Source organism: Zymoseptoria tritici, chromosome 10, assembly GCF_000219625.1.
Source record: "Zymoseptoria tritici IPO323 chromosome 10, whole genome shotgun sequence".
NCBI classification, from domain to species: domain Eukaryota; kingdom Fungi; phylum Ascomycota; class Dothideomycetes; order Mycosphaerellales; family Mycosphaerellaceae; genus Zymoseptoria; species Zymoseptoria tritici.
The window spans coordinates 1320604-1459227 of record NC_018209.1 but is presented as its reverse complement, the minus strand read 5'-3'; the positions used below and the strand labels follow the sequence as shown (position 1 = coordinate 1459227).

Sequence of the window (138624 nt, the reverse complement as noted above, 5' to 3'; positions counted from 1 at the left end):
GTGTCGAGCTCGATGGATTGGTAGAAGCGATGGAAATCGTGAGCCTGTGCTATCATCCCTGAACACCGGAAGTTCAACCGGATCGACCGCAACGCTCCTCGCCTTCAGTTGCACTTCTCCTCGCTGCGATTCGCGAGCTCGACGGGAGGGCGTCTGCTCCTTGACCTCATCGGGATCTTGTTGTGAGCCACAGCCATCCCCCGCACAGCCCACGGGTCTCCGAACTTGGCACGACGGTCTTGACCTCAGCTCTCACGGTGGCCGAACATCCAGATAGGCCCACACGTCTCGTTGAGATAAACATGTACCATGGACGAGATACTCTGAAGAGGTGGTGCCAAATCGTCGAGCACTTCTCATTGTCATTTGCCGCTGGCCAGTACTTTGACCGTGATGGTCGATGGGAGGACCATCGCTGGCATCGCAGAGAGTCACATCGCCAAGGCTAGCAGGCTGCAGAACGTGGCGTGATGGTCGAGTTGTGGAGACTTCCGACAGGGGATGCATGACCTCCAACGTAGTATCCACAGAAGGTTCCTTGTATTGAGCATGACACCTTCGACGACGGCACAGACATTCGTCACGGCGCTCAGATTATGACGTTCCGTTGATATGCTTTGCTTTCAGCACGCGATCCGCAGTCAATGGACCAGGTCCCGGTCGTTGCCTCCGTCCAAAGCATGTTCATCCAGGCGTTTGTTGATGGTTCCTGCTTCGATGCATGGTCTTCGACATGGCGTTCTATCCGAACGCAGATTCTGGCTCATGATCTAAACCGTGGATTCCAAGTCCGCTGGAACATCGGAAAGGCGCCATATCCAAAAGTTCCAGCGACGACGTGAAGTCATGTCTGTTGCGTGTCAACTTTGACACGAGGTGGAAAAGCTTGGCATGTGTGATAGTTCTACCGGACTTTCTCCGAGCGCGATTCATGCCCAAAACAACAACGGCCATTGAGTTTGACATGGATCATGGCGCGTGCCTGGACCGTCGACGAACGACGACCTCCTGTGTTGCAGGCGTGCTCTTTGCGATGCTCGCTATACCGGGCGATTTCGAGGCCGCGAGAAGGCCTGTGAACGTGTGACCGCCCTCGATCATGATTGTCGCCGCCAATCGACGGAGCTGGAGCACAGTCGGCGTATTGCTATTGACCACAATCTGGACATATGTCTGGTTCGCCTCGTGGAAGGTATCGACTGCGAACTTCGCCTGGAGCAAGAACATCCAAACATCGAAAATAGCCCAGGCCGGTCCTGGAGCGAGCAACGACACACTCGGCTTCGGAGCAATCTACGTCCTGACCGAAAACACCACAACCTGGCGGGTCCAAGGTCTCATTCGCGCAGCCAACTTGACCGGCCTTTCAATCCAGATCCCAGTCCAAGACCACATCTCAGACGAAGCCGTCCTCACACACACCGGCAAAGAACCAACAGAAGGCTACGGCCACGCCCGCGCTCTCCTGAACCACCTCACCCTCCTCGAAACCTTCCTCGCATCCGACCACTCCACCGCCCTCATCTTCGAAGACGACGTCGACTTCAGCATCCACATCCGCCCTCAAATGTCTCTCATATCCTCAGCATTCTACAACCACTCTGTCCAAAACCCCGAGACCCGCCATCTCGACCCCTACCTCCACTCCACCTGGGACATCTTCTGGCCCGGCCACTTCGGCATGCAATTCGCCGACAACGTCGACATTTTCCATTACAAGGACCCGCACGCCCTTCCTTGGAAGCACCTCACCTCCGAGTTCAACAACTACTACACTCAAATGGCCGAGACCAGCACTCCTGCGGATCAGCAACTCGTCTTTAACGTCGCTCCCCTCGCGACTTTCGCCTACGCCATAACTCGCTCTCACGCGGCCAAACTGCTCTCCAAACTCCGCTCCGACCACGCCGAGAAATTCGACAACGCGCTGCACGTCGAGTGTAAAGGACTCTGGCAGCGCTGCGTCGCTCCGGTGCCGCAGGTTTTCCATCACCATCAGGTGGAAGGAGAGAAGTCCTTGTCGAGCGAGGAGGGGAGGAAAGAGGACGTGGAGGGGGATTTGGGGTGGTATATGCGGCGGCATAAGTGGACGTATAATGTGGAGTGGAGTGCGAGGTGTAATGCGTTGGAGGTGGGGGAGAGGTTGGAGGAAGGGTGGAGGTGTGGGCCGGGGAAGTATGATGGGATGATGTGAGGAGTGTTGAAAGTGATGTATGAGTGTGTGATGACGGAGTTGGCTCCGGTCGCTGCTGTTACGGTTCGGTAAGCGATCCTGCAGTATGCATGTCAGCGCTGTCAGTTCGCAGCAGCATGCAGTCGAGTGTGGAGTCCGTCATCATAACCAGCCTTGCGGTTGTGTAAGCTCAGCCTGATCGCAATCATCTTATCAACAACGATGCCCTCGCAACAGTCAAGGCGACAGCGACCACAACGTTCCTCCACACCCGCGCCGCACAAACCACAGCGCAATGACCTCTTGTAAGCCACATACACCACCTCCAACCCAGCCCAACTGACAGGGAGCGCACCAGACTGGCACCACCCCGTCGGCCCCGGAAGTTTCATCGTCTTCCAACGCCTCATCCGCTTCTCCACCACCTTCCTCATCCTCACGGGTCTGCCGGCGTCCTGCAATTCCAAGAATTCCACCCCACCACGACCGCCCTGCAGCGTCTCGCCGAAGGATTCTTCGTCTCCTCCACCGCCACCGCCGTCATCGCCGCGATGCTCGCTACCATGCTGTTGTTTCGCTTCGAAGGGTACGTGCAAGCGAGCAGGAAAGATCTTTGTCTGGCGTGGAGTCCGTTGGTGATTCTGGACTGGTCGATTCTGAGTTTCCTGGCGGGGTTGCTGACGTGGTATACGGACAAGGATCCGGATTTTCGGAGTTCGTTGGTGGGACCGATGACTGGAGTGGGCTTGGCGTTTTGTTTGTGGGTGGCTGTTGATATGTGGTTTACGATTCGGAGGCCGGGGGGGGCTGGGGAAGGAGGAGTTGGAATTCATCAATGGGATGAAGACGGAAGGGCTCCAGGACGATGGTGGTGGATCGCCGAAACCTGTCCATGCGGTGGGTGTAGGCGTGGAGTCTGTGACTGGAGAGGCGGCGGAGGCGGCGGATGTAGGCAATGGATCAAGTTGAGGTGCGGTGACCTGCCACCAATGTGCAAACATGATCTGCACACATCTACCGACCAAGATGCACTATAACTAAGCGGCCACTGCAGTCTCTGACATGAGCTTCAACAGACTTTCCGCAGCGTGCTGCCCAAGCGCATTCAGACTTCCCATGCCCAGCATCTCCAGCACAGTAATGTCCACACCAAACACCTGCTTCCACCAAGCCCGCAGCTCGAGTGCCACCAAGGAGTCGAGTCCCAAGTCTGTCAGTGGAGAGGCCGTGTTGAGCTCATCGTATGGGCGCAACAACATGTCGAACAACTTCTTTCCAATTTCCTCCGCGAACAAGCTCGCTGTCTCGGGAGATTTCAGAAGAGAGGGATCCGACTTGGCCAGAGCAAGATGAGACTTCAAGGTCTCGGCCGAGGGACCTGCCGCTGCATCATCGGCAGCGAGATTGTGGTAGGCCGCCATGCGACGGTCTCGCTTCCAAACTGCGCGATTACTGGACGCCGTCAGAGATATGGAGGATCCAAGCCCAAGGACGAAGGCGGTCGGGTGGCAGTACGTGGAGCCTGTCGGGGCGTCAGAAGGTTCAGCAGATGGCTTGCGCAGCATAGCGAGTGTCATGGCATCCAGAAGCTCTTGCTCTGAAAGACCCTTGAATCCAGTAGCTTTCATCGAGTTGATCATGCCCGGTTGCTCCGAGATGAACCCAACCTCTTCGACCGCTCCGATGTCGATGACAGAAGCAGAGAGGCCGAGACTGTTCCGGTACTGTGCGAAAGCATCCAGGAACGTGTTGGCGGCTGCATAGTTTGCCTGTCCGGGCTGCCCGATCGCACCCGATAAGGAGCTGAACAGCACGAAAAAGTCCAGCGGGGAACACAACTTCGACGTGGCTTCGTGGAGCGCAATCGTGCCCTGAATCTTGGGCCGGGTAACCGCGGTCCAATCCTCAAAGCTCATCTTCGCAAAGTTCTGGTCACGAAGAACCATTGACATCTGCACAACTCCGCGCACGGGATGAGATGCAAGGTTTAAAGCTCTCTCAACGTCCTCACGACATGCAACGTCTCCAGCCACAAGCTTCGTAGCACAGCCCATACTCTGGAGCTCGGCAATGAAGGCGTCGTCTTTTGAAGTTGTGCCTGCGCTCCGAGACAGGTAAATCAATTCTCGTACGCCATGCTCGACCATCCACGAGGAAATCGCGCGGCCGAGTCCACCAAGTCCACCAATCAAGAGATAGGATGCGTCACCGTCGAAGCGGATCGGCGCGAGGCTCTGCGTTGTCTCCAAGTCTGCTTTCTCGTTGTCGCTGACTGGCGAGTGCGAGATGGAAATGCAGACTCGGCCAATGTGCTGCCCTTTCTGCATGTATCGGAAAGCATCCTGTGTTTGCGAGGCAGGGAAGACCTTGTTGGGCCGAACTGGCGTGGTAAGCCCTTGAACGTAGTACTGCAGTGTGTTGAGAATGAGTTTCCGCAGGAGTTGAGGCTTCTTCCAAAGTTGGTCAATGTCCACGCAAGAGTAGGTTCGATTAGCGAGGAAAGGATTCATGTCCAGCTTGGCGTGTCCGATGAGATCTCGTTTGCCGATTTCGACCAAGATGCCAAACTCCGCCACACAGGACCATGTGGCGTGGAGCAGCTCACCGGAAAGCGAGTTCAGAATCACATCGATGCCCCTGCCATCGGTCTCGCGCTTGACGCCATCAACAAATGATTGGCTGCGCGAATCAAAGATGCGGTTTCGAGGGATTCCAAACTCTTCCATCAGGAAGTTGATCTTTTCCTCATTGCCGACCGTGACATACAGCTCAGCGCCAATCATTTGGCAGACCTGGACGGCCGCGAGCCCAACGCCGCCGCAGGCACTGTGCACGAGGACGGATTGACCCTTTTCCAAACGAGCGACATTGACAAGTGAGTGAAGAGCCGTCACGTACGGCATGAGCATTGACCCGGCGTCTTCAAAGCTCAGGGAATCTGGAATGCGAACGCAGAATACTGTCGGTGTGGTCAAGTAAGTCGAGTACGCTTGCTTTTTCAAGCAGAAGACTCGGTCGCCAACCTTGAGCTCGCGAGGATCCACGTCGGGTGCCACTTTGGTGATGATGCCTCCAGCTTCCAATCCAAATTGCCGTATTGGAAGCTCAACAATGCCCAACGCAACCAGAATGTCCTATCGAGAAGGTCAGTATTCATGACATGCAAGGTATCAAAATGGGTAGCAACGTACTCGGAAGTTCAGTCCTGCAGCGTGAACCTGCACCTCCACCTCGCCCGGTGCTAGATCTTCGGCCGGTTGTTGCACCCAGTGTAGACTGTTGATCCGACCCGGTGTTTCAACGTCCAGCTTCGACCACATGCTTGAATTCTCTTCCAAAAGCTCGTTGAGCAGAGGGAAGGGGTGATAACGTCCAACGAGCACTTCGCCTCCGCGAATGGCCCACTCGAAGTCTGGATTCAGAGTCTCGTCGCCGTGGCGGCTTTGGTATCGTGCGAGTACTTGCGACAGTTTCTTCAGGCTCGAAGGTTGTTCCATGTCATCCACCTGGACGGTGGAGATGTCAACAAGCTGTTCAGAGCGAAGTACACGGGCGAGGCCAATGATCGAACCGTAGGCAGGCTCGACGCATCCGAGTTCGCATGATCTCGTCACCCATAGCATTCCCGCTCCCTCAAGAGCGTCAAAGAACGCTTTCAAGGCTTCGTAGCGACGTTCGTTCAGTTCCGCGAAGAACGGCTTGTCGGCGTCCAACAAGGATATGACGTCTTGCCCCTTGACGATGGGACTGTCCAGTGTACATCTGGTCACCTGATACCCTTCGTGCTCAAGACTTTCGATGATCTGCAGGGCCATCTTCCCGACCGGTTCCTCACAGAGGGCGGAAATGACTTTCGTGGCTGGATTCGCCGGCGAAGACTTCCTGGCCACCAGGGTAACTGCTAGGGGTCCATCGATACTGTTTCCGAAAGAGCTATCAGCGGCCACTTCCAAGCCCGCGAGAGCGACATGCTGGTGCCACCCAGCCGCATCAAGTGAAGGCTCTTCCTCGGTCGCTGCTTCCGGACAGAATCCACGATCCAGTCCGAAAACATACGTGATCCAGTGCGCAGATGAGCATAGCTCTTGCATGACCAAATGACCGTCGGTACTAAGCATACTCGTGAGATACTGCATGGACTGCTTGACACTTGCACTGTTGCGAAGCATGTTGGACGCGATGATGAGATCGTACTCCGGATCATCGAAGCCTTGGGTGTCGGGGTCGTCACGGATGTCCAGCGTGCGGACTTCTAGATTGGCAAAAGTCTTTTCTTGGTCTTTCGCCGATATGAAGCCAGTCGACGTGAGAGTGTACTTAGAACAAAGCATCTGCCCGTTGGCATGACGGAGCGCTTCCACGACTTGACTCGAGGGCGACGGCGAATTCGCAGAGCTGAGCTCGAGCACCCGAAGATTTGGCTTAGCATGAGCCAAGCAACGAATGAAGTCGGCAGGGTGAGATTGCTGCACGAAAGCTTGTACTGCTTGCCAGTCAACATCGTTCACCACATCTTGGAGTGCCCGGCCGGACAATAGCTCTTCCATATGATCAGTTATATTTCGGATGACCCTTGCCAGAGGAGCAGCAACAGTGCGCTCAAGGTGAGACATCAGTGCGTTGATTCTTGCCGTCATGGTGTCATTATCCAGACTGTCGTAATTGGGCGCGAGGCTCATCACCACGTCATGAGCCTGGTCGATCATCCAAGTGTGATATTTGGTCAGATGGGGTTTGTCGAGTGGAATGTGCAATTTTGCATATCGCCGCTTCGAGACGAGCAAGCACAATTGGCCCAGCTCGTTCAAGTCCGAGAGAACTTCTTCGCTGTGGCACTGTGGAACAATGAGTTCCGCTGGGTCCTTGAACGCAATATGTGGTGCCCATTCATATCGTGCAGCGGCATGTGTATCTTTTAGCGCCGAGACTCCGAGCGCACCGTCGGCGAGCGCTAGCTTGACACCGGATGCTTGGACAACAACGGTACCGTTGGAGGTACATCTGCCACTTCCGACAACGGACTGATTGCTAGACAACACCGCCGAGATATCGACCACCATGTCCGTCGAACACTTCCAGATGGTGAGGTTGTCGATGCTAGTTGGTAGCCAAGTCATGGTCTTGCGTAACGATCCGTTGACTGCGCCGGCTCCCATGATCTGGATTGTGGCATCGAGCGTCGTGGGATGGATGTGGTAATTCCCTTCGTCCCCTTGTCTACCATTCAGTACCTTACCAGTCGCCCGACTGTCTGCACCAGTAGAGGTCTGGATGGACTCGAGTGTTTGAAAGCATGGACCCAGATCCAGTCCACCCTTTTGCATCGTCTCGTAGTATTTCTTCGCGCTGAGCTTGCGTGGAAGATTCGCAGGGTCGGAGCCCGGTCCTGGCGGCTTAGATACTGCAGCAACCTCACCAGCGCAATGCTTGACCCACGCATGGCCATTGTGTGAGGAGACTGTAAACTCCCACCATGCGCTGTTGAGAGAGGTGGTAAGACGTTGAGGTTTGAACGTGGTCACCATCTCTGTCGGCTTGCCTTCTGTCACAACGAATGCGGTCGCAACGCCGATGTTGCGGATTTGGAAGCCATCCTCAATGCCTGTAATTTGTCGCACTGCTTCACCTGCCAGCGCAATGTATCCCGCGAAAGGAAAGACAGTGTCCTCGCCCAGTCTATGATCACGGACCCAAGGAACGTTGGAAAGGTGAAACATATTCCTGAAGACAGGCTCCAATTCCGAGCTGTCGGGAGATTTAAGCCCAAGAAGGTCGTGAAGGGGAAATTTCCGCTGTCGCCATTCCTTCGAGACCCGCGCCTCGTACCAGTAGCTTTCCTCGTGGTTCCATGGGTACCGGGGAAGGTCTGGTAAGCACAATCCGGTGGGGAACAGCGCTTTCAAGCCGACTGGTATTCCGAACGAATGAAGCTTTCCAACTGCGGCAAGAAGGGATGCAGAGCAGTCTTGACCGCGCAGCATGGCGGCTGCGTACGGAGCTGGGAGGGATGCATGGCTAAAGATCTGACGCAGTGGACCTGCCAGAGCAGAATGAGGACCAATCTCAAGGAAAACAGCGTCCTGGCCTATGTCATGACTTAGGGCAGCATCGACTGCCTCGCGGAATCGAACCGGCGATTCTAGGTTGGATCGCCAGTAAGCGGGCGAGAAGGTGGTCTCGCTGCCGACCAGTTTGCCGTGAACGCTCGAAAAGAATGGGATCGATGTCGTGACGCCGCGGACGTTGTCGCCCATCAGGTTTATGTAGTCGTCTCCAACTTCAGACATATGTTGAGAGTGGTAAGCCTTGTCAATCTTCAGGAGTCGAGCCATCACATCAGGTTTGCTCTGCTGGATGGAGGCTACCATGGCTTCCACGGCTTCTGTGTCTCCGGAAATGGTGACACTCTGCGGGGAATTGTCGCAGGCAGTCCTGACATGAGGGACCAAGTATTTCTCGGTCTCCTTCCAGCCCATCCCAATCGCGGCCATGGACCCTTTCCTCGTCTGTAGCACGGTCACAGCGCCGCGGTAATGTGCGGCCATGATGGCCTCTCGAGCAGTAAGTGCGCCAGCTGCGTACGCTGCACTGATTTCACCACTACTATGACCAACAACACCATGCGCATGGACGCCAACTTCCTTCAGTGTGTCAACCAATGCGATTTGAATTGCTGTACACAACGGTTGTGCAAGTTCCGCAGACGACAACCGGCTCGTTTTGCTTGGTTTTTTCAGTTCCGCGGCGATGGAGTACTCTGCAACGCCTTGTAAGTATCGGTCAAGAGACTCGATCGTGGAGCGAAAGGTTTTGTTGGACTGCAGTAATTCGCGTCCCATCTGTGGCCACTGTGCACCTTGCCCAGTGAAGACCATGATGACCTTGGATGGCTTGCGTCCGGCTTTGGTGTCTACCGGTGCAGACACAGGCTCAAGCGCGCCATTTTTAACAATCGCGAATGCTCTGTGGCGTAGATGTTCTCTTCGTCTGGCCAGAGTGTAGGCCAGGTCGCAAACACTATCGGGGTTCTGTCCTACCCACGTACGATACTGCTCGACGAGGCGTTCGAGCGAGTTCTTCGTATTTGCGGTGAACAGTAGCAGCTGCGGAGATTCCGACATGGTGGGTGTAGCCATTGGCAGAGCATTGTGAAAGGCGGCAGACTCCAAGATGACGTGTGCGTTTGCACCTCCGACTCCGAACGAGTTTACGCTGATTCGTTCCAGTCTGTCTTCGGGCCAAGGAGTCGGCTCGAGTGGAACGACCATCTTCGCTTCTTTGAATGGTATGTTCGGGTTCGGTGTTGCGAATTTGATGTTCGGTGGTATAGTGCGATGCTCAAGCGCCTTGACCATCTTTATTAGCGACACAAGCCCTGATGCGGCCTCTGTGTGTCCCAAATTCGGCTTGACGGAGCCGATGAATACGCCCTTTTCGCCAAAGACTCGAGCGACAGCTTTGGCCTCGATCGGATCACCGATTTGAGTTCCCGTGCCGTGGCATTCCACCATTGCCGTCTCTCCAAAATCAGTGATCCCGGCGAGGGAATAGGCTCGACGCATGAGCGCTTCCTGCGAGTCGGTACTCGGCTGAGACAAGCCTGGAGTCCTTCCATCTGAATTGTGAGAGGTCGCTCTTATGACGGCGCGTACAGGATTGCCGTCTCTGAGAGCAGCGGCCAGAGGTTTGACGTAGATTGCGGTGACGGCTTCACCACGAGCGTATCCATTAGCTTCAGCAGAGAAGCTTTTGCTTGCTCCGTCTTTCGACAGAATGCCCTGTTCGGTCATGGCCGTGGTCATTCCGGGACCCATGATCAAGTTGACGCCACCGACAATCGCAGCTTCGCAGTCGCCTCGACCGAGAGCTGCGCAAGCCTCGTTGAGCGCGACCAAGGCTGCGGAGCACCCTGTCCGGATTGTCATACTTGGGCCATTGATGTCGAACTCGTATGAGAGACGATTCGAAATGACAAAATCACCGGTCCCTACGATCCGATGCAGGCCCCATTGTTGGTTTTCCTTGGAATACATTTCGATCCAGTCCTCGCCGAAGTTGCCAATGTAACAGCCAATCGTCTTGCCTTTCCAGTCAGTGACGCCGGCATCTTCGAAGCACTCCCTCGCAACCTCCAACATAAGGCGTTGCTGTGGGTCTGCTCTTTCGACCTCTGTCCTGGGTAGCGAGAACAATGAAGTATCCAAGGCCCCGAGATCGACCGACTCGTCCAGGAAGTATCCATACTCGGTGGACACAGTACCGGGTTTGGTGGTTCCATGGTTGTAGTACGAATCGACATTGTATCGAGACATTGGGACCTTGATGCGGCCATCCATCTTGTTGCAGATGAATTCCCAAGCCTCTTGGGGCGATGTAAGTCCGCCTGGTAGACGACAGGCCATACCGCAAATTGCAATCGGTTCCGGTGGGCTGTGTGCCTGTTCGGATAATCCATCGGTAGGTACGTCAGGCGCTCTGTCTTCGGTAGTGACTCCATTCGTTCTGTTCAGTTTGCTGGCCATGGAAACATCTGGCTCGCCTAGAGGCGTTGCAATGTCGTTGGTTGCCATGATGGGAACGGCAGTGCCACACTCTTGCGATGAATGAGAGAAAGACTGAATACTCGGAAGTCTCAGATGGAGGCTTGGGGAACGGTCATGTCAATTTATCCTCGCCCTTGAGGATTTCCTGCCTACCTTTTCCGTAATCGAAGCGACGTATGCCGCGCAATGCGCCCACCGTCTATTTGTGCTCGCTCGCTCGCCCACACCGCGGTCGATTGTACTCTCCCACAATCGTTGGGGCCGCAAGTGCCGCCGACCATTCTGCACTATCCACGGGGCCGGCTGTTCGCTGGGTATGTCGTCGGCTGCGGCGCAAGTATGGGCAAACTGGCGGAAGGATGCCAATGCCGGGTGGTATGACAGCAATGTCAACTAGCCGCGACCCGTCGTGCCCCACGGAAAGTAATGTCTCAGCCGGCCCTTGAATCCCATTGTGTTGTTTCGATGTCGCGTGATGTTGTCAATGAGGCGGAGGTGCTCGAGCTGCACGCACCGGCCCGACGGGCGGCAGGGGCCCTCGCCGCCTGCCGGTCCCGCCTCGGGGAGGGTCAAAGCTAATGCAGACGAATGCAGGGGAAGCACTTTTCACGTCGAGCTTGGCAAGGTTGCGATGCACGAAAAGGGCATCTTGCGCAAACATCTCCACTTCCGCTATTTTCGCAACCGCCGGACTCCACCCGTGAAATACTGTGCTACCAAGGGCATGTCCGGCATGTCGACGTCCGTGCTCGAGTGCGATATGGGGTCTTCTCCGTGCCCCGGCGAAAAACTTCACACGATGCCATCCGACCGTTATTCACTTCCTTGTGCGGCCTTGAGATCATGGAGCACACTTCATCGCCAGCGTACACCGCCACCTTGATCGACAGCGGGCGGTGGCTCGCCCAACAAATCGTCAGCACTCTACGACGCGCCTCGGACGGTGCAGTGCTGGCTCGCTATATACGGGCGTCTTACCAAGATGACCCGGTCCGCAGTGCCTTCGAACTGCTACTCTTCCTCTTGCTCTTACGCTATCTCCTGGCGTCCAAGTACAGCCCGAAGAAAGTAGGCTCACATGTGGTCTTGTCGGAAAAGGAGATTGACGAAATGGTCGAGGATTGGGAGCCAGAGCCGCTCGTGCAGGAGCAATCGGAGCCACTGTTACAGCTCGATCGAAATCGGCCTTCGTTGCACCGAGACGCGCCGTGTGGACCGCGAACGAAACTCTGCGATGGCAAGACTGTGACCAACCTTGCCAACTATAATCACTACAACCTCTCCACCGATCCTGCACTTGTGCAATCCGCTGTGGACACAATTCGTACCTACGGAGTCGGTCCTTGTTCAGCACCTGGCTTCATTGGGACTTTCGACGTTCATTTGAAGCTGGAGCAGGACATCGCCAGTCATTTTGGGACAGAGGGTGCTGTCATATATTCGCAGAGCTTCTCGACCATCAGCAGCGTCATTTCGGCCTTTTGCAAGAGAGGTGACATTATTGTGGCGGATCGAGCGGTCAATTTTCCGATTCGCAAGGGCATCCAGGCGTCCAGGGGTATCATTCGATGGTTCCAGCACAACGACATGGAAGACTTGGAGCGGGTGCTCGCCAGTCTTGTTGCTGAAGACCGACCTCTGACACGGAGATTCATAATCACAGAGGGACTCTCGGAAAATGTTGGTGACATTGTTGATTTACCAAGACTTCTCGAGCTCAAGACCAAATACAAATTTCGCGTTGTTTTGGATGAAACGTGAGTCCCGACACCTCACTGGAGTTTTTGATGCCCTTGCTAACTGGCCTTCGCCGAATCAGGTGGTCGTACGGCATCCTTGGTCGGACCGGCAGAGGAGTGAGCGAGTTGCAAAACGTCGACTCGGCCAACATCGATATCATCGTCGGTAGCCTGGCGGGCTGTCTGTCAAGTGGCGGTGGCTTCTGCACCGGGCGTAGCATAATGGTCGAGCACCAGCGCCTGAACTCGCCGGCCGTGACATTCTCGGCGTCTCTACCCACATTTCTAGCCACTACAGCATCCGCCGTGATCACGCGACTTCAATCAGAAGATGGAGCAAACGACATCCGAACTCTCCAAGAGCGCATTACGGTTCTACGCCTTCAACTTCAAGAGAGTGCCTGGGTCTACTGCACCAGTGCACCCGACAACCCTGTCATCCATCTGGTCTTGAAGAAGGAGCACGTCCGCAAGCGATGCCTCACACGCTTGGAGCAAGAACTTCTGTTACAAGAATGCGTGGACGAGGTCAGACGCTCCGCAGAGGGTTCCACTCCGATACCAGATGCTCACAAAATTCCAGTGCCTGGTCAGCCATTCGATACTCGTCACTCGCCTCAAGACCATGCCGATCATGGATGGCCTGCATCCGCGAGATGTCGCAAAGGAATATCAACCAGACCCAGCCATCAAAGTATGTGCTACCACGGGTTTGTCGAAGAAAGAGACGAGCAAGGCAGGCACGGCGATACGACAGGCGATCACAACTGTCATGAAGAGGGCAAAATGGCAACGTGGAACGGCTTGAAACTTTTGCTAGCTTCATGTGCCAAGATATACAACGCAAAGCTGTGGTTGGTCAACGTCTACATTCACGAACGCTGTGACAGGTCGAGACGGGAGGGACGTCGCGAGGAGCCATCGATCGGTAGCATTCCGTCAAAGTTTGACTCAGGCTCGAACCTCTGTCGATTGCCGGTGAAGACTTCCAATAAGTTTCCAGCTCAATCTGGCCTTCCAGCTTGGTGGAGAGCGAAGCGGCGTCTGGTTTCCGCTCCTCTTTGTCATGCCCTGCCACTTCCGTCGCAAATATGGCCACGCGATCCAGTTCACAATGATTGAAAGAAGCCCATCGGCGATTCCCAAGCCTCTCTTGGGCGATGGTCCACTCATCGCCGTGAACAAAGCGGAAGCAGACAGCGAATCCTCGCAGATGATGAAGTCGCCTCTGTCTACCGCAGCGATGACCAGAGTCGCCACTTTTTCGGACGATGGAAAGCTGGTCATGAGTTCGGCGAGTGGTTTGTCGAGGCCTTGCATCTGTTTCGTAAGGAGAGTCTTGGTTTTCTGCTCTTCGATGAATCCAGGAGAAACGAAGTCCGCTGTTGACCAGAATGCAGTCAGTCGTCCACTGTCCTGAAAGACTTGGAGCACATTGTTCGCTGACCTGGAAATGCGCAATGCATTGAGTACTGCGACTGCGGACAGCATTCTCTCAGAAGCTCGATGCGTAAAGTATCCGCTAACGACCGCTGTGCGCACTTGGCCGCTATGATGACATTTCAGTGTCCGGCAAAGGACCTCACAGCTCAGAGAGCGACTTACGAGAATAGGCGGCCGAGCCTGGAAGACATGCGAAAGCCGCAGCACTGCTGATGAAGACGATCTTCCGCTCACGCCGGACCAGGCCGACCACATTCGAACAGCGCTTGTCGTCTTCAGTCCAGATGCCGAGGACCGACTTTGCAGCAAAGGCGGACGAGAAATAATTATTGCTCATACAACTCTGGAGGGCAGTAGTGGGAATGTCTGCGAAGAAACCATTCTCGGCATGATTGCCTCCAGCTGTGCAGTAAAGCAGATCCGGAACCCGCGATTGTCCACGAAATGCTTCGTCGACCTGAGTCGGAACTTTCAGTGTCTTGGCTTCACTTCCGAACGATGCTCTGGTCACTCACTTCGACGGCATTGCCCAGATCAACACTGACTGCTGATATTTCCTGCGTTGCCGATCCGCAAGCCGCGGCTATTTCGTGCTTCGCCTGCTCCAGAGGACCTTCTCGCCGTGCGAAGAGAGCGATGTGTGCTCCACGGGCTGCAAGCTCTTGTGCGATAGCTTTGCCCAGGCCTCCTGATCCTCCCGTGATGAAAGCAGTCTGGTTGATTTGTCAGATGTTGCTCCGGAGTAACGATGACGGGACGCTGACCTTGCCGTAGAGATCCATTGTTTTTCCCATAGTTGCGGCCGTGGTTTTTCGAGAAGATCGCAGGACAATCAACAGTCGTCACGCCTTTGCTTCAAGGTTCGACCGGTGACTTCCGATCGCTATCACCTGTACGTCAATCAGACACATCGTCTCGAGGGTCTGATCGCTCCACTAATGCCTACTTCGTCCGAATGTCGTGACTCGCGAGCCGACGATTTCCCTAGAGAGACCCACCAGTGCAGGTAGATATGTACCCCGACTTGAGACAGACACCTTGTTCGGCCTCCTTCAACGCTCATAACACATGGGATACGAGCTCGCTTGCCAGCTGCATGAAGCCAATAATGCAGGAAGTTGGTGTCTGCCGAACGTTCAGGGCAAGATATCAGGATTTCGGGCTAAGGTGTCATGGGTCTTGGTTGCGAGATGTGTTTGAGACATGTTCGCAAGGTACGACGGAAATGTTGAGCGTACCTCCTAGTCTCTTTAGACTGGGGGAGACATGTTTCAATGCAACTGCAACTTTAGCGCCAGAGACGGTGCGATCCTGGTCGACCTCGAATGCGCAAGGCCGACAGGGGCCAGGGTAAGCATCTTTACGCTTCCAGAAGTCCAGCCGCTAAGGGCGCCTGCATCAACGGAGCTCGTGCGGCCTCGCAGGCTCAATAACGGTGGAGAGCAATCCCCGATGGGACCTCCGACGCATGGCAACAAAAGCAGCATTGCCGCTCACTCGATGGGCTCCAGATTTCGTTTCGCATACGCATTCGTCCATCATCTAGTCCTTCCTGCCACAAATCTCCTCGAAACAAGTCAACATGGCCGGAGCTGAGTTCATCTCCAACTGGATGAAGGCCCAGAAGCCGATGGCGCCGCAAATGAAGAACGCTCCAGCATTCTATCGCGGCCTTGAGGAAAGCCTGGACGTCAAGAGAGCGAGCCACGCTATGTTCCCTCGTGTGATTGCGGCTTGGAAGAGCGGAGAGTCCATTGACTTCTGTTCCAATGATCTGCTGTCCATGGGCAAGACTGGCAAGATGCGAGTCGCTTTTCTGGCAGAGCTGGCAAAGCACCCAGATTTCGCCATGTACGCTGGCGGCACCCGCATCATGGATGGCAACTACGAGTACCTGGAACAAACGGAACAAGAAGTCGCTGACTTCCACGGCGCGGAGTCTGCACTCATGGTCAACTCTGGCTGGGAGGCAAACACTGCGATTTACACCGCGATCCCGCGCCCTGGCGATGTGATCGTTTACGATGAGCTGGTACACGCCAGCACGCACGATGGTCAGTCCGGAATATGATCAGAACCCCGAACCTGCACTGATTTCTGTTATACAGCAATGGCTCATTCCCTTGCTGCTAGCAAGGTTCCGTTTCGTCACAATGATGTCGATGCGTATCGCGAAGCACTGGCGTCTGCGTACGACAGTCATCCAATGATTCGCGATGGTTCACGCTGTGTCATCATCTCTGTGGAGTCAGTCTATAGCATGGGTAAGTCTGAAGCATGTTATCACCGCCTCAGCTCAGCATCGATATTGACGGCATACTGCAGACGGTGATGTTTGCCCACTGGAGGAGTTCATCGAGATCTCGAAAGAGATCTTTCCCAAGGGAAATGCCATTTTCGTCGTTGACGAAGCGCATGCTGTGAGTGTCAAAGTCCATACAACAGCCGCAGTCTCATAGAATCTCACCCGACGACCCTTAGACTGGTATTCTGGGCCCAAAGGGCGCAGGTCTCGTATCCAAGCTTGGCCTGGAGAAAGAAATTGCCGTCCGCCTCCACACGTGCGGAAAGGCTTTGGCGTCTTCTGGAGGTGAGAACGAAGCCAGTTCCCGGATCAAGATACTCATCTGACCTCTGTTCAAATAAAGCTTTCATCCTGGGAAGCCAGACCGTTCGGCGTACGCTGATCAACTATGCTCGCTGCGTGATCTATACGACTGCTCCGTCGTTTCCATCAGCGGCGGCGGTACGTTCTGGATACGGTCTTCTGCGATCTGGAGCGACAGAAGAGGTAAGCAGAGCCTTGATTGCAAGTTCAACCCTTCGGCCTTGACTGATCTGATGTGCAGGCTCAAGCCAGGATACAATTCCTCGTGAAGTACTTCTTCAAGACCATCACTTCGAATCCCGTGTGGGAGAAAGCTTCCGAAACCGGAATTCTCGCCATCCCAGTGGCGGATGACTGGGAAAATACCGAGTGGCACGCTCACATTGTTCCCTTGTGGACTCGTCAGCGATACAACTGGTTCCTCGTTTTCCACCTGCAGCTCGCCGGCATCTCGGCCCTTCCTGTCGACTATCCCACTGTCCCAAAGGGTCAAGGTCGGATCAGACTCATGTTCCACGCCGCAAATACCGAGGCTGAAGTGGACCACCTGGCGAAGACTGTCTGTGACTGGGCGCAGGAGATGATTGATATCGAGAGTGGAGTGACGGAGGTCAAGATTCCCGTCGCTGCACAGCAGGCATATGCTTTGATGGCCATGTGATTCGGTACATTCTTGTGAGCTATAATATTCGGAATCCGTTCCACAATAAACTAGATAAAGATTCTCCGATTCATGTGAGTCGGTTCCGCTCGAGGTGAGATCCCATGTTCATGCAGCGAAAATGTCGTCTCGTTTGGACCGCCTTGGGAACGATACCCGCCGCCGGAGGATGGAGCGGCGAAGTTTTGTATACATCACAGACCCTTCGCATTGTATAGACGAGCATCGAACGAGGAGAAACAGGGCTTCGTTCCTTGATCTTGTTGCGATCGTGTTCAGGTTGGAGTAAAGGCATTCATTATTAGAGACTGTGGAATATATGTGGGTCATTCAATCTAAAGTACATAAGTGACAGGAGATGACGGAGCTGTGAAGGCATGGCTGATGGAGTCCAGGATTGGTCAACTTGAGGGTCTCTCTTCGAAGCGCTGACTCCCGAGTTCTTCTTTTTGCATCTCAAGCTCTTCCGTGAGCAAAGAGATAAGCAGACCGAGCCCAGCCAAGCCCGTCATGATATAAATAACCATATGGAAAGCGTCCGTGTAGGCTGCGAGAACCGAGAACAGAGCATCTTGCGTCGCTTTGAGCTTTCTCAGTTCCGGTATGAATGCTATTGCGTTGCGAGAATCGTTGAGCGGCGCGAGTGGTCCAGTCAGCTCCGTCAAGCGTCTAATCGAGGCGGCAAACGAGGTGCCGAATGCGCTAGACGCAATTGCCTGGCCAAATACTCCTCCAAGCAATCGGAGAGTCAGGAGCTGTCCAATGGCAAGATTGGTGTCGTCGATATTTTTCACACTAGCCTGCAATGGCAGCATGAGTAGGCGTAGAGCCGTCACTCCGGCAGACCAGACGATCGGAATCCCGATCAGCATTCCGGTGGAAGAGCCAGGGCCGAGGAGAGCAAGCAATCCAGTCCCAAGCGTTGCTATCGCCCACAATGCCCAGATGAACCATCGATAGCCGATTCCAACAGGACCCACGAGCAGCATTGAAGCCACGGATAGAATGATGCCGGCGAATGCGGAGGGCAGGAAGTAGACGACCATGTCCAGGACCGACAGCAGTGCAGCCGATTGATAGAAGAGAGGCAGGAACTGTAGAATTGAGAACATCGCCATTCCCTGGATGAAGCCGCCGGCGAGAGTCACCCATGCTGTCCTCGGCCGGTAGATCCTGTGCGGTACGATGGGACAAGCCGGCAATTTCTCGTACGCGACGAAAAGTATCAGCACGCTGACGCCGAGCAGCAACGGGAGAAGTGTTTGCCAAGCGTTCCAGGCAAAGATTTCGCCTGCACAGCTGATTGCAAGTATGACTGCAGTGATGCCGCCACTTGACAGTAGCATACCAATCCAGTCGAGACTTCTGGCTCGAAGCCACAACACGTCGCCTTTCGAGACTGATCGTAGGCGTAGGAAGAACATCACCAGTGGAAATCCGATGCAGATGAATGGAAGATTGATCCATCCAAGCCATCTCCAGTCAGCGATGGCAAGGACGCCGCCCAGTGGAGTTCCGAGAACATTGCCAGTTGCAATCGGTATTCCCATCATGCCGAGCCAGAAAGACCGCTCCTTCAGCGTGGTCATGTCTGCCACAATGGTCTCCACCAGTACGTTGATCCCTCCTCCTCCGAGACCTTGAAGGACTCGTCCCACGATGAGAGTAGGCATATCCTGTGCGACAGCGAAGACGACCGATCCGGCGAAGAAGAAGGCAGAGGCAACCAGTAGCAAAGGTTTGCGACCTAGAACGTCTGATGTGCTTGTCCATATTGGGGTTGTAACGACAACACATAACAGGTAGCTGATGCTGGCGAATAGGGACAAAGTGGTGGAACCGTTCAGGGCTTTGGCAATGGTCTGCAAGGGAGGTCAGTATCGCGTACAGCGGACAAGGGGAAGAGACGACGTACGGGCAAAGCAACACCGAGCGCCGTGGCATCAAACTGGAACACGAAGTCGATACTGGCCAGTCCAATGAACGCAAGTTTGAAGCGTAAAGACTTTCCAGCTGAAGGAGTGCTTTCTTGCACCGTCAGATCGTCCATATTGGCGTCACAGACGGTAGGGTAAGGTAGGGTAGGGTAAGGTAGGAGTGGTGATGGCGAATTGAACCCACGCCTGAGCGCTCCACCCCTTTCTTCGTTTGTAGGTCCACTCGTTGTACCATGGCCGCTTGACGTGCATACGTCGGAATAGAGTGCATGGTAGATGAATGCGCCGGGCACGGGGCGGTCGGTTTCCCCGTTCGACTCCACTCTGATCAGCGCCAAAGAGACGCCGTGAAAAGTGCCGTGATCCACGGTCCGACTCCGAGGAGGCGCAGGACCCTGCTAGTGAGGTTCCATTAAGCATGCGACTAAGTGCGCTAGATGTGACAGTGACAGGGTCTGCATCGGGTCCACTCTGGAAATGAAATCCACCCAGACGTCGAGGTGGCAGCAAGATCAGGCTTCGTCGGAGTCGCCGCGTGGAGCGCATCGCATCCTTGGATCGAGACAGTGATTTCCATCGTCGGTGAGATCAGAGTATCACGTCAACAGCCGCTATGAAGCCGACTCTCTTATATCTCGGTCCATCTCACATGAGCTTGACGACGTCCAAGTACCGCTCGAAAGATGCTTCCGAAAGCGATCGGCAATATGACCTTTGTGACACCTCTCGCTCGCATCCCAGCCGCTGCTCTTGCCCATGTTCGAGCTGTCGAATCAGGACCGGGCGGCGCGTACATTCTGGTCACAGTCTTGCTGCTTCTGTGTTGCTACTCCACACTGATACATCCCGAATTTATCAGTCCGCTTCGACACATCCCGAAAGCCAAGGTAGATATCGCACCGACCTATCCAGAACACTTCTGAAGCCACTTTCATTTGCACTGACATGCTCAATGAGATAGTACTGGCTGCCTCAGAAACTGTACTATCAGCTTGTGCTACGCCGAACACCCGCCGAGGCGCTCTCTCAATTGGCCCGAGAAACCCCGAATAATGGTCTTCTTGCGCTGAGAGAACCGACAGGAGTACTCCTTCTGGTCACGAAGCCTTCTGTTCTGGGAGAACTTCTTGTTGCTCGCGCTGCCGACTTCGAAAAGCCCACCGCGCTGCAGGGATTCTTCAAGCAATTGACCCTGGATGGACTGCTCACGGTCAATGGCGAAAAGCACAAATCGCTCAAAAAGCGCAGTCTTTCTCATTTCAATTTTCGCGCGGTGAAAAATCTCTACCCGTTGATGTGGCGCCATGCGCTGCAGTTCGCGGGAGCCGTTGAGGCGAACTTCCAGAAAATAGAGAACCACCAGAATGGTACCTACAGCGGTACTGTGGAGCTCACGCATCTGACAACTGTGATGACGATCAATGTCATTGGTACGACGGTACGTACGCCTTTCCACGGTGATCCTGACTTTGACGATCCTGCCACCCCATCATGTTCTGAGGGTACTGACATATTGCGTCAGGTGTTCGGCCGGGCGTTCGAGGCCTCCGACGATGGCAGCTTTTCACAGTTGGGAAAGCTGCTTCAATACTTCTTGCAGCCCTCGACATCAACATCTGTCTACCTTGCGCTGACGTTTTTCTCGCCGCCATGGGTCAGCAAGTACCTGACATTCCCGTTGTACCGCGCGGCTGCGGGGACGTCAGCTGCTATGGAGCGATTGTGTCTGCAGATCATCCAAAAGAAGCGACTTACTCTCAAAGCCGACTCTAAAGACGCTGATCTCACATCTCTGATGATACAATCTGGCCACTTCACAGACTACGAGATTGCCTCGCAGCTGCTCACGTATACCATTGCAGGGTAAGTTGCCAATACCGCTTGCATCGGCAGAGGCCACATGGGCTGACACAGCATACACCGCAGGCAAGAGACAACTGCTGCCACGATGAACTGGATCTGCTATCTGCTGGCGCTCGATCCAGCCCGACAACGTCTGTTGAGAGAAGAAGTCAGCGCAGCTACAGAACTCCTGGTTGATTCGGGCATCGAGGAGAACATCGGCAAGACGCTGGAAGGACTTCCGTTTCTCAATGGTGTCATCAACGAGGCGCTGCGCCTTTACCCGACAGTCCCGTTATCTCAGCGAGTCGCCGTTCGAGATACCGCCCTCGCTGGATCTCATGTTCCGAAGGGAACATCGATCTATCTTTCGCCGTGGTTGATTCAAAGGTCTGAGGAAGTTTGGGGTCCCGAAGCCAATGAATTCCGTCCGGAGCGATGGATTCGCACCGAGGACGGCGAGTCGAAGGTGGACCCAAGTGGTGGCATGAGCAGCAACATGGACTTCTTGACGTTTCTGCACGGTCCACGAAACTGCATCGGACAGAATTTCGCAAAGGCGGAGCTGAGATGTCTGACGACGGCGCTGACGAAACACTTCGAGTGGGCTCTCGATCAGCCAAGGGCCAGTGTACCCGTGTCGGGCCTCGTCACCATCAACCCCGAAGGCGGCTTGTCTCTGCGCGTGACCACGGTCGAAGGCACCTGCAAATGATAGAAGTGGTCCGACAGACAGTGAATTGCCTCCGATTGAACGCCGATGCCATCTTTTTGCACCCGTAATTCATGCGCAGCATCACGGCATTGCTGCTAAGCGGGCCACCTCTGTCTAGCAGGGTCCGGTCAGCATGCTGCTCGGTACATAGCGGAGATACTCAAATATCGCTCCGACCGGGACTAACCATCGTCACCTGCAGTCCCCGCACAGCGCACTTGTGAGAGTCATTGTCGTAGTCAGGCCTGCATGAGGATTGCGGTCGAAGTCCGGCTTATCAAGGGACATGCGCGGCCGCAATAGCTTCTCAACGCCGGCGGTAGCCTCGGTTGCTGTCATATACCATATTCGACACAGTTCAAGGCCTTCCCGCCAGACCATAGCTGAGCATCGCAGATATCCCCATTCATCATGTGGCGCATCCCGAAAGACACTCCGCAGACTGCAACCTCCAACGGGCATCAGGAGCTCACGGAACTGACTTCTGACACACCACTGGACACAATCTTTCAGCACTGGAACGAAGATGGAGCCGTCGTCATCAAAAGTCTGCTCACGCCGGAGCAAGTGACTCAGATGCAGACAGAGCTCGAGCCTGTCCTCGACGCGGTGCAACGAGGTTCAATCATCGCACACGAGGAGCTACAAGCGTTCCACGGTCGCAAGACCAAACGAGCGGGTGATTTGATCAACCACAGCGCTACCTTTCGAGAAAAGTTTGTCGAGAATGACTTTTTGCACTCCTTGCTCAAGACGGTCTTCACCGAAGGTGGGCACGCTGGCAATTACTGGCTCGCAGCGGCTTCCACACTGAACGCCGCAGGTCCCCAGCCGGCTCAGGTCCTCCATCGTGACGTACAGCAAAGCCCGCCATATGTTCTGCTCGGTCCCGACGCCACCGAGGCCGTGGTCAACTTCATTATCGCTCTCACCGACTTCACCGAGGAGAACGGCGCGACTCGAGTCATCCCCGGGAGCAACAAGTGGAGCTACGATCAGCGTGGAAGCCCCGATCAGACGATTCCGGCATTGCTAAAGGCGGGTGATTGTCTCTTCTTCAGCGGAAAAGTCGTGCACGGCATGGGAGAGAACCGCACCGAGACAGAGAGGAAGTGCGTCCAGATGTCCACGCTGGCAAGCTTCTTGACTCCGACCGAGGCTCATCCGTTCACTGTCAAAGTTGAGACCGCGGCTAAGATGTCGAGGCGGGCACAGCGGTATCTGGGCTTTCGGTCGCAGTATCCGAGGGAGACTTCCGGTCTTTGGCTGAAAGACTACGCGGAGCTGGGATTGCATCTTGGATTTGACGATGGAGAAAGCGTGAAGGAGGATCAACAAGAGATACTCAAGGCTCACATGGAGGCTTATATGAGGGACAACGGGCATTGAGCACGATGATCCTGGTGCTCTGGCCAGTTCTCGGTGGTTCTTGATGAAGTAGTCGTAGAAGTATTGCGTTCCGACAAGACAAAATGTCTCCATGAGGACTTGTCACGCCAGATTACCGATACCTGTGCCGTGCGGTAGAAAGGTTTGCAATGTCGACTCTTCGAAAGAGGGTTAAGGTCGAGTAAGCTTAAAAAGAGAGATCAATGTTAGAACTATTGCTGACATCATCACCTCCCGCTCCTTCCCGTCCCGTCTCGATCTACTTTCACATGCCAGAAGATCTCAGTTCTTTATCGACTTGCATTCTTTCTCCCTCTTCTCCATTCATTCCCACCCACTCACTTCCTCCAATTCCTCAGAATGTCCGAAGAAGAACCCTTCCCCGAAATCCAAGGCGGCGGCTCCCTCCTCCTCGCCTGGCAAATCCGCAACAAAAAAGTCCTCATCGTCGGCGGCGGCGAGGTAGCAGCCGGCCGCATCCTCAAATGCCTCAACGCCGACGCCAAAGTCCACGTAATCTGCCCTTCCTCCGGCCTCAACCCCGAAGTCGCCCACCGACTCGCCCAAAACCTCATCACGCACACCGACCGCGACTTCCTCCCCTCCGACCTCGACGACCCAGACCTCTCACTCGTCATGACCGCCATCGACGACCCGGAAGCATCCTCCGAAATTTGGAAACTATGCAAGAAATTGCGGATTAATGCGAACATCGCCGATGTACCCCCCGAATGCGACTTCTACTTCGGCAGCGAACACCGCGATGGACCGTTACAAATCATGGTGTCGACAAACGGCAATGGGCCGAAGATGGCGAATATTGTGAGGAGGAGGATCGCGGATACATTGCCGGTGAATACGGGCGCGGCGATACAGAAGGTGGGAGAGGTGAGGAAGAAGTTGAGGGTCGTGGCGCCGGGTACGGGACAGATTTTCCAGAGGATGGGTTGGATGAGTAAGGTTTGTTTGAAGTGGAGTTTGGAGGACTTTTGTGAGATGGAGGAGAGTGATGTGGAGGGGTTGGTGGGGTTTTATGAGAGAGATGAGGTGCCGAGTTTGGTGGAGGTGAGGGGGCCGTGGGAGTGGGATGGGAGTTTTGGGTGGAGTTGCGTGATTTGAGAGAGGATTGGGCAACGTGGATTGAGATACAAGGACTGAAATCGGATGTTCTCTGTGGACTGGACGTGGCCACAGCTAGGAGCAAGGCAGCTTCGGGTCAAAGAGGAGGCCACGGAGGAGACATATCGAGCCTGACCGGACATCTCGCTGAGGCGTTTAAAGGCTCCTGCCCTGTGCTACATGGAGATCTGAACGATGAACAGCCTCTCGATACAGAATCGGGACAATCTCCACTACGCCACAGTGACCACGATCCCCGAACGACATGAATCCGAGGCCACTCGCGTGCGAAGTTAAACACCGAGCCATCAAGAGTCGGCATCGAGACAGGAAATCCAACTCTTCACGATCGGACAGCCACTGGCGTGGTACGGGAAGAGAGAAACCAGGCTTCGTCCGCAGCGTGTGTTGCGGAATCTGTACGAATATTTGTGTATATACACAGCAGCCAGCAGCAGCAGGACAATGATGAATCGGAAGGGATTGGCCATGTTGTAATACTACCAGTTGGGAATTGAACGTAATCTATCAAACTTGCTCATTTCTCACTCTACACACACACTCTCCTCCTCCCCTTTTCCTCGCCAAAAGCTCTCAGCAACCACCGTCAACCATGGTACACGACGTGGGATTGGACGGCACCAAACCAAACTGCTGACACAGCACCGTGAACCTCCTCCACCCTGCACCACCGAATTGCTTGGGATCGTCGCCGTTGTGGAAGCGGCACTGTGCGTGTGGGCGTCAGCGAGCGTTCGAGGAGTGAAAGAGTGTGGGGGGGGGGGGGGGGGAAGAGATTTTCGTACCTCATTGTTGACGAGATCCCAATACCAGTCGTTGTGGAAGTGTTGTTCCTTGTTGATCTGGCGGCAGATGGAGGCAGTGACGCCGTTGTCTTGCTTGCCTTTGCGTTGGCAGGAGGCTTGGTAGAGTTCGTTTTCGGCGAAGGCACTGGTTGAACGGGTCAGCGATGTAACAAGAAAGCGGCACATTCGAGGAGCAGGCTCGTGTTTGGAGGAGAAGGAAGGGACCGACGAACGTCGGGAGCAGGGCGAGGCAGTAGAGGGAGAATGCGAGGATCGGTGCCATGGTTGCGCGTCGTAGCAGGGCTTGTTGAGGGGTTTAGAGTGGGCGATATTCTTCGACGGGGCGGGTTGCGGCTCGTGGTAGTCTTTGGCTGAGCGTGATGGGGAAACGAAAGGGAAGTCAGTTCAGTGATGGAGGACTCGGGCTTCTTGTAAGTAGGCATCCGACGGAGGTCGCGGCTGAACTTGTCAAGGCGAGACGACCGAGGACATCCATGTCGTGAGACTTTTTTTCTCGGCAAGGCATCGCTGTCCTCGGAACCTTGATGCATTCGTCATGATCACGAAGAGCATGGAACCTAGGTCTTTCGATATTCGTTCTAGTAGACCGGGATGGAAGAATGGCACTGCGATGCGAGAATCCTGCTGTACAGACTCCTCCGTGCAGATCGTTCTCAGATCGAAACGAACGACTTCTCGGCCTTTGTTCCGAGTACCACATTTGGCGGATAATTCTCTGTCCCAGCGCTTTTCCCATCTGCCGGAGGCGAATTGCCATTCCGGGATAGACCTGACATGCGGGGGACCGGGCGAGAGGCTGAGATGTTCGTACGAGTAGGGAATACCTACCGCGACTTAGCCAACGATCCTCCGAAGTTGCCTGTAAGACTAGTTCTACGGCGCGAACGGGAGGATTTAGTTCGGCCGACCATTAGTTATCGCCAAGCCGACTAGTTAAGTGCCAAGCCTACTACTCAAAAGTTCGGCACACTACTTGAATTCTTTCTCTCTTTAACACCCTATACTAACATGTAAGTAACGACTATCTACTACTATTCTATACTATTCTAGCACTATTATTACTTCCCTTTTATCGTATATATACTACAAAAGCAATATCTAAGCATATCGGTGTTGTTTTATATATGCGTATATACTAAAAGTAAAGTAAGGCTAGATATATTTAGGAACATGTTTACTAACACGTTAAGATTAGAGCCTATAGCCCCCCCCCTCCTATCCTAAACCGTATACGAACATAACCGAACACGATACCGAACACGATACCTAACACGATACCTAATACAATCGCTAATATATCTAGAAAGTAGCTAGAGAATTATATAAGAGAAGGGATATTTTAAATAAGAAAACAAACATATTAGCTAACATGTTTAGGCTATATACGAGTAATATAAGAAGTACTACTCTAATAGTATACCGATTCTAGGCTTCGAGGAGATACTAATTATAAGAGATATATTATATTTAGTAATATATTAAACAATATATTAATATACTATAGGAGAAGAATAGGAAGTCTATCTTAAGCTAGAACATTTAGGTAGGCGAGATTATATATCGTCTTAAGGTAAGAAACAATATGTTAGGCAATATGTTATAGAACGCGTTCTCTAATACGTTCGTAGAAGGGTACCTAGCTATTAGATAGAGAGTCGGACCTCGAGCTCTCTAAGTCTAAGTCGGAGGAGAAGACTATACTCTAGTGCCGCGTATATTAACACTAAACCTATTAGGTAATATATTAGCTAATATGTTATAGAAGGTATACGAGACTACTAGGGCTCTTCGTAACTACTATAAGACCTATATAAGTTAGCACTTCTAATATGTCCTATAATATATTTACTAATATATTCTAGTATAAGTTCGAAGTTATTAACTAGGCGGGTTCTAGTACTAGACGTTAGGCGGCAAATGTAGTAGATAAATCTAAGGGTAATATATTCTTTATTATATTTAGGAACACGTTAACTAACACGTTTACTATAGCCTTCTATAAGGGCATAATTAAGACGTATATAAAGTTAAGGCGTAACGAGGACTAAGGAAAGTAGAGTACCCGGTATAATATGTTCTCTAACACGTTCGCTATTATGTTCCCTAACATGTTTATAGCACCCCTAAGAAGTAGGTAAAGAAGTCTAAGACCTTAGTAGAGCTAAGTAATAAGTCTAAGGACTCTTAGTCTAGCGAGGTAATATGTTTACGAATATCTTCCGTAACGTATTCGCTAATATATTTAGGATTCTAGTATAGATAAGGCTCTAACTAGTAGTAAGAAGCGCTAGGGTAGTAGTATAGCCCTTCCTAAGACTAAGACCCCTACTAAGGCTAAGCTTACTAGAGTAAGTTTTAAATATATTAATAAAGACGTTCGTAAACGTGTTCGCTAACGTGTTTAGCCGTTCGCTACTCCGGCCCCCGCTCCTCCTACCGCCCCGGATCTACGCCTAGAAGTTCTAATAATTACTCGTAGTCCTAATAAGAATACTATAAGTATGTTCCGTAATATGTTTAGTAATACGTTCGCTAACATATTTAGATTAACTTCTTAGAGATAAAGAAGATAGTAAAGAGCTAGGGTTATAATATACTATATACTAGCTATAAGGAACACGGTTAGAGGAGTAAGATATTACTAATATATTAAGGAATATGTTTACTAATATGTTTTAGCCTACTTTAACGATCTAGTTAGCGAGACCTACCTAAGCTAGACCTTCTTTAAGGACGATAGCCTTCGCGAGTAATATGTTCGTAGACATATTACGTAACACATTCGCTAATACGTTTACTATACCCTAGAACATATTCTTTTTCTTCCCGCCGTATAATAGTACAAGGTTTCTAGCGGACTCTCTGCGTCCAAGTATGTGCACGAGGTAGAAGGAAAAGAGGTATATATTCACGGATTTTAGAATTATAATAGAATAGTGTTTTAGCCGATTGGAAAGAGCGTTTGAATCTCGCTCTCTAACGGAAGGCCGCGGGTTCAATTCTCTTTTTGCCTATCTTTTTTCTTCTGCCGCAGAAGTACGAAAAGGGAGCTTACGTTGCCCGAGGTAAGAATGTGCGAGAATGCGACGGTGCGAGAATGCGACGGTGCGAGAATACGACGGTGCGAGAATGCGACGGTGCGAGAATGCGACAGTGCGAGAATGCGACAGTGCGAGAATGCGACGATGCGACAACCAATCAAAAGTGAGCTTTGATAGACCCCTCTTTTTGTTAGGAAAACCAATTAAAACAGACCTTTGAAAGATCCCTGTCGGCGCAGAAAGACGGCTGCAGTCTTTGATAGAACTGGCACTCGTACCTCGTGCAATTACCTCCGCTATTATATTAGAGAATATGTTCGACTTCTCCCTTAGGTTTTAGGGCGAGAAAACTCCGTTTAATAGTTTTAGAAAAAACTAAATACTAATGCTAATGTTTAACTATATAATATGTTTAATAATATATTCGTTAACGTAATCTATAATATGTTTTATCTATAAATCTAGGCCTAATCCTTACCTAAAAAAAGGCCCGAAAAAAGAGAACCGGACTAAAGAGTCTAACGGTCGGGGAAACGTATTCGGCAATATGCCCTTAAACATATTAAGTAACATATTAATTACTTATATCCGGCGTATATACCTCTAAAGGTCTCCTAAGTAGATTATACGCCTTACTATATATATTTCGAGCTCCTAGACTAAGTAAGAGTATATATCTTATATATAGGGCCTAATTATATATAGTTATTAAATATATCTAGTTATTATACTCGAAAGTAAGCTTTATAACTTTTACTACTCGTAATAGTCCCCTCTATATAAATACCTAGTATATATTTAACTACGGCTCGATAGGGCGAGATATAATATAAAAGAGTATCTATTTATCCTATAGAGGCTCTATAAATTAAAAGACCTTATAGCGTAGGTATTCGGTATAGCTACTAGACCTAATATATTACCTAATATATTCGTTAGGGTTAGCCGGCCCTATACTAGACTCCTTCGTCCGGTTAGAATAAAAGGGGGTAGGCGTAGGGTAACGAATATATCGAGGAACACGTTCGTAAATACGTTTAGTAATATGTTACGGTACACCCTCTCGTTCCTTACGCTTATTCTTAATTTCCTTCGCCCGGGCATTAGCCTATACCTCCCGAACCCTTACCTAAAGTATTTAAACCTCGTATATAGCCCTCTACCTTTCCTAGTAATTAGGATCCTAGCTCTCGGCCTTACGCGAAGGTACGGCCCTAAAAAGTATATTAATATATTACGTAATATATTCGCGAACGTATTTACGTATATATTAGTAGCCGTTATAAACGAGATAGATAATTCTACTAAAGGGGAGTCGTCCCGCGTTAAAGACGGCGGTTATATTACTCCTCTACTAGTATCCCGTAGAACATTCTCCGATATAGCCCTTTATAGTAGGCTTAGCCGTATCTAACTAGATAGAGGCGCTACTAAACGCGATACTAAACGCGATGCCGAACGTAATAACGAACGCGTTCGAGGGGAAGACCTCCTCCTTACGCGCTTTAGTATACTCCCGCCCCGTATAGCCCCTTCGGATAGAGTACTCCTATACCGGTGTAATAATGAGTGGTAGGGATGTATGAACAAGCGTACTACTCGGGTGTGCAACAGTGTGAGGATACCGTACTATCTGGTGCAAGAGTAATTCTTGCCCTTTTAATCCGCCTACGGCGGCTACCTATTTAACCCTCGAGAGATGGACACGAGTCGGTGCGGAATGGGTACGGTACGCCTACGACTCGCTACGCGACATCTGACTCGCACCCGCATGTGTACACCGCAACGATACCGTAGGGACTTCGCAACGACCTTTAGGTCCCTACGGTCCGCCTACGCTCAGCCTTGGCGCCTTTCACACACGCCTCCCCCTTGTGCTAATGTCCTCAGCAGCATAGGTTATAGCTATCCGCATGCGCATCCTTGCGCTCTGTAGTTCCAACTCTTAAAGTATTCATTTTTTATTCCTCTCGGATCCCTTGCGATCCGCTACCGTTTACGTGCCTTTAGTCATCTCGGTTTAGTCGTTACGGAGCGTCCGCGTAGCGACGGTCGCTGGGCGTAGCCCCGCGTTGTTATTCCGAATTTTTATTAACACTCTAGTTAATCCTCGGCGGAACGCCCGCGAGTTTATACCCTAAATATTTTCCTTACGAACGACTTTTTCTCGACGGGATATCTTCTTTTTATACCGCATTCGCAACTAAACCGCAACCGATCCGCAACTAATATCACTAACTAACACTATTATCCGCACGTAAGCGTGCCGCGCGCCTCTACAGCTATAGGCTACTAGAAGGGCGCTATAGCGGACTTCGTATATCTAACGGACCTACTAGAAGAAGCCGTCTATAAGTAGAGCGCAGACGACATAGCCCCGGATGCTCCTACTACCTAGATTAATTGCTATAGGTGCGCAAAGTCTATTGCGGTTAGTAGGGAATGTAATAAGCCGCTAAATAAGGCTTATAAGTTTTGTAACTCTAACAACCGTAAAGGTTGCTATTAGGTACGTATGCGCTTTGCTATAACTTGTAGACTTTAACTAACTACATCGTAGGTGCTCGGCGGTATGCAGGGTAGAGTTAACAAGATCTATTCCCTCTTTAATATCTACCGCGAAGAAATTAACCGCGTCCGCTACGAAATAGAGGAGGAGGGCATCCTATTAGATAACTTAGAGGAGTGTGTCCGCGAGGATAACGTAGCTTTTACGGCCGGCCTTAACCTGTCTCTAGCTGTAAAGACGCACAACTCCGAGATCTAGCAGATAGAGGCGAATGCGTCTCGCTAGGGACACCGGTTGTTTAGCCTAACTTCGAAGCCTCGTTCTAATATAGAGGCTACTCTCCTTGCTAACGAGGCCGCTACGCGCCTTAATAGCATACACGCCTCGTAGGTAGCTGGCATGTTTTCTTCTAGCGCGTCGCGCGTATGTTGTCCCGCAACTATACCGCAACGACCTTTTACTAACTTTTCGCTTTCTTTAGACTCCCTGCTCTAACGGAGTAATCGAACTACATCTTACTATACGCCCTTTCGCCTCTAACGAACAGGGTGCGATTACCTTTGGCTCCGGCCCTGCCGACATACGTCTCCTATCTAACCGTAAGGCCCCTAGCACCCCCTCGACTCGCGTTAACGACCGTAGCGCCTCTGGCGCAACCGCGGCTGCTAGTGGCGACTCGGAGGATGAGGGAGATAGAGACTATAATGAGGACGCTGGCTTAAGCGAGGTCTCCGACACCGAAGAGTCGTCTAAGGAAGAGGACGATGTCGTATACTCCCCCGCGGTCCGCCGTGGTCGCCGTCGCGGCTCTTCTAACAATAGTGGGGCTTCTGGTAGCCGCGTGCTAAAGAGCAAGTCGCCTCGCAAGGGCGGTAGTGCTCTCCGCCTCGCGAAGGAAAAGCGTGCGAAAGTAGCGCGCAAGGCGGCTCGCTAGGAGCAGCGTGCCCGTTATAATAAGCAGCGCCGTGCTATCCGCTCGGCTAATAAGCGCAACCGCTCTCGTGGCGGAGGTGTTTCTGTTCCTACTGCGTAAGGCAGCCGCACCGGTGCCGCCGGCAACGACTTTATCCGTAACCGCTCTGTTAACTGTATAATATTCGATAAGAACACCCTTCTAGGCAGCCCGGAGGGTACTCCTACTCGCGACAACCGCGGTCGCCAACCTCTCGCTAAGATCGATCCCGTAATAATAAGTAGCGCTCTTCTAAACTTGGTAACTAAGTAGGACCGTCTTCGCCGCCAGATCGCCGACAACTAAGCTAAAGCTCTGCGCCTCGATTAGCAGCTTGTAGAGCGCACCTAAGAGGACCTCGATCATAAGGCTAGAATATTTAATAGTACCGCCGGTAGCCGTCCCGCTACTCTATTTAACGCTAGCTCGGCTAATCTACCTCTGAACCTTACTACGCCTGCGGCTCGCACTAACTCTGCATTAACTCCCTAATCTGCTCGTCTTACCCTCCTTCGCGAGCGCTAGCGCATCCGCGAGGAGCAAGTCTAAGAGGCTCGCTAGCGTAAGATTAAGCGTACCGCTATAATCTAGCGCGAGCGCGACTAGCGCCAAGTACGAGAGGAGCAGGCCTATATAGCGGAGGAGGAGTCCCGCGAGATTACCCGTGCTACTGTCGCTAATGTAGTTCTTCGTATTAAGGCTAACCGCAACGCACCCGCAGGCACTCCGCTAAGTAGCAACTATATCCTCGGAGGTCTTTAGACTCCTAGGACTCGTAGCGACCCGACGGCGGCAAACCCTAACCTACTGCCTCGCTCTGTTCGAGAGGAGGTATACCTTTAGTTCCCTACTAATCCCAACTACCGCAATTAAATTATGTAGGCTTGTCTAGCGGATTACCTAGAGGATCTAGCGCGTAAGAACGACGCTCTATAAAGAGCGGATCTCCGCACCGACTCCGCACCTATCTCGTAACGACTTGTTATCGTAACTACAACTCGCAGTTACTACTATAATAACTTCTCTTCTTTAATACAGCGCATTTTCCGGGCGCGGGCAATTGGTTAGATTAGAGTCTCGAATGCGATACGCATAGGACGATACCGACTTAGTAGTTCGACAATACTAATATGTTTAATCGTAATCTATGTTCTCCTAGTCTTTCGCCGTAACTTTGCAGTAACTTCCTATTCTTGCAACAGCTCGTCTATATCTTCGAAATTATCGGCGGTTTGCTATATATTACAAGTCTCGTTATAGTCTTTCTATCTTAATCGATACTGCATCTCGCTGTCGCGAGTCCGCTAGTCTACAATTCTTTCGACCTCGTATACCTCGTTACTATCCGTAGTAACATCCGGTAGCTTAATATTCTTTAGCTTAAAGCTAGGTCTAATATAGTACGGTTGTAGTAGTAAGATATAGAAGACGTTATAGATCTGCTATAACGAAGGTAGCACTAGGCGGTACGCCTGCGCCTTCTCTCTAATTACATCGTCTACTCGGAAAGGTCCTACGAACCTAGGTAATAGCTTCCGGCTTAGCTTCTTTAACTTCAGATTTTTCGTACTTAGCAATACTAAGTCGCCCCTACGGAACGCATAGTTGCGATGCTTCTTGTCGTACACCCTTTGCTAGTACTTCTAAGAGGTCTTAAGCTTCTTCGCAGCCGATTCGCGTACGCTTTGCATCTCCTCGAACCGCTTAATTACTACCGGCGCCTCCCCTTTGTAATAAACGGCCTCGTTTATATTGTTCTATCGTAGATTCTCTCTATATACTAGGAAAAAAGGTGTTTTCCTAGTACTTAAATAGTCCGAGTTGTTATAAGCGAATTCGGCGTATAGTAACAACTTAGCCTAATTATCCTGTCTTTTATTATAGAATGCTCTTAGGAATCCTTCTAGCGTCTGGTTCTAACGCTTAGTTTAACTATCCGTTTACGGATAGTACGCGGTACTTAGTCTTCTTCTTATCTAGCATTAAAAACACAGCTCTGTCTAAAATGCAGATATAAAGAGTGTACTATAGTCGGACATAATACCTTTAGGGAAACCAAACTTAGACGCTACTCGATCTATAAATACTTTAGCGAAATCTAAAGCTTTCTAAGTTTCTTTTCCTAGAATATATAATACTATCTTTGATCGTCTGTCTACGATTATAAGTATAGAATCGAATATATTATCGTTGCGCTTCGACGGCGGCAACTTTATAATAAAATCTAGGGTAATTTCTTCCTAATTCTTTCCTAGAATTGGCAGGCTGGACAATTTGCCTAAGGGCAACAATCTCGGAGCCTTTATTCGTTAGCAGTTATTATATGTCTTTACGAAGTGCTTAACATCCGCGTCTAGTTCGGGCTAGTACAAGGACCTCGCAATAAGCTTAATAGTCTTGTCGGCGCCAAAATGTCCTGCAAGCTTGGAGTCGTAGTAAACCGCTATAACTTCGTTCCTTACAGCCGGTTTATTTAGTATATACAACTTGCCGTACCTACAGAGTAAGTTGTCGTCTCCTAAGCTCTATGCTTAACTCCCGCGCTTCTTTCGACTCTCTATCTGTACCTCTTCGCTAGATCTTTATCGCTTAACAAAGTCGTCGCGATCCTATAGCGAAGATACTAGCTCGAGGAAAGGTTTTAAATCTTCCGAAGATGCAGTTGCGCTAGTAAGCAGGACTTTTGCTATATAGCGTAGTACGATCTGCATACATTTAGAAGTGCTAGCGACGGGGGATTTTGCAAAGACTGCGTCGCTTTAATCCGGGAGGTCGTTGTAATCTCCCTACAGTGTTATACCGCAATCGGGTCCCTAATCCTTTTCGGTTGCGATCCTAGCGAACGCAACTATCACGCTCTAACTTGTTAACTTTAGCTTGTTCTGCAAAGTTAGAAGTAGTTCGTTTACAGCCGAATTTTTAGTCTAGTAATCCGGTCTGCGAGATAGTCTATCTACTAGGTTCGATTTCCCTGCTTAATAGAAAATCTCGAAGTCGAATAAGCCTAGGTATAGTGCGTACTACGCTTGCCTCGCATTTAACTTCTGGACAGTCTAAATACCTTTTAGATTGTTGTAGTCCGTATAAACCTAGACCGGGTTTTCCGAACTACTAAAATAGTGCCTCTACACCTTAAAGTAGTGCACTATTGCTAATAACTCCTAATCGTACGTCTAGTAGTTGCGCTCCGCAGGCTGCATCTTTCGAGACGTAAACGCAACGGGGTGCTATTTACTATCTAGATGCAGCTGCGACATAATACCTAAGATACTAAAGTTAGAGGCATCCGTTTCTAGCTTAATCTTTAGCTTCGGATCGAAGTACCTAAGAACGATATCGCTAGTAAAAACCTCCTTTAGCCTTCTAAAAGCCGCGTTAGCTTCGCTGCCCTATACGAACTCCTTGTCTTTCTAAAGTAGGTCGGTAATCGGGCTGCTAATCTTTGCAAATCCTAACACGAAGCGTCGGTAGAAGTTTACAAAACCTAGGAAGACCTAAACGTCGTGGACGCTATTCGGTTGCGGCTATTCCTAGATCGTTGCGATCTTTTTAGGGTCGGTAGTTATACCTTTAGTCGTAATACAGAACCCTAAATACGAAACCTCCTGTGCCGCGAAGGTACACTTCTTAAGGTTAACGTACAATTCTGCGATACGCAAGCGGTCTAGGACCTTGCGGACCGTAGCCTAATAGCCTTCGATGTCCTTACTATAGGTGTAAATTAATATATCGTCGAGGTACACTATACAAAGGTTATCGAGAAGGCCCGCTAGGGTACGGTTAATATAGGCCTAGAATGTGGCCGGAGCATTAGTTAAGCCGAAGGGCATAACCTTATACTCGTAATAGCTATACCGCGTACGGAACGCAGTCTTCTATTTATCGCCCTTACGAATGCGGATGCGATAATATGCTTCCTTAAGATCGAGGGTAGTAAAGAACTTTACACCTATTAGGCGATCTAAGGTTTTATTAATTAAAGGTAGAGGGCATCTGTCTTTAATAGTAATAGAGTTAAGTGCTCGGTAGTCGACGCACAAACGTAGCTCGCTACCCTTCTTTGGAACAAAGATAACTAGTGCACCCGCAGGGCTAATGCTGTGTTATATGCGACCCGAGGCTAACTCCTTTTCTAGGTAATCCCGAAGGATACCTAACTCTTTCTCCGAGAGATTATATAGGGAGCTATATAGTAGTTCCCGGCCCTCGACTAAGTTAATAGCATAGTCGGTAGCTCGATGCGTTAGCAACGCAGAAGCAGAGTTAGAGTTAAATACGTCGGTGTAGTCTAAGAGAGCCGTAGGGATTTTAACTACCTTTACTTCGGCTAAGCCGACAGTGTATGCGAGGCGCATAGATCCCGCAGGTATTACTGTAATCCACCTAACGACAACAAGCGGAGTCTTGTCGTTCCTTAACTCTTTCTTTAATCTTTTATATAAGATCCTGCCGATAGTTTCGGTCCCTAGACCCTATTACTAGGTTCCCGCACCGACCTAAATGTTAATTCCTTTCGTCGTTATAGTATATTATCTAAAGAGGATCTCTAGTCTATCCTTGTCTACCCTATATATAAGTATAGTATGTTCTTTAACGATACTATTGTCGTCTATTATCCGAATAGGAACATTATACGCGCTATAATAGGTTATACTTTAATCTTAAAGCTAAACTAGAGATAGGAGTTCGGCCTCGACTATTGCGAGGTCGTAGCGAACTACAAACTTCTAGTCGATTAGGGTAATTTGCGACCCTGTATTAAACGTAGCGGAGACTATGCGATGTCCCTGCGACAATATAATATCGACCTGTCGAGTAATAACCTGTCTAGCTTCGACAGGCCGCACTAATTTCGGCTTCGTTACACTTTGTGCAGTTGCGACGAAGCCTATCCTTTTCCCGAACCGATTAGAGCTCGGTTTGGATTTCTACCTCCCTGTCCTTTCTAGGGATAGGTAGTTAAGACATAACTAGCCTTTCCGTATGTCTAGCAGCTAATAGTAGAGGATAAATCGGCGGGGCGCGAAGGGAGATTAGAGCCTCCTCTAAAGCCCCTACGATTTCCTCTACTACGATTGTTACCGTTGCCTCTCTAGCCTCCTCTACGGTTATTCCTATTAGAGTTTCGGCCCTAGCTGTTATTTCTTAGCTCGCAGTTGCGAGGCGCTAGCGTCTTAAAAGGTTCTAGAGGTCTCTAACTAGTGCTCGCAGAGGGAGCTTTTGCATCCTTAATGTTCTTCTCTATGCGAGACGCAAGGTCTATAAGCTCTATGCGAGTAGTTAGTATTACATTATAATCTATAATCTTAATGCGAACATCCTTACGAAGTCGTATATAAAATATGTATAACGACTATTCCTCCGAAGGCAATAGTAGAAGCTAAGCTTCGATGCTTTCTAAGTATGTAAGGAACGAGCGTGCGGACTAATCCTTGCCTTACACCGCGACGCGATGCTTTTTAAAGGACTCGAGCTTACGAGCGTCCGGATCGTCCAGTAGGTTGTTAAGGAATTCTATAAATCCTACCTAAGTTACTATAGTACGCAGGTTAGGGTTATTAGCCTACTAGCTGTACTAGCGTTCTCTCGGATCGTAAGAGTAAGCTAGGTATTATATAGACTATATAACCTTCTAAGAATTACTGCGGAACGACTGCGGTGCATTAGTAAATGCAAGCTCGCATTCGAAGCGCTAGTTACGCAGCTCCTTTACGCTCTTACCCTTAAGGTCGAAAGGCTTCTTAATATCGATCTTAGCTCTTCTAACTCCGGTAAACTCTTTATCGGACCGTACCCTTTTGTGTCCGGTTACGCGACTGTAGGCGATATCGTCCGCTAAGTTCTTATTAAGTTCCTTTATCTTTCTGAGCTTTTTCCGAAGGAAAGCTTTGGTAAGAGCCTCTTCCGCGGCGACGGCAGCCTAGAGGTCGACTATTTCGTCGATTTCGGCATTGTCGTCTTTGTTTCCTTCGGCGGGATCCGCCGGCGGAGTAATTGTATACTCTTCCTTAGAGAGTGTCGAGGTAATATCGTTACCTTCCTCTTAGTCGGCAATAAGGTTATCTTGGTCGTTATTAACAACTTCCTTAATGCGACCTGCATCGGCAGCAGCTTTAGTAGCAATGCCCTGTTTATCGGGCATGGCGCTACTTATAAGTAGCTCGTCTCTTCCTATAGCGACCCTAGTAGTTCGCTTAGGTAGCATCCTCGGACTATTACCCTTATAGTAAAGGTTAAGGAAGAATTACTATGTAATAATAAGTGGTAGGGATGTATAAATAAGCGTACTACTAGGGTGTGCAATAGTGTGAGGATACCGTACTATCTAGTGCAAGAGTAATTCTTGCCCTTTTAATCCGCCTACGGCGGCTACCTATTTAACCCTCGAGAGATGGATACGAGTCGGTGCGGAATAGGTGCGGTACGCCTGCGACTCGCTGCGCGACATCTGACTCGTACCTGCATGTGCACACCGCAACGATACCGCAGGGACTTCGCAACGACCTTTAGGTCCCTACGGTCCGCCTGCGCTCAGCCTTGGCGCCTTTCACAACCGGCCGGACTCGGTCTCCTCGCCTAGAAAGTAGGTAGCCTCCCGTTCGCGTTTAGTATTATATTTAGGGGTATTATCGAAGTCTAGGGAGCTCCTCTAGTTAGGATCGTCGTCGTACCGCTCGTTAATTACCTACTAGATCGCCGTAATCTTTTTATTTCGCCTATTCCCTAATAGGCGTTAGCGAATATATTAGGTAATATATTACTTAATATATTAATAAACGTCTTCTACGACGTAATTCTTACCCTTATAGTCTAATACTTACGCGCCCTTATATTAATATCGGTATACTACGACGCTATAGATAGATTCCGGAATAAATAGAGAGTACCCTACTTCTTCCGGGTAAAGTACTAGTTATAGTCCCTTAAGTCGAGAATCCGGGATCTAGATACGTTAGTAAACATATTCGTAAACATCTTCGTAAATATATTAAGTAGAACCTTACTTCTTAATCGCTAGCTTTATTTTCTACCGTCGCCCTATTACGTTACTCTTATACCCGGTCTACTTGTTAGAATTCGTATATTTACGAACGCGATCGTATAGATCTTTATCTATCTTCGTATAGTTTCGGTTAATCGTAGCCGTAATAATAGGGTTACTCTTGTTCCGGGCCTAGTTCTAGACGCGCTCGTCTTACTCGAAGTCTAATAATAGATTAGCGAAAGTATTAATAAATATATTATTAAACATATTAAGTAACATGTCTCGAAATATACTCTTTAGGATATTTACTAGCGCCTAGTACTCCTCCTTCGACTAAACATCGGTAAGAGCTAGTATCCGGTACTAGATACCGTCCTCGGGCTAATACTTTCCTATCTGTTCTTCGATCTTCCGTTTAAAGTATACGCGATAGAGTACGAGGGTATAGAGGAGGTACTCGTACTAAGGGCAATTCTAGGAATCGATAGAGGCTAGGTAGTTCCTAAACCCTATTTAATAGATTAGTAAATATGTTCGTTAACGTATCCGTAAACGCGTTCGGTAATATATTAAAGGATCCGTTCCCCTTACTATAATACTAAGTCCCGCTCTAGTCTATAATAACTACGTAGAAGGCCTTCGTATCCGGCCCGGATATATACTTCTATATGATAGGCCGGTTTATTACCTCCTAAATACGTTTAAAAAGACGTCGAAAGGTAACTTCGTAGGTCGTCGTATTCTTAGTTCTAATAATAACCCGAGCTATTATTATAACTACGAAGTTAGTACGAACACGCCGGAAAATACGTTCGTAAATATATCTATAAATATATTAGGTTTCCCCTTTAAGTAAAGCTAGACGCCTAGGTATCTAAGATCGGACTAGGGCGTCTAGCTCCGCTAAAAAAGGGGAAATATATTATATAATATATTCTAGAACATATTTATTAATACCTTAAACTTACTTTTACCTATCTCCTTCTTAAAAATAGTAAAGAGGATCTCGTTTAGATTCTCGCCCTATAGCCTTTTAAAAGATATATCGTATTCGAACGATTCTTATTCCTAGAAGATAAAGGCCTATACTCGGTAAAAAAGGAGTACTATAGGGCCGAGATAGTCGTTAAAGACGCCTTAGATATATTACTTATCGTATTAGCTAATATAGCGGGAGATATAATAAGTAATATATTCGTTAATATATTCTAGAACGTATTAACGAATACGTTCGGGTAGATAGGTCTTACTATCTCGGGATCCCTCTTCTCCCGCTCGTAGTCTAGGAGTATAGTACGGAAATTACGGCCGTCCGGGTAGTATAGGGCCTTCTATTTATTAATTAAAGCTATAATCTTAGCCGTATTATTTAACGAGTTATAAACCTAGCTAAGGGAGGGCTTCCCCTTTAACTCCTAGTAGTCCTTTACTTATCGGCTAACGAGGAACCGAGCTATTACTAGTTAGTAGCGGCCTAATATGTTCGACAACGTATTACGTAATACGTTTATAAACATCTTATATAATATCTTTAAAGGGCCTTTTAAGATAGCTTACCCGTCGTTAGCTCCGAATCGTATATTCGCTCGATAATTTCCTCTAGCTCTTTTTAAACTTCTATCGGCATCTTATTTAGCGGCGGCGGAACGTAATTATAAACGCCTTAAGAGATAAGAATAGTATACGGCGTTTAGATAAGATTCTTCGGAATCTAAACGACGAACCTTATAGGATACGGATATATAATAAGCTTACCCTCGCCCTATATATAGACCTTACCTAGAAAGGTATTAGGGGACATATTAAGTAATATACTTATAAACATATTTAGGAACGTATTTACTTACTATATAGGCGCCGCCTTAATATAATAGTCTCGACAATCTCGTAGGCCTCTATTAGGGGGGTATAGGAATCCTCGAACCGTAGCTCTAAATAGTTAATATCGGTTTCCCCGTAAGGATTAAATAACCGAATATAATACTACCGGGCGTAGGGTATATAGTATCGGCATTAAATATAAACCTTAGGTTACCCTAAAACAGTCTACTTAATACGTTAGCGAACACGTTCCGTAATACGTTTAGGAATATATTACTCTTACCGTTCGTATATTACGTACGAATACCGGCTAGTAGCTTAGTTATTACGAGATACCCGCCTTCTTATTACTATACGCGCTCCGCCTCTCGAAGGACCTCTTAATCGAGTAATAGTACCTATTAAATTATTAGTCGAGGTAAAACATAAGCTCGAACATGTTCGCAAAACTAGAACATGTTCGCGAACACGTTCGGCTATATTAGACTCCTTAGTCCGGTTCCTTATATTAGGCCTATCCCCTTTAGCGTTAGGCGTTAGCGAATCTGAACATGTTCGCGAACATGTTTAGGCGTTACGGAGGCCTAGATTGTATTTTCGATTATATTAAGGTTCGAGTATATCCGAACTGGTAGTTTAACGTGTTCCCGAACACGTTAACAAACATGTTAAAAAACATATTATAGATATAACTTACCTGTTCGCGTTAATCTTCCGCTTATCTCTCTCGAATAAGGATATTAGTAGCCGCTTGGTATCCTAATTCTCCTAGTAATTAATAGGAACCTCGGTATAGCTCTATATTAGATACTACGGCTTAATATATTTATAAGCCCGTATTCCGCTATAAGTACTAACAATACGTATATACGGAGCGTTATCGAGGAATCGATACTAAGAGTCCTTAGGTAGATAGTCTCTTATTATATAATACTCGGTCTATAGGGGAACATATTAGCGAATGTCGTAAGTAAAAGAAAGAGAAACATATTACTTAACGTGTTACTAAACGTGTTCGGGAATATATTTAGTAATACGTTAAAGCGCTACTTACCGAATGCCCCGATTTCTCTAACTTCGCCTTAAGGTTAGGCGTTGTTCGAGCGTCGATAATATACGCGTAGCTAGCCGTATACGTCTTAGGATAATACATCGACATCCGCACTTCCATTGCACACCCAATATTGACCCGATCATCACCAAACACGCACCATTCGAAAGCCCTTATCAAGGCCGTTCCAACGAACCCGCATTCACCCCGCTGCCCCCAAAACCTGCGCCGCTACTGGAGTTCAAAGATTCACCTTGTTGCCCCCTTTAGGGTGCAAATTTTTAAGGACACTGGACCCTGAACTCCGGGATTTGGCCCCCACCTCCGAAACCTTATTCCGACCTCACCTCCCCCACACTCGAAACATTCCCTGTTTAGGGCATTGCACAAGGAAGGTTCACAACCTGTACCACAACACTTCAACACACCACAACACAACCAATACGCCGCCGATTCGGACGCCGTGTAGCCCGTTTGAAAGCCCTCGACGAGAGCTTTTATTCTAGCTATCAAACGCCTGATTTGGTCGAATTTTGAAAGAGCCAAAGGCCAAACAAGAGCAGTGTTCCCAGGATACACAAACATATATATACACATATACTTAGTTCTCTCTACACTAGAGTTACCTGTTGTCCTACGCCGCCGAGAGAGGAAGCTAAAGGAGCAGTGTGGTTTAGTAAGGACGAATTTGCACCTCTAGGGATTAGAGTAGTAGTACTAGCTGTATAGCTAGATACTCTGTATAGAGTATAGGCCTACCTTTCCCTAGAGACAAAGGTTGTCCCGAACCTGCTACGGCTACCCGCAGAACGCCTCTAAAGCCTGCTATAAAGACGCACGTTGCTGCAGGCCAGAGTACTTCCTAGAAGCAGAGGTATATTTATATATCTCTTCTCTCCTCTTTGAAGTATACCTTCTCCCACTTTGTATAGTAGGGAGAAGAGTGCCCTAGTGTCGCAAGTAGGCTAGGACCCGAACGCGATTGGAAATAGAGACGAACAAGCAGCCCTCTCGGCGTAAGACTGCTAAGCCTCTTTTTAAATAACAACAACAACAAGACAATGTCTACCGAGACGGTAATGACAGACGCAGGCTCAGCCCCTTAGACTCCAAAAGCTACGGCTAGAGGGGACGAGGAAGTTACGTTTGAGTCTCTCAAAACCCTGCCGTTGCCGGAGGAACTACTAAAAAGAACCGGCTTTCCTTTCCTACCTAGGAAAAGGCAAAACCCCTTCGATTTTAGTAACTCCCCGACTCGCAGCCCTTCTCTCGGAAAGAAACAAACACTCTCTTACACGCCCGCGAACGAGAAGATCCTACAAGCCCGACAGCTACTAGTCGAAGTAGCGGGGGATCTAGTCGGGTTTCTAGGAGAACAAACCCGGGTTCTCGACCTTCTCGAAGTCTTTCGGCACTTTACCGAGCGTACAGACTTTAGGACAACGTCCCAAATCCTCGCAAAGCAAGTCTCGAACCTAGAAATGACAACAAAGAAACTAGTAGCACAGGCGAAGAAGCCTACTTTCGTAGACGTTGTTAAGGGAGATAGCGGATCCGCTACCTCTACCTCTACCTCCTCGACAACAAAGACAACACAACAACAACAACAACAACAACAACAACAACAACAACAACAACAGTAGACGACCGTCTCCCGGAGGGCTAGCAAGCCGAAAGAACAAGCAGAACCGATGCCTCTTATCCTTGTACTAAAGGATAAAGAGAAGGAACTCGACTAGATCGCAACCCGAGACAAAATTAACGACGCTCTTAAAGGCGAAGACCAAGAGCTAGCTGTCCTTGCGATAAAGAAATCATTTCGGGGTAACATTGTCCTAAACTTTGTAATAGAGAAAGCCCGCTAACGAACGATCGATAGCCTTACTAAGGTTACCGATATCGTAGGCGAGGCACGGGTAATAGAGGACTCTCTCTGGCACAAGGTCGTAGTCCACGGCGTCTCGACCGCGAACTTTAATACGCTAACGGGCCTACAGGACATTTAACGAGAAATTGAGACCTTTAATAGAGGTCTTAAACTCGCAGGCACCCCGATTTGGCTAACAAACGAAGAGAGAAGAAGGACTCTTACTGGGGCGACAGTTCTAGTAGGTTTTGCCACCGAGGAGGAGGCAAAAAGGGCTATTTAAAACCGTCTATACGTAGGCGCGGACAGCCTAAGAGTCGAGAAGGCGAAGGATCGTATACAACAGAAAGGGAGGCCCCTAGAACGTTCTACATGTTAGAACACTCTCTACGGATTTTCTACGTTAATCTTAACCGATCTATCGAGGCTACAGAGTCTACCTTAGACGTCGCGGTTAAGCAGAAAGCCGACCTTCTACTAGTCTAGGAACCGTGGACTATAGAAGACCCGATAACAGGCTACAAAGAGACAAGATCTATCGCACACCGGGAGTATAACCAGCTATTCCTAACGACTACGGATTCGACAATCCGGCCAAGAACAATGCTATATATTAGCATAAGACTCAACGTCAATATCTCTCCTATTTTATTAGACGACAGCGACATACTTTCCTTTGTTATTTCAGACAAGAAGGGCAACAAGATCCAGATAGTTAATCTCTACAACGAGAAAGACCTTCGGGATACCGAGAACCCGCAAAACCGACGAACAACAGAGAGAATCCTCTACTCTCTACGCAACACGTTCCTTCCAAACACTCTACTAGTAGGAGACTTTAACCTTAGACACCCGTCCTGGGATCCGAGGGGAAAGGATACTACTAGCGCCCGCGAATTTATAGAGTGGATAGAAGACCAGGGCTTTACTCTACGTAATACGATAGGTGTCGGGACCTTCTATAGGCCGCACCTAGACGCAGAGTCGGTCCTAGACCTTACGTTCACAAGAGGATCCTTATCTACGAAGGAAATCGACTGGAGAACGATTCCGACAGGCTCAGACCATAAGGCTATATCTATAGACCTTATTGGCACGCAAGATCGAGCCCAACAGAAGAAAGTAGTTCTAGATATAGCTTCCGCGGATTGGGAACTGTTTACAGATCTCCTAATAAGCAAGGCGACGTCTATTAACTATACGAACTCCCTCGACGACATCGCAGACTCCTTTACCTCGTGTATTACCGAATCGATGCGGGGAGCAATCCCAGAGAAAGTAGTACACGCCTGCGCAAAACCTTGGTGGAATAGAGAGCTACGCATGCTACGCCGTACAATGTCTAGAACATATAGACAGACCTTTACCTGCGGACGTACGCCAACGCTAGACGAGAAAGAGGCGTATACGGAAGCGAGAAACGAGTACTTCCAAGCTATTAAAACAGCTAAGAAGAACCACTGGAACGCTTTCCTCGAAAAAGAAGACTCGAAATCTATCTTTAAAGCTATGTCCTATACTAGGAATAGCAGCCGAAGACAGATACCTACGATAAACAACGAAGATTCTTTCGAGGGGAAATGTAAGGCCTTCTCCGAAGCCTTATTTCCGCGCCCTCCTGCCGAGGAACCTCTACCTAGCCGTTGGGAAGCGTATACAGCCGGGGATTGGGGCTGGACTACGCTAACCGAAGAGGAACTCGCTGCCGCCTGTAGCACGAAGATAGTAAAAGGAAAAACGCCGGGCCTAGACGGTATTACGCAAGCTATTATTAGTAAAGCGTACGGCGCTATTCCTATTACCTTTCTACGTATATACAGTAGGCTACTCGACGAAGGACACTACCCCCGATGCTGGAAAGTTGCGACAGGCGCAGTTCTAGCAAAGCCGGGAAAACCAGACTATTCGGTCCCTAAGGCCTACCGAGTTATCTCTCTCCTAAACTGCCTCGGCAAGATTAGCGAGAGAATACTCGCAAAACGCCTAGGGATTATCGCAGAGACGAAGCCCCTTCTACACGACTCGTAGTTAGGAGGGCGAAAGAAGAAATCGGCTATCGATACGGTGCTTCTCTTAACGAACGAAATCGAGGAGAATCGAAGAAAGAAAAAGAAGACTTCGGTTATCTTCCTCGACGTAAGAGGAGCATACGACCACGTTGCAAAGAACCGACTGTTAAGAATAATGATCCAGTTAAGGCTTCCGCACAGCCTTATACGTTGGGTTTAGTCGTTTATGAGCAATAGACGCCTACGAATAGCATTCGACGGACAGATACAGGAATTCCAGGATGTAGAGATCGGCGTTCCGCAAGGCAGCCCGATGTCTCCTATCCTCTTTCTTATCTATACGCGCGACATATTCTTCTCGCTATAAGGAGTTACTCCTAGTTCCTACGTCGACGACATTAGACTATCTACCTCGTCTACGTCCCTTAAGAAGAACTCTAAGGTACTAGAACGTGAGGCAAGAAGGCTAATAGACCTAGGAAAGAAGAACTCGATTGCTTTCGACCTAGCAAAGACAGACCTAGTACACTTCTCGAAAGGGAAAGGGTCCGATTGCCCGGTAATTCTTCCAAACGGCGATATTGTTCGCCCGGCAAAGAAAGCGATAAGGTGGCTTGGGATTTGGCTAGACGCCAGTCTTACCTTTAAGGAGTACATTGCAATAAGATCGGCTTAAGCATAAGCGGCATTCTATCGATTAGAAAGACTAGCAAATACCGAACGCGGTCTGTCTTCTATATCGTTAAGAAAGATCTACCTAGCCTGCGTTACTACAATAGCAGACTACGGGGCCCCGGTTTGGTGGCGGTCGAAAAAGAGCATAAAACCTCTAGTATCTCTACAAAGTAAAGCTTGTAGGAAGATCCTAGGCGTTTTCCGTACCGCCCTAAACGTCCCGTCCGAGGTAGAGTCAAATCTCTTCCCCCCGGATCTACGCCTAGAGAGACAGTCAATTTTATACTCTCTACGCGTAGCAAAGCTACCCGAAAACTACCCCGTAAGACTCGCTATCTAAAGCGCGCCTTCGGATACGCGAGAAGTCTAACACGAGGACTCGAGAGAGATACTTCCGCAAAAACGACAGAGAACACAGATATAACTACTCTGTTATCGACTCCGACAATACAAGCATTTCGTAGAATACGAGAGGGCTAACTACGCAAAAGACGATCTCTTTAGCGTCTGGAAAACCCGATACGAAATAGCAAGACAACGGGAGATCAATAAGGTACCTAGGAATACAAATAGCTACCTTAGTCGATTTCTATGGAGCTCGCTAGGAAAACATAGAATAGGAGGAAGACGTGCTTTAACTAGTGCCTTCTATACTATCCTATTAGGACACGGATACCTAAAGTCCTATCTCTATCGCTTTGGACACGCAACGACGCCAGACTGCCCTTGCGGACGACGAGAAACAGCAGAACACCTCGTATGTAGCTGCCCTATCTACGATGTATTTAGGCTACTACCGCTACGACAAGCACAATCTCTGCTAGAAATAGTAGAAGATAAGGAACTCCGGAAACACCTTACTACCTTTCTCTCGGATACAAAGATTGCTTCTAGGTCCTGGCACCTAGCAAGAGGCGAAGACGAGACCGTCTAGCCTACACTCCTTTTACTTTTCCTTATTTGTCTTTCTTTAAAGTCCTTCGATACTAGCTTGCTACTATCCTAGGCACGGGTCTTTCCCTAAGGTCAAGAGATACGAGAGAACAACGATTGTACATAGATAGACTGCTGTCGCGAGACAGCCGTCCTACATAGTCATAGACTCATACAGGACGTAAATGGAACAAACAAACAAAACAAACAAAACAAACGTCTTAGGATATTCTAGTATTATAGATACTACCTCGATATCTACTACTATTATTACGATACCTCGATACTCTACGATAATAGTATCGGGTGTTACATCTGCCTCCGCCGAATACCGACAATCGGCATCTGATCCCCTGCCTCAGCGGCATATGCACCCCTACTAAGGCCTTTTAAGCTCGTTTGAGCTAGATTGCGCCTGTATTATAAGGATACGTAGAATCTCCTCCTTCCGAGAGAGTATCGAATCGAGTCTGTTCTAAAGTGATTTATACTGCTACTCTATTCTTAACTACACCCTTTATATACGATTCGATCTACCCTATAGTACGACGAATTACTTCCGAGATAGCTTCGTCTCGTCCCGGCCTATTAGGGAGTAAGAGCACCCGTCGCCGTACGAACGAACCCGCTAACGACCTAGAGACTATAGAAACCTCTACTTAGACTACCGTTAGCGACGACGAAGACGCCGAAGGCGGGCCTAAAACCCCGGAAGAACCTATCGGACACTAGGATGCCGCTAACGAGGGCGAAGAAGAACTAGAGAACCCTCTATAGGAAGAAGACACTCTACCTAGGGGAGAAGAAGACGACATTAATAAACAAATCCGTAAGGAAGAGGCCGCTACCGCTAGATAGGAGCGCCTCCTCTAGCTTAGCCTTCTCTAGGTACGTAATAAGGCTATAAGGGACCGCATCGCCTAGGTACAGAACGGATCTATCCCTACTGTCCTGCCCGATGCCCTAGTTCTGCTATCTATCCCTAAGAACGCGCTCCTAAAGGCCTAGAATCCCTACATCTTCGAGGGAAAGAACCGCGCCGACTAGGAATAGTAGTAGGAAGACATTAACCGAGCAATTAACTAGGCCGGCATAGCTACCGACAAAGAAAAGATAGAATTCGCTAAAGAATAGATAGTAAGACCCTAAAAGCAGCACTAGAAGCGCTACCTTCTCGATAAGGCACCTATTCGGCTAATATAGAGCGACATACAGCTCGTAATGCTAGATTCTATAGGTATAAAAGACGAACGCACCTAAAGAGCTATAGACAATATTAAAGAGGCTAAATAGGGCAACAGGACCCTAACTAGGCTAATAAACTACCTAAAAGAACAGTAGGATAAGATCGGTTATACCGACATTCCTAGGATAATCTATAAATTTAAGGGAGCTCTTACCCCGGCGGTTAGAAATAGGCTCGAACAGGGCTAAGTTACCCTTATAACCCTCGTAGATGTAGAGGAACGAGCTAATATATTATACCGACAGATATAGGAATTTAACAAAAAGCGCTTAGCGAAGACTTCCGTCGACGAAACTAACGGAAGGCGCCTAAACAAAAACAATAAGCCCCCGAGTAGGCCGAGAAGGGCTAAAACCCCCCTAAAGGCAGCTAATAAGGAGAAGTCGGCTACTGCCTACTAGATATATAGCAAAGAGGGACACCGGCGATAAGAATGCCCCGATAAGGACTAGTCGGGAAAAGGGAGAGCCCGTAGTAGATCTCCTCTAACCGCTGCGGGTTAAGTCTAGTACTTAGAGGCCTAAAGAAAGGCTGCCGAGCTAGGAGGAATTACCCGAACTATAGGGGAAGGGCTAATACGCTTTAAAGTAGAGATGTAGGGTCCTAATAGGACTAAGACACTCCGAGCACTACTCGATTACGGAGCGCAAAGTAACTTTATAGACAACATAGTAGCTAAAGAGCTAGGCCTAAGCCCCGAGTTAGGGCAAACGGCCTAATACGTAGCACTAAACGGCTAGAGGATAGCTATTTAGGGAGAATGCCGCGTCCCGTTTAAAGTAACAGACACTTAAGGACATACTAGAGGATGTATAGAAACCTTCGTAGTCGGAAGAATCTACGGGTTCTAACTAGTCCTTAGTATGCCCTAGCTAGAACGATAGAACCCGAGGGTAAACTTTATCCGCAAAAGCGTTACCTAGAAGGGGACGAAAGGCAGACAATAGAGGCCGGTTAGGCTCGTCTTACCTAAAGAGTTCTAGAAGGACGCCTCCGGCATCCCTTCGGGGCGCGTTTAGGCCCTTGCTGCTTAACGCACAGACGACGCGCTAAAAAAACCGGAACTTCTAAGCGAATTCTCGGATTTCGCGGATGTTTTCGTAGAAGGAAACGAGTCCCTTCTCCCCGAGACAGGGCCGAATAAGCTTAGCATTAACCTCGAAGAAGGCAAGGAGGCCCCGTACGGCCTATTATACAACCTCTCTGTAATAGAACTAGAGACTTTACGCAACTACCTCGCCGATAGCCTAGAGAAGGAGTAGATCCGCCCCTCGACCTCCCTAGCGGGGATAGGCATCCTCTTTATAAAGAAAAAGGACGGTAGCCTACGTCTATGCGTCGACTATAGGGCCCTTAATGCCGTTACTATTAAGAATAGATACGCCCTGCACCTCGTCTAGGAATCGCTAGACTAGTTGGCGCCGGCAAAGTTCTTTATAAAGCTAGATATACGAGACGCGTACTATCGCATCCGAATTAAGGAGAGCGACTAGTAGAAAACTGCCTTTCGGACGAGGTATAGCTACTTTAAGTACACTATAGTCCCGTTTAGGCTAACTAACGCCCTAGTAGTGTTCTAAGGATATATAAACTACGCCCTCCGGGGCCTGCTAGACTACTATATTATAGTATACCTCGACGACATCTTAATATACTTACAAGACGCCGAAAGCTATAAGAAACACGTTAGGATAGTCCTCGAGAGACTTAGAAGACACCGACTCTTTACTAAACTGTTAAAGTGCGAGTTCTTTAAGCGGCAAGTTAGCTACCTTAGGTTCGTAGTAACCCTAAAAGGGGTCGAAATAGAGGTAGAAAGGATCTAAGCTATCGCTAACTAGCCCCTTCTAGCCTTAGTTAGGGACATTCGTATCTTTATCGGATTTGCGAACTACTACCGCTAGTTTATTAAGGGATTCTCCCGCATAGCTAGCCTACTAAACTGCTTAATAGAGAGAGGCCTAAATAGTGCTAAAGGCGGACACCGATAGAGAAAGGAGGAATTAGTTCCCCTCGAACTCTTACCTAACGTAGTGCAAGCATTCTAGCAGTTAAAGACCAGGTTTATTAAAGCGCCTATTTTACGGCATTTTAACCTAAAACTGCCTATCCGCGTTATAATAGATACCTCCGGGTTCGCCGTCGGGGTAGTACTGTCCTAACCGCATAAAACGGAGGGCAAAATGCACTAGTACCTAGTAGCCTTCTTCTCTAGCAAGATAAACGCGGCCGAAAGGAACTATAACATATACGATTAAGAGCTTCTCGCTATAGTCGAGGCCTTTAAGCACTAGAGATACTACGTTAAGGGCGCTTCGCACCAAATTAAGGTCTTGTTTGTTTGTTTGTTTGTTTGTTTGTTCCATTTACGTCCTTTCGGAGTCTAAGACTATGTAGGACGGCCTTGCAAGCAAGGCAGTAGATCTATTTACAATTAAATTCTTTCGGTATTCTTTAACCTTAGGGGAAACCCCGTGCCTAAGGCAGGACCTGCAAGCAGAATCTGCCGAAGGACTTTAAAACAGCGTAAGACAAAGGAAATCAAACGAGTGTTGCAGCCGGGGCTGCAGAATTTTCGCGCTAAGCTTTTTGCAGAATTTTCAGCGGATCCTTCCGCTTCGCACGCACGCTGCAAATTCGAAATGTAGTACAAAAGCAGTGCAAAAGCAGCTGTCCAACTCGCTGTCTTCTCTTGTCCTTAATATGCCTTTGTGGAACTGTATGCCGCTTCCAAACGTATACAGCTACGTAGGTTAATCGCAGAGTTGTAGATTCCACCGAGTTCTAGCTCTTTAAAGTGTATGTATGCTTCCTTTCGAGGGCAACGACGTCTCTACTAGAGAAGGGACATGCGATTTCGATTCGGATTTCGAGGAGGTGCGCGTATAGGATAGAGTGGACTACTTCTTCTTGTTCGTAACGTAGAGGGCTGTTCGTTCGAATCGTGCCGTTGTTCTGTTATAGCTTGTGTTTCGAGGCGGATTTCGAGAAGGATTTCGGGCGGATTTCGAGAGGTTTTCGAGGAGGTTTCTTCAAGAGGTTTCTTCCAGACTGTCTTGGTTTCCCTTCCGAGGAAGGTACTTACGACGGCCACCGCGTGAAGGTGCAGTCTGTTCGGCCGTCAAAAATTAAGGTCTTAATAGACTAATATAACCTAAAATGGTTTATAACAACTAAGCAACTAAGCCGAAGATAGGCAAGATAGGTAGAGCAGCTGTCAAACGTCGACTTCCGCATAACGTACAACCCGGGGTCGCTTAATGCCGCCGCGGACGGAGTAAGCAGACGCCTAGACCTAGAAGATAGGGACTACTTAGGACGGTAGATTAACGAAAGCGACAGTGCTCCTACATTAGACACCCTTCGGCACTAACTAGGTCTGTCCGAGGGAATAACGGCTAAATCTAGCCCCGTTCGGTCTATAATAGTAGTTATAACCTACTATCTATAGCTCGCTAGGACCTACTATAGCAAAACGTATATAATAGCGAGCACTCTAATAGAAGAATTATTAGACTCCCCGCTAATTAATACAATACGCGAAAGCCTAAAATATAACCCTATAGCATCTATAGTCGAACTAGCTATAAATAACCCGGATCCGCCGGAATAGACCTAAAGGTAGGCTATATAAGGCGAATTCCTCTTCTACGAACGGAAACTGTACGTGCCTACGGGCCTAGTACGCCTAGCAGCTCTCCGCCAGTACTATAACGATCCCCTAGCCGGCTACTTTAGTTTTAAACGGACCCTAGAGCTGTTATAACGGTCGTTCTACTAGCTAGATATAAGAAAATACGTTAAGGACTACGTAAACAGCTGCTAGACATACGATAGGGCGAAGCTACAGCGATATAGCCTATATAGAGAACTCTATGCGGAAACTCTACTAAACAGGCCCTAGGAGGACCTAATATTAGATTTTATTACCGATCTGCCCCTAAGTACGTTTATAGGGCATACATACGACTTAATCCTCGTCGTTATAGACAGGTAGTCCAAAATGGCCTACTATATTCCTGTACGGAAAGACATTAATACTAAAACCCTCGCGGAGGTCTTCCTAAAAGAAATCTTCCGCCTTTACGGAACTCCTAAGTTAATTACGTCCGACAGAGGACTAATCCTTATATCTAAGTTCTGGAGCACGCTCTACTACTACCTTAGGGTCCGAAGGGGCCTAAGCACCGCATATTACCCCTAAACGGACGGTTAGACAGAGCGTTAGAACCAAACGCTAGAGTAATACCTACAGGTGTACTACAACTACGAACAGGACGACTAGGCATAGATGCTGTCGGTAGCCGAATTCTCTTACAACGATAGCGTTTATACGACAATAGGGGTAATACTATTCTAAGTATATAACGTTCGCGATCTAATTGCCGCTAGATAGCCCGACCTGCCCTAATTAGAGGGCAAAGCTCCTAGTACGGCGGAGATAGCGCATAGAGTAATCGGCCTATAGAAAACGCTACATAAAAGACTAGCTACGTTATAGGAGAGACACGTACGATACTACAATGCTCGCAAAACTGCGAAAACATACAAGGTTAGCGACTGTATATACCTCTCTACTTAATATTTAAAGTCTATCCGGCCGTCGGAAAAGCTCGATTATAAGTATGTCGGCCTATATAAGATTAAGCGAGTCGTAAACGACGTCGCGTACACGCTAGAACTGCCGGAAACGATAAACATCTATCCTACGTTCTACATCTCCCTACTAGAGGAGGAAAAACCTGCTAAAATTACCGAACGGGCCTAGAAGAGCCTAAAGGAGATCCGATTAGAGGACCCCGACGTTTACGTAGTAGACAAGATCCTAAAGCGTAAGAAACAACACAGTAGATAGATATATAGGATCGCGTAGAAGGGTTGGCCTGCGTCTGAAAACACTTAGGAACCTACGACTTATATTAGCCCTACTACGATAAGAGCATTTAATAGAAGCATAGGAGGTACTAAGGACGGTAGACTAGCACGATAGATATACGAACGCGTTATTAGTTACTATTAAGGCCCAAAAGACACTAGTTAACACTACATAGACTCCTTAGTCCGGTTCCTAGTTACCTAAAAATTTTCTCTACCTTAGAAGAATTTCACGAACCTAGTAAAATCCTAGGGGGGGAACTTAGGGGCTAAACGGGCCCCTAAGGACGACATTATTACACAACGAGAGACAATTAGGCACAGTAAAGTTATTTTAATTCTATCTAATCTATAAGTTGCTAAGTCGTAGTAAAAAGAAACAACCCGGGCGTTACCGCGCCTATTAGCTATAAAATAGGCCTAAAAGAGGCTAAAAGAGACAAAAGAAATACGAAAAAGCGCTTATATACTTATTCCTTAGGCTCGAGGTCCCTAGAGAGGTCGTACTCGGTCGGACGGAGCACTCCCTTTATAATAGAGGCCTTCGAGCCCTTCTTAGCGCCCGTACGGGTGTAGACGGTGTCTAGAGCGGCCGAAAGGGCCCAAACGCGACACCTTAGGCAGTCCTCGGTAGATCCTTAGGCCAGAATAAGTCGCTTATAAGGGGTGTCGGGCACTTCTTTACCCTGTTAGGGTTAGTAGGGCACTTTTGGGCAAGAAGGGACCTAAATACTTATAAGCTCCCTCTTTCGCTTTATAGCCTCCTTAGCGAGCAACTTCTCGCGCTTTCTAAGCATAAGCGGTCCCTTCTAGTCGAATTCGTCCTTGCCTTAGTATAGATAGAGGCCGTTAACACCGGTAAAGGAGTTAAAGCGCCTAAAAGGGGGTTAACGGAGCTAAACAGACCCGAACTAACTACATATACCCCTAAATGCGCATATAGATCGCCTTATAGGCTAAACAAGCCGCTATAGCTATCGCTTCGGTACTATCGGCGGTAATAGCGGCCTTACGGACAAACAAACAAACAAAAACAAACAAACAGACCCGAACTAACTACATATACCCCTAAATGCGCATATAGATCGCCTTATAGGCTAAACAAGCCGCTATAGCTATCGCTTCGGTACTATCGGCGGTAATAGCGGCCTTACGGAGCGTATTAGCCCTCGTAATGCAACATCGACATCCGCACTTCCATTGCACACCCAATATTGACCCGATTATTACCAAACACGCACCATTCGAAAGCCCTTATCAAGGCCGTTCTAACGAACCCGCATTTACCCCGCTGCCCTTAAAACCTACGCCGCTACTAGAGTTCAAAGATTTACCTTGTTGCCCCCTTTAGGGTGCAAATTTTGAAAGCTGGACCCTAAACTCCGGGATTTGGCCCCCACCTCCGAAACCTTATTCCGACCTTACCTCCCCTACACTCGAAACATTCCCTATTTAGGGCATTGCACAAGGAAGGTTTACAACCTGTACCACAACACTTTAATACACCACAATATAACTAATACGCCGCCGATTCGGACGCCGTGTAGCCCGTTTGAAAGCCCTCGACGAGAGCTTTTATTCTAGCTATTAAACGCCTGATTTAGTCGAATTTTGAAAGAGCCAAAGGCTAAACAAGAGCAGTGTTCCTAGGATACACAAACATATATATACACTTAGTTCTCTCTACACTAGAGTTACCTGTTGTCCTACGCCGCCGAGAGAGGAAGCTAAAGGAGCAGTGTAGCTTAGTAAGGACGAATTTGCACCTTTAGGGATTAGAGTAGTAGTACTAGCTATATAGCTAGATACTCTGTATAGAGTATAGGCCTACCTTTCCCTAGAGACAAAGGTTGTCCCGAACCTGCTACGGCTACCCGCAGAACGCCTCTAAAGCCTGCTATAAAGATGCACGTTACTGTAGGCTAGAGTACTTCCTAGAAGCAGAGGTATATTTATATATCTCTTCTCTCCTCTTTAAAGTATACCTTCTCCTACTTTGTATAGTAGGGAGAAGAGTGCCCTAGTGTCGTAAGTAGGCTAGGACCCGAACGCGATTGGAAATAGAGACGAACAAGCAGCCCTCTCGGCGTAAGACTGCTAAGCCTCTTTTTAAATAACAACAATAACAAGACAATGTCTACCAAGACGGAAATAACAGACGTAGGCTCAGCCCCTTAGACTCTAAAAGCTACGGCTAGAGGGGACGAGGAAGTTACGTTTGAGTCTCTTAAAACCCTGCCGTTGCCGGAGGAACTACTAAAAAGAACCGGCATTCCTTTCCTACCTAGGAAAAGGCAAAACCCCTTCGATTTTAGTAACTCCCCGACTCGTAGCCCTTCTCTCGGAAAGAAACAAACACTCTCTTACACGCCCGCGAACGAGAAGATCCTACAAGCCCGACAGCTACTAGTCGAAGCGGCGGGGGATCTAGTCGGGTTTCCAGGAGAACAAACCCGGGTTCTCGACCTTCTCGAAGTCTTTTAGCACTTTACCGAGCGTACAGACTTTAGGACAACGTCCCAAATCCTCGTAAAGCAAGTCTCGAACCTAGAAATAACAACAAAGAAACTAGTAGCATAGGCGAAGAAGCCTACTTTCGCAGACGTTATTAAGGGAGACAGCGGATCCGCTACCTCTACCTCTACCTCCTCGACAACAAAGACAACATAACAACGACAACAACAATAACAACAATAATAGTAGACGACCGTCTCCCGGAGGGCTAGCAAGCCGAAAGAACAAGCAGAACCGATGCCTCTTATCCTTATACCAAAGGATAAAGAGAAGGAACTCGACTAGATCGCAACCCGAGACAAAATTAACGACGCTCTTAAAGGCGAAGACCAAGAGCTAGCTGTCCTTGCGATAAAGAAATTATTTCAGGGTAACATTGTCCTAAACTTTGCAATAGAGAAAGCCCGCTAACGAACGATCGATAGCCTTACTAAGGTTACTAATATCGTAGGCGAGGCACAGGTAATAGAGGACTCTCTCTAGCACAAGGTCGTAGTCTACGGCGTCTCGACCGCGAACTTTAACACGCTAACGGGCCTACAGGACATTTAACAAGAAATTAAGACCTTTAATAGAGGTCTTAAACTCGCAGGCACCCCGATTTAGCTAACAAACGAAGAGAGAAGAAGGACTCTTACTAGGGCGACAGTTCTAGTAGGTTTTGCTACCGAGGAGGAGGCAAAAAGGGCTATTTAAAACCGTCTATACGTAGGTGCGGACAGCCTAAGAGTCGAGAAGGCGAAGGATCGTATATAACAGAAAGGGAGGCCCCTAGAACGTTCTATATGTTAGAACACTCTCTACGGATTTTCTATGTTAATCTTAACTGATCTATCGAGGCTACAGAGTCTACCTTAGACGTCGCGGTTAAGCAGAAAGCCGACCTTCTACTAGTCTAGGAACCGTGGACTATAGAAGACCCGATAATAGGCTACAAAGAGACAAGATCTATCGCACACCGGGAATACAACCAGCTATTCCTAACGACTACGGATTCGACGATCCGGCTAAGAACAATGCTATATATTAGCATAAGACTTAACGTTAATATCTCTCCTATTTTATTAGACGACAGCGACATACTTTCCTTTGTTATTTTAGACAAGAAGGGCAACAAGATCTAGATAGTTAATCTCTATAACGAGAAGGACCTTCGGGATACCGAGAACCCGCAAAACCGACGAACAATAGAGAGAATCCTCTACTCTCTACGCAATACGTTCCTTCTAAACACTCTACTAGTAGGAGACTTTAACCTTAGACACCCGTCCTAGGATCCGAGGGGAAAGGATACTACTAGCGCCTGCGAATTTATAGAGTAGATAGAAGACTAGGGCTTTACTCTACGTAATACAATAGGTGTCAGGACCTTCTATAGGCCGCACCTAGACGCAGAGTCGGTCCTAGACCTTACGTTTACAAGAGGATCCTTATCTACGAAAGAAATCGACTGGAGAACGATTCCGACAGGCTTAGACTATAAGGCTATATCTATAGACCTTATTAGCGCGCAAGATCGAGCCTAACAGAAGAAAGTAGTTCTAGATATAGCTTCCGCGGATTGGGAACTGTTTACAGATCTCCTAATAAGCAAGGCGACGTCTATTAACTATACGAACTCCCTCGACGACATCGTAGACTCCTTTACCTCGTATATTACCGAATCGATACGGGGAGCAATCCTAGAGAAAGTAGTACACGCCTGCGTAAAACCTTGGTAGAATAGAGAGCTACGCACGCTACGCCGTACAATGTCTAGAACATATAGACAGACCTTTACCTGCGGACGTACGCCGACGCTAGACGAGAAAGAGGCGTATACGAAAGCGAGAAACGAGTACTTCCAAGCTATTAAAACAGCTAAGAAGAACTACTAGAACGCTTTCCTCAAAAAAGAAGACTCGAAATCTATCTTTAAAGCTATATCCTATACTAGGAATAGCAGCCGAAGACAGATACCTACGATAAACAACGAAGATTCTTTCGAGGGGAAATGTAAGGCCTTCTCCGAAGCCTTATTTCCGCGCCCTCCTGCCGAGGAACCTCTACCTAGCCGTTAGGAAGCGTATATAGCCGGGGATTAGGGCTGGACTACGCTAACCGAAGAGGAACTCGCTGCCGCCTGTAGCACGAAGATAGTAAAAGGAAAAACGCCGGGCCTAGACGGTATTACGCAAGCTATTATTAATAAAGCGTATAGCGCTATTCCTATTACCTTTCTACGTATATACAGTAGGCTACTCGACGAAGGACACCACCCCCGATGCTGGAAAGTTGCGACAGGCGCAGTTCTAGCAAAGCCGGGAAAACTAGACTATTCGGTCCCTAAGGCCTACCAAGTTATCTCTCTCCTAAACTGCCTTAGTAAGATTAGCAAGAGAATACTCGCAAAACGCCTAGGGATTATCGTAGAGACGAAGCCCCTTCTACACGACTCGTAGTTAGGAGGGCGAAAGAAGAAATCGGCTATCGATACAGTGCTTCTCTTAACGAACGAAATCGAGGAGAATCGAAGAAAGAAAAAGAAGACTTCGGTTATCTTCCTCGACGTAAGAGGAGCATACAACTACGTTGCAAAGAACCGACTATTAAGAATAATAATCCAGTTAAGGCTTCCGCATAGCCTTATACATTAGGTTTAGTCGTTTATAAGCAATAGACGCCTACGAATAGCATTCGACGGACAGATACAGGAATTTTAGGACGTAGAGATCGGCGTTCTGTAAGGCAGCCCGATGTCTCCTATCCTCTTTCTTATCTATACGCGCGACATATTCTTCTCGCTATAAGGAGTTACTCCTAGTTCCTACGTCGACGATATTAGACTATCTACCTCGTCTACGTCCCTTAAGAAGAACTCTAAGGTACTAGAACGTAAGGCAAGAAGGCTAATAGACCTAGGAAAGAAGAACTCGATTGCTTTCGACCTAGCAAAGACAGACCTAGTACACTTCTTAAAAGGGAAAGGGTCCGATTGCCCGGTAATTCTTCTAAACGGCAATATTGTTCGCCCGGCAAAGAAAGCGATAAGGTAGCTTGGGATTTAGCTAGACGCCGGTCTTACCTTTAAGGAGCATATTACAATAAGATCGGCATAAGCATAAGCGGCATTCTATCGATTAGAAAGACTAGCAAATACCGAACGCGGTCTATCTTCTATATCGTTAAGAAAGATCTACCTAGCCTACGTTACTACAATAGCAGACTATAGGGCCCCGGTTTGGTAGCGGTCGAAAAAGAGCATAAAACCCCTAGTATCTCTACAAAGTAAAGCTTATAGAAAGATCCTAGGCGTTTTCCGTACCGCCCTAAACGTCCCGTCCGAGGTAGAGTCAAATCTCTTCCCCCCGGATCTACGCCTAGAGAGACAGTTAATTTTATACTCTCTACGCGTAGCAAAGCTACCCGAAAACTACCCTGTAAGACTCGCTATCTAAAGCGCGCCTTCGGATACGCGAGAAGTCCGACATAAGGACTCGAGAGAGATACTTCCGTAAAAACGATAGAGAATATAGATATAACTACTCTGTTATCGACTCCGACAATACAAGTATTTCGTAGAACACGAGAGGGCTAACTACGCAAAAGACGATCTCTTTAGCGTCTAGAAAACCCGATACGAAATAGCAAGACAACAGGAGATTAACAAGGTACCTAGGAATACAAATAGCTACCTTAGTCGATTTCTATAGAGCTCGCTAGGAAAACATAGAATAGGAGGAAGACGCGCTTTAACTAGTGCCTTCTATACTATCCTATTAGGACACGGATACCTAAAGTCCTATCTCTATCGCTTTAGACACGTAACAACGCTAGACTGCCCTTGCGGACGACGAGAAACAGCAGAACACCTCGTATGTAGCTGCCCTATCTACGATGTATTTAGGCTACTACCGCTACGACAAGCATAATCTCTACTAGAAATAGTAGAAGATAAGGAACTCCGGAAACACCTTACTACCTTTCTCTCGGATATAAAGATTGCTTCTAGGTCCTGGCACCTAGTAAGAGGCGAAGACGAGACCGTCTAGCCTACACTCCTTTTACTTTTCCTTATTTGTCTTTCTTTAAAGTCCTTCGATACTAGCTGGCTACTATCCTAGGCACGGGTCTTTCCCTAAGGTTAAGAGATACGAGAGAACAACGATTGTACATAGATAGACTGCTGTCGCGAGACAGCCGTCCTACATAGTCATAGACTCCTACAGGACGTAAATGGAACAAACAAACAAACAAACAAACAAACAACAAATAGCCCTCGTAATGTCGCCTTTAACTAGTTCCGGCATCTTTTAACTACATTAGCCCCCGAAAGCCCCCCTTTGACCCCGTATGTATATACCTAGAAACAATCGCGGTTAGAGCAATTGTAACACTTTAGGTAATATTCGTCCTTATTATTAGCTGCCTACTTATCCGGCGAGTCGCGCGTAAAGAGGCAGAACTAGGCCAAATCGGCCTTGTTTAAGGGCTTGTTAAGGTAGTTAACGCACGGATTGCCCTTAAAGATGCCGTTAGCGGCGAATTACTTACGTTAGGTCGCGATAGAGGCGGGTTGCGTTATAATAGGCTTGTTTGGTCGCGGATAGGGTCGTTTGGTAAGAATAGCGGTTTTTCGATAAAATTCGAGGTCGTCTAGTGGAAGATAGGGCTAGAAGGGAACTAAACGCTACGTTAGTACTATATAGGCTATAAATGCCCCTTAGGGGGGCACTTTTGGACCTATTTAGCTATCGGATAGGGTTAAGTTACACTTACTAAGTCTGTATAAGGTTGTTAAAGAAGAGAAGAATTCGAGGGATCCGAGCCTAGGTTTTAAAGCCGCGGTAGACCCTAATTAAGGCCTTAGGCTATTAAACTTAGCAAACACTAAAAAGAATTTACTCGAGGTAAAACCGTTTAGAGCGCGACGCTCTACGCAAGGAGGGGGGCTATATTACATCTGCCTCCGCCGAATACCGACAATCGGTATCTAATCCCCTACCTTAGCGGCATATGCACCCCTACTAAGGCCTTTTAAGCTCGTTTAAGCCAGATTGCGCCTGTATTATAAGGATATATAGAATCTCCTCCTTCCGAGAGAGTATCGAATCGAGTCTGTTCTAAAGTAATTTATACTGCTACTCTATTCTTAACTACACCTTTTACATCGGGTAGTAGAATATCCTATAGGGATCGATATATTAGTTAACGCTAGAATAAATACGTTTTCGAACGTATTCGCGAATACGTTCGGAAACGTATTATATAATATATTAGGCTACCTTCTCGTCTAGTAGGGTAATCGTATAAGTAGCCTCGAAAAGATCGTCCTCGTTATAGAGCCCGTCGGTATACAAAGCCTTAAGTAAATCTATAGTAAAGAAAGGTATAATTTTACGTAATATTTTATAAAACAGTATCGCGATGCTACGTATAAAGATTTTTTACTAATGCCAAGCCTACCCCTTACTTCCTCGGCCGACCCTAAACGCGAAAATGTCGGAATTTAACTAGTCGGCTTAGCATGTGCGACTGGTCGGCCGGGCTGTATACACCGCGAACGGAGGAGGGACTGGAATTCCGCCAGAACTGCGGCTCTTCGACCGATACGGTGTCCGGCACGTCGCCGCCGCACAGCCGGGTCGAAGGCCGCGATTCTTGATGCGCGATTCGAGGAGTTCAAGGAAGCAATGCGAGCGTCTGTTCTTTTGGAGTCGACAACGCTGGACATCTACTCCTGTCGGCGGAGACAAGACTCGGGTCTGCAGTGGACTCTTGGAGGAAGTAGATCTGTACGATACATTCCTGTAAGGTATGACCTCAAGTCGAAAGGCATGCTCAGGCCATATGCCAGGTCGTAGCAAGTCCGAGTGTGATCCTTCATGTTTTCATCATTGAATCGTCGACAGGGACTCGAAGTTATTCTCGACGATCACGTGATCGACAATGGCCTCGGTTCTCGCTGGAGCTTCCCTCAAGCTTCCGCTCGAACGACATCACAAGGTACCCTCAGCGTCGATCAGAGTGGGGAGAATGAATGTTATTCTCGACCTCACGTCTGCGATCTGCTTCCGTATATCCTCTACATCCACCATACCGTAGGTCACACAACTTCTCCTCTTCAAACTCACCACACAAAAACAGACCGACCGACCGACCGAACCACACCACCGCCCACCACCACTATGCCCAAAGCCCTCGTAATCACCAAAATCGACGGCAAACCCGGCCAAGTCTACTACCCCCTCTCCACAATCACCCAACCCACCCCGACCCCCTCCGCCAACGACCTGATAATCCACATCTCCGCCGCAGCCCTCAACCACCGCGACCTCTTCATCCGGCAAGCCCTCTACGGCGCCATCGGCTTCGGCGTGCCCCTCCTCGCCGACGGCTGCGGCATCGTAACCTCCACCGGAACCTCTCCCTCCGCGAAAAAATGGCTCGGCAAGAGGGTGATTCTCAATCCAGGACATGGATGGAAAGATAGTCCCGATGGACCGGAGAGTGCGACTGGGTACGCGATTCTAGGGGGTACGAAACTGAACCCGCTTGGGACGGCAAGTGAGGTGGTGAAGGTTGATGCGGGGGAGGTGGAGGAGGCGCCGGGACATTTGAGTGATGCGGAGGCTGCGGCTTTGCCGTTGGCGGGATTGACGGCTTGGAGGGCTTTGGTTACGAAGTCTGGAGCTGCGCAGCCAGGGAGGAATGTGCTGGTCACCGGGATTGGTGGTGGGGTGGCGGTTATGGCGTTGTTGTATGCGGTTGCGGCGGGGGCGAATGTTTATGTGAGCAGTTCTTCGGAGGAGAAGTTGAGGAAGGCGAAAGAGCTTGGGGCGAAGGGAGGTGTCAACTATAAGGAGAAGGGCTGGGAGAAGAAGTTGCTCGAAATGCTGCCGAAGGATCGGAAAAAGCTCGATGCCATCATCGATGGTGCTGGCGGAGATGTCGTCGAGAAGGGAGCGAAGTTGCTTCGGGTAAGTCCTTGCCATCTCCTCAAGCATCAAACCTGTACTTGTACTAAAAGATCATTCTCCTCCAGGACGGCGGCATCATCTCCCAATACGGCATGACCGTTTCCCCCAAAATGACCTGGCTCATGCCCGCGGTCCTCAAAAACATCGAGCTCCGCGGCAGCACAATGGGATCCCGGAAGGAATTCGCGGAATTGGTCAAATTCGTCAACGAGAAGAAGTTGAAGCCGTTGGTGCATCGGACTGTGAAAGGGATCGATAATTTGAAGGATATCGATTCTTTGTTTGAGGATATGAAGAATGGAAGTCAGTTGGGGAAATTGGTGATTGAGATTGGGGGCGCGAAGAGTAGGTTGTAGATGGAGGGAGGGAGGGAAGTGAGTATTGAGATGATCTTGTCGCACGAGTGGAAGCTGATTTTGTGTGTTGCAGTGTATTTAAAAGGATACCTTAGTGTATTCGACGATTCATGATGTGGTCGTTTCCGTCTTGTGCAACGACGAAGGTGATGTTGTTACTTCCTCCCTCTCTGGCGATACGCCTCCTTCCGCTATCACTTCTGACTTCAGACCTCGGTCGCATCTTCACTCACAAACAGCAAATATGCGCGTACCCCATATCCCAACTGCAACGAGCATGACTACACCGTAACGATAGCAGAAACACCCCATTCCTACCGCGCATCACGTTCCCTCGACAGTTTCGCCGCGACCCGCAAGGATGTCTAGATTCGGCGGCCTTCGACTGAGCACCACCGGCGACAATGAAGCGACACGGCCAGCTCCTGCAGCTCAGTCATCGAGCGGAGCATCATCTAATTCGCCGTCTGCCGACGAAGAAAGGCTTCGCGATGTGGTCGAAGACGCTTCCCGGGAGATGTCACTGGATTCAGACGAGCAGGACGAGGTTGGGGAAGATGATTCTCGGCAGATGGCGCTGGAATCAGAGGAGGAGGACGATATTCGCGAGGACGCTTCTCCGGCAGCGCCGCCGGAATCAGAGCAACAGGATGAGATTGGCGAAGATGATTCTCGGCAGATGTCGCTGGAGTCAGAGGAGGAGGAGGAGGATAGCGGCGGCCATGTGAGGATAGGAGGCTTAAGACCAAGCACCACTGGCGATGCTGAGGCGACGAGGCCGGCTCCGGTAGCTCAGTCGCCGATTGTGTTGTCGTCGAATTCGCCTTCTTCGTCTGAAGAGGACTCCCTGGACGGAGCCGAAGGGACTGTTCCAGCAGGACCGCGGGTACCAGAGCATCAGGACGATATTGGCGGCCATACGAGGATTGGCGGCTTGAGAGCTCTCAACATTGGCGACACCGAAGGAACGAGACTGGCTCCACCTGCTCAGTCACCAATACTGCTGTCATCCAATTCGCCGTCCTCCTCTGACGTTGAATCTACCGATCCGGGTGGAGAAGCTTCTCGAGAAGCCGGACCTGGATCTGAGGATGAGCATGATCACGATGGTCATTCGAGGAACAGCGGCTTGAGACCTAGCACCACTGGCGACATCGAAGTAACGAGACTGGCTCCACCTGCTCAGTCGCCGATCGTGTTATCATCCAATTCGCCGTCTTCGTCAGACGTGGACTCCTCCGCTCCATCCGTAAGCGCTGGCCAACAGGAAGACGATACTCGCGGCCATTTGAGAGTCGGCGGCTTGAGACCAAGCATCAGCGGCGGCACCGAAGCAGCACGGCCCGCAGCTCATTCGACGATCGTGTTGTCATCCAATTCGCCGTCTTCGTCAGACGTGGAATCTTCCGCTGCATCCGCCAGCGCTGTCCAAGAATTGCCGTTCGGAAAGGAAAATGGTGAAAACACTGGCGACGATGCGGCTGCAGTTCTACCTCCACCATCGTCGTCTTCTGATGCATCACCTGAAGGAGAAGTCAACGATTCGACATTCGAGCTTGTCGGCGGCGTGTACCGCGAACTCCTTGCGGGATCATCTATACGGCAGACCACGAGCGAGCGGGAGGATGAAGAGACGACTTCGAACACTGCAGTTGCAGAACAACCACCGAGCCTTGCAAGAGTGAAAGGAAAGGGCCCTGCATTCCCAGGCCTGTCTGCTTTCGATGGAGCGCCGCCTGCGAGTACCGACTCGGTTCCTCCTCCTCCTCCGCAGCAATCGATTGATGATGCACTCGACAAGGCCAATCGCGCATTGATTGCCAGCGACGGGTCACAGAGATTGCCATTCGCTTTCAACACTGGTGTTCTGACTCCCATCCCCTGGACGCCCGCCGAGCGTAAGGCTGCGGAATATGCAGCGAGGAATCCATCCCTCAGTCCAGTGTCAAAGGCACTCCTTGATCGAACCGCTGCGGTCCAGGCTGGCATGTTCAAATCCGCGTTCGATACTGGCACACGTCCCTCTGTCCTGCCTTCCGCGTCAGGCCTCGACGAGACGGGTGCTGCTGGTGATGTCCCGACGAGTCCGGTTTCCGTTGGGGCAGTATCAATACCGACGAGCGGAGATTCTACCCTTTCGCTGCCCATGCAGGAGAACGACGAAGTGACTGTGTATCCTCCTCGCCCGGCCCCTGTCTCTGCTCCAATCAACAGCGGAATTGTGTCAGCCGGTCTGTATCCGCCGGAACCGCCAGCACAAGAAACTACTCCGCCCGTACACAATCCCAGTTATATTCCTCAGCTTCCCAACTCGATATCATCTGACTCTTCCTCTGATTCGCGTGAGGCTGGAAGCGTACTTTCAAATGCGAATTACAACCGACGAGCACAGAGGGATCCTGATCAAGCGGCGGAGTCTCAGTCTGCCAGCTTACAACCAGTTTGGAGTATCAGTGGCTCGGCCAGTGCGCCTCATCCCGCGACTTGGCCGCAACAGAGTGAGGCTATATCTCCGATGCGTACCCCGAATACAACAGAAGGTTATGACAGCATGTGGGCCGCATTGGACGCTCGAATGGGGCCTCCTCCAACGCCCATGCTTTCGGAGCATGTGCTAAGGGCCAAGAAGATTCAGCACGAGATGGCCGCAGTTAGGAGAGCCGAACGTGACAGGATCGAAGCTCAGAGGAAGGAAAATTCCATGAGAGTGGCGGCCCATCAGAGAATCATAAATGAGAAGATCAGGATGCAGAATCTTGAAAGGTCACAACCACCGCAGCCAACCACTTTCATCCCGGCTGAGATACCGCTGAACATACCAACTGGCCCATTCTTCCCATTTCCCGGTGATCCTACTCTGATGCCTCCGCCGCAGCCGACCACTTTGATCTCGTCCTCGACACTGCTGACCATACCATCTGGTCCGCTCTTCCCCTTCATTCCCGGCGATCCTACTTTTCCACCTCTCCCTCCACCATCATACCAGGTGTACACTGCCAACACTCCGCCTCCCATTGCACCGCCACCAGCATCGTTTACACAGCCCAGCAGTAGCGGCAATGCGACCACGGGCCCGAGTGCACCGCAAGCCGTTGGAGAAGGACCTACTACAAGGCGGTGGGACATAACACCAGTCCGCACGATGGCCCTCAACGCCAGCGCCGCATCAAGTAGTCCGCCTGCATTTCCCGGCGGTAGCGGTCATTTCACAGCGGGCCCAAGTTCATCACCTGATCCTGGAGAAGGACCTGCGACGACGAACAAGAAGGGTAGAGGAATTGGCCGTACGAAAGCTAGCGGAACCGATCCAGCACAAAGTGAGCCACCTGCATCGTCCACGCAAATCGAACATGATATTGTGAATCGGAGGAGGGCGAAGCCAGGCAGTTTGGACAGGTGGGGAAATCTGGTGGGCGCTCAGGTACCCCTTCAGCAAGATTCAACGCCGCTGCCGAGTCAGCCGACCGTTCATTTCCCGAATTCGGGTTCCTTGCACCCATCAGGGAGGATTATTCGGGCCGGCCGCCACACTTGGAGGGAAACTTCGCCTGTCCCCAATCCTGGTCAGCCGATGTACACCCCGCAGAGGCGGGGTCAGAGGAAGAAGCCTGAGGTCGAAGCTGCAGAGGCGGGCTCGAGTTCAGGTCAATCGGCGGTAGCAAGTCGACTGCCTAAAGGCCAAAAGCCGCCTCGAGTAAGGGAGTCGAAGTATTGGCACACACCGATGATTGTCACTGGAGCTGGAGGTGCAGCTACGGTCGTAAGCTCGACTTCAGATGAACTGGCCTTGGCGGATGAAGTGGCTTTGGCGAATCTACCAACTCCAGAACCTCAATCGCTGCCCTTTAGCCAAGCTATTCCCGGTGTCGCGTCTCCGAGATCTCGGCTAGCAGTCCTCGATGGCATCGCTGCGCAGTCGAAAGATGCCGCCATGCGATTAGCAGTGTTAGCCGGACATGAAGCTACAGAGGTGGGCTCGAGTTCCGGTCAACCGGCGCAAGCATATCAGACGGCGAAAGCACGTAAATCAATCCCTTATAGCCAGGCTGATCCCGGAATAAATTGGCAAGCGATCTTCGATGATATGGCAGCACGCGAGCGTGCTCAGGTCGAACGACTAGCAGAACTGGAAAGACACAAAGCCATTGTTGATCGAATCATGTCCGGTACGAATGCTGTTCCCGCGTCCAGCGTGGTCTCTGCAGCTTCTGGACAAGTACAACCTTTGGCTGGACAAACGGGTCTGAGACCGGATCAGGCGGCTTCGGGTGTGCTTGATCGAACTCAAGACGTTCCCCAAGCTGGGTCTAATCCTGCATTCCATCTAGCTACAAGTGTCGGTTTTACATCGAACCTGGCCTCTACAACTTCTGGGCCGGTCGGATATTTGGCCGGACATGCTGGCCTGGGGACAGGTCAGGCAGCTTCAGATGGCCTTGCTGGGTCCCAAGACATGTTGCCTCCAGTGTACAATTTCGCGCCCAGCCTGTCCAATGCGCGGCGACGAGAAAAAGCGCCGGCCACTGCGACCTTGAATACAATTAACTTGTCAGCGCCAAATGTTCCCTCCGCGGGACCTTCAAGATTGAGGACTGAAGTGGTCACCTCTCCACCTCATTTGGGATTTGTATTGCAGCAGCCGCCGCCATCGAGACAATCAGGAGGATTGGATACAGCCTCCGTTACGACCTCGGCGGCTGCGAGCGCTGCAGTTGGGTCCTAGGCAGATCAACTCGCGGAGCCTCGAACAGAGCCTCAACAAAATGAACATGAACAGCCACCACTCGCGGAAGCTACATCCCGGGATTCCTTCGCCATACCATATTCAGTGTCGGACTTGCCGTCTCCTCTGCTGCTCCCGCGGAACTCGGAGCGCCAGAAAGTCCAACATGAACAGCCACCATCTCCGGAACCCGAACTTCGGGATTCCTCCCCGATACCATTTTCAATGTCGGACCTGCCTTCTCCTCTCCCTCTGCTCCCGCGGAGTTCCATCTCAATGCCCGCTTCGCAGAATGATCCTGTGCCTCCTGCGTCTTCCCAGCAGCCCGGGGCGACCGTCCCGGAGTCGCAGGATGTAGCAGAGCTCACAAGGAATGAACGGCCGCAGCATTTCATCTCGATGCCCGCTTCGCAGAACGACCCTGCGCCTTCCTCGTCTTCCCAGCAGCCCGCGACGACCGTCCTGGAAACGCAAGATGCAGCAGAGCTCACGAGGTTCGAGCGGGAAGTCACATCAATCGAGGATGCACCAGTCGAGGAAACACCTCTGCGTCCGCTTGCGCAGCCTAGCTTGAGCAACGTGGCCTCAGCATTCTATCACTCAACGATGAACTCGTCGTAGTATGGCAGTTCATCACGCTACAATCCGGGCCCGCCTCAAATACGACCATACCAAGTGCTCGGTGGTCGTGGACTGGAGACATCTCTTGTTGCAGCGGATACTGGAACGCGATCGCAGTCCATTTCTGCAACACCGGACGCGGTAGTCCAGTCACCGCTTCCCACGCAGGATGCTCACCGTGGCGAAGATCGTGTGCAGGCTTCGGCATCCCCTCTGCCAGCATCACCTGGCAGTGAGCAGGAGCGAATGATCGCCAGTCCGGGTGGAGGTTACAGAACGACCACCGAACTGGTGGAAGTTCCAAGGGAAGAAATCTTGCCAGAGTGGGAGAAGTTGAATGAAGAGCCTCCCAGCTCGGTGGCAGATGAGCCTGCCGAGTATAACAAGACCGACATTGCTACGCTGTTCCCCGAGTATTCTCCGCAGTCCGACCCGCTTATCGCAGACCTCATATTCTTCAACGGCGTGCTTGCGATGCAATTCGTCCGCCAGCTCAATTGTGCAGATGGCGACGTTTGGGTTTTGGCCGTCCTACACGGGCAACCAGGTCTTGGTCCGATCGTGGGAGAAGACTCGATAAGGGAGTTTGCGGGATACGGCATCATTTTGCGGAGTGGACCGGCGACCCCCGACCCATGGTTTGACGAGTTTGTGAAGGCAGGGTGGTACGGCTGGGAGGGCTCGGAGTTTGAGGCTTGTGCTTGGGATGGGGAGAATGCGACACAAGATGAGCAAGGGAATGATACGACTGCGACTGTCGATCAAGCTGGGCCCTCCACGTTTACAAGAGCCAGATCTGTGCTCACTGATTCTGGTGATTTGTTTGCTAACGATCCGGTTATGCTGGGAATTGGTATCGATCCATCTGGCGGCGAGAATGATGCTGCACAGATCAATGTGCCGGGACCCGAGCCTTCAGAAGGTGTTCCTGGAAGTGGTCAGGATCATAAGAACGCGGATCCGAATGACAACGGTAATACTGTCGGTCTCGCTGGGAGGGAGACCGCTATTGAAAGCAGCAGCCAAGGCCTTGCGAATCCAGGACGATTCTCCTTCAGTGCTACAGGTCCGGAAGTTATCTACGCAAACGACTATGAGACGGTCTTGGCGCCTGCTCCTGACAGGACGGTTCTACCGGCCAGCGAGAACACTGCCATGGCTTCAGGCTCCGGCGAGAGAATCATCCAAGAGACCGGCATTGATCCGCGACAGACTGTGATCAATCCACCACCACCGCCTCCTCCTCGCACACGTCTGCAAAGAGACTCGACTGGACAGATTGGTCCTCGCAACGAACGTCCGATCGGCTCCATCAGCGTAGAAGCCGACATAGAACGCCACCTCAGTCAAGCTGATATGCAATATGCGCCGAATGAGAGTTTCATGCGATCGTCTTCCACGACGGAGACTTCTGCTCAGCCGAATCAGCCGACATTTCAGCGGCCTCGCTCGTCTCTGCCAAGTGGTCCGACAACAACACAGACCAGAGATTCAGTCACTGGGCTGTTTACTTCGACTGCGGCATCTACAGCCGGTGAGGGCTCCGTCGCGGACGACGCATCGGATGCGATAGCGATGAATACGAGATCAAAGAAGAAGAAGGGGAAACGTGTTTCCTCTCCATCTGCCGAGACTCAAGGAGCGCCGAGCAAGCAGCGGAAGAGAGGTCCAAAGCCAAAAGATCGCACTGAGCCGGCCGATGGTACCAATCAGGGCCAGTGGATTGAGCGTGTGGGTTTGACGTTGATACCACACGATCTGGGCCAGGATGTCATGCAGCAGATCCACAAAGATTGGCTGGACAGGAAGCTTTATCCCAAACCGAAGCAGAAGCAAAGAAGCAACAAGAAATTCCCGGCGAGTAGACACACCACTGACGACCCACCGACCGATATCCTGGAATGGTCCAATATCATCGCTCAATGGGGAGATCCTTGGCTGACTGACAGTGAGACCTTGACTCAGGCGAAGTTGGGCAAGTTCGGGTTCGGATTGATTGAGCTCTTCATCAATACTGCTCGAGCTTCCGCCTGCGAGACTACAAGTGAGTTTTCCGACCACTTACCAACGACACCAGCCATTCTTTCTCAATTGTGGGTCAGGGCTCACGTTGCCTACATTCAGAACTTCACCCATGGAATGGACATCTTCTCAGAGCAGGGAAGACTTCGTGCCGTGCACACTATCGAAGCACTGGTGCTTCACATGCTGCTCATTCGATGCAATGTTACGATCACCCAGGAAGTTAAGGACCGGATCCGCGATATGACTCCATACGCTTTGTCGTTTAATGTTCCTAGGATTGGAACCAACGGTCTTGCTGAATGGCGGTATGTTCGGCAGAGGAGATATGAATGCATCCGCAGTTAAGCTGATTGAGGGCAGCTTCCGTCCTTCAGATGGTCAGCGACCGCCAAGTCCGTGGCTTTCGCTCGCCCTACTGGGTGAGGAGCAAATGGACGTCCTTCCTCCTGCAGTTCGCAGCGACTCCACATCGCCTCGTTCGCTTGACCAGCGAGGGTCCGCTCCGTCGACGGTCATGGCAACGCCGACTCCTCCTCTTCCGGATACTTTGGCGATAGATTGTCGATACTCCGAACAAGCGAGGACCACTCAGTCTCCCGGCTCGAAAAGTTCGTTTGAAAGATATTCGGAGTCTGCCAACAAATTGGTCGTATTTCCACAACGAGCAGCGTGCGCCCGAACACCTGATCCACTAGACAATTCTCAAAGTAGCGGGGCAGACGATGCATCGACCTCGGATGTAAAGGAGACAGATCATCCTTCGGGCGCATCGCATGGCTCCGAGTCCATATCACCTCGAAATCTTGACACCGTGGTGGCGAGCGATAATCTGCCAGCTAAGAAGAACGCGATCGAGTGCTTCTGCGACCACGCAGAATCTGACGGCTGGATTTTGCAGTGCTTCTCGTGTAGTCGCCGAGCGCATCAATCCTGCTACTTTCCCGACCAGGACGAGGTTGAACTCCCGGAAGCCATACTACACTACTGCATCCGCTGCTTGCCACGGTCAGTGAACATCCTCGGTGCGAAAGCTCGTCAGCGAGAAAAGCGAGAAAAGCGCAGGGAGCGCAACCGAAGACTCCTAGCAGCCTTCGCGGCCAACGCTCTACAGTGCTCCGAGTGCCGCAAGTTTTTCAAACGGATGGACGCATTAAAGCGACATTTTCGCCAGGTCCATCGCACCGAGTTAACTTTCCCGTGCTTCTTCGACGGCTGCCCGGAGTCCTTTACACGACGTGACATGGCTGCGCGGCACCTGGCTACTCATGACAGCACGGCCTACATGACTTGTATCGGATGCCGTGGCAAATTCCGGCTAGGTTACTTTCTTCGCGAGCATCTACAGGCACGATGCTGCGGCAATTACAATACGAATTTCAGGGCAGAGATGGATGCTTCCAACCCCCAGCCTATACCCAGTCCGGAGGTTGCTCGCGATGCTACCGATGTCTTTGCCAATGAGACATCACACTTGGCAAGCGGAAGTCTGCAGTGGGAAATGCAAGCTACAGGCGTGGAATCACAGCTTGGTCCGGAAGCAGATGATGGCTCGACGATATTCTGGGCTGAAAGAGCTGCTCGCGCTGGATCCCAGAGTTACAGTCCGACTCCTGGAGAGACTGGACATTCGACTGGATTCCGGGGAAACGCAGTCGAACCCAAGTTTTCATCGCAAGACGAGAACGCCCTTTCTGCTGCGGTGGTCGAGAGCGGACACCATTCTGAAGTGGGAGCTTCCGGTCCCCCGGATTCCGTGAGAAGCTTGTCGTCCTCGAATGCATCGCAGCTCTCGCCTGCCCCGGCGGAAAGTACGGTCATACCTCAGCACTGGGCGTCTAGCTTTGACGATCAAACGCCGACGGGAAACTTGGTGGGAGTTCAGCAAAACATGGTGACATCTCATGTGTGGTCTTCTACTCTCACCGATCAAACGCATCCTGCAGACTCAAGTGGTCAGCAGCGAGGACTCTCCATACCTCCTTATGTGCAGCAAAGTATGGCGCAATCTTGGCGGTGGAACCCGACTCCTGCGGAAGAGATGCGTTCTGCACAAAGCGCCAGCGAGTGGCAGGATGCGCAGCTGACTCAACAGCAAGATCAAGGTCAGCAAGATGCTTGGCCCTCGTCGAGTGATCTGGGTATCAGAGATTGTTTTGAGCCTCCGATCTGAAGCTGAAGACCCGAGGATCATTGTGTCGGATGAGTTGTGTCGGAATGACAAGCAAATGTGCGCATTAATGACCGCTCGAGCGTGAGCAGTTCCGTATGAACATTGAGGATGTCGATGACAGTCGTTTTGGAATATCAGGAGAGTCCGATATAGGATGTCTGCATCTGTAGTATCGTTCATTCTTGGATCCTCGAGTCTAGACTCCCGTTCCGCAACGCCGTATGCAGGGCTGGGTGAGCTGATCATGCAGCTCCAAGCCAACCACAATATGAGCTTCGTACGCTGATCGCCGCGAGTGTTGCCAGCCGCAAAACACCTCGAGCAGCTTGCTGAACGGCATCACAACACTGACTTGTCACAGTAACGGCATACTCTCAATAGCGGCTTCGAATGCCCTGCCGATCCGCAGTACCTCTGAAGAATAGCAGTCTCGGCGATCCCGTCAGCCAAAGCAAGCCACCAAGCCACTCACGGGCATACCGAAGCCACGGGCGTTCTCAGACACCTGGACATCCACTTCATCAACTGAGACTTCCTACAACAACACACATCCATTGGTCCAAAATGTCTGAAGTGGTATAGACTGTGCATGAGAATGCATCAGTCCACGTGTGCATAGCATGGTACTTCGGCCGGATGCGAGCCGGGAAGTGGAGACGAGGCTGAGGTGGGCTGACACGCAGAGGTAAGGGACATATAAGAAGACTCCTTCGCCCTGTCTCGGTGTCGAATATTCGTTAACTCCCTATCCCTGTCTACAAGGAAAGAAACCTCACAAGGCAGCTCCAGAAGTTTAGCTCTCGCTCTCACTTCTAATATCCATCACAATGCCCAAACGCCTCGTCCTTGCCATCGATGGCACCTGGGTGAATGCCGACAACGGCTACTCCCCAACAATCACCGGCCCGCCCGCGAATCACACTCTTGCCACGCCTTCAAATGTCGCTCGTCTCTGTCGAGCCTTGAAAACCCGCGACGGCACCGATCCATCCATCGAACAGATTGTCTACTACCAAGGCGGTCTCGGAAGCAGCGCAAATTGGTACAGCTACGTCTTCGGCGGCTATCTCGGTGATGGTATCGACGCCGCTATCCGTGAAGCGTATGGATTTCTGGCGAACAACTACGAGGACGGCGATGAGATTTTCTTGTTTGGCTTCTCGCGCGGAGCGTTCACTGCGAGATCGGTGGGTGGATTGATTGCTAGTATTGGGTTGTTGACGAAAGAGGGAATGGAAAGTTTCTACCCTATCTTCATGGACTGGGAATATCAGAACGATCCGTCTTACGTCAATGGCTACTCGACACCGGTCTGGCCTCAACCGAATCAAGAGCGCCCGAAGATGGACAGTAAGGACACGTACTTCAACGCTCTCAAAGCTGCGAAGCTCACTCAACCTACCATCCCGACCATCAAAGCCGTCGCCGTCTTTGATACTGTTGGATCGCTTGGCGTTCCGGACGTCAAACCGCTCGGCATCAAGCTCCACCACTCGAGTAAAGCAGAGTACTCCTTCGTCAACACGCAAGTCGCACCAAACGTCGAAAACGCCTATCAAGCTCTCGCTCTCGACGAGCAGAGAAGTGCTTTTGTGCCCACTGTCTGGGAGTCTCCGAAAGGCGGTAAAGAAACTCATCCAGTCTTCAATGAACTCCGACAATGCTGGTTTCCTGGGGTACACACGAGTATTGGCGGCGGGTATCAGGATACGAGCATTGCCAATCTCACTCTGGCGTGGATGATGACTCAACTCTCGCAATATCTGGACTTTGACCCGGAGTATCTGCGTCGTCAGATCAAGCAGAATCAGGCGTTCTACACAGACAAGAAAGTGCCGGAGAACAGCCCCTCTCGCGACTACGCCATGGGCTTGATCAAATCCTCCGATGTAGGTCTATTGAACACTGTCCTCGGACGAGTCACTCGTACGCCAGGGACGTACCAACTCACGGATCCGAACACCGGCGAGCCACTTCCTGAACGTCTGCAAAAGACCTGCGAGTTCATGCACCCTTCTGTGCGGTGGAGGATGCAGCAGCGAGGACCGGGACTGGCGCAGACGAAGACTGATACGATTGGGCAAGGAGTGTATACACCTCTCGCTTTGGAGAAGTGGAAGTTCTTTGCGGCTGGAGAGGAGACGCCGAAGGGAGTTGCAGTCGAAGCAATGTGGGCGAAGAAGGGAAAGTGGGTCAACGAGGAGCTGTCGGTGTATGTCGTCGAGGATGAAGTTGAGCAAGGCAGCTGGGAAGAAATATTGGTTGGTGCGTATGGCAAGGAAGCGGTGGCATTCGTCACGGGAGCTGCCTAAATCGAAGCCGTTAGGAGGATGTTCATTCCGCGAAACATTTTGCAACTTCCAAAGCGTCAATGTTCAACAGCAGAAGATTGCAAGATCGCACATCGCAAAGACGGTGCCCTCCATCATCAAGCACGAGACACATGTTTCCGCGAGGAAGATCGAGCTAGGGGGCACTGCTGTCGAGGTAATGCAGGGCACCGCTAAGGTGGCGGTTGGACTGATGGTCGACAAGATGTAGCGGTGAGGAGTGGCAGCTTGATTACGCATGCATCGATCAGAATTGCGCGGCCTGCATTGACATGGCAGTCGCTGTACGGTCCAGACGTCAGCGATTGGAGGTGTATGACCTCCAAACCACGCAGAGCTCATATGGCACTCGGGCCATCCAGGGATTGGTCAGAAGTGCACATCCTGATTTTGCGGCATCGCAGACATCGTACATGGCATTCGTCAACAATCCAACGCAAGTATGCGACCGAAATGCAGCGAAGAGGTCGTCTTGCAGTCCGACCACCCGGCACTCGGCAAGAAACTTGGACCTGCATTGACGTACAAGTCACCAAACCCTCCGATCTTCCAGGAACCGGTGAAAGCGGGCAGAAAACAAAGCACTTACTCAACGGCCCCAGGGTTTCGGCTCATGCGTTGTTTCCGGGGCCGCATATTCAACGTTTCGGCAGGTCTGAAGCAACGAATGAAGTCTCGCCAAGTCAAACCTCACTTTGCAGGATCCCGATTTGGACATCCGGCAATGTGTTACACTATCCAGATCGGGAGATTTTTGTTGGATTGTTGTTTCTAAGAACATTCTGTGGTAGAGGCACCGACGACGATGTCAAAAATATGTTGACGTGGGATGATGCGTCTGGAGGGCAGGAGAAGGTATAAAGTTCTCTGAGTCGTACGACAAGCGATCAATCATTCAGCAACAACATCCAACAACTTCAACGAATTCCATCAATTCCGATCAACTTCGATCAGCTCTCTCTCAACCGCCGCAATGCACTTCAAATACCTCGCCGCCACCGCTTTCGCGGTCGCCGTGACAGCCGCCCCAACTGCCCATCAGGTTTGTTCTCCCAGCACATCAAATCAGCCCCATCGACGAATCGCTAACAACATCTACACAGCCCGGAGTTGCAGTCGAAGCCAAGCGCGAAGCCCACAACGAGGGCTACGGCCACAACAAGAACACCTGGGGCTCCGGCGGCACCTGGGGCGACAACGCAAACCGCCCCAGCAACTATGGCGGCCGCGCCGACGGCTACAAGGCGAAGCGTGAAGCTCACAACGAGGACTATGGCCACCAGAAGCAGGACTGGAACCACGGAAAGAATAATGGTCAGGGCTGGAACCATGGCAAAGCCCAGGGCTACGGTCAGGGCCAGGGACATCACGGTAATGGCTGGAAGGAGAAGCGCGATGTTGACAAGCGCTCGGCTAAGCCTGGCTGGGGTGGTGGTGGCGGTGGAGGCGGCGGTGGCGGTGGTGGTGGATATGGTAATGATGGGTATGGAGATGGAAATGATGGGTATGGAAATGATGGATATGGCAATGATGGGTATGGGAATGATGGACATGGAAATGACAACAATGAAGGAGACTGCTGGGGCGATAACTGTGGCGACAATGGTGGTTGGAACGACGACTACTACAACAGCAACAACAGCAATGGTGGATGGAAGAAGGAGTAATGCTTTTGCGAGAGCTCTTCTTCTCGGCTTGAGATGTGTGATGGTTCTGACGGTCCGTACGATGCGGGCATCGATGGGGTTTCAGTTGGGGGTTTTCCTACTGGGTAGTCCTGTATCGGTCATGACTTTTAGTATGACGTTCCCGAAATTAATGTCGCTCTTTACGACAATAGACATCGCCTTTCCGTGTTGCAGTGAATGAACTCGAAGACACACATCTTGGAGAGTCTTCTGGCGGAGAGCCTGAGGCAGCATACGCTTAGTCATTGCTCCGCGCTCCCGTCTTTCAGGTTCTTCGACGCCGATGTCCTGTCTCTTCTTTCCTTCTTCTACCTCTTGAATGGAAATACTGGTCTTGCATTAGACCACACGATCCCAGAAAACCCTTGGATATACCTGTATCGACCAGCAGCCCGCCCAAAGCCGTGTCAATCTCCGCTTGACCAAGGCTAAAGAAGAGTATTGCGGTCCGAGCTGGCGATGTCGAAGTCCAGGGCTTTTGCTCAAAACAGTTCAGCCGACGGATGATTCGAATGAATGCTGCTCGGCCCGGCGAGCTGCCAGCGCTGCGTTCTGACCACTCCACATTATGAAGTAATGGGAGAAGTACTCCGCATTGATCGACGTGGCCGGCTAAAAGGACTGCATGTCGAGCCCGCATGGTTTGATATTCATCCGGAATTACAGCATCTCTACAGTGCAAAGCGGGTATCAGAGCGTCATCCCAGCTCTGTCTGCACCATTTTCGTGTCTGGCTCGAAATGTCATCATGAGGTTGTATATTCCGGACTTGGCGTGCCTCTGGGCGAGCGGAGACGTCGCTTGGTCCGGATGAAGTCAGGATCTATATGTTTGTGCTGAACGTCCTCCCTCGATCATGCAAAGGTTGAATCAAATTCCTTGAGCATCCCATCATGGTCCAGCTCAAGCTCTCGATCTTTGCCTTAGCAAGTTCGCTCGCTTCGACCTTTGCAGTCGACATCATCGTTAGCTCTGCTCCAGGAAACAAGACCGGGTCGCAAGGTCATCCATACGGCTATGGCTTCCTGCACGAGGTGCGCAGTGTTCATTGCATCGTATTCCTTGTTCAAATCCACTGACACTTCAAAAGGACATCAACAATTCCGGCGATGGCGGCATCTACGCCGAACTCATCCGCAACCGAGCTTTCCAATCCAGTGAACGCTACCCTGTCTCTCTGGACGGATACTCCGCCCTAAACGGCGCACAGCTCAGCATCCAGAACTTGACAGACCCATTGTCTGATGCCTTGCCTTCATCGATGCGAGTCTCGGTCTCCAATTCCACTTCTCCTCCGAGCTATGGCCCGCCGAAAGGGCGCCCAGGACGTCCAGGACGACATGACCATCACGGCAAGGGGATGATTGGCTTCCAGAATGACGGGTATTGGGGCATGGACGTCAAATGTCAGCCGTACACAGGATCCTTCTGGGTTCGTGGAGAGTACCACGGCAAATTCGTGGCTTCCTTGCAGTCCAACTTGACGGACGAGGTGTTTGGCAGTGTGGAAGTTCCATCCAAATCTGTGAACGGGGAGTGGGTGGAGCATGAATTTGTGCTGGTTCCGGAGAAGGATGCGCCGAGTACGAACAACACTTTTGCTGTTACGTTTGATCAGAGGGTCAGTGCGATTTTCCAACCGTTCGGAAGGTTGAGATTATGACTGACTGGAGATCAGGGTACCCCGGACGACTTCTTGGACTTCAACTTGATCAGTCTATTCCCGCCGACATACAAAGGCCGGAAGAATGGCCTGAGAATCGACCTGGCTGAGGCTTTGGAAGAGATCAACCCAGTTTGTCTAAACGCTCTATGCTAGACATCAACTGTTGGCTGACATCTGTAAAGACATACTTCCGCTTCCCTGGAGGTAACATGCTTGAGGGCAATACCAACGAGACGTACTGGGACTGGAAAGATTCTCTTGGCCCGCTTCGCAATCGACCTGGTAAGCGTCGTCTGGCCGAGATTTGAATACCGGGTGCTGATTCTTGCTAGGCTTCGAAGGCGTCTGGGGCTACCAGCAGACCCATGGTCTCGGACTGATGGAATACCTTTACTGGGCCGAAGACATGAAAATGAATAGCAGTAAGCGGTCGATCCATGTGCTCTTCCTCACCCTCCTTCTGACGATGCATCAGTCCTCGGTGTCTGGGCCGGCCTCGCCCTCAACGGCGACATCACCCCCGAAGCCGACCTCCAATACTACATCGACGATGCCCTCAACCAAATCGAATTCATCCGCGGTCCCGCATCCTCACCCTGGGGTTCAAAACGTGCCGCTCTCGGCCACCCAGAACCCTTCGTCCTGCAATACGTCGAAATCGGCAACGAAGACTGGCTCGCCGGCTTCCCCTCCGGCTGGGACTCCTACCGCGCCTATCGCTTCCCCCTCTTCTACGCCGCCATCACCGCCGCCTACCCGGACATCCAAGTCATCGCCTCATCCGCCACCTCCGACCCGGAAGAAGGCGAACCACTGACTTATCCCTCCAGTGCCATCGGAGACTACCACCCCTACCGCGAACCCGACGAGCTGGTCGAAGAATTCTCCCGCTTCGACAACGACATCGGACATATCGTGGGCGAAGTCGCAGCCGTACATCCCAATGGCGGCACAGCCTGGGACGGCGGTCTACAACCCCTCCCGTGGTGGCAGGGAACTGTCGGCGAAGCAGTGAGTATGATCGGCTATGAACGGAACAGTGATCGTATTCCGGGTACGTTTTATGCGCCGGTGATGAGGAATACGAATCGTTGGCAGTGGGCCGTGACGATGTTGCAGAATGATGCGGGGAGCGTGACGAGGAGTACGAGTTGGTATGTGTGGAGTTTGTTTGCGCATCATCCGATTTCGCAGACGAGTGCTGTTGAGGGAGAGTTTGGACCGGTGTATTATGGCGCAGGGGTGGATGAGGCGAGAGGTGGAGCGAGGGTTTGGAAGGGAGCAGTGTATAACACTACCGATGGGGTAGATGTTGAGGTGAAGGTTAAGTTTGAGGGGTTGAAGGGAGGTACGAACGCGGCGTTGACGGTGTTGACGAATTTGGGAGAAGGTGGGTATGCGGCGAATGATCCGGCTACCGGAGTGAATGTCGTTGGAGTGAACACTACCGTGTTGACGGCTGATGGAGAGGGGACTTATGTCTTCGATCTGCCGGAGTTGAGCGTTGCGGTGTTGGACACGGAAGTTGAAGCGAAGACAATTGGACGATATCCGGGCGATGGCAAATGAGGGTAAGCGAAGGATTGGGACACTCGAGCTTGCAGTATGCTATGTTATCACCAAGTCGCAAAATCCAAGGCTCATGACTGACACAGCCCCCAGAACTACATCTTTCGAAATTCCAGAAACCATTACAACACAATGCTCTCCGACGCAGCTCTGTTGCGAAAAAGGATATCGCTCGAGGTTTGCGAGAAGCCAACGCTGACAACGCGATGTGTGGCCTCTTATGGGGACCACTGTTACCAACAACGCCTTAGCCTCTTTGCTGTACACTGCCTCTTTACTGTACTGTCAACATCTCGGCTGCATACTTTACCCGGCAATATTGGAGAGGCATTGCAGCCGGTCAAGGCTGTAAGTAAGAGGCTCAATCCATACTCAGAGAGGTACCCATGTCGTGTCGATATCTGAGGGGACCGCCATGCGACTTCCTTCTTGGCTTGTTGACATTTTCCTGCAGACTCAGGACCTCCTCGAATGGAATCCCGCTACTATTCTGTTGCTCGTACCGAGTACGATAGTCCCAGCTGCGATGGTCAAGCACCAAGTTTCAAGGACGAGGGTGGGCCTCAAAGCCCGTTCTCTCTCAGATCTTCAAAGCAACGATTGACGCAACATGTAGCGTTCAAACGCAAGACTTCCCATCTTCGTTACAGACCTGTGATTCTAGATTGTGCTTCGAAGGTGGGAGCCGAGGGCTGGTCATGTGCTGAATACGTGGTTACGTGACTACGTTGGGGCTCAAGGTGATGTTTTCGGCGGGTGGGAGGGGTAGGAGTAAGTGAGGTAGGGGTGTATGGTCAGTACGGCGGGATGGGAATTAGAGGCAAGAAGTAAGAGGTTTGTATTGAGGCTGGGGAGGTTGAGAAGAGGGCGTGGGAAGCCAGGAGAGTTAGTCTTAAAGGCGAAGCGTACTGGATTATATCGCTAAGTCTGTCCCATCCCATCCGATATCAAAAACTTCCGCCGTCACCATCCTGTTCATCCCTCCATCAATAATCAAACAACCCCCGAATCTTCCCCTTCCCCTCAGGCAACTTCGCCCTCAACACCGCCCCCGGAAACACCCTGCCCTCAATCCCATCATTCCAATCCGCCTGAAACGGCAACTGATTAATATTCATATAAATATATCCATCCTCGGCAACACTCGCTCCATCCGGCCACAGTATCCTCGGATCCCGCACAAACCCCTTCGTCAGCCCATCGTTCGGATCGAAGTAGTAAATCGCATTCTGCTCCGGCATGAGCTGGTAAATATTCCCCGCGTCGTCGCCTTCGAAACCGTTCGCTTGGCCGCCGCGTTGGCCGTGGTCGGAGACGTTGGCGCGGGCGTGGATTTCTGACAACTGGGACTGCTCGCGGAGGTTGGAGGTCGGGATGGAGAAGAGGTGGGTGGAGACGAGGGGGGAGTAGAAGAGGCGGGAGCCGTCGGGGGAGAGTTGGATTCCGTCGAGACCTTCTTGGGGCCAGATTATGGGTTGGCCCGGGGTGTGGAAGTGGAAGGGGTGGCCGAAGTAGGTGGGGACGGTGTTGGGGTCGCGGAGCACGGAGGGGTCTTGGGTGAGGCGGCGCCAGGACTTGCCGGAGGCGAGGTCGACCATGATGAAGCCTGGACGGCCTTCGTTGGAGGAGTCGACGAGGTAGGCGATACCGGCGCCGGAGGTGGAGGAGAGGTTGGGGTTGAAGTCGAAGCGGAGGTCGTTGAGGTAGGAGTCTGGGTAGTGGACGTCGGGAGGGAAGGTATAGGTGCGGTAGATTGTGTTGTTGGAGAGGGAGATGGCGATGAGTTTGGGACCGCCGGGTTGGGCGTAGGGCATGGAGGCGGCGCCGGTGGAGGAGTGGATCGTGGGGCGGCCGGTGTCGATTGCCCAGAGGGTTTCCGGGCGGGAGGATGTCTGGGGGGTGATGTAGATTGCTTGAACGGAGATGAGGCCCGTGGAGTTGGAGGAGCCGAAGTCGATGCCGTTGTAGGTTGTGTTGAGTTGGGAGACTGGGAGGTTGAGATCTGCGGACGGGTATGGCTCTTCGGCGGTCATGTTGGTGCAGACTCCGAGCGTGTATTCGTAGTCTCCACGAGTGTAGGTTGCGAAGATGCGGCCGTCTGAAGCGACGGCGATTCCGATCGGCCATTGTTTGTAGTCTGGGAGTGTTAGTGTTGTTCGTGATGAGAGAGGGTGCATATCGTACAGTAGTGGACTTCTTCAATTGCTGGTCCATACGTTCCATTGTCGACCCGCAGTATGGTGTTTGTGTGGTCCTGAAAAGTGACATTCTGTGCCAGCGCCTTGTCCGCGAAGAGCAAAGCTGCTGCCGCGATTTGAGGCAACATTGTGTCGTATTGTGTGTATGGGATGGTTGTTGTTGACTGGCAGAAAGAGATGTGTATCAATAAAAGAAGAAGTCGCCCTTACCTCGTCGTCATGACCGGCAGCTGCGGCAGTGAACTCAATGGGTGGGTGTAGCGTTGATCGGCAACGCGGCTTGCAGATGACGGCGTTGTGCACATTCGACGATGATTGACGTCGTTGCTGCACGACCTTGCTGTGCTGTCGAGTCGAAAGGATAACGTCGAGTCAAGAATCAATGGCGTGCAGAGAAGCTTTTGTACCTGGATGATCACTGCGATCACTGTCTTTTTCTTGCCTTCCATCGTTAACACTCCTCTTCTGCTTGTGGACTAGACTGCGAGTTGTCGCGGTCATGTTTGGTCGATGCTGGGAGGCATACCACTCTCCTTGCAGAATAGGCTCATTCTCAATCTGGTAACATCATCTTTTGACCCACGAGAAGTAGTCATGCTCACGCGTCGAAAGCATGCTCGACTCAAGTCCGGCCGACAACCGGCGAGACCCTAACCCTAACCCTGGGGCAATGGTCCGCTCGCACCGCGACGACAAACCGTGACTCGGAATGAGTATACGCGAACCAGGTAGGCTGCAGTGTGAAGTCGTACAGATCTTCGACCGAGTATTCCTGCCCTGAGATTGTGTCCCACGATGCATTCTCGTGCTCGGAATAGATCTTGCATTGTGGCACCCGAGTCCGACAGATCCAGATCCAGATATACGCACGATCCGTTCGAACGGCGCATCCTTCTGCACAGAAGACCGTGCCATCCTTCTCCGAAGCATTGAACGCCCCTGCTTCCCGAGTTTGAGTGTAACACAGCGTGACCCTCCGGATGTGCTCGGAAAATACATCTTTCAGATGTTCAGCCGCAATCGATGTCCAACATCATCCTCAGGCAGCCTTAGCTAAGGTAATCAGCATTCCGCTCGCGCCTACCGAAGCCCTATCTCCTCCTTCAGTCTTCATACACACAACTACCGACTGGCGTTCCATCTTCCTCGTCAGCTCGAATCGCCCGGCAAATGTCCGGCCGAGACAGCTCTCCACACCGGGGTTGGCTCCACCCTCCACGCGAAGACCTCACCTTTTTCTTATCTCCGCAATTCCAAGATCTTGGCGGAGGTGAGTGGGTGGGTACACTGCATATTCTCCGCAGATGTCCCCGACGGGAGAGGGAGAGGGACGATGAGTATGGAGAGGGATGGCGGGACGCCGTGGCCATGACATTGAATCTGAGGCATTGAGGCTAAGTACCTCTGAAGTCTGACCTGCTATTGTCGAGCATTGAGGTGGTATATCCATCGACCTACGTCCGTCTCAAGGGAAGCTCCAGGACGTCGCATTGGTCAAGATTACTCTGCACAATTCGGAACCTTTTCCTCTTCCTTCTCTGCAACCGAAGTGACACGGCAGATGCAGATGCAGACGCAGACGCAGTACCGGCGGACGTGAGTACGACAGGGCAGGTTATATATGACATATGCACCGCGGTCCACTCGCTCGGGCCTTCTGTCTATTCCTTGCCTGTTCCCATGTGGTGAGAGGAAATATCTCAACCGCATCTTTTTTACTCTTCTCCTGCGACATTCGCTTCCTCTCGCACGTCTTCCTCTCTCTGGACGCATAGCATACCATGGGCGTCAATGAGAAAAGCCCGTCCATAGGGCAAGAAGGGCGCTCGCCTTCCTCTCACAGCGATTCTCTCCACTCCGATCCTCTGGCCGCAACATGGACCGCCGAAGAAGAAACCCGCGTGCGTCGCAAACTGGACCTTCAAATCGTGCCGATGGTCACAGTGCTCTACTTGATGTGAGTTCTTCCCTGGATCAGAAGTGCAGCCGACCCTGCGGACATCCTCCTGTCGCAAGCTGCACAATCGTCCGAACGACAGCTGATCCTCTCATTATTCAGGTGCTTCCTCGACCGCTCCAACATCGGCAATGCCCGAATCCAAGGCATGTCCCGAGACCTCAAACTCGACATCAAGTACCGCTTCAACTGGGCCCTCTCAGTCTTCTACATCGTCTACCTCCTCGTCGAAGTACCCAGCAACATCCTCCTCAAGAAAGTCGGACCACGATTCTACATCCCAGCATTGGTGGTAGGCTTTGGCTTCGTGAGCATGTGCACGGCATTTGTGCATACTTTCGAGCAGTTGTGTGTGGCCAGAGCGTTCTTGGGATTATTCGAAGGTGGAACCATGCCGGGAATCGCATTCTTCTTGAGCAACTTCTACAAGAGAGAGGAGTTGTACTTCCGCGTGGGAATCTTCGTCTCCGCAGCAAGCATGGCGGGTGCATTCGGTGGCCTCCTCGCAGCAGGACTCTCCCAAATCCCCAAATGGGGCGCCGCAGCAGCACCAATCTACGAATGGCGGTATGTTCGTCCACCATGGTATGCGCTCACTCGTCTGACCTCATTCCCAGCAACATCTTCTTCTTCGAAGGCATTCTAACCATGGCCCTCGGCGCTCTCGCCCCGCTCCTCCTCCCCCAATCCCCCTCCACCTCCACCTTCCTCACCTCCCGCGAGAAACACATCGCAACAACCCGCCTCCTCCTCGAATCCCGCTCCACCGCCACCGAAAAAGTCACCCCAACCCACATCCGCCGCGCAATCCTCAACATCAACAACACCATCTGCGCCCTCGGTTTCCTCCTCATCAACATCACCGTGCAAGGCCTCTCCCTCTTCATGCCCACCGTGCTCCGCGACATGGGCTACCAAGGGATATCCGCGCAATTCTACTCCGTGCCAGTCTACGTCTCCGCTTCCATCGTCGCTATCGGCGTGGCGTTTTTGTCGGATAAGACCCGTCAACGGGGAATCTACCTCGCGACTTTCACCATCTTCCCAATCGTCGGCTTCTCCCTGCTCCGCTGGCAAACTTCCACCTCGGTGCGGTACGCATCCCTCTACCTCTGCGCTCTCGGCGCTTTCCCCGGTGGCCCCGGTTTCCTCTCCTGGGGGGTCAACAACTCCGCCGGACCAGCCATACGAGCCGTAGCGAGCGGCTGGATCGTTTCCATCGGTACACTTGGAGGGATTATTGCGACGTGGAGTTATCTGCCTACCGATGGGCCGTTGTATCCGGTTGGTCAGACGATCAATTTGGTGTCGCAAATTCTGGTGGGGTTGCTGGCGAGTGGCGGGATTGGGTATTGTGTTTGGGAGAATCGGGTGAGGAAGAGGGGGGGACGGGATGGGCGGTTGAGTGGGCTGGGGGAGGAGGAGAGGAGGGGGTTGGGGTTTAGGGATCCGGGGTTTAGGTATATTACTTGAGGTGGAGAGGGGGGAGATGGGGGAGTGGAGGGAGAGAGGGGAGGGATGTTGTGTTGTATATGCTCAATGTTCTGAGGAGACATTCTTCCACTCCGCACGTCTACGTCAGACAGTACAGCCTACTTCTCGCCGACCATTGCCCAAGATTCTGCATCATGACCACTAGAAAGAGAGGACTCTCCTCTCCATCCCCTCTCGAGGCAAGTAAAGTATTGCCATTCTCATAACCACGCTTGCAGATGCTCGAGTCTCGGTCCCGCACGCTTCAAACCATCACGAAGCTGAAGCTTTGTTCCTCGCCGGTGCTGTTGCTCGACCAGACTCCGAGCGCCAACATGGCTAGCCTGACCAGACCGTCGCAGACGATAGAATTCCGAAGAACTTCATCCCGCCCGTGATCAGGAACATCGATTGAGATTGTCCCGTCGATGCTTGGATCGTGATAGCGGCTAGTAAGCTTGTTGGATTGGATCCTTGTTGGAATGGATTGGCAATGGATTGCTTTACTGGATCGAGTTGCCGCCCATGCTAGATGGACTGGACTGGTAGACGAAATGCAAGGACATGATACATCGGCCTGCTTTTCGTCCCTTTCGAGGCTGGGTTCGCATCACTGACGGCGGCCGTTCTACGTCTCAGGCTGGGAACTGTTGGGGAAGACATCGCTTCATCTGCTCTGCGGGAGAAGGGGCGCTCTTTAGATGTCCTTCAGGAAGTCCCTTGTTGAAGTACAGAGAGGCCATCGGTGTCCATGACCGTGAGGAGCGAATTTTGATTTCGGGTAAAGCTTCTCGCTGCATTTTCTACGTGTTGCAAACTGGCTCCTCGCCCACCTCCGGCACCCCTCTGTCTAATCTAACATCTGCGGCCCTCATTTGATGCTTTCTTGCGACTGGTACCTCTCGAGAAGCCGGTCTTTCTCGGGCCCTGATGTCGGGGGAACGCATTCTCAGACAAGATGGATCCACTTCCTCCCCTCCACCACTTCGTTCTCTTGCCATCGTCTTTCGTCCACCATCCACTTCGCAATCGAAGCCGGACAAACAGACTGGTACCGTGCGTCAGCTCTGGTCTCTACCTCTCTAACGACCAATGGCCACGGGCTCTCCGCCGCAATCACTACCCAGTCACCTTTTCTGACCGAGTCAAATGGTGCAAGCCCAACCTCTCCAACTCTCGGTTACAAACAAAGTCTCCTCCAACAACTTGGACTCTAGCCAGCTCTTCGCAGCCTCCGGCGAAGGCCAGTAAGGGAAGTTAGCTGCCTTAGCGACCGATTCAAATTCATCATCCGAGATATTGTGCTCCTCACCGTCCGAGACATTAGGGTCCTTGACGTCTGTGGAGTCCCGTGAAAACCCCAAGCGCTTCTCGATGCAAAGTGCCTGCTCTCTGATGGATCCGCCCGCTCGGTGCCACCTGAGGTCGTGAAGGTACCTCCCCGTCAAAGGACCCGAAGGGCCGACGAGGGCGGGACCTTGTGGTTCATCACCGGAGGCGAGGGCGGGGTCTTGTTGCGTACTAGAGCAGCACGCTTGTGGAAGACCTTGAAGGGTGCGAATCCTTCGCCTCCTGCGTTATGGCGGAGAAAATAGTCCCACTCCCACCCATGGCTCGGCAATCTCAACTGCAGTAGTGTCGAGAAGGAATCATGTGCGGGAAACAACCACCGGTTAAATCGTTCCGGAGTGCTGGTAAGGCGAAGCCAAGTATCGAGCTGCCGTTTACGGATGGTCGCAAGGGCATCGGAGCTCTCGCCCGAGTCAGACTGAGAATGCAGAGCAAGAGTAACGCCAGTTATGCGATCCACGAAGAGACGTGAATCGACAACGACTTGAGTCCAGCGTTGATTGTAGAATAGACGGAAGAGCATCCAGAGGCCGAGCGTGGTTGTCGGAAGCATCCTCCCTTGATAGCTTCCCTGAGCAGGGAGTTGCCGCCTTCCAGGACCTCATCATGCGTTGTGCCACTCTGCCAATCGATGGCCCACGATGGTAGAGCCGAGTTCGCTGTCGTGGTAGACTTCGAACCTGCGATGGTCAGACAACAGAACAGGCCCACTATATCGATCCACCAACGTGTTGCTGCAGCGTACACTTCGGCCAAGGAATCGTCGTAACCCATGACTGATACCCTCACGCCCAACTCTTGACATATTGCGAGAGTTCCGAAGACTTTATCGTGGGGTCTAGTCGCGACTGCCTTTTTTATATTTGGAATACAGCGGAAAGTTCTGCCTCAGGCAAACATTCACCAACACCTCTGTATATAGTTCCTTCTTTCTTCTTCTTCCTTAGTTTAACAATGCAACAACATCGTTCCTCAGAATCAACTTTTATGGTGAAGAGGAGATTGAGGGCAGGGAGTAAGACCGTCGGGACATCTTCGCGGTAACCGTACAATGTCGGATCGCAGTCATGGCGGAGAATGCGGAGGTCGCCGGCGTCTGCCACTTGCTCCAGCATCCACCTCGCAAGCTCGAGATGCTCTTGTGTTACTGTGCTCGTGCCGCAGAGGAAGATCAAGTTGGAACTCAATGTCATCTCTTGAAGAGTCCTGGTCGACGGTATGTAAGCTACTGTCCGTGCTTGGTGGCAGTAGAGAACGAAGGGTTGGGGTGGTCGTGTGGAGATCTAAACCCGGCTCGCTCACCATAGTCGCCCATACCACGATCGAGTGGCGAGGCATCTAGTAGACGCCCGTAATGTGTCTTCTGTTCGCCGTAAGTCAGAGAAATTCCGCCAGTCGTGAAGTAGTCTCTTGCGCACTGTAAGATCTTACGAGATGGTTCATCCGACTGCGTAGCCATGTCCCCCCGGACGGCCAGGCAATCAGGACGGAGCTATATGATAGCTTCTCAAACCAAGCAGCCAACTTAATGGATCGAAAAAGCGCCGTGGATCCTTCACCAGCTCTTCCCAGCCACACGAGAGTTCGTGTTGCGTTTCGGTAAATTTGACCCATGAGTGGGAGCTGATTCTGCTTTTCAACACCGTTGTTCTGATCGATGCACAGAGCATCGATCCAGATCGTCCGGCGGAAGACCTTGTATCTTAAATACCGCAGGGCGACATCGAGATTACGAGTGATTGGCAGGGATCTGCCTTTACATTCGAGCTCCGACACGGCAGAGGGGTCGCCCCAGACGTACGAAAGCGACTCTCATGGATGCTTCGACAGGTCGACCTGAGCTAGGCGACCTCGGATGTGCGATTTGCAAGATATTGCGGGCTCCACAATAAAGACTCTTATAGTCGGCTCAACGGCGCCCTCTCGCAAAGGCGAGTGTCGATATGGCTCCATCTAAGGCATCATCCGAGAGGCAGCGAAGTTGAGGTTCTTCGGAGGTGAGCATGTAGATGTCAGGCGGCCTCGAAGACCGAAGTGGCTGTGCTCAGCCCGCATGTCGCTTACGTCGCTGACAATCAGTGGACGTACTTTCACAGCCTTGTACGACACAGATTCGAGGAGGAGGCTTTGCATTGTCGGCAACTGAATAGTCCAATTTGAACGCAGACATCTGTAAACCTCCTCTCGTCAGCTTCAATGGCCTCGACGAACGGTCTCTCCAAAATGTCCCCAAGTCGCCCGCTGGAAGAAGTAGTGTGTAAGGTCGTGAAGAGCGACCACTGATTTCCATGAAACTAGCCTCGTACAACAGCTCACCACTTGGCTCGATCGCTGTAGATGTGGCTGTTGCCGACACATGCCAAAAGCCAAAGTCTGGCGCGGAAACTCTTGTGTTGCGTCGAAGAATAGGTGTCGACGACTTCAAGAATCATATGCAAGATCTGCTGGTCATCTCTCTCGTGGGCTGAGCTGTTTACGTGGTAGAGGAAGCATTGCAGCTGTGGAAGTAGTCGGTATCGGGGAGTCCTGTCGAGCAATGGAAGGTTTTCGCGAAAGGAGGAGGAACCGGCCGCTTTCTTTACGACCCCTGACATAGCCATCGAGTGCAGCTTCAGCGCCAACGCCATCTCCTCAGCAGGAAGTATCGGTGATGTTAGTATTCTGAACATGGTAGCACACATATCCATAAGACGTGTGTATTTGCCGTCCTACCTCGGATGACTTGATCATCAGGCAGAAGTACGTCCAAGGTGCCAAAGAAAGCCCCTTAGCGTATCTCCCAACTACATCTACCACGACTCCCCTGGTTGCGCCAAGGACCATCTACGTAGAGCAATTATCCACGCAATGGCCGTTGTGATTGTGATGGCATACCACGTTCTTCCCTCGCCATCGGCTGGTCTATCGAACGCCATTTCGTATGGCGTGAACAGAGGTCGTAGAGCATGAATGAGAAGAATTCCCGTAAAAACCACCCGGCTCGCACATGACCAGAACTTCCGCATTGCGAATGTGACACGGATCGACCAAACAGCAAGAAGGAAACTCAGCCCGATCAAGAACCAGCCGAGTATCGAAATGTATCCTACGTAGTAGTGGTGATCCCAGGTTCCCTGAATGATATCGGCATCGTAGAGCGGCACAAAGACCCAAATACTAGATCATCGTCAGCCACAAGCCAACCGTCCAGCAAAGGTAAGCGCGACGTACAACATCCAAACCAGAGAAGCGGCCGCTCTGGACGATCTTCGATAACTGAACGAGAGCCAAGCGACGAAGCGGAGGATGCGACCGCCAACGATAGGTAGGATAATGCTTCCTAATACGAGAGTACAGGCCACCGTCCAGAACATCCACATGGGCCACCTTAGGGTCGTCGGAGGATTTGTGGTTGTCAAAGACACCGAACCCGAATTGGCAGTGATGTTGTCGTTGGAATTCACCAGCTGGTCGAGTGACCTCCAAATGGAAGGATTACCTTCGTACTTTGGATCAAAACGTTCTACTCGATCGGGCAATAGCGGGTATTGGCCGGAAGTATAATTGTTCGCGGTCCACTCCTCGTTTCGTGCTGTACTATTTGTCCAGTAAGACTGTGTCGAGTTGTCCTCGATGCTCATCGAAAAGAACGACTGGATAATGATCAGCCACGCTACGCCACTTGCACACGGGCAAGTCTGGGACTCACGGTTGCGAATGCCAGCGGCACGTACACTGCGATGAGCACTCCGATAACCCTGTTCCGGCGCTTGTCAAAAAAATCCATCTGATCGATCGCGAGCTGTTTGACCTGGTCGATCTGAGCTATGTCGCTCTCCAGCGTGTCGGCGAGATATTCAATGTCAACAGCCAAGGCATGAAGATGATCCCTAATGGTGTACATGTACTGACTCGCTGGCAGTTCGATGTCGCCGAAGAGGCTGCGCGCTTTGGCTGCGTTTTTCTTGCAAGCCTGAGCGCATGACATGTGGCACTCTTGGGTATGCAGGAGGTACTGAATTTGGGAAGTGGATGGATAGCGCCTTGCGATGATGTCCTGATAGGTACCGTTAGCTTTCAAGGAAGAGTATGGTACGAGGAATTATACAGACAATCTCGTTGAGTTTCCTTGTGGTCTCTTCGATGTAGGTTGTGCAGTCATTCTTGGACACTCTGAGCACAGCGCATAAAAGGCTATACCACTGATTCTCAAGGACTTCCTGTGGGCTACCGCCAAAAAGCTCAGTCTGATACTGCGACCGCACTTTGGTCAAGACTTGGTCCGAGGAGGCCACAATAGCCAAGCGACGACAGCTGGTTCCCTGAGGGCTAACGTCAACGATTTGCGCACTATTCAATACAGGCCGCACTGCGAACGGCTCCGCGATGAATGCGCTCAAGTCGTGCGATCCGAGTACCCGCCCCAGCGGTGGAGCTTGGTGTAGCCAGCGGCATTCAAAATCCAACGCTCTGGTCACGGCAAGCGATTGCGAAGGGAAGCGAGGTTGCCACTGGAGCGGTTTCGGATGGCGCATCTCATCCAAAGATCTCCGTATCGGAGCATCGGCGTCTTCCCAATACGTCCTGATCATCTTAAGTAAGAGTTCCTCGACAGTGATGGCAGGTTTTATGGCCTTGGTGGATCGAAAGTGAAGGCTCCATGGCATCGGAATTGAGATCATACCCGCGTTGATTCCGCATACGGTCGATGAAAAGGACACGGAGTCGATGAGCTTCTGTTGTACACTGTCCAAGTCATCTGCAACCGTGTTCGAGCTGGTCTCTGGCTGGATCGCGCCACCAGAGCCCGTTATCCATACAGCGTTCTGCAAAGAGTCTTTGCTAGATACTTCGCTGAGATGACGGTAATAGAGCTGCTGAAAGTGCTGCAGATGTACGTCGACCTTTGAACTCTGGAGGTAATGTGGAATTGGATTAGCCGGGAGGTACTGCAGTGCTGTCAGAAAAACCGAAGATTATCGGAGACCGCTTCCACTCACAGTTCGCTTGCCAATGACGGCCTTCAATCGAGACCCTATGGTCCTGTCGGGACGTGTAGGTGTCAATTCCTCACCGGTCTTGACTCGCTGTGTGCTCGATGCGTGCGACATGCTGGTGGTAAAGTACGATTTGCCGATGTGTAGAACGACCTAAGCGGAAGAAGTTGGCAAGAATAGGTCAGTCGCAGAGCAAGTAAAAGCAGTTGCTCGAGGATAAGACGAGCAGCGAAGAGTACACATGCTGGCGCTGGGGAAGCTATCAGACTGCTTGTCGGCTGCACACCTTGATATCCACATACGTTCTGTGACGGCATCGACGGAGCCGAGGCCAGTGGAAGGTCAGGCGATGGGACACGCCTCAATGTTGCCTTCACGAACCTGCACGGGTGTTCAGGATCTGTGTTCTCGCTAAAGTCGTCAGCCGCATGTATCCAATTCATTCGCTTATCCAATTCATTCGCTTGTCAAAGCTCCATTTCATTCGCTTGTCAAAGCTGCAGCCGTACACAGCCACCGGTGAACAGTTTCCGAAGCAGAGACTTCCTCCCTCCGAGATGTGCTCAAGTCACCCGCTGGAGCACGAATAAGCGATGTGTAAGGTCGTAAGGAGCGACATTGATTTTCAGGAACCTCGGTACTAAAAATCGTTCGTTGACCCACACAGGGAAACCTCATCCGGATCCCCATCGTCGTAATAGCTGCCGGCATACATTGCAGACCGAGCAAAACTTCCAGCAAAGCTCTACTCCTTCTTGAAGCCACCGTCCGAACCACCATTGCTGTCCCCATCGTCACCAGAGCCATTGCTCGAACCACCATTGTTGTTGTTGTTGTCTTCCTCGTCACCAGAGCCATTCTGTCCTCCACGGTTCTGGTTCTGGCTACGACCATTCTGTCCTCCACGACTCTGGCTACGGCCGTTGCTCGAGCCACCGTTGTTGTTTTCTTCGTCGCCACCGGAGCCATTCTGTCCGCCGCGGGTTTGGCTACGGCCATTGGTCTGTCCTCCCTGACTCTGGCTACGGCCATTGGTCTGTCCTCCCTGGTTCTGGCTGCGACCGTTGCTCGATCCTCCGCCATTCTGGCTGCGACCATTGCTCGATCCTGCCTGGTTTTGGCTGCGACCATTGCTCGATCCTCCCTGGGTTTGGCCGCGACCATTGGAGTTTCCTCCCTGGTTCTGGCCACGGCCATTGTTCGAGCCACCGTTGTTGTTGTTGTCGTCTTGATCAGACATGCCATCATTGCTACCGGATTGTCCTCCACGGTTTTGGCCACGGCCATTGCTGTTTCCTCCGCGGTTTTGGCCACGACCGTTGCTCGAGCCACCATTCGAGCCACCGTTGTTCTGGCTACGGCCGTTGCTCGAGCCACCGTTGTCATTCTCATCGTCTTCATCAGATTGGCCATCATCGCCACCTGACTGACCTCCACGGCTCTGGCCACGACCATTGGAGTTTCCTCCGCGGCCTCGGGTGTTTCCACCGTTGTTACTAGAGCCTTGGCCTTGGTTTTGGGCCTCGCGTTTCTCCTTGTTGGCGTTTCCGCCGTGGGCCCAGCTGTTGCCGGAGGCCTCGTTGTTGGCGTCACGCTTGACCTGGGCCTCGACCGCGGCTCCGCCCTGTTTTCAGATATGGTTAGAACAATCTGTCGATGCAGGTATTGTGTAGTGCTGGGTAGACATACTTCGGAGACGAATGGTGCGGCCGTAACGGCGACCGCGAGGACGGTGGCGGCGAGGTACTTGAAGTGCATCGTGGCGGGAGGGAGAGCTGATTGAGTTGGTTGAGGTTATGAAGAGGCGGTTGAAGTTGTTGGATGTTGGGATAGAGAGTTCCTCCTCGTGCGACTTGGAGATCTTTATACCTTTCCTCAGTCCTCATCAACAGACGCTGGGATGTGTTTGACATCGACATCGTCGACTCAGAAGCGTCGTCAGGCGCTGGGATGTGTGTAACATCGATGTCGTCGACTCATCGGTATCGTACTCTTCTCATGCCTCATACTCTTCAAAAAAAAGACACGAGTCAACGAAGTCTCGCCAAATGGATGCATCTAGATGCTGCGAGTCAATTGCGACATTTTCGAGTCGGGCTGTTCGTCGCTGTCAAACTTTGCCGGGACGTTTGGTCTGTGGCTTCGGAAACACTAGATGTGCCGAATATGGAGCACCGAGTCAGGGCGCCGTTTTCTGCTTGTCAACATTCTCACCGGTCCCTGGGCGATCGGAGTGAAGACTGCTTGTTACGTCGATGTTCCATGTGTCCCTGTCCTGATCTTCGCTGGGATCTGCGAGCAATGTGTTGTCGATGGTGATCCCGGGACTGCATCACAACCAGAAACATCCCTCACAACAAAACAGCCAACCCCATCGCCGAACCCACGCCCAACCCCACAACACCCCACGCCATCCGAGTGACCTGTCGATTCGTGATCATTTTCGCCGCATCCCAAACCAAATGACTCGCACCATTGAAGCAATGGAACGTGAAAGGCAGTGCGACTCCGAACTTCGCTGCAACTTGCAGCACCACTGGCCACGCAGCGAAGCCCGCTGCGATCGTTTCAATGGATGGATGCCAGATCATATAAATGGCTCCGAAGGCGTAGAAGGCTCCGCTGAGAGCGACACCCGTGATACGATTGAGGCTGGAGAGGACCATGTTTATACGCCAGCGGTAGGTTGTGAGGTGTGGTGCGATAGGCCGATTGAGGCGTTGGCGGGCGAGGGGCGAGACTGCCTCAGGCCTTGTAGAGATCTTGTGACTTGGTGATGTTGCAGCGAAGCTGGGTCGCAAGAACGATCAGCGCAGCGGTGGCATGGAGGTGTCGGTGGGAGTATACCATTGCTGCTGCTGTCGGCCTGCGAAGGTATTCACAAAGGGCTGATATACCGAACGTGATAGAGCCAGTCCATCTGCAAATTGTCAGATGCGATCTGTTGGGTCGTGAAGGCTACAAACCCTGTCGGAACGCCTGCTGTCCGATTCTGCGGGATACGGTCCGAGACATGTTCTGATCTCGAGCAGATACCTGGACTGCGAGATATCAAAGATCAAAATGCCTGAGCCTCGCTGTAAGAATGAAAGCAGACAGAAAGCCGACCTCCTGCGAGATCAAAAACATATATCAATCTGGGAATAAGCCACCTCTCAGGACGCCTCGCACATTATCACCGGCCGGACTTGACCCGCTGCTCGCATATCTGCAGCTTTCGTCCGCTTGGCCGACCGCGTTCGCAAGGTTTCTGCAGAAGCAGCGAATCACGTCGGCCAAGGCGAGCTCGAAGGAATCTTGAATCCGCCGGCATGGTGGAGAACAATCCGTCCGCTTCCTCGTTCGTCCGCGAATTCGTCCGGGATTGTGCTCAGACGGACCGACGCGTCTTTCATCTCACTTGTGCTGCTGTGCTTCTCGCATCGCGCTGCAGCTATTTCCATCAAGATCCTGATGGATTCAAGTTCGTCCAAGCAAAGACGGCTGCGCTGTTGATGCGTCTCTGCAAAGCACCTAGGACCAGAGGATGAAGTTGGGGCCAAAGTTGAGCACCGCAAACTCTATTCAGATTCCTAGACACGCACTGACTAAGCGCCTCATGCCTCAGGCATCACCCATACTCCGTCTCGACTCTCACCCGCCTACTCCCCCTGATACTTCCCCACCGTCCCCCCCAACTGCGCATCCAACACCGCCGTCCTCCCTCCCTTGACAACCTCAATCGCCTCCTTCAACTTCACTTCCAATCCCTCCACGTCCGCCGCCCGTCCCGCCCAACACTTCCCTCCACTCGCCGCCCTCGCAATCCCCGCATAATCCGGCGTCGGCGCAAAACTGATGTTCAACTCCTCGTTGTCCACCTTAGACCCTAACCCTTCTGGATGGACGAGTAGCAGGGACTTTCTCGGAGCATTCCAACCTTGGTTGTTCAGCACAATCGTCAATATCGGGATCTTATACCGTTCCGCAATCCAGTATACCGAACCAGGAACGCTGAACAGGAACGTCCCGTCGCCGACGATTTGGCAAACGAATTTCCCCTTACCCTTCCCGCCGGCGACTTCATCGGCGGCGAGTTTTATTCCAAGAGCGCCGCCTCCGGACCAGCCTAGTCCGCCGCCGCCGCAATTGATCCAGGTTCCGGGGAGGTGGGGACGGAGTTGGTCGTGGATGGAGGGAGCGTTGGTCACGGCTTCGATGGCGAAGATTGTGTCTTCTGGTAAGAGAGCGCGGAGACGGGAGGCGAGGTAGGAGGTTTGGAAGGTGTTGTCGGGTTCCGGGACGGCGAGGGATTGCAGGTGGGTTATGGCGGATTTGTGAGATTCTTGAAGAGCGGCGGCGCGGTCGGTGTAAGGTGCCGATTGCACGCGGGTGGAGTAAGTGGAGGTGGTGTAGGTTGCGAGTTGGGAGATGGCGGTGAAAGCGTCGACGCGGAAGCGGGCAAGGGCGGGGATGTAGAAGACTGGCATTTGCTGTTTTAGGGCGTCGACGTCGAGGTGGTAGATTTTGGCGGTGGGGGAGGGGGCGCATTGGGTTGGAATCCAGGGGACGTCGCAGTCGAGGACGAGGATGACGTCGGCTTTGGGGATTGCTTCGTGCACGCCGTAGCGGAGACCGAGCCAGGCGGGGTGGTTGGAGGGGAAGCACATGTCTGAGCCGCCGGTGTCGAGGACGCGGAGACCTGGGACTGCCGTTGCGAGGTCGACGAGTGCGGCGGGGACGGAGTGGTTGCGGCCTGAGTAGCCGGTGATGAGAAGAGGCCGTTCAGCTTCGATCAAAGCGTCGGCGATGAGGGAGACTTGCGGTGGCGTGAGTCCGCCAAGGGTGACTGACGTCCAATGTGCTTGGTTGATGGAGTAAGGCTCGATCTCCTCTTCCATAGCCTCCCGAGATCCAAGCAAATAGACCGGTCCTCTCGGTTCCGACGTAGCAAAGGACAACGCACGATTGACCAATCTATCACCACCGCGTCAGCCAACCCACCAGCACCACCTCAAAACAAAACCCGCAACTCACTGCTTAACATTTACCCCCCTCTTAATCTCCCCACTATACCGACAATACTGCCCCACAATCTGCCTCTGATCCGGCACATCCTGAATCCAATGGATATACTCCGTACGACTACCCCTCAGCTCCCCTTCACACGTCACCGGACTCAGTCCCGCGAAAATCAACACCGGCGCCCGTCCACAAGATGCATTGTGCACCGCCGCTCCGAGACCCTGGGTGCCGACGTCAACGTGCACGATGACGGCTTGTGGACGGTTGGTGAGCCGGGCGAAACCGTCGGCGAGAGACATGGCGACCATTTCGTTGGGGCAGGTGAGAATTTTGGGGAATTTGTGGGGGGTTTCGCGTTGGCCTTTGACGATTGCTTCGAGGATGGAGGGGTGGTCGCTGCCGAGGTTTACGAAGACGTGAGTTACGCCGGCCTGGGAGGGGGTTTTAGTTGATGAGGGTAGAGAGGGTGGCGGTGTGGAGTTGAGGTGTTGGATGGGAGGGGAGTGGACTTACATCCCATAGTGCCTCGAAGAAGGCGAATGAGGCGGTGTACATGATGGGCGGTTTTGGTTCTTGCTGTCCAGGTCCGCGGCGATTCTCTTCGAAAGACAGACAAATTCCAATGTCAATCGAAGGATGATGTTCCTGGAAGGAAAGAAGAAGGTGAAGTCAGCCATTTGCCCATTGCCGAAGGTTCCCGCCGTGAACCTACCCCACAACCCCAGTCAAGCCCAAAGCTCTCCATCCAATGCCGCGCGGAGTCGTTCCGCGGGTGTTTTAACATGTGAAAGGTCACACGACGCATTCTATAGAAGACAAGTGAATGACTCTAGGAAAGAGCCACTGATCCATACACGGGAAATGACCTTCGTTGAATTTCTCAGGATCAACGCATCCATAAGCTGTCGTAGATTTTCTGTGTATCCCAGCTGTTACTCATAACAATATCACATTACAAAATCAATACTCAAACCGCTCCGGCAATACCACCGGAGCAACAAGCGTCCATCCAAAAATCCCATAACACACCCATGCACACACAATCTTGACCCAACTCGCCCAATACGTCCTTCCGACCGGCACAAAGTCATCCGGTTTGGTAATGTGCTTGTCGCCGCCAATATTTTGTGTGAGAAGGGTTGCGATCCATGCTGTGGCGAGCATGAAGATAATGTGGTAGATGGTGTAGTTGTACTGGAGGATGTGTCAGCTCCCGACCTTTGACGCGCGTGGTGCGTTCGAAAACATACCTGAACACGAGCCTTCTCATCATCATTCTTGTATTTTCCAGTCTTCGGGTCGTCATCGTCATCGTCGTCATCGCTCTCATCTAGTGCGCTGGCGGGCAGGGCACCACTTTCGACTGCTCTCCTCAACGCCTCTGCCCGCATCTCCCGCCTGCTCTCTGGCTGTGTGTCAACCAGTCCGTGTCCGCCAGCGTGATCGTCTTCCTCAAGCGCAATAGCACCACTTCCCTTTCCGCTTCCCAATGCGAGGCCATACGTCGCCGCACGAGTAGTGGTGTAGGCGCAGGTGATGAAAGTTACAACCGCGCCGATGAAGATAGATGCCTTGCGTGTGCCGGTCGCACGGATAAGAGGATTGCAGTTTTTGTCGTCGGGTTCCATGGCCACGGCGGAAAGAGTGAGATAGGTACAGTAGATCGAGACAGTGGCGGCTTGGGCGAGACCAGCTCGTGGGTTGGAGGCTTGGATGGTCGGGTGAATCGAGAGCACTGCGATGGTGAGGAGAAGGACCAGGTTGATCTGTAGTCAATGGTCAGCAGATCTCAATGAAGCCGTAGCTCGACAAGACTCGCCGTAATAGCGGACTGGTTCATCGCACATCCACTTCCCGCAAAGAAGATGTACATGACAATCGTCATCGCAATGCTTCCCAAGAACATGCTCAAAGTGCTTCCGATGAGAATGCCTCTCCAGAGTCCACTATCCGTCTCCTCAATCTTGTCGATGCAGAACTCCGCAAAAGTATGCGCCAGATCCACCAACAGCACCAATCCCAACAACAAGAACAACACAGCTCCTCCAAACGCAACATAATTCCCCCACACCTCAAAGAAGCGATTTGGGATCAAGAAGCTCCCCACAATCAATCCCAGCCAAACCACAATCTTCGGACCCCAGTATCCATTCTGAAGCGCGGCTCTTGTATCCTTTGACGACTTCACCCCAATCAGCAGTCCAGCGAGAATGCAGTGGAACAGTCCCAGCGCAAAGTTCACCCGATGTACAGCGGCGAATCCGAAACAATCGTGTCCAGCGCAATTGATCGTGACATAGTCGAGGAGTACGGCTTGGAGTTTCTTGACGGCCCAGGGAGTGAGCAGGATCCACGAGAGGAGGGAGTTGAGGAGAAGGAGGAAGGCGTAGGCGATACGGGTGGCGATGGAGTTGTTGCATTTGCCGCAGGCGGAGCAGACGGCGGAGCAGGTGGCCTGAGGATCGCGTTAGCTATGTACGAGTGTCGTCGAGAGGCAGAGCGACATACGGCGCCACAGCAACTTGCGCCGAAGGTTAAGATCTGAGAGGTTGGAGGTCAGCGATGCGCCGGAGGAGAGGGCGGAGCGGATGGTCGTACTGTGCCTATGCTGGGAACTGCCAGCAGGGGAAGGGCGAGTACGGCACCCATATTGACGGCAGCGGGAGAGGTAGATGGGGTGGAAGGTCAGTGAGGGAGAGGAGAGGGTGGCTGTCGTCTGCCTGGATCGATGGCGGGCGTCTGAGCTTCGACGATGATGCCAGTCACGTGGTAATGCCTGAGGACTCAAATGATTAGTCATGCCAGGCTCGTCTCGTCGTCCCTGTTGTGGATTATTAGACTAACCATTAGTAAAGTGCACGTAACTAGTGCCAAGGCATTCCTACACACAGATAGCTAAAGTAAGAATCTTATACTTAAGATTCTCTCTACATAACAATATATACCTACAAATTAGAGGTCCTCTTCTACTTAGCTTAAGTCTAATTATAATAGGTTATAAGCCCGGCGTAACTACTATATACTTAAGGAAGAATTGTCTGTTCTAAGCGCAGCTACTAGAACCTTATTATACACTATTTAGATAGTTAACTAGCGAGCCGAGAAAGAGCTAGTTATAATAATAGCTATAATATAAGCTAATAAGTTTAAGACTACAAAGGAGAATAAAGTCCTAAGAAAGGGAAGTAACTTCTTAGACTAGTTAAGAATACTTAAAGCAGCCCTTATAGATAAGGAGGTATTAGGCTATATCTTTTATAATATTCCCTAGTGCCCTGCCTAACTAAAGCTAGGAATTAAAGTTAGATATCCCTCTCTACTAACTAAGGAGAGTACTACTTTATCCTCCTAGGCTCTAACTCCTTCTTAAAAAGAAGGAGAGGACACTCTAGTAATAGAACCTATTCTAACTAGTAGACTAAGACTAACTCCTCTCTAAGTCTAGCATAAGTATAACCTAATTATATATAGGATTATTAGTAAAAGGATTAACTAATCTCTAAGGCCTAACTTTAGGGATATAGAGAAGATAGCTAAGGAACTATATAATACTATTACAGCTACCTATAGGCCTGTTATAATTATAAACATTTATAATAGCCTAAGGATTCTTAGAATTAGTAATATTAAGATCTAAGGAATAAATACTTAGAAGTACTATAAGGACTTCTAAAAGTAGTATTATAAGTATATCTCTATAATAGAATAATACTCTAGGTCTAAGAATATTCTAGTCTTAAAGCTTACCTTTAGTAATAAGTAGATTAGGTTGTTTTTTATCTAGGGCCTTTACTATCTAGAATACCTAAGAAGCTAGAGACAATCCTATTATATTAAGAATATAACTCTTAAAGAGCTAATTACCTTATTAATTAAGGAACCTCCTCTATAGATATAAAGGACAATAGAAGGATTTAGGGGTGCTATAGTAGATAATAATTAGTATATTAAGTATACCTATTATATCTATATAAATATAAATTACTTTAAGAAGCATCCTAATAAGGCCCTAAAGTCCTAAGTATATAGAGGAAAAGGAAAATCTAATAAGGATAAGAAGAAGTCCTAAGATAAGAGTAAGAGATATAATAAGAAGGGAGGAAAGGGTATTATAGTAATTAAGCCTATCTCCTCTTCTAATATAGGCTTAGGCTTTAATTTAGATAGCTTATTTATAGGAGTAGTAATTGCTATTACTAAAATATAAAGGAGTAATACTATTATCTAGGATTCTAGTATATTATACTACTTCTTTAATAATAAGTCCTAGTTTTTAGACCTTAAACCCCTAGAAACCCTAATTAGGTTTTCTTAAGCTATTAGACAAAGTATAGTTATATACTTAGGAAGTATAAGGATTATAATAAAGTATAAGGGGAATAAGTTAAATATTACCTTGCAAGATATGTTATACTCTCCTAACTCTAATTATAATCTTATCTTAGTAGAGACTCTTTAGCTAAAGTATAAGGTCTACCTAGACAGGCTATCTTTATATATTCTAAGGAATAATAAGAAGATAGGCAAGGTTTAGTCTACTTATAATATTCTAATCCTCTAGAATATAACTATCTCTCTCCTTAAGGGGAGTACTAAAGTTGCTTCTACAACTAATAGGAATATATCCTATCTAACTTTTACTATACCTAAGGCTAATATAACAAGATAGCACTAGAGATTAGGCTATATAGAGAACAAGATTCTTAGTATAATAAAGGCTTAAGTCTAAGGACTTAAGTAGATTAATATATTTATACTTAAGCACTATAAGCTATATAAGCTTATAAAGTTATAAAGAGTAGTATTAAGAACTCTAAGACTAATACCTTAATCCTTATTAGATAAGGTCTATATTAATATTATAAGACTAATCTTTCTACTAGACATCTTTAAATATAAGTATATCCTTATAATTACTAATATAAAGTTAAGAAGGAGATAGGCTATCTTCTGCAAGCTTAAATTACAAGCTGCACAAATTATTAAGAAATAGACTACTAAAATATTTAACTAGTACAAAAAGATAGTTAAGATTTAGTTCTTAGATAGAGGAGGAGAGTTTAATAATAATAATCTAATTACATTTGTAGAGAATAAGGGACTAAGATAGGATTTCTTAGCTCCCTATACTCCTAAGTAGAATAGAATTGTAGAATTATCTAATAAGATTATCCTTAACAAGGTAAGAGTAATAATAATTAACTCTAGCCTACCTCTCCTTTTTTAGAGTTTTGTAGTTATATATATAATCTTCCTTACTAATAGGCTAGTATACCTATTAACTAATAAGATTCCTCTTTAGGAATTTAATTAAGATCTTAATACTAGAACTCTATATATTAATCTAACAAAGGTTAGGAGATTTAGATATAGAGCATATTTATATAATTAGGGGAGACCTAATTTATAGAAGTTCTATCTTAGAGTAGAGAAATACTAGAATCTAGGATTCTAGGAAGTACTTTAACTAACTATATAGTTTAGAAGTTTAAACTATCTGCCTTTACTAGGTTTTAGTATAAGATTGTAACCTCTCCTTATGTAATATATAATAAGGATAAGGTATATAGTATAATACCTACTGCCCTAAACTTCTAGGGGGAGAGTTTCCTACAACTAATATAACCTATTACTATAGAATAGGAAGTCTATACTATCTATACTAAGGATTAAGATTAGGGCTAGGATGCTTAAGGGCAAGATGCCTAACCTCTTACTACTTCTTATCTTTAAGAAGTAGAGAATATGTTTAATACTATATAGAGAGAGAGAAACTAAGCCTCCCTTTTAATATCTTAAGGGGAGCAAATATTAGGTTAGGATATATAGTCCTAAGATAACTAACATAAGTAGTCTAAGCTTAATTAGCTAAAGGCTACTAAGTATAAAGAAGCCTCCTAGCTAGCTTAGGGGGAGTATGTTTCTAAGGAAACAGGAAGTCCTAAGGGATTCTAAGGAAGTCCTAAGGGATTCTAGGAGCAGGCTAATACTTTATTAATATAGCTATAATATTAAGTATTAGTAGAGAATTGCCTTAAAAGGGAAGACCTCTAAGATTATACTATAACTCCCTTCCTAGATATTTATATTATAAGAAAGAGGAAAGTAGGGAGAAGCCCTAAGAGACCTAAGAAATTAGGTAATAAAGTAAGTCCTAAAAGCTTAGGCATATTTAGACTCTTAAGAAGTAGAAGATTAGTTATAAGAAAAGACTATAGTAAGATCTAGAAGATAGGACTTAAAGTAATAAATCCTAATCTATCTAATCCTAAGATAGTTAAGGAAGCTCTCTCTAAATCTAACTATAAGAAATAGGAGAAAGCTATTATTAAGGAAGCTAAGTTACTTAAGTCTATAGGATGCCTTAAATAGAAACTTATTAGTACCCTCCCTAAGGGGAGAGTCCCTCTTATAGGGAAATAGGTCTTTAAGATTAAGGTGCTCCTAGATAGAACTATAGAGAAGTATAAGGCTAGATAGACAGCTAGGGGATTTATATAAAGGAAGGGACTTAACTATATTAATACCTTTGCTCCTACCCTAAGAGCTATAATAAGGAGAATACTTCTGTTCCTCTTAGTTAACTTTAGCTAGAAGAGGAGACAAGTTAATATTAAGACTATATTCCTAAATCTAAACCTAGATAAGTAGATCTTTATTAAGCTACTAGAGGGAGCTTATCTCTTTAAGAAAGATGCCTATAAGTATATTATATATGTTAAGAAAGGACTATATAGGCTTAAGCAGGTAGCTGCTCTCTAGTACTACGATACTATAGACACTCTCTAAAAGCTTAGTCTAATAAGAACTATTAGCGATACTTGCCTCTTTTAAGGGAAAGGCATCCTTATTCTCTTTTATATAAATAACTTCTAGATCTTTAGATAGTTAGACTATAAGATTAATAAGCTAATTAAGGGATTAGAGCAGAAGTATATAATTAAGGTTATTAATACTAATATCTTTCTTAGACTTTACTTAAAGGAAGGGAAAGATAGCTCTATATCTATCTCTTAGGAACACTATTCTAAAGACAAACTTTAAGGATATAGTCTTAGTAATGTAAAGAGTATTAAGTACCCCCTTAATACTCTCCTTAAACCCCTCTAGAATAAGGGAACAAAGGAGGACTATAATCTCTTTAATAAGATTATTAGGGAACTGCAACATCTATTAAACTATATTAGATTAGATATTAGTTTTGCTATTAACTATTATATAAGGTTCCTTTAGAACCTAGGACCTTTGTATATTTAGGTAGCTAAACATATCTAGAGATATATTATAGGTATAATTAATAAGTGCCTTATATATAAGAAAACTAAGGAGTAAATTTAGATCGAAGTATTCTTAGACTCTAACTTTGCTAGTAATCTTAATATATCTAGGTCTACCTTAGGAATACTCTTTAAAATTGTAGGAGGCCTAGTTATCTAAAGATCTTAACTATAGAAAGAAGTAGTACTATCTAGCACTAAGGCAGAGTACCTCTCTCTTACTAAGGCAATAAGAGAAGTAAATTAGGTAAGGAATCTTATTAATAAGCTCTAGCCCTTTACCTAGGCTAAAAGCATTTCTACTATCCTTATTAAAGTAGACAATTAATTAGCTATTAGCCTTATAGAAAACTATACTAACTCTAAAAGATTAAGACATATCTCTCTTAGGAACTATTACTATAGAGAATAATATAATAAGGGGAGTATTAAGGTAGAGTTTATAAGGACAGACATGTAGCTTGCAGACTGTCTAACAAAACTAAAATCCCTAAACACTATCCTCTAATATATAGATCTATAAATCTAGCAAAAAGATACTTATATATCTATATTAGGTAGCTAACATAGATATATAAGAGAGGCTAATATAGGAATTAAACCTATAACCTTCTAATTTGTAGTTAGAAATTATACTACTAGACTAACTAGCCCTTAATAAGAAGAGGGAAATTGCTCTTAAATTTATGCCTTAATACCTACATTCCTACCTAAGAAGGATTCCCTCCCTAGAATTATACTATTTTATTTGTTATAAAACTAAGAAGCATAATACTTAGAATACTTATTTTATTCTTATCTATATAAAGGAAAGGAGGTAACTATATACCTCTATAAAAGTATCTAAGAAACTATAAGAAAAACATTTAGCTAAAGGAAAACTTTTCTATAAAAACCTAAAAGCATTAGAGCATATCCTAGAACTTACAGCCTACCCCCCTAAAACTATTACTAAAAGACTAAGCTAATTCCCCTAGAATCTTAACTTAAAGCTTAGGAGAATATTAGTTTTTATTAGGGAAGAAGGGATTTTAAGGAGAATATATATAGGATACTATACTACTAACTACTACTTTATCTCTGCCTTATTAGAGCTTAATATTTAGCTAAAAAGAGTCTAATTATAATATAATATAAATCCCTAAGGATTAGGAGTTATTAGACTAGGGTAGTTTTCTACTAGGAAGGCCTACTCCCTTAGGTTATATAGCTCCTTTATTACTATATTAATAAGGTCTATAATAAGGAGATCCTTATTAAGCTTAGCTATAAACCTATTAAAGCAAGCTATAAAAGAGAAGGGACCCTAAGCCCTAATATTTACTCTATTATAGTATCTATTTATCTCTCCTTTAATAAGTTAATATATAGTCTAATATACTATAGAACTATCTTTATAAATCTATAGGAGATCTTTACTATTAATAGCTCTTGCTTTATCGATAACTTACTAAAAGGTTTTCCTAGGGATAGAGAAAGCTACTCTTCTTCTAGAAGCTATAACTAGTAATATAGATTGTATTATTAATAGCTATAAGGGATAGATAATAGATTAGCTAATAAATTAGCTAAATAGATAAGAGGTATAGATTATAAAGTAGAGGAATAAAAAAGCTAGAAGAAGATGCTTTTTAATAAGCTAAAGCCGAGTATTAGCTACGTAATAGGTAAATACCTGCTATATTTAGGTAACAGATAGCTCGTAATAATGCAGCTGCTAATAGGGGAGTGTTGTAGATTATTAGACTAACTATTAGTAAAGTGCACGTAACTAGTACTAAGGCATTCCTACACATAGATAGCTAAAGTAAGAATCTTACACTTAAGATTCTCTCTACATAACAATATATACCTGCTAATTAGAGGTCCTCTTCTACTTAGCTTAAGTCCAATTACAACAGTCCCGTCGTTCTATTGTTGTTCTCTGGCTGCTCGGCCACAAACCACATCTCATTACCCAACTCCATGCGGCAGACTCTGTGCAGTTCGTTGCTCTCGACAACGCCAGTACTGCTGGTCAAGCTGCCGCCAGCATGAGGCTCCGCTCGTCCCTATACACGGCATCGCCCTTGGGCTGAACGAGACGCAAGCATCTGGTCAGACGGCGTCGAAAATGCGGCGTCGCTGCAAATCATGCCATACTTTCCCGGTGCTGTCAAGGAAAATGGCTACATCTGCGTACGTCCAGGACTCTGGGATGGCTGCGCGGCTGAAAGTGGTGTGACTTTTTTGGAGTTTTGGAGGAGGGCCGACACCGCTTTCGCCGGACAAGAAAGTCGAGAGTTTCGAGCAGGACTCTGTGACTAGAGCACGACATGATGGAACAATTGGCGAAACCAAGGATCGGTGGCGAAATCCTGAAAGACTCTGAGAGAACCACGCTCGAAGATCGGATTCAACTACGTCCTTAACTCCTTGCATGGCGAGATTCTGCGGACAAGTCGAAGCGGAAGGTCTGGCCATCTCCATTAACACAGATTAGCTTTTCTCGTGGCACAAGCGTCGTGCTTCCAGCCAATGATACCTGCTATCACAACATAGCAGCCCGCATCTAAACCGAAATAGGGTATTGGACAATGCAGGCAGACCGGCCGACCAGCGTCCACGTCGCGCGCCCCGACATGGCATGATACAATCTGCATCTCGGGGCAGGCGATAGCTCGTACGCCACGACTCTGCCACGAGACCTGCTAGACTAGTCTAGCCCAACAACGAGAGGCTTTGCAGGATCTCGCGAGCAGGACTTTTGCCCTTAGAAGAGGAGCTCCCCTCGCCCTCGGAGAGGTGTCCGCTCTCTACCTTCGCTCACTTCTCGGACAAAGATGCACTTCCTCCAGAGCCTCGTCGCCGTGGCCGCACTTTTGTCCACTTCTTCATTCGCTGTCAACATTCCATCCTCTCCACTGGAAGCTCGTGATCTCTCCAGTCGCAGCAACGTCGACAATTGCGAAGCCGACCTTCGATGGCACAAGGCCTCCGCTTTCTGTTCATCTTTCGCCGCTATCAAAGATGCCACGACGACTGTATACAACACCAAACAGCCAAAGACGACCTGCACTACTAAGACGGTGGCCTGCACCACACCCGGAGCACACCAGAGTCGTGGCAAGCGGGAAGCTTCTGCAAAGCCAGTGGCAGCCGCGGTCGCTCACGCCGAAGCCGAAGCCGAAGCTCACTACGGTTATCAGAGATGTAATCAATGGGGCATTCCTGCCTACTTTCTGAAGTACTCCTGCCAGGACATCAAGCAAGCTTGCTGCAGATATGTCAAGCCGAAGACTGTGAGTCGAGCGAATCCTCCGGGTTTGATTCTGCCGAGATCTGTAGGCTAACACGGGCGGACCCTTTCTGTAGGTTGTTGTCCGCAAGAACCAGCTTACCATCGTTTCGACCGAGACCGTAACTCCCCGATGCACCACGACGACTAGCAGAGGAGCTCTCGTGCCGACCACAACTAGATCTACATCAACGACACGCACCGGCGTGACCACCACAACCAGGACGACCGCTCGCGCCAGTACTACCGGCAAGGGAACGTCCAGTACAACCAGAAGCATAGCCAGCACCACTACGGCCAGCGGCGTGACTACTTCGAGCTCCACACGAACATCGACCAACCCAGAGACGACGATGACCACCACGTCGGCCACCACGTCTTTAACGACTACATCCACCACCACATCGGCTGCTACCACTCCAGCAGCCAGCGCCAAAATCGTCAAGAATGGAGGGTTCGAAGAAACCGTGGCTAGTCCAGGGGGTCCACCTAACATCGCCGCCTGGACCGCGACGAACGTAATCGCACAGGGCCCCAGTGAGGACGGCAGTCCTCACAGTGGAAGCTATTTCGCGTAAGTCAGACCATATGGTTCTTCCCACCCGGAGCTCAAAGACTTTTGCTAATATTCAACAGGAGGTTTCGAACAAACATAGACAAATCTGCCGCATCTCTCTCACAAGCGATCGACTCTGGTGCGTCCGGGCCCTTCACTCTCACATACCTCAGCCGCGTTTTCACCAACGCCCGTACCGATGGCTACACTTGCACTTTCACCACGCGCTTGAATAACGTCGATATCGCGACCCGAACCTTTGGCTACGTTGATACCCCCTCGACCGTGGACTGGCAGCCCACAACCATAGATGGACTTACTTTGGGCCAAGGCAAGGTGCTGGAATTCCGCCTGAGCTGTACCTACGCAAATACGTATCAATACTTGGACTTCGCACTAGACGACGTGCAGATATCCAATCCAGGGAATACAGTTGCTGGATCCACGGCCTCTACGGTGACGACTGCCGCGAGCACCACCACCACAGCACCGGTCTCAACTACGAGTCCCCCCTCGTGCAATCCTGATCCTCTGCGCACTGATTGTAAGGGCAGACCTTGCTTCACCAGACCAGAATGCCGTCAAGGTGTGGCGAATGCGGAAGAGTGTCAAGAGCTCAAGAGCACCACGCCCGGAGTTCTCTCGACCGTTTATCAGGACGACGGAACTTGCGTCCTGTACTACAGCTGCTGCGAAGCTACCGAGCAGACATGTAACATCTTCAACGTCCACGTGGAGGGAGCTGGATTCAACTACGCTATCAATTCTCAGTCGGATGGAGGGCCAATCTCGGTGTTGTCGTCACAACAGGGGGCGACTCAGTACGGCATCACGGAAGGCGGCGAGATCTTCACGGGGAACAATGTCCTCTGGACTTCAGCCTCTGGCCAGCCTTCCTTCGTCGCCGCAAGATTGCGTTCCACTGTCGCAGCTTCGGGTGACGTATCGGTGCGTTGTACCCTGACCAAGACCGATGCCACCTCTAGAAATCCTGGACGTCTGGCGTGCCTGAATGGGGCCGCGTCCAGCATCTCGGCCGTGCAAGTCTGCACTTCGGAAGCTGGAGATCCTGCTCTCTATCTAGGCGACAGTGTACGCTCTGACTGCACCAGTGTCACGCTATCAGCCGAGTGTGTACCAAAGTCCGAGAAGTAGCTGTATTTGACTTGTTGACGTCTGGGATGGGAAGATAGATACGACAGACCTCTTGAATGCACGCATCATCTTGCGGAATGACACACGCGTTCCTCACGAGCGCGAGACTGCGGGAATTTCAAACCTTGCCCAGACACGGTTTCAGCAACCAGCTCTGCATTGAACGTCAGAGTCCACCAACTCCTGCTAAGAAAACATGCTCGAAAACTTCGTGTCAAAGTCTGGAACACGCTCTGCAAACTCCAAGCCAGCTCGCTCACGTCCGTCAATCTTCCAAGAACACGTCTGCTAACGCTGTCGCTCCCATCTCGGATAGAAAAGCGGCCTTCATCAAGCGCGGCTCCAATTTCGAGGGCAATTCTAAATCGCATCGTGGCGTATTCTAGAGCGCCTTCGGCCCGCTCGAAATGTCAGCCCACCACAACCGCCAAAAACGCCTCTCGCGCGCCCCGATGCGTGCGCTCGCACTTCGTTCGCTGGCCTGGCTGCCTCTCTTTCTCGGGGACGCCGATATTTCCTTCCGCTGTTGGTGCCGAGCTGGGGCGAGCTTGCTGTCGGTCATCAAGCGGCCTCCTGTCGCGGATGGATGGTGGTAGTGACCTAAATGAGGAAAAGCTTCTACTCCCTGGTTGAAGACAATCTTCAGGCACGATCTCTCAAAATCCCAAAGACTTCAACCCAGTACTCATCGCCTGACCAAACGTTCTCTGAATCGCAATCCCGGGATGAGCAAAGTCATGCCACAGACATGGCTGGCCGGCCGGGTAGCTCAGACAAGTGCTATTCGGAGCACCGTATCGCGCTGGGTTGTCCAGCACTGCGTTGAAGTACGGCGTGGGATCCGCGATGCTGAGATTCGCCAAAGGATATTGCGATCGAAAGGAAGCAGCTCGTGATTTGACTTGACTGTTGAACCAGATCGTCAGATTCTTGACGTCGGGAGCGCTGGTCGAGTTGCCGTAGCTATACACCGGAGCTCGGAAAAACGCTGGACAAGTGGTGTGAGTAGGTAGCATGATCTGTACGAAACGATGTGAAAAGAAAACTCACGAGGGACCAAAATGAGGACGAATTTCCGCACACCTAGCTTGTACTGATCTCCAAAGATGTTGAAGTAGTCTACCAGATCCGGCAGAAGAACCTTCTGTCCTGTGGACGTATTCCTCCCCGCAGCAACCTGAATCGAAACATCGTTGATGCCAAAGTAGCTGATGAACAGACTGTTGGTGGCATTCCACCCAATCTTGTTGGAACTCGCGCTTCCGATCGCGCTTGTGAAGGCTCGCATTTGATCGCGGTAGTCGGCAATCGGCGTGGGTAAAGCGACAGTCGGCTGCACCAGGGTGGCGTTGACGGGGTCACCGACCACGGCGAAGTTGTAGACGACTGTTCCCGGACGCGAGTTGTTCTTCATTATGACATCGACCCAGCCGTCTCCCCCGGATGTGCGAGTGCCGGGATATCCTCCGTTGCCGAGAGGGTTGGAGACGGATGGCTGAGGGGAGTTTGAAACATTGAAGCCGGTGGAGGTGTATGAGTCGCCGCTGAATGTGGTCAGATCGTTCTCGTGGGTCAGGACTTGTCGAGCTCGAACAATGGCGCTTACAAGATGAATAGAAACTTTGAGGGCTTCGTGGTTTGAGTCTGACGATGCACCAGGCCGGCTTCCACAATAGAGCCCGAGAGAAGCAAGACGCTGGTGAGGAAAGATGAAAAGACCATATTGTTGAGAGTGCCCCGAGAGAGTGGGATGGGGAAAAAGACTCACCTCGCCGGTCCGGGATACTGTCTATATGTACTCCCGACAAAGCATACTCGGTGGCATGACCCCTTTCTCCCACCAAGAACGGATGAGAGATGCAAGGCGAGCTGGCACCACGACAGGAGGTTTCCGTGCATGTGGTGGGCCACGTGTGAGCGCCGGAGTCGCCGAATGTTCCAAATCATATCGTGCATTAGCGAAGATGGAAGGCTGTAATAGAACTGTGGCTTAAGGTCCAGAAGCCGGCCGAGCACTTCACTTAATCTAAAGCTTTCGTCCAATGCCTCTTTTGGGAATCGCTCCTCGCTTACTGCTGCTTGCTTTCGTTGCGCGAGGGTCCAGACCCAGCTCTGCGCTGTCTTCAGAGATGTACATATACACAAGTATACAACCCCCACCATCGTCTAAGTATACATCTCCCCCCTCGACCCCTCCTGCCGCCCCAACAACCTCTGCTGCAACCGATCCGACGGCACAATCGGCAGCGTCTCCACTGCCCTCAGCGTCCTCGGCGCACTCTCCTCCACCCTCTTCATATTCCCCACAAACCTCGCCACATCCGACCCCTGCCTCACACCACCCATCGTCTCAATCCTCTTCAGCCTCGTCAGCGCCGACGCCAGGTGAACTATAGTCTTGTACTGCGGAGCGATAACGTCGAAAGGAAGATACCTGCCCTTGATGTACTGCAAACCACTTCTCTTCGGCTCTGGACGAGGGGCGTAGTTGCGCGCTCCTTTGGAGGTTGTCCAGCCGGGAAATTGGTCGATTAGATAGCGCTCGGTCAAAGTGAAGGCGAGTAGGACGAGAGGTGGTTGGGCTGTGCAGAGGGCTTGGATGAGGGTGTTCCAGGCGATGATGTCGAAGACGTAACCTTGGCGGACGAGAGAGGTGAAGGTGTCGAGGATATCCATGATGCGGTTGCGCTCGGAAAGGGAGCGCATTCGGTATGCGAGCGGCGTGGAGAGAATGTGGTCGAGACCGGGTGAGGGAGCAGAGGGTTTGGCCACTGCTGTGGTCTTTGCTGGTGTGGGGGCCGGGGGAGCGGGTCGAGCTTGAGCGGAGAAGCCGATCTCGGCGCTGATGTCTTCGTGATCGGAAGTCGAATGCGCGTTCTCTTCTGATACGGTGACTGAACCCAGAGGATCCTCTAGAGTCGCCAACAGAGTGAAGTCCGGCAAAGATACCCGAGGAGCAGTTCGATCTGCCTCCGCCCTTGCCAGGTTCCAATACTCACGAACCGCATCGTGATTGCCTGCTTCGAAATGGGCGTTCATGAGCGCAGAGATGATGCGCATCGGCAAGGGCTCGTCGTTGGTGTCCTTGGCGGCGTCTTTGTACATGGCAAGCAGCTGCTTGACAGCTTCGACGCAACTTCGATCACCGTGGATGCGAATAATGGACGCAAAACTTGACAGGACATCTTCTCCGCCTCCTGGGTTGAAGAAAGGATCCTTGTTGGCCATGTCGGCTCTGTCAGCCTCGCCCACGGCATCGCGCAGCTCCGCTATGACATCGGAAAGAGGCAACGGCGTTCGATCCGAGGTGTACCTGGTTGGAGATCTGGCTTCCAACCGCGCTTTGGCTTGAAGATAAAGCCGTCGTGTGGCGAGCGAAGGCTTGACCTGCTTGTTCAGCATGGTCTTGTGAAGCGAAATCGCCTTTGGAAATCGCCGCGTCTGGATGAAGCCATGCATGGCAATAGCGTAATGTATGGCAGTAGGCCTCAGGTTCTCCGACCACATAGTATTGTTCATGATAGTCACAGCGGAGTCTGGCTGACGATACACGACCAGAGCGAGCATGAGCGCACTGAAGGTTTGAGCATCCAGCCTGATTCGTTCCTCCTTCATCCAGCGGTAAGTTTGCATGGTCGCTTCGATATTCCTCTGGCGGGCGTATGCAACAAGCAAGATATTGAAGCATGTGGTGAGAGAACCCGTAATTTTATGAGCGCGGACATCTGGGACTGCTTTTCGCAGCACTTGCTCCGCTTCTTCAATCTCACCCGAGCGGATGAGGGCCCGCATGTAGCTTCCGACAAAGGATGTTTGATGGGGACCTCCATTGAGTTTCTCAAATTGCTCAAACAGGTTTTCGATGCCGTCGACATCGCCACGAAGAGCGAGAAGCTCCAATACTGGATGGAATGTTTGGACCTCGGGGATGAGATCCGTCTCGACAATCAGCCTTTCAAGAAGTTCCAGAGAAGCGCGAATTTTGTTGGCACGGGAGTATGCATGGAGCAGCACGTTCCACCACTTCAACTGCGTCTTTGCGCCGTGTGCCGCAGCCATCTGCTGTACTTCCTCGAACGCATCTCGCGCCTGGGCCCATTCTCCACGTCGAGCATGAACATAGATCAAAGCCCACAGTGCATCTTCCCGGTCTGCGTACAGAGGGTATTGCTCCTGGAGATAGGCGAAGTCCTTGCGCACTTCTTCAAGGGCCCCGAGTCGCGCGTGCGAAGTCATGAGTAGCCGCGCTGCCGAGCCGCTAAGCCTCCCGTGGTAAAGCTTGAAGTCTGCAGCGATGAGTTCGTACGTGATGTTCTTGGTCGTATACTTGGGGTCTCGAGTGGTCTGCGCAAGTTCAAGCAAGCGCGCAAGAAGCGTTTCCAAGAGCTTCTGCGGAGGTTTGACGCCTGGAATCTCTCGATAGCTGCTGTACATATATGAGACAAGCAGGTGGACACCTTTGTAATGGATAGGTCGTTGAAAGCGGCGGAGGAGATCCTCGAGGTACTCGAGAAATAGGCGTGGAGCTTCAACGTCCCACTTCCTGATGTGGTCCAGAGCACGGTAAATCTTTGTCTTTTGCGGATCGTCATCACCTCTATAAGGTGTTGGCAACACCTTGCGCATGGCTTCCTGACACAGCCTGGTGCAAGTAGCCCGGGATTGCTCCAAGGATGGCATCCGGCCTTGGCCGATTCTTGGGTCACTCATCATGTCCCCTTCAGCCTCCTTGGTTTCAAGCCGACTACAATAGGCTGCAAACAGGAAAGCTTTGGTGATCAGGTCCGGAACTTCCATGACGTGCAACCAGAAAAGTTCCTTCTTGTTCGCCGATGCTGAATCTGACAAAATTTCATCGTGGTCTTCCTTGATGGTCACAGCATGCTGCCATGCGCGATCTCGCATCGCGTATTGAAAGAAACCTCTTGTGATCTGGTATCCATTCGGAATGTTTTGTAAAGCTTGTCGGTGCACCTGAAAGGCGGCATCATAGTCTCCGCTCCGCAAATGTACGACGATGGCAGCCTCGTAGTCTGACAAAGATCGTGCTTCAGTTGGAAGTGCATAGAAGAGCGTGACTGTATGAGATGCTGCGGTGTCGTCCCTCAGTCTGGCCATGTACAATAGCAACTCATGTTTCAGCCTGGAGTCGTCTTTGGCCGACTGATCGAGAGACTGATACAAGAACCAGATACGCCGGACATCCCGTGCGTGAACGCTGTTCGGTCGACCGCCGATGGAACGTCGTAGAATTTCGAGAGGGTTGTGGACGGGTGTAAACTCGTGCTCTGGAGGCACGATGGTATCTCCTGGATCGTCAGGGGTGACCTCAACAACGTCTCTGATCCCAAGTATGGGGATCTCGGATCGAGCTAGTTCGTATTGACTCTCCAAGGGCTGGCTGTTCAACTCGCTGACCATTTGGCGAGTATTGCCAGGCCTGTTCGTGGCGCTTTCAACGGAGGGCGTGGCGTCTCTAGCAGAAGCCTCGCCGAGACCGCTTATCGGGCGAGATCCGAAGGACTCTTCCACTGAAGATCCTTTTGGTTCAACATCCCGAGCTGGACGACTGGAAGAAAATCCTCTCGAAGCCTGGAGAAATCCATCCGGAAGCCTCCTTGCCTTTCCCTTCTCCCACCTCTCGCGAGCCTGTACATTCGTCCTCTGCATCCAAGCCAAAGCCTGCGGCGGGTACAAAAACTCCAAGTAGATGCCGTTGCTTTGTGGATTTGGCACTTGTGTCCTTTGGTCCGGATCTTTCAACAAACTCGTACTTCTGCTCTGTCGTCTCCTGTTATCGTGCCTCGCAACCTTGTCATTCGCCGAATATGTTCCCACAGCCCAGGGTGGGAGCTCGATGTCGGCAGCTCCATGGTTCCAGAAAGTCGAATGCAACTGGCGCTTGCTCCGCGGGGCCCGCTGCGCGCAATGAACAGAGTCTCGGGCTCCGACTTTGAGACATGCTGTCGCGCGCTCTAGCATGCCACCACCGCCGGCGAGCTGGAGCTCATGCGGGTCACAGCTGCACGTGAGGACTCCAGGGCGAGTTGGTTGGAGTATTCGTTCGCGCTGATGGGAAGGGGCGGTCGCGGCGTCGGAATTGGATGATGTGCAGGTGAGATGATCAAAGGAGTCCCGAGGTCCGGAGTCTTGACAGTTGCCAAAGAGTCTATGATGATAGCTTCGTTAAGAAGTCTACTGTACCTCGTCCATGACACTCTCTAAAGTTAAATTCGCCCAGCTCGACACCTCAGGCATCACTCCCGCGGCGAAGCTGGACTGGACTGACTTGACATCTGCTCTCCTGCCAACTTCCTTTTGTCAACTTCCTTCTGTCAACTTCCTTCTGTCAACACCATGTTCATGGGGCACATTCACTTCGTTTTCGCACCTGCTCAAAAGAGTCTCGAAATGACGTATTCTGCTTGTGAAGCTCAGCTTGATCTTGGGCTGGACGGTCCCTTGACCAGACTACTTCCGCAAATGCGTAAGCCCCAAATGGAAGTCTCGTCCATTTCTCCCTGCTCCGACTCTCGCCATCGTAGGTCCCATCCTGAGAGCGATTCCTCTGGTGCTTCTCTCAGTCCGGAGTCGTGGCGTTGGCAGCGGTAGAAGGCGGAGGAGATTGGGGAGGTGCGGCTGCCAGACCTTGTTAGGTGGGATTCGCACTGTCCTCGTCCATTGCCTAGATGCTCGGCTTCCATCCTCGACGTCCGCACTCGCAGGAGTGAGGGGCTGTCTGAGGGAATATCACCTTACAATATCGTGGGCGTGTCTTCGTTGCAAGGACGCGTACCTTTAGCGCTCGAATTCTTGGCTCGAACCAAACTACGGTAGGCGATTTCCATGGCTCTGAATCTTCTCCTCCATTGCGAGGACTCACAAGCGCTGTTGGAGTCATCCTGCCATTTCTGCGCGACGTATCCCCCAAAATGTCTTCATTTGATGGCCGCAGGGCCTTGTCGCTTCTCCTCGAACGCAACAATCACCTTTTCCAATTCTCGAGCGAAAGACCACAAGCGACGCAATTCTGGTTTCGAAAATGGCAACTGAAGACAACGAAAAGGCGGCTGAGTTCGCTAGCCAGCAGACCCTAGAGGATGTGAGTTACCAGCAACGAGCCGAGTCATAAAACCTCCCGTGCTTACTTCTCCTCCCACACAGATCAAAGCTTACTCTGCACTCCTCGAGCACTGCGATGTTCTCCTACCACCTGAGACGCATGAGACGCCGGCAGCTACCGCCGCCGCGAAGCGGGCTCGCCATAGTATTAGGCGTCTACAGAGCAAAATAAACATACTCACACGCGATCAGGAGAATCTGTCTGTCTTCTACAAGGATCCAAAGGACAAAAAGGGCGGACAGGTGGTGATAGTCAACAGCCAGAACACGAGTCATGCGAAACAAACCCACTCCGATGAGTGGCAGGCGAGGCGCTCGCCAATCGAAGTCTCCATCCAGGCCATCGGAATCCCTTCTGACGCATCTCACTCCAAGACGTCCGTCGGCTTGCTGGATTTCCTTTTCAGGCGATGCGGCGAACTCTCTACCGGCTCACACCGCAATCCTTTCCACATACCATTCGTTGAGCACCTCGTCATTGTGAGAGACTTGCTTCTCCAATGCCACTCTGCACGGACGCGTTCGAACCTCGATCTGGCGAGGTATACATTCGACACGTATGTTGTAGCCAGCAGTCATTCTCTGATGTACAGACGACTGCAGATTGGCCAGTCTTCCAGGGGTCGTGACTTTTACGACATGATGACCGTCGAGGCGACACTGCCCCAGTTTGATGCGCAGGACATTGCAAATCTGGACGTATTCAAGAGGGACCCGACGCAGCGTCAGGACTTGGAGTTCAGGATGTTTGCTGCACGTTTTGATAGGCCCGACTGGATGGCCCGCAGTGCAGTGAACCCCGTGTACCAAATCAAAAGTCGCAGGATGATACACGTCATGCTCACCACGTATCTCCAAGCCTTGGACAAAGCGTTCGGAGCGCTCCGAGGCTCTGTTGGGCTCTGTACAGGAACACAAAAGGACGCTACCGAAATCAAAGCTTGTGTCGAAGCTACACGCGATCGGATGGTGGACCTGACAAGATTTATGATGCTCTTTGAGGCGATCCTCGTGGAGCACTTCAAATGGCTGGACAAGTTCCGGACCAAGCTGGCGAATACAGAACCACCGGTGCCAGCTACCTCTGCAAAGCAGAGTGGATCGCCAGCAGCCACTCCCGGGGACAGCAACGAGCATCATGCCGATGTTGACAGCGGCGATGATATCAACTCAAACACAATGACAGAAGCACAAGACCTCGATCTCGTGACAAAAAGGGAGGGTTGGGCACAGGGAGCGATCAAGTATTTGAGACTCATCTGCCTCCACACATACTCTATCTGCCAGGCAATCAACTGGCATCCTCGGGGCCAAAGTGCACGCGCGAAGCCAGAGATACGTCTATTAAAGGAGTCCACCTTTACATTTGTTGACATCCGTCAACACGCATCTGGGCAGACCCGCAAGTCCTTCGCTGAATGTGTGAGGGAATGGTGCAAGCAATCTCCCTTCCGCAGTGAGGAGAGGCTCACAAAAATACTTACCAGACAACGCAGTGCAGACAACTCTGTCGAAGACAATGACATCCTCACCTCCACCGGATTCTCTGGCATATACCATGCTGCAAGCGTCCTGGCTATATTGGAAGCTCTAGTCAAGTCGCCCCAATTCTCGGACCTCACGGAAGCCCGGCTTGAACAACACGGCATCAAAGCCACCCGATCAGACCTCGTCAGACTCTTCAAACGCCCATTCGCCACAGACAAAAAGGGTATATGCAGGGCATGCTGGACCGTCTGCCGGAACTTGACCTGTTCAAAAGATCTCACACATCGGCGCAGCACCAACTTCTTCGCACCGACGAGAGCTATCGTACTACCACCCTTCACCCCCAAAGAAGTCGCCGAGACGTGCCTCAAAAGTATCACATCGAAACTGGATGATAAATTGGAGTCGCTGGAATGCATCGCCTCGGTGATCTACAGTGACAGCACACCCTGTCAACAAATCGTGGACGTGGACGAGGGCCCTCCGGATCGACCAGCAATAGCTATGGGAATGGGCCCGAAGTTCCCGAACCTCCGACCTGATGCTTATCCACTAGTGATACCAAAAGTCCCTAGGCATCCCGATCACAAACCCAGTCGGCTAATCGAAATCTCCGCAACGCACCCTGCGATGTTGGACGTGTCGCCCGCATGCACCTCAGAGCCATCTTTGAAGCGACACCGTGAGGATCACACGGAAGAGAAAGACAGAGTCAGAGTGGAAGAGCAATCGGGTCATAATGACGGCGGTCTTGATGTCGATGACTGGCCATTTTGTGGCGGCTGGAGTGATGGAATTGCACCAAACGAACCTCTTCCGACAATCCTCAATCCTGGTGTGGAGGTCGATACGGGCGTGGTGCCGTGGGACGACTTGCAGAAGGACTGAAGCGATAAAGTTGGGCGAGGACCTGTAGACGGAGGTTGTCTGACGGGAGCACGGCCAACGTGCTGCTGCTTGGCAGACTGGGAGAATGAGAAGCAACGACCTGCAAATGGGTACTGGCGGTATAGGAAGATGGTAGCGCGTGCTTGGTATACATCTGCTATCTATGATATCGTGGAATTCTATCTCGACCAAGCCAACTTCTCCCGCGATTTTCGCCACCTCGTCTCCTGGAATCCAAGCTGCTCCTGCACGCCGACATCAATGTCAAATCTCCTCTCTCCCAGTCTTTGCCCGGAAGGAGGCCATTCGCCGCTTCATCACCACTGCAAATGGATGCTCGACTGGTTCGTCTCTTCACGTTCCACCAGCCCAGACGGAACATTCAGCCATTGAACAGCTCGTCCTGCTGCGCTTTACTCGGGGGAAGCGCATGTTCTAAAATCAGGGGATGCGGTCCATCACACAGTTCCGAGCCAGCGAGGAATCCCACGATGCTGGCGATGGAGTTGGGGCTCCTTGGTGAAGTTCCACGAAGATCGTTGAGCCAGAGTGCTGCCAGCCCGAAGAGCACCGTAGTCCCGAGCATGATTTGTAGAGCGAGCTCGGAGCGCTCAATGATTATGGGTCCTGTGATCTGGATTCACACGGTACACCGGATGGCACTGCGGTAATCGAAGTCGGCGCAGATCTCATCGATCGTCTCTCGGAACACCATGCCAATGACTAGACTCATGTATCGATCGTGCAGGCGCTGAACAGCGAGCGCCAGATTGTCTTGATCGCAGGTCCTGGCAAGTCCTCCACAGCATTCGCATTCGGACCGCGGGTCACAGGATTGAAGACGGGATCGAACTATCCCGGATCATTGGCCGAGAAGGGCTGAACGGCCTGAAGAAGTTATCGTGGCCCATACAAATTACCACTCGCCAGGGCAACGTGTCGATACCCTCGATGCCCTTTATAACACAGCTTCTCTGCCCATTCATAAGGCTGAAGCAATATCTTCATTCATCACCGGATGAACGGCGTCCCTGCCTGTGTACGTGACATCGACAAGAGCTGACCGTAATTCTGCGAGCACATCTGAACGATCAAATTATCGGAGGCAGTACCTCCGTCTTCCGCCCTGCGCATCATAACGACAACGGGAGGGCATGCAGCCGGATTGTTCGGCAGCCTTCATCAGCGAATCCAGGTCATCCTCCATCCCACTTTGCGAAATCTATGGCTGCGCAGACGGATGTTGGTCGCAACGCTGCATGAGCCCGGGGCGGCAAGGTCTAAGAGACCATGCGGCCCTTTCTCCAGGCACGAGACATGACCTCCGTAGGTCGCTCGAGATGAGGCTGATAACGATAGCTTTCCAGTCCGCAAGCCGACTCGAGGCCCGAATGGTATGACAAAAGAGGTTCGCGAGCATCGTGGGTCTTCAATTCATGATCTTCGTATTCCCTATATGCTCTCGCAGTCTCAAGATGCGGCATGCCTTCCTCTCTCATCCCAATCCCTCTTCATAAACCCCCCTCCACTGTCCCTCCATACCCTCCAACTCGCCCCTCAGCGCATCCACCTCCCGTCCCAGATCCTCCGCATTCCTCGTCAACGCTGACACTTCGTCATACTTTCTCCTCTTGCCCGCATCCGCAATCATCTCCTTGACAAAGAACTGTTGTTCTTCCAAGACCATCAGCCGTTCTTTCAATTCCTTCTCTTCGGCTTCAAGAGCGGTGATGGCGGCAGAGCTGGCGGATGAGGTGCGGGAGTGGTCGGGGCGGAGTGGCGAAGATGAGGATGAGCCGTTCGTGAGATGTGGAGGTCTGAGGTGGCCGTTTGGTGTTGTTGGTGTGGAGGGCCGGAGACTTGACGAGGTCGAGGGGTTGGCGTGTTTCATGATTTTTGGCAGGGACTTCAGGGGCAGCATGTGAATGTGAAGGAAATTCGTGGCTTGTAGGTAGATGGCTTTCTGCAATCGTTCTTGCGTTGGACTGCCGCCTGTATCCATGTCTCGTACTCTGCGAGCTGCAACATCGTACTGTGTGAAGGCGTCGGTGAGCCGTTTCCGAATCTTGCCCGCTTCGGCGATTTGGTTCGACGAAGGAGGATTGTCGGGATCTTGAAGTGGTATGAGGATGCGCTGGAATTTGGGGAGCATGAGCCGGATGCCGTGCTCGAAAGAGATGAGGTTCTGGTATGCGCGTTGGAGAGGCGTTTGGGTGGAAAGTTCGCGGGCGAAGTCGGCTTTGCTGAAGATGGTGCGGTTGCAGTCTTTGCACATTCGGACGTCAACGGAGACTTTGCCCTCGCCACTGCCGGCTTTTTCTGCAAGTATGTCAGTGACTGGGCGGTGTCAGTGTTGCATTGCGGAGTTGTATTGGTTAGACTCACTGAGATCAACATCGAGACCGATCTCAGATGAGCAAGAAGTCGCCGGATCGCCGCAGACAACACGTCCACATATTCGGCAGTGATGCCGCCGCATTGTGTATTGCGAGAAAGGTTGGTGGCAGAACGGACAGGCCGCGACTGTAGCGTCATCTTCCCAGGGTACCACAGACTGCTCCAAAGCTCTGATCTGGGGCTTGTTACCAGCAAAAGACGACCAAAGCATACTTGTAGTCGTTTGTTCCGCCGGAGGAGGATTGGCCAAAAGCTGGGTCAACCTGGTAAGCCTCGTCTCAAGCCTGCTTGTCTCCAGGTACTTCTTGTCCACTGTCTTCCTCCTCGCACTCTTCAAGAATTCCGTATGATCCCTCTCAAACCCACGATTGTCAAGATATCCAGGCCGGCTCTTATAGCAAGTCTCGCAAACTCGACACCACAACCCACGAACGGGTTCATGCTGAGCTGACCGGGACAGCTTCATCTGGTACATGGTATGCTCCTCGCAGAACAGCTTGCCGCAGTGTCTGCAATTTATCTGCCCGTTCTGTGCTCCCAGTCTCCTGCCACACATCGGATCTGCGCAGGCATCATTGACTCGTGGTCGCTGCCAATGTGTCCTGGTTACCACCTCATCCGGATTCGGCGGCTCTTCCTCTTTCGCTGGCAATGCGGCCGCTGGTCCACCTCTCATTTCAGCGACGGGAGGCGGGCCTGTCACAGCTGTCACAGCCTGTAATAGCTCGTCGTTCGACTCGAATACCTCCAACCCGCGCAGCTTCTGGTTGATCAAGGCGAGCGGCTGGAACTTCTTCGCCTTTGTCATTTGTGATTTGAACCAAGTCTTTGCCTCGTCTTGCTCGATCACCTCCAGATTCGCGTGGTTATCGTCGATGTGTCTGTGCTGGGGTCAGAGATGTGCAGCCACATGTGATGGTCGCCTGGCTTCCGTACCTACCTATTCAGCTGTAGCAATGTGACCTGCTGCCGTTAGCAACGTCTTCTCCCACTTCATCATGTATATTCTGCCTACCATCTCCTCATTGCATATTGGACAGACCATCCTCGAGCTGGCCGCCGCCGCCGCTTGCGCCGAGCCTTGCTCATCAAGAGCGATTCGTGAAGTGAGGTCCTCATGATCGGTGATCGGCGTGCTGGACGCTTGCGAATTTAGCGATACTGAGCTCTCTGACGGTGAGAGGAGTCCAGTGTTTCGCGTCGCCTGAACTTGTTTCGGTGGTATCGATATCGCTGGCGCCGGCGCTGGCGGAGCAAGGCCCTTTCCACTCCCGAGTACTCTGCCGCCGCCCAAGCTCCTGCGCGATGCCATGTCACGAATATGTCAGGTCCAGTTCGCTCCACGCTGGATCCATGTCGTCCGTTGGATTTGCTGCGTCGACAGGATCGTCCGTTCCTTCAGGTCGCGATTACGCAGCTGATCGACGACGGGTGGAGGTTGTTGCCGCGAACACGCTAAGGTGGTAGCGTGGGGGCCGAAATGCCCCGCCTACTTCGTCTGACTTCACGCGCTGCTTCTTTCGTTCACACTCATTGACAGCTCATACGAAATCAATATGCCATATCAATTGACTATGAAGTGGCTCGAGCCAGCTCAAGTTGCTTTTCCATTATGCCATTGGGTGAGACCACGCAGACCGACAAGCCTGCGTCGACAGCAAAACAGCATTCGCTCTGCTTACTCTGATCCATCCTCCTCCCACGAACCGCAGCCAAACTAACATTTGTCGCACTTCCGTCGCGGTCCTCCGATCGTAGTCTGTCCTTCTCCGTGCCTTCGGCGTACAAGACAGTCACCGTGGAAGCTGGCCAGCCGGCGGAAGTCCATCGCGAAAACACTTCGGGACCTTTGCTCCACCGGAGTGAAGTCAACAGCTTCCAAAGCGATTGCCACGCTCATCCCAGCCCGTCTCTCCCTCCTCGTCGTCCGCCTGCATCTGCTGAGCCCAATTGCTGCTTTTGACTGCGTCCAAGAACTTCCGGTACGATGCCTCCGAAATCTCGTGTCTCCTGCCAGGAATGCGGAGCAATCGCAACGTTCGCATCTGGTCTTTCTTCTCTGTAGTGAGCGCTTGTTGCAATTGCGCGATATCGACGTCGAAGCTAGTATCCCCGGCGTGTTTGAGCTTATGAGTCTTTAAGACGTCGAGGGCGTTGATGATGCCGTTGAAATCCTCGATGCTGGAGATCTCTTCGGATATGCGCTTGTGAACTGCGGCGACCACTTCCGTCAGGCGAAAGAGTCGAACAATTTCGAAGATTGGCAAAAGTTTGGTCCACGGCTTTGCATTGAGCCACTCGAATGTGTCCTGTGTCGGTAAGTAGAGACACTGGAGAATTTGGCCGACCAAGATGGCGTTATGTAACTCATCGACAATGGCAGTGAACCTGCGGCTGGTACTCCTTACGGAATTTACCTTGGCCTCGTCGGCGGCGCAGGCTTCGGCGAAGAATGTTGACTGCGGGCAGACAATGGCACGGTGGCAATATACGATTTTCCAGGACGTTGGCGGGCCGCAGTACACCATCAGGTCGGCGTATTTGCGGTCATCGAACAGAGTCGACATCTCGACGGCGTAGCTCATGATGTATGTCTGTCTCGAGCTGCTGTGGCTTGCGGGGTTCAGGTCGGAGTGGATGTGCTGCTTTGGAGGTCGGGTTTTGAGGCTTGTGGCACCGCAGGTGCAAGAGAGATGCCGGTCGTGCGTAAGTGTCTGAAGAGTCGGTGTGGTATTTCAAGCTTGAATTGTGATAAAAACGTCACTGAAGCTGTGGTGGTTGTTGAGGGACAGAGTGCGTGCGCGGAGAAAAGGCGTTAGTGGGACAGGCCAAGCTGGAAAAGCGGTGCTTGCATGTGGCAGCAGCGTGGTCCAGAGTGAATTGCGCCCTTTCTGCTTTGGGCTCGACTGACGGCGGCACATGTCAGCTACTATCGAAACAGCATGGGTGAGTCTTGGACCTGTTCACACTGGACTACCATTTCACAAGGACCGGTCGAAGTTGAAAAGCTTCAGTGTTGGTATACGAAGGACTCCACGATGCGAAGTGAGTCTCTTCGACCCTGTCTCGATAACTTCGAACTGCGGTACTGACGCTAATGTCCATGAGCAAGATGCGACCCTCTTTTTATCCTCATGCTGCACGCTTCACCTGAGAATGTTCCGCTGTCTGCGAACCCCTGTGCGTCATGTCTCTTTCGACCTCGAGCGGCCTCCGACTCCCGCCTAATGGAGCCAGTTGCTGCCCTGGACGGCCTCGAGAAACTTGATGTATGCCTCCTCCGACAGATCGCCCCTAGTTTCAGGATTGCGAAGCGCCGCCAAAGTATCGACTAGCTCACGCTTCGTGTCCTCCTTCCGCTTCTTCTGCAAAGCGAACTGCCTGTGGTGAAGTTTTTCGAGATCGTTGCCAAAGTGACCATACAAGTATGGCTGCCCCAGCTTCCGGTATTCATCGAGCGCGCCCTCGATTTGATCGAGGTCGACGATCTCATCGACCTTCAGAGAGGCGGTGGAACAGATCATCGGCTCCAAGTCGTTTCGTTCGAAGAGATGAGCGACTTGGAACATGCGGAGCAAATCGATCCACGCAAAGCCTTGCAGCCACTCCGTATCTTCCTTCGATCTGTACATTGACCGCAGCACTGCTGTGACAGCCTTGCCGTCGTAAGGAGCGTCGATGACGATCCTATCCTTGGCTTTGGTCTCGACCGGTCGATCGCCGGAAGCGGCGCATTTGTTCGACAGAAAGGTCGATTGTGGGCAGATGACCGCCTTGTGGCAGTCCACCTCCCACCGAGCGTCGGGCGAACCGCATTCCACCACTACATCCGCATGGTACGGATCGTTGATGCATGCCGCAATGACGGCGTTGGTGGCCATGGTATGTGTGTTTTGGGTGGTGGTCGCTGCTGAATTCTGAATGAGATGGAGGCTGATATCGACTCGTTGTAGTGCGTGTGTCTTGCGCTTATGATTGATGATAGGATGTCGTGGACTGGCGCGGCGTCGACGTCGGCGATAAGGTCTGCTGCTCACACGGCCTGCGAAAATGGTACCGAGGAAGACGACTCTGCAAGAAGTGCAGGACAAAGTCACGCACCCAAAGCGTTTGTGCGCGAGAAGTGGGTCAATTCCAAGTGTGCGTTTGCATGTGACGACGGTCGAGATCCCACAAAGTTCGTTGCTGACTCACGAAGCTCATTCACTTCATTTAGGTTCAAGGGCGATGCCCACAAGCTCGCTCTCCAGACCTTCACGGCAGCACCAGATTGCATTCTCAGCCCGTCCAACACTTGTCCGCCACACTCTGCCGCCTCGAGTCGCTCGTCAATACGATACTCAAATCAGTCCTTCTTCCGACTACAAAAGCCAATTACTGCGCTTCACAGCTTCCGCAAACCTCTCATACTCCCCCTCCGAAATCTGGTACCTCGCATCCGGATCGCAAAGCATGCCCATGATCCTTCTCAGATCCCTCCTCGTCGCCTCGGTCTGTTCTCGCTGCCTATCCCTTGTCCGCTCCCGCTGGTGAAGCAGTCTTGCCATGACCTGGTCCAAGTCAAGAGCAAACTGTCCATGCGCAACATATCTGCTTTGCAGCGGACCAACAACATCGATTGCCCGACGAACTTCGGCAGGGTCTAGAATCTCGCCCACCCGCTGCAAGAGCAGATCACGGACGACTGGCTCGAACTCATGCAGCCCAAGGTATTCAGCAAATTCGAAGATTCGGAGAAGTGCTGCCCATCCCATCCCACCAAGCCACTCCTTCGCTTTATGCATCGGTCTGTGCAGTGCATAGATAACTCCATCGACCATCCTGGCATCATAGTACGCTTCGATGGTGACGTGGAGCGTTGGCCCTACCCCACGGGCGTGAGAGTGGCCTCTTGGGACAGACGGCGTATTGGCACATTCCTTTTCGAACAGCTTGGACTGGTAGCAGAGGATTGACTGTTTGAGGAACAGTTCTTCTCTGTCATCTATCGGGCCGTAGTACAACAGCAGATCGAACTCATGGCGGTTGTTGAAGTGCCAGGTGTAGTCTTTGGTGGAGCTCATGGTGGGTGGCTGAATTTTTGGCAAGCCTGGGTAAGAGAGGGACTGAACGGTGTTACGGGACTGTACTGTCACAAGTGGGCGAAGGGCTTCGCCAGGAGAAATGCAAGCGAAGTGTTAGATGTGGACGAAGCAGACCTTCGCAAATACATGGATGTACTTGAGTACAGATTTGCATGTGACAGCAAACATGATCCGCTTGCTGACCGACAATGCTCATTCACTTCCGTCGGCGTCAGGTCCGTCCTGGCCTAGCTCGCTCAACATGTTCCGCGGCAGCATATGATCTTCGCTGGCGCCACTTCACTTCCATCAACTTCCACACACTCAGTCTTCTCATTTCGAAAACGACCACCTTGGCCAGCACTACCGAACCAACCACCACGAGCAAGGACACTGCTTCGATAACAAACATCCATCAAGCGTCACATCGCAGAACTAGAAGACGGACCTACCTCTCAGCCTATCGAACTCGTCACCGACATCTCACCATCATGGACACTGCTGGGGCTACCACCACTCTCTTCAACGACCCGACTTACTCCGACTGCATTGTGATGCCCGAGGACGGCGGGCGCTGGCACTGCCACAAGCGCATTCTGTTCGCGGCGTCAAAGCTCTTTCACGATGAGTGGAGCGCCAGTGAAATGTGTGAAGGAAAAGATGAGATCTGTATGGATAGTTGCTTTTCAATGCGTTCGGTCGAGGTGGTGCTGCGCTTCATTTATGGAAGCTGCGAGGCAGATCTGTTCGAAGAAGAACAGAAGCCCGATTGGTACATCGCTATTTGCATCACGGCATGGTATGCCGAATTGCCAGAGCTCTTGGAGATGGCGATCAGGGGATTGCGTCAGGCACTGAATGTGGAGAAGAGCGCAAGGACTCTAGTCTGCCGCATCCGGTGGATGCGGAGAGAGGTTCCCGAGATGATCGCGCTCGCAGATGAAGTCGAGTCCGAACGCATGCCCTGGATGCTCGGAGATGATGAAGCGCGAGCGATCATGCGCGGGGACACTATCAGAGCGTACTTCGATCGGGTCTTGATCATGAAGAAGGAGGATGGGGCCGTCAAGGTGCCTCTACGCTGAGGCGAACAATGAGCAAAGATTTGAGGGAACGAGCAGGAGACATCAGCAAGCAAGTTCGCCCCAACGCGAATCAACAACGACAAGCTCTCAATATGGCTCGTTGCGCACAGGATCCCTCCTTGCTCAACACTCTTCCTGCCACAGTTCGACAGCTTCCACCATCATCGATTCCAGGGAGAGAACGATCAGAGCATCCCAACCATCGCCGCCCTCAACCACCAGCATCAAGACAGCATCGAAGTATCAATCACATACGCTCACTGCATACCGGCCACACACGCCGGCTTCTCGAGCGCACATCAGAGCCACAAAGCTTTCAAAAGCGCACATAGCTTCACGAGTAGAATTGAGAGCACTGAGAAAGCTCTCATTTGCCTGCTGAAGCTCATTCAGTCCAGATCACAGTTATTGTAAGGTTAGCTTGTTCCATATGTCTTTCCTTAAAGCTCGAAATACTTCGTTTGCATAACAACACTTCACTTCATCATCTCAAATTTCGGATTTCATCAAAGCTTCCCTCGTCACAACATCGCCTGATGCTCCGGTGAACACCGACACTTCCTGCCGCCCTACGAGTACATCGACGATTCCTAATACCTTTTGCCCACTATCGAGGAGCATTCATGTGCGATGCTGTTCCTATATGATCTCGAGCTTCAATTGGAAGAGCTTGTGATCGAGCTGGAGATAGAGTGGATGAGATCGAGTGAAATGGCATCTTGCGTTGGGTCTTGGCGAATGCATGAGAGTGGAGACAACGCAGAATGTCCAAGTTGGGAAAGATAGCAAGTCTGCTGAACAATAACGGAAGAGACTGTCAGATGTGCACACGGTTCCCAATCCCACGTCGCCTTTCCTTCGCCGTTTCGTGTCTTGTAGGTGCCTGCAAGAGATTGACTCCGTTATTGGTAGCCAGTCGCCTTTCCTTTGGCACAGTCCCAAGTAGCAAGGTCTGGTGGCATCTCTACAAGCATGGTCCTTTGGGACGGATCAGCGGCCATGTTGGCAGCAGAGCAGAGCCTCCGGCCACGCATCAGAACATACCTGATTGCGGGGCCCCTAGTAACAATTGGCATTGCCATTGTCCCAATCGAAGTAGCACACGTGGTCCCCAATCTGGGGGTAGTGGCCGCAGTGGTCCTTCAAAACATCGTTTGGTGAGCACGACTGGCGGTGTGAGCGTGTGGTTTTGGGTATGACTTACCATTGAGCAGGGGAGACTGTACGATGTACCGCCAACCATCCCATTGCAATCACCCTTCTCAGAGGTAGCACTGGGACCGTTGCATGTCTGGATGCTAATTTAGTACAAACAGAAGGTAGTGTGCTCAAGGAAAGACCTACTCCTTCAATGGGCAAAGGATCCGCCGCTCGTGCGGCTGTGATCAGGGCGATGATGACGGTTGTCTTGAAGAGCATGATTGGATTCCTGGGGATAGCTTTGGGCTGGTGGATGTTCGGTGGTATCTTGATGGCCAATGAGATGTCGGAAGAAGTAGTGATTGCTCTGTCAACAGGAATAGAAGCAGAGGCGGATGCGAACCACTTGATATAGACGTTTTGGTGTACGGCCTCCGATGACGCTTCCAATGTGTCCGAGCCAATTCAGACCAAGACCACAGCTGGTCCCTCACGGTCTTTCCAGGGCATTTTCTAGATTTCAGGCAGGTGCCGGAAAGGATGAGCAGGGTACTGAGGATCGAGAGCGCGAGCAGGGTGTACCGGAACCTCAGGTCACGCCGTTCCCGACGACGATGACGGTATCGACGGGTCCGAGCCTCTCAGAAGGTAAGCATAATGCCAATCGACGGAACTCGGGAATGCTACATCCCGCGCGATATATGCAAGGGAAGTAGCATTACATCACCTTGTTCTGGGGTTCCCGCTGTGCTATCGCGTAGTTCGACCGTAGATCCCCGTAGAGCAGCTCCGGACGTACCGGGCAGTCGTCGACGCCAAGAAAAGTGCATGAGGGGAAGCAGCAGGCATACAGCGGCTACTGACCAGATCTCAATCGGAACGGGAACTGTATTCGTCCGATGTCAAGGAGACTTTCGACAAGACTTCATTCGGAATAAAAGACGTTCCGAGTATCCTCCGTGCCTTGCCGCTTCTCGACACGATTCCATGCCTGACCGCTGAGCTTTCACTGAATGTATGGCCCAATACGTATTGGATTGAGCGTCTATCTGAGGAGGAGGAAAAGCAAGAAGGAAGAAAAGGAAGAAGGAAGAAACGAGCGAGGTATATCTTGTTGTAGATCATCAGACTAACTATTAGTAAAGTGCACGTGACTAGTGCTAAGGCATTCCTACACACAGATAGCTAAAGTAAGAATCTTATACTTAAGATTCTCTCTACATAACAATATATACCTGCTAATTAGAGGTCTTCTTCTACTTAGCTTAAGTCTAATTATAATAGGTTATAAGCCCGGCGTAACTACTGCATACTTAAGGAAGAATTGTCTGTTCTAAGCGCAGCTACTAGAACCTTACTATATACTGTTTAGATAGTTAACTAGCAAGCCGAGAAAGAGCTAGTTATAACAATAGCCGTAATGTAGGCTAATAAGTTTAAGACTGCGAAGGAGAATAAAGTCCTAAGAAAGGGAAGTAACTTCTTAGACTAGTTAAGGATACTTAAAGCAGCCCTTATAGACAAGGAGGTATTAGGCTATATCTTTTATAACATTCCCTAGTACCCTACCTAACTAAAGCTAGGAATTAAAGTTAGATATCCCTCTCTACTAACTAAGGAGAGTACTACTTTATCTTCCTAGGCTCTAACTCCTTTCTAAAAAGAAGGAGGGGATACTCTAGTAATAGAACCTATTCTAACTAGTAGACTAAGACTAACTCCTTTCTAAGTCTAGCATAAGTATAACCTAATTGCATATAGGATTATTAGCAAAAGGATTAACTAATCTCTAAGGCCTAACTTTAGGGATATAAAGAAGATAGCTAAGGAACTGTATAATACTATTATAGCTACCTATAGGCCTATTGTAATTATAAACATTTATAACAGCCTAAGGATTCTTAGAATTAGCAATATTAAGATTTAAGGAATAAATACTTAGAAGTACTATAAGGACTTCTAGAAGTAGTATTACAAGTATATCTCTATAATAGAATAATACTCTAGGTCTAAGAATATTCTAGTCTTAAAGCTTACCTTTAGTAATAAGCAGATTAGGCTATTCTTTATCTAGGGCCTTTACTATCTAGAATACCTAAGAAGCTAGAGATAATCCTATTATATTAAGAACATAACTCTTAAAGAGCTAATTACCTTATTAATTAAGGAACCTCCTTTATAGATATAAAGGACAGCAGGAGGATTTAGGGGTATTATAATAGATAATAATTAGTATATTAAGTATACCTATTATATCTATACAAATGCAGATTACTTTAAGAAGCACCCTAATAAAGCCCTAAAGTCCTAGGTATATAAAGGAAAAGGAGGATCTAATAAGGACAAGAAGAAGTCCTAAGATAAGAGTAAGAGATATAATAAGAAGGGAGGAAAGGGTGCTATAGTAATTAAGCCTATCTCCTCTTCTAATATAGGCTTAGGCTCTAATTTAGATAGCTTATTTATAGGAGTAGCAATTGCTACTGCTAGAATATAAAGGAGTAATACTATTATCTAGGATTCTAATATATTATACTACTTCTTTAATAATAAGTCCTAGTTCTTAGACCTTAAACCCCTAAAAACCCTAATTAGGTTCTCTTAAGCTATTAGATAAAGTATAGTTACATATTTAGGAAGTATAAGGATTATAATAAAGTATAAGGGGAATAAGTTAAACATTACCTTATAAGATATATTATACTCTCCTAACTCTAATTATAACCTTATCTTAGCAGAGACTCTTTAGCTAAAGTATAAGGTCTACTTAGATAGGCTATCTTTATATATTCTAAGGAATAATAAGAAGATAGGCAAGGTTTAGTCTACTTATAATGTTCTAATCCTCTAGAATATAACTATCTCTCTCCTTAAGGAGAGTACTAAAGTTGCTTCTATAACTAATAGGAATATGTCCTATCTAGCCTTTACTATACTTAAGGCTAATATAATAAGATAGCACTAGAGACTAGGCTATATAAGGAACAAGATTCTTAGTATAACAAAGGCTTAAGTCTAAGGATTTAAGCAGATTAACATATCTATACTTAAGCACTATAAGCTATGTAAGCTTATAAGGTTATAGAGAGTAGTGTTAAGAACTCTAAGACTAATACCTTAATCCTTATTAGATAAGGTCTATATTAATATTATAGGACTAATCTTTCTACTAGATATCTTTAGATACAAGTATATCCTTATAATTACTAATATAAAGTTAAGAAGGAGATAGGCTATCTTCTATAAGCTTAAATTACAAGCTGCACAAATTATTAAGAAATAGACTACTAAAACATTTAACTAGTATAAAAAGATAGTTAAGATCTAGTTCTTAGATAGAGGAGGAGAGTTTAATAATAATAATCTAATTATATTTGTAGAGAATAAGGGACTAAGATAGGATTTCTTAGCTCCCTATACTCCTAAGCAGAATAGAATTACAGAATTATCTAATAAGGTTATCCTTAATAAGGTAAGAGCAATAATAATTAACTCTAGCCTACCTCTTCCTCTTTAGAGTTTTGTAGTTATATATATAATCTTCCTTACTAACAGGCTAGTATACCTATTAACTAATAAGATTCCTCTTTAGGAATTTAATTAAGATCTTAATACTAGAACTCTATATATTAATCTAACAAAGGTTAGGAGATTTAGATACAGAGCATATCTATATAATTAGGGGAGACCTAATTTATAAAAGTTCTATCCTAGAGCAGAGAAATACTAGAATTTAGGATTCTAGGAGAACACTTTAACTAACTATATAGTTTAGAAGTTTAAACTATCTGCCCTTACTAGGTTTTAGCATAAGATTATAACCTCTCCTTCAAAAATACATCGACATCCGCACTTCCATTGCACACCTAATATTAACCCGTTCATCACCAAACACGCACTATTCGAAAGCCCTTATTAAGGCCGTTCCAACGAACCCGCATTCACCCCGCTGCCCTTAAAACCTACGCCGCTACTAGAGTTCAAAGATTTACCTTGTTGCCCCCTTTGGGGTGCAAATTTTGCTAAACTCCGGGATTTTGGCCCCTACCTCCGAAACCTTATTCCGACCTTACCTCCCCTATACTCGGAATATTCCCTGTTTAGGGCATTGCACAAGGAAGGTTTATAACCTATACTATAACACTTTAACACACTACAACATAACTAATACGCCGCCGATTCGGACGCTGTGTAGCCCGTTTAAAAGCCCTCGACGAGAGCTTTTATTCTAGCTATTAAACGCCTAATTTGGTCGAAGTTTAAAAGAGCTAAAGGCTAAACAAGAGTAGTGTTCCTAGGATACACAAACATATATATATACTTAGTTCTCTCTATACTAGAGTTACCTATTATCCTACGCCGCCGAGAGAGGAAGCTAAAGGAGCAGTATAGTTTAGTAAGGACGAATTTGCACCTCTAGGGATTAGAGTAGTAGTACTAGCTATATAGCTAGATACTCTATATAGAGTATAGGCCTACCTTTCCCTAGAGATAAAGGTTGTCCTAAACCTACTATAGCTACCCGTAGAATACTTCTAAAGCCTACTACAAAGACGCATGTTACTATAGGCTAGAGTACTTCCTAAAAGCAGAAGTATATTTATATATCTCTTCTCTCCTCTTTAAAGTATACCTTCTCCTATACTCTTATATAGTAGGGAGAAGAGTGCCCTAGTATTATAAGTAGGCTAAGACCCGAACGCGATTAGAAATAGAGACGAACAAGTAGCCCTCTCGGCGTAAGACTACTAAGCCTCTTTTTAAACAACAAATAACAATAATAAGATAATGTCTACTAAGACGGAAATAATAGACGCAAGCTTAGCCCCTTAGACTCTAAAAGCTACGGCTAGAGGGAACGAGGAAGTTACGTTTAAGTCTCTTAAAACCCTACTGTTGCCGAAGGAACTACTAAAAAGAACCGGCATTCCTTTCCTACCTAGGAAAAGGCAAAACCCCTTCGAATTTAGTATCTCCCCGACTCGTAGCCCTTCTCTTAGAAAGAAACAAACACTCTCTTATACGCCCGCGAACGAGAAGATCCTACAAGCCCGACAGCTACTAGTCGAAGCGGCAGGGGATCTAGTCGGGTTTCTAGGAGAGCAAACCTAGGTTCTTAACCTTCTCGAAGTCTTTCGGCACTTTACTAAGTATATAGACTTTAGGACAACGTCCTAAATCCTCGCAAAGCAAGTCTCAAACTTAGAAATAATAACAAAGAAACTAGCAGCATAGGCGAAGAAGCCTACTTTCGCAGACGTTATTAAGGGAGATAGCGGATCGGCTACCTCTACCTCTACCTCCTCGATAATAAAGACAACATAATAACAACAACAATAACAATAACAACAATAGTAGACGACCGTCTCCCGGAGGGCTAGCAAGCCGAAAGAACAAGCAGAACTAATACCTCTTATCCTTGTACTAAAGGATAAAGAGAAGGAACTCGACTAGATCGCAACCCGAGACAAAATTAACAATGCTCTTAAAGGCGAAGACCAAGAGCTAGCTATCCTTGCGATAAAGAAATTATTTTAGGGTAATATTGTCCTAAACTTTGCAATAGAGAAAGCCCGCTAACGAACGATTAATAGCCTTACTAAGGTTACCGATATCGTCGGCGAGGCACGGGTAATAGAGGACTCTCTCTAGCATAAGGTCGTAGTCTACAGCGTCTCGACCGCGAACTTTAATACGCTAACGGGCCTATAGGACATTTAACGAGAAATTAAGACCTTTAATAGAGGTCTTAAACTCGCAGGTACCCCGATTTAGCTAACAAACGAAGAGAGAAGAAGGACTCTTACTAGGGCGATAGTTCTAGTAGGTTTTGCTACTAAGGAGGAGGCAAAAAGGGCTATTTAAAACCGTCTATATGTAGGTGTAGACAGCCTAAGAGTCGAGAAGGCAAAGGATCGTATACAATAGAAAGGGAGGCCCCTAGAACGTTTTATATATTAGAACACTCTCTACGGATTTTCTATGTTAATCTTAACTAATCTATCGAGGCTATAGAGTCTACCTTAGACGTCGCGGTTAAGCAGAAAGCCGACCTTCTACTAGTCTAGGAACCGTAGACTATAGAAGACCTAATAACAGGCTACAAAGAGACAAGGTCTATCGCATACCGGGAATATAACTAGCTATTCCTAACGACTACGGATTCGACGATCCGGCTAAGAACAATGCTATATATTAGTATAAGACTTAACGTTAATATCTCTCCTATTTTATTAGACGACAGCGACATACTTTCCTTTGTTATTTTAGACAAGAAGGGCAACAAGATCTAGATAGTTAATCTCTATAACGAGAAGGACCTTTAGGATACCGAGAACCCGCAAAACCGACGAACAACAGAGAGAATCCTCTACTCTCTACGTAACACGTTCCTTCTAAATACTCTACTAGTAGGAGACTTTAACCTTAGACACCCGTCCTAGGATCCGAGGGGAAAGGATACTACTAGCGCCCGCGAATTTATAGAGTAGATAGAAGACTAGGGCTTTACTCTATATAATACGATAGGTATCGGGACCTTCTATAGGCCGTACCTAGACGCAGAGTCGGTCCTAGACCTTACGTTTATAAGAGGATCCCTATCTACGAAAGAAATCGACTAGAGAACGATTCTAATAGGCTTAGACTATAAGGCTATATCTATAGACCTTATTAGCGCGCAAGATCGAGCCTAATAGAAGAAAGTAGTTCTAGATATAGCTTCCGCGGATTAGGAACTGTTTATAGATCTCCTAATAAGTAAGGCGACGTCTATTAACTATACGAACTCCCTCGACGACATCGTAGACTCCTTTACCTTATATATTACCAAATCGATGCGGGGAGCAATCCTAGAGAAAGTAGTACACGCCTACGCAAAACCTTAGTAGAATAGAGAGCTACGCACGCTACGCCGTACAATGTCTAGAACATATAGACAGACCTTTACCTACGGACGTACGCCGACGCTAGACGAGAAAGAGGCGTATACGAAAGCGAGAAACGAGTACTTCTAAGCTATTAAAACAGCTAAGAAGAACTACTAAAACGCTTTCCTCGAAAAAGAAGACTCGAAATCTATCTTTAAAGCTATGTCCTATACTAGGAATAGCAGCTAAAGATAGATACCTACGATAAATAACGAAGATTCTTTCGAGGGGAAATGTAAGGCCTTCTCCGAAGCCTTATTTCCGCGCCCTCCTACCAAGGAACCTCTACCTAGCTGTTAAGAAGCGTATACAGCCGGGGATTAGGGCTAAACTACGCTAACCGAAGAGGAACTCGCTACCGCCTATAGTACGAAGATAGTAAAAGGAAAAACGCCAGGCCTAGACAGCATTATGCAAGCTATTATTAGTAAAGCATACAGCGCTATTCCTATTACCTTTCTATGTATATATAGTAGGCTACTCGATAAAGGATACTACCTCCGATGCTAGAAAGTTGCGACAGGCGTAGTTCTAGCAAAGCCGGGAAAACTAGACTATTCGGTCCCTAAGGCCTACTAAGTTATCTCTCTCCTAAACTGCTTTAGTAAGATTAGCGAGAGAATACTTGCAAAACGCCTAGGGATTATCGTAGAGACGAAGCCCCTTCTATACGACTCGTAGTTAAGAGGGCGAAAGAAGAAATTAGCTATCGATATAGTACTTCTCTTAATAAACGAAATCGAGGAGAATCGAAGAAAGAAAAAGAAGACTTCGGTTATCTTCCTCGACGTAAGAGGAGTATACGACTACGTTACAAAGAACCGACTATTAAGAATAATAATTTAGTTAAGGCTTCCGCATAGCCTTATATATTAGGTTTAGTCGTTTATAAGTAATAGACGCTTACGAATAGTATTCGATAGACAGATATAGGAATTCTAGGACGTAGAGATCGGCGTTCCGCAAGGTAGCCCGATGTCTCCTATCCTCTTTCTTATCTATACGCGCGACATATTCTTCTCGCTATAAGGAGTTACTCCTAGTTCCTACGTCGACGATATTAGACTATCTACCTCGTCTACGTTCCTTAAGAAGAACTCTAAGGTACTAAAATATAAGGCAAGAAGGCTAATAGACCTAGGAAAGAAGAACTCGATTACTTTCGACCTAGCAAAGACAGACCTAGTACACTTCTCGAAAGGGAAAGGGTCTAATTGCCCGGTAATTCTTCTAAATAGCGACATTATTCGCTTAGTAAAGAAAGCAATAAGGTAGCTTAGGATTTAGCTAGACGCCGGTCTTACCTTTAAGGAGCATATTGTAATAAGATCGGCATAAGCACAAGCGGCATTCTATCGATTAGAAAGACTAGTAAATACCGAACGCGGTCTATCTTCTATATTATTAAGAAAGATCTACCTAGCCTACGTTACTATAATAGCAGACTATAGGGCCCTAGTTTAGTAGTAGTCGAAAAAGAGTATAAAACCTTTAGTATCTTTATAAAATAAAGCTTATAGAAAGATCCTAGGCGTTTTCCGTACCGCCCTAAACGTCCTATCTAAGGTAGAGTTAAATCTCTTCCCCCCGGATCTACGCCTAGAGAGATAGTTAATTTTATACTCTCTACGCGTAGTAAAGCTACCCGAAAACTACCCTATAAGACTCGCTATCTAAAGCGCGCCTTCGGATATGCGAGAAGTCCGACACGAGGACTCGAGAGAGATACTTCCGCAAAAACGACAAAGAATACAGATATAACTACTCTGTTATCGACTCTAATAATACAAGCATTTCGTAGAACACGAGAGAGCTAACTACGCAAAAGACGATCTCTTTAGTGTCTAGAAAACCCGATACGAAATAGTAAGACAATAGGAGATTAATAAGGTACCTAGGAATACAAATAGCTACCTTAGTTAATTTCTATAGAGCTCGCTAGGAAAACATAGAATAGGAGCAAGACGCGCTTTAACTAGTGCCTTCTATACTATCCTATTAGGATACGGATACCTAAAGTCCTATCTCTATTGCTTTAGACACGTAACGATACTAGACTGCCCTTGCGGACGACGAGAAATAGTAGAACACCTTGTATATAGCTGCCCTATCTACAATATATTTAGGCTACTACCGCTACGACAAGCACAATCTCTACTAGAAATAGTAGAAGATAAGGAACTCCGGAAATACCTTACTACCTTTCTCTCGGATATAAAGATTACTTCTAGGTCCTAGTACCTAGCAAGAGGCGAAGACGAGACCGTCTAGCCTACACTCCTTTTACTTTTCCTTATTTGTCTTTCTTTAAAGTCCTTCGATACTAGCTAGCTACTATCCTAGGCACGGGTCTTTCCCTAAGGTTAAGAGATACGAGAGAACAACGATTGTACATAGATAGACTTATATCGCGAGACAGCCGTCCTATATAGTTATAGACTCCTACAGGACGTAAATAGAACAAACAAACAAACAAACAATAACCTCTCCTTATATAATATATAATAAGGATAAGGTATATAGTATAATACCTACTGCCCTAGACTTCTAAGGGGAGAGTTTCCTATAACTAATGCAACTTATTACTATAGAACAGGAAGTCTATACTATCTATACTAAGGATTAAGATTAGGGCTAGGATGCTTAAGGGCAAGATACCTAACCTCTTACTACTTCTTATCTTTAAGAAGTAGAGAACATATTTAATACTATATAGAGAGAGAGAAACTAAGCCTCCCTTTTAACATCTTAGGGGGAGCAAACATTAGGTTAGGACATACAGTCCTAGAATAACTAACATAAGCAGTCTAAGCCTAATTAGCTAGAGGCTACTAAGTATAAAGAAGCCTCCTAGCTAGCTTAGGGGGAGCATGTTTCTAAGGAAACAGGAAGTCCTAAGGGATTCTAGGAGCAGGCTAATACCTTATTAACACAGCTATAACATTAAGCATTAGCAGAGAATTGCCCTAAAAGGGAAGACCTCTAAGATTATGCTATAACTCCCTTCCTAGACATTTATATTATAGGAAAGAGGAAAGTAGGGAGAAGCCCTAAGAGACCTAAGAAATTAGGTAATAAAGCAAGTCCTAAAAGCTTAGGCATATTTAGACTCTTAAGAAGTAGAAGATTAGTTATAAGAAAAGACTATAGCAAGATCTAGAAGATAAGACTTAAAGTAACAAATCCTAATCTATCTAATCCTAAGATAGTTAAGGAAGCTCTCTTTAGATCTAACTATAAGGAATAGAAGAAAGCTATTATTAAGGAAGCTAAGTTACTTAAGTCTACAAGATGCCTTAAATAGAAACTTATTAGTACCCTCCCTAAGGGGAGAGTCCCTCTTATAGGGAAATAGGTCTTTAAGATTAAGGTACTCCTAGATAGAACTATAAAGAAGTATAAGGCTAAATAGATAGCTAGGGGATTTATATAAAGGAAGGGACTTAACTATATTAATACCTTTGTTTTGTTTGTTTGTTTTGTTTTTGTTTGTTTGTTCTATTTACGTCCTGTAGGAGTCTATAACTATGTAGGACGGCTGTCTCGCGACAGCAGTCTATCTATGTACAATCGTTGTTCTCTCGTATCTCTTAACCTTAGGGAAAGACCCGTGCCTAGGATAGTAGCTAGCTAGTATTAAAGGACTTTAAAGAAAGACAAATAAGGAAAAGTAAAAGGAGTGTAGGCTAGACGGTCTTGTCTTCGCCT

General features: G+C 49.7%; 30 protein-coding genes across 30 annotated transcripts; 15 read left to right on the top strand and 15 right to left on the bottom strand.

The window, feature by feature from the left end:
- Positions 1-3210: 3210 nt before the first annotated feature.
- On the bottom strand, positions 3211-10575 carry PKS5 (polyketide synthase; the record flags this gene model as incomplete). Its single annotated transcript, XM_003848926.1, has 3 exons — positions 3211-5307; positions 5365-6071; positions 6201-10575. 3 exons carry the CDS (start codon positions 10573-10575, stop codon positions 3211-3213), a joined length of 7179 nt encoding a protein of 2392 aa, XP_003848974.1.
- Positions 10576-11559: 984 nt separating this feature from the next.
- On the top strand, positions 11560-13263 carry SPT3 (serine palmitoyl CoA transferase subunit LcbA; the record flags this gene model as incomplete). The annotated part of the gene is made up of 3 exons (XM_003848979.1): positions 11560-12473; positions 12536-12983; positions 13039-13263. 3 exons carry the CDS (start codon positions 11560-11562, stop codon positions 13261-13263), a joined length of 1587 nt encoding a protein of 528 aa, XP_003849027.1.
- A 143-nt stretch (positions 13264-13406) lies between these two features.
- On the bottom strand, positions 13407-14358 carry MYCGRDRAFT_48819 (uncharacterized protein; the record flags this gene model as incomplete). Its single annotated transcript, XM_003848925.1, has 3 exons — positions 13407-13837; positions 13903-14004; positions 14061-14358. Coding segments are annotated over 3 exons (831 nt in total), but the record flags the coding sequence as incomplete, so codon positions are not given.
- Positions 14359-15480: 1122 nt separating this feature from the next.
- ALS2 (5-aminolevulinate synthase) lies at positions 15481-17167 on the top strand (the record flags this gene model as incomplete). Its single annotated transcript, XM_003848980.1, has 6 exons — positions 15481-15952; positions 16007-16162; positions 16224-16318; positions 16380-16488; positions 16547-16689; positions 16748-17167. 6 exons carry the CDS (start codon positions 15481-15483, stop codon positions 17165-17167), a joined length of 1395 nt encoding a protein of 464 aa, XP_003849028.1.
- A 401-nt stretch (positions 17168-17568) lies between these two features.
- On the bottom strand, positions 17569-19217 carry MYCGRDRAFT_76570 (putative major facilitator superfamily transporter; the record flags this gene model as incomplete). The annotated part of the gene is made up of 2 exons (XM_003848924.1): positions 17569-19029; positions 19083-19217. 2 exons carry the CDS (start codon positions 19215-19217, stop codon positions 17569-17571), a joined length of 1596 nt encoding a protein of 531 aa, XP_003848972.1.
- Positions 19218-19811: 594 nt separating this feature from the next.
- CYP-46 (putative P450 monooxygenase) lies at positions 19812-21661 on the top strand (the record flags this gene model as incomplete). Its single annotated transcript, XM_003848981.1, has 4 exons — positions 19812-19991; positions 20066-20542; positions 20627-20967; positions 21031-21661. The coding sequence occupies 4 exons, from the start codon at positions 19812-19814 to the stop codon at positions 21659-21661; spliced, it is 1629 nt and encodes a 542-aa protein (XP_003849029.1).
- A 411-nt stretch (positions 21662-22072) lies between these two features.
- MYCGRDRAFT_63387 (uncharacterized protein) lies at positions 22073-23117 on the top strand (the record flags this gene model as incomplete). Its single annotated transcript, XM_003848982.1, has 1 exon — positions 22073-23117. One exon carries the CDS (start codon positions 22073-22075, stop codon positions 23048-23050), a length of 978 nt encoding a protein of 325 aa, XP_003849030.1.
- Positions 23118-23410: 293 nt separating this feature from the next.
- Positions 23411-24664, top strand: MYCGRDRAFT_76564 (uncharacterized protein; the record flags this gene model as incomplete). Its single annotated transcript, XM_003848983.1, has 1 exon — positions 23411-24664. One exon carries the CDS (start codon positions 23411-23413, stop codon positions 24167-24169), a length of 759 nt encoding a protein of 252 aa, XP_003849031.1.
- A 99-nt stretch (positions 24665-24763) lies between these two features.
- Positions 24764-25258, bottom strand: MYCGRDRAFT_96389 (uncharacterized protein; the record flags this gene model as incomplete). The annotated part of the gene is made up of 3 exons (XM_003848923.1): positions 24764-24898; positions 24976-25120; positions 25209-25258. 3 exons carry the CDS (start codon positions 25256-25258, stop codon positions 24764-24766), a joined length of 330 nt encoding a protein of 109 aa, XP_003848971.1.
- A 36383-nt stretch (positions 25259-61641) lies between these two features.
- MYCGRDRAFT_48290 (uncharacterized protein) lies at positions 61642-62789 on the top strand (the record flags this gene model as incomplete). The annotated part of the gene is made up of 2 exons (XM_003848984.1): positions 61642-62433; positions 62499-62789. 2 exons carry the CDS (start codon positions 61642-61644, stop codon positions 62787-62789), a joined length of 1083 nt encoding a protein of 360 aa, XP_003849032.1.
- A 361-nt stretch (positions 62790-63150) lies between these two features.
- Positions 63151-67512, top strand: MYCGRDRAFT_96387 (uncharacterized protein; the record flags this gene model as incomplete). The annotated part of the gene is made up of 1 exon (XM_003848985.1): positions 63151-67512. One exon carries the CDS (start codon positions 63151-63153, stop codon positions 67510-67512), a length of 4362 nt encoding a protein of 1453 aa, XP_003849033.1.
- Positions 67513-71200: 3688 nt separating this feature from the next.
- MYCGRDRAFT_106023 (uncharacterized protein) lies at positions 71201-71891 on the top strand (the record flags this gene model as incomplete). The annotated part of the gene is made up of 1 exon (XM_003848986.1): positions 71201-71891. A coding segment is annotated over one exon (591 nt), but the record flags the coding sequence as incomplete, so codon positions are not given.
- Positions 71892-73155: 1264 nt separating this feature from the next.
- On the top strand, positions 73156-74640 carry MYCGRDRAFT_48331 (uncharacterized protein; the record flags this gene model as incomplete). Its single annotated transcript, XM_003848987.1, has 1 exon — positions 73156-74640. One exon carries the CDS (start codon positions 73156-73158, stop codon positions 74638-74640), a length of 1485 nt encoding a protein of 494 aa, XP_003849035.1.
- Positions 74641-75631: 991 nt separating this feature from the next.
- Positions 75632-76325, top strand: MYCGRDRAFT_96384 (uncharacterized protein; the record flags this gene model as incomplete). The annotated part of the gene is made up of 2 exons (XM_003848988.1): positions 75632-75700; positions 75762-76325. The coding sequence occupies 2 exons, from the start codon at positions 75632-75634 to the stop codon at positions 76323-76325; spliced, it is 633 nt and encodes a 210-aa protein (XP_003849036.1).
- Positions 76326-77239: 914 nt separating this feature from the next.
- On the top strand, positions 77240-79581 carry ABFa (ABFa alfa-L-arabinofuranosidase-A; the record flags this gene model as incomplete). The annotated part of the gene is made up of 6 exons (XM_003848989.1): positions 77240-77380; positions 77437-77967; positions 78025-78141; positions 78195-78294; positions 78345-78434; positions 78488-79581. The coding sequence occupies 6 exons, from the start codon at positions 77240-77242 to the stop codon at positions 79579-79581; spliced, it is 2073 nt and encodes a 690-aa protein (XP_003849037.1).
- A 986-nt stretch (positions 79582-80567) lies between these two features.
- Positions 80568-81907, bottom strand: MYCGRDRAFT_48553 (uncharacterized protein; the record flags this gene model as incomplete). The annotated part of the gene is made up of 2 exons (XM_003848922.1): positions 80568-81718; positions 81766-81907. 2 exons carry the CDS (start codon positions 81905-81907, stop codon positions 80568-80570), a joined length of 1293 nt encoding a protein of 430 aa, XP_003848970.1.
- Positions 81908-83468: 1561 nt separating this feature from the next.
- Positions 83469-85209, top strand: MYCGRDRAFT_76558 (uncharacterized protein; the record flags this gene model as incomplete). The annotated part of the gene is made up of 3 exons (XM_003848990.1): positions 83469-83736; positions 83839-84303; positions 84354-85209. The coding sequence occupies 3 exons, from the start codon at positions 83561-83563 to the stop codon at positions 85207-85209; spliced, it is 1497 nt and encodes a 498-aa protein (XP_003849038.1).
- Positions 85210-88871: 3662 nt separating this feature from the next.
- MYCGRDRAFT_96380 (uncharacterized protein) lies at positions 88872-91649 on the bottom strand (the record flags this gene model as incomplete). Its single annotated transcript, XM_003848921.1, has 7 exons — positions 88872-89028; positions 89434-89715; positions 89770-89878; positions 90038-90191; positions 90248-90612; positions 90890-91487; positions 91539-91649. The coding sequence occupies 7 exons, from the start codon at positions 91647-91649 to the stop codon at positions 88872-88874; spliced, it is 1776 nt and encodes a 591-aa protein (XP_003848969.1).
- A 2237-nt stretch (positions 91650-93886) lies between these two features.
- On the bottom strand, positions 93887-94267 carry SDH3_2 (succinate dehydrogenase cytochrome B subunit; the record flags this gene model as incomplete). The annotated part of the gene is made up of 1 exon (XM_003848920.1): positions 93887-94267. A coding segment is annotated over one exon (381 nt), but the record flags the coding sequence as incomplete, so codon positions are not given.
- Positions 94268-95176: 909 nt separating this feature from the next.
- Positions 95177-97146, bottom strand: MYCGRDRAFT_101489 (uncharacterized protein; the record flags this gene model as incomplete). Its single annotated transcript, XM_003848919.1, has 3 exons — positions 95177-96491; positions 96552-96970; positions 97053-97146. The coding sequence occupies 3 exons, from the start codon at positions 97092-97094 to the stop codon at positions 95177-95179; spliced, it is 1776 nt and encodes a 591-aa protein (XP_003848967.1).
- Positions 97147-97499: 353 nt separating this feature from the next.
- On the bottom strand, positions 97500-99230 carry MYCGRDRAFT_76553 (uncharacterized protein; the record flags this gene model as incomplete). The annotated part of the gene is made up of 5 exons (XM_003848918.1): positions 97500-97733; positions 97790-98305; positions 98350-98994; positions 99048-99080; positions 99138-99230. 5 exons carry the CDS (start codon positions 99186-99188, stop codon positions 97500-97502), a joined length of 1479 nt encoding a protein of 492 aa, XP_003848966.1.
- A 7408-nt stretch (positions 99231-106638) lies between these two features.
- MYCGRDRAFT_96377 (uncharacterized protein) lies at positions 106639-108176 on the top strand (the record flags this gene model as incomplete). The annotated part of the gene is made up of 5 exons (XM_003848991.1): positions 106639-107097; positions 107275-107547; positions 107624-107667; positions 107730-107788; positions 108061-108176. The coding sequence occupies 5 exons, from the start codon at positions 106639-106641 to the stop codon at positions 108174-108176; spliced, it is 951 nt and encodes a 316-aa protein (XP_003849039.1).
- A 1284-nt stretch (positions 108177-109460) lies between these two features.
- Positions 109461-110526, bottom strand: MgLEN1 (lipolytic enzyme, G-D-S-L; the record flags this gene model as incomplete). The annotated part of the gene is made up of 3 exons (XM_003848917.1): positions 109461-109792; positions 109855-110348; positions 110411-110526. 3 exons carry the CDS (start codon positions 110524-110526, stop codon positions 109461-109463), a joined length of 942 nt encoding a protein of 313 aa, XP_003848965.1.
- A 444-nt stretch (positions 110527-110970) lies between these two features.
- MYCGRDRAFT_111127 (uncharacterized protein) lies at positions 110971-115062 on the bottom strand (the record flags this gene model as incomplete). Its single annotated transcript, XM_003848916.1, has 2 exons — positions 110971-114804; positions 115009-115062. The coding sequence occupies 2 exons, from the start codon at positions 115060-115062 to the stop codon at positions 110971-110973; spliced, it is 3888 nt and encodes a 1295-aa protein (XP_003848964.1).
- A 784-nt stretch (positions 115063-115846) lies between these two features.
- MYCGRDRAFT_96374 (uncharacterized protein) lies at positions 115847-118302 on the top strand (the record flags this gene model as incomplete). Its single annotated transcript, XM_003848992.1, has 2 exons — positions 115847-115906; positions 115969-118302. The coding sequence occupies 2 exons, from the start codon at positions 115847-115849 to the stop codon at positions 118300-118302; spliced, it is 2394 nt and encodes a 797-aa protein (XP_003849040.1).
- Positions 118303-118593: 291 nt separating this feature from the next.
- On the bottom strand, positions 118594-118949 carry MYCGRDRAFT_106021 (uncharacterized protein; the record flags this gene model as incomplete). Its single annotated transcript, XM_003848915.1, has 1 exon — positions 118594-118949. One exon carries the CDS (start codon positions 118886-118888, stop codon positions 118685-118687), a length of 204 nt encoding a protein of 67 aa, XP_003848963.1.
- Positions 118950-119797: 848 nt separating this feature from the next.
- Positions 119798-122011, bottom strand: MYCGRDRAFT_48386 (uncharacterized protein; the record flags this gene model as incomplete). Its single annotated transcript, XM_003848914.1, has 4 exons — positions 119798-120621; positions 120688-121580; positions 121640-121662; positions 121715-122011. The coding sequence occupies 4 exons, from the start codon at positions 122009-122011 to the stop codon at positions 119798-119800; spliced, it is 2037 nt and encodes a 678-aa protein (XP_003848962.1).
- A 1912-nt stretch (positions 122012-123923) lies between these two features.
- MYCGRDRAFT_96372 (uncharacterized protein) lies at positions 123924-124580 on the bottom strand (the record flags this gene model as incomplete). Its single annotated transcript, XM_003848913.1, has 1 exon — positions 123924-124580. The coding sequence occupies one exon, from the start codon at positions 124578-124580 to the stop codon at positions 123924-123926; it is 657 nt and encodes a 218-aa protein (XP_003848961.1).
- Positions 124581-125060: 480 nt separating this feature from the next.
- On the bottom strand, positions 125061-125762 carry MYCGRDRAFT_96371 (uncharacterized protein; the record flags this gene model as incomplete). The annotated part of the gene is made up of 1 exon (XM_003848912.1): positions 125061-125762. One exon carries the CDS (start codon positions 125760-125762, stop codon positions 125061-125063), a length of 702 nt encoding a protein of 233 aa, XP_003848960.1.
- A 491-nt stretch (positions 125763-126253) lies between these two features.
- Positions 126254-126847, top strand: MYCGRDRAFT_96370 (uncharacterized protein; the record flags this gene model as incomplete). The annotated part of the gene is made up of 1 exon (XM_003848993.1): positions 126254-126847. The coding sequence occupies one exon, from the start codon at positions 126254-126256 to the stop codon at positions 126845-126847; it is 594 nt and encodes a 197-aa protein (XP_003849041.1).
- Positions 126848-138624: the final 11777 nt, after the last annotated feature.